Source organism: Rousettus aegyptiacus, unplaced genomic scaffold (assembly GCF_014176215.1).
Source record: "Rousettus aegyptiacus isolate mRouAeg1 unplaced genomic scaffold, mRouAeg1.p scaffold_m13_p_2, whole genome shotgun sequence".
Lineage (NCBI taxonomy): Eukaryota > Metazoa > Chordata > Mammalia > Chiroptera > Pteropodidae > Rousettus > Rousettus aegyptiacus.
The window spans coordinates 164,932,487-165,066,442 of record NW_023416295.1 but is presented as its reverse complement, the minus strand read 5'-3'; the positions used below and the strand labels follow the sequence as shown (position 1 = coordinate 165,066,442).

General features: G+C 46.4%; 1 protein-coding gene, 1 long non-coding RNA gene and 1 pseudogene across 2 annotated transcripts; all 3 read left to right on the top strand.

Moving 5' to 3' along the window:
- The first annotated feature begins 12,443 nt into the window (after nt 1–12,443).
- Nucleotides 12,444–83,619, top strand: NUAK1 (NUAK family kinase 1). The gene is made up of 7 exons (XM_016134941.2): nt 12,444–12,933; nt 45,152–45,272; nt 61,491–61,642; nt 64,331–64,396; nt 74,570–74,689; nt 76,549–76,681; nt 79,413–83,619. The coding sequence occupies exons 1-7, from the start codon at nt 12,655–12,657 to the stop codon at nt 80,564–80,566; spliced, it is 2,025 nt and encodes a 674-aa protein (XP_015990427.2). The 5' UTR covers nt 12,444–12,654; the 3' UTR covers nt 80,567–83,619.
- LOC118613758 lies at nt 22,222–45,144 on the top strand (annotated as a pseudogene).
- On the top strand, nt 48,806–51,528 carry LOC118613759. The gene is made up of 2 exons (XR_004955801.1): nt 48,806–50,420; nt 50,547–51,528. It is a non-coding gene; the product is annotated as an uncharacterized LOC118613759 (long non-coding RNA).
- Nucleotides 83,620–133,956: the final 50,337 nt, after the last annotated feature.

The window sequence follows — 133,956 nt, the reverse complement described above, 5'->3', positions numbered from 1 at the left end:
ATTGCCAATTGTATTAGTTAGCATTTGCTGCGTAACAAATGATTTCAAAAATCAGTGGCTTAAAACGACAGCCTTTGTTTCGCTTGTGAGACCGTTTGTGATTTGTTTCTCTTATCTGGGCCAGGTGGGACTTTTTCTGTTGGGTTTATGCATCTGCAGACAGCTTCTAGATGTCCTGGGGGCTGGCTGGTCTAGGATAGCCTCACCTGAATTGGCTCATCTTCGCTCCATGTGGCCTCATATTCAACAGGCTGGGCCAGTTCAGGCTTTTTCCTGTCATAGTGTCCCAAGGCTGAGAGAAAGAGAGAGAGAGAGAGAGAGAGAGAGAGAGAGAGAGAGAGAGAGAGAGAGAGAAGTGAACAAGGCTCCTTGAGGTCCAGTCTTGGAACTGGTTGAATATCACTTCCACTGTATTTTATTGGCCAAGAAAATAAGTCGTGAAGCCAGGCCAGATTCAAGGAGTGGGGAAATCGATTCAAGAAGGGGACTGTGGGACTCATATCGCTCAAATAATGAGATGGCAAACTCTTCTGGACATTATCAGACAGAAGGAAGCATGTTGCTCTTGCACTTGTCAGTTCATTCACGCACTCATTAATTCACATTTAGCAAGTGATTCTTTGTAATCCTGTTCTGAGCGGCAAAGGGCTACCAAAATGCCTATGAAGAAATTGCTGCTTCAATAGTAAAAAATAGCAGTGCCTCCTTTTAATCGAGCCCATATATGTGCTGGACACAAAGCTTCTTTAATATAATCCTCCCCAAATTCTATTTGTTAGGTATTGTTCCCATTGTGTAGATGTAGAAACCAAGGCCCAGAGGACTTAAGCCATTTGCCCGATGTCACTCAGCTGGCAATAGAGGGAGTGGGATTTGACCCAGGTCTGACTTCAGAGCTTCCATTCTCAATACGTGTGGCCTCTCCTACCTTGGACTTTTTCTGTGCTTTATGCCCTTCAACTTTGGCCAAGCTTGTTCGCGACAGATGCAACTAAATGCTAAGGAGCCACACGATTAATTAGAGATCTGAGCCCGCAGGTAGGACCGTGACCCAGACAATTTTGCGAGAGCTGCTGGGGCATTTTAGGTAAAGGTATTGGGGGCCCAAACTCACTGGGTAATTGCTGTGTCTTGCTGTGGCCGGATGTGGGCAGAGTGGGCTGCTCACTGTCTCCTGCCTCAGCAGCTGATCCTTGCCTCTCTTCACCAACTGCCTGGGTGGGTGACCGTCCGCCATTCATTCTTTGTCATCATGGGAATCTGGTCCCTCAGGCCAGAGTCTACTCATCACCTGCCATCTGCCTGATGCAGAGAAAGCCGATGGTAACCCCAGAAGGCCAGAGGTGAGGTTTAAACAGAGTGAAGGGGACTGCTGGGTGGAAATACCCCAAGGACACATCGATTTCCCTAAATGCCCTCTGGCATAATGAAGGTGCCCAGAATCCAATCAGCCGCCCTTTTGAAAGAACATGAGGCAGCTGCTCTTTTTGAAAGCGCAGGAGACTAAGCTGAAGCCAGGCTGGGCTTCTTTGTCCTGTCCCTTTTCTGGCTCTTCACTTTGGCTTACAGTATTCTAATCTGGAGGTCGAAAACTGTGCGCATTCAATGTTATTACAAAAAAGATCGAGACCCTGCAACTAAGCACATACAAAGTGTTTTACAAGTGGCTTTTGCAAACATGGGTATTCCCCCGCCCCCCATTGGACACGGTCCCTGTAACGAAGGATATCATTATCCCCATTTTATAGATGGAGAAACTGAGCCCCAGAGGGACTACATGATATGGGGGAAAGTGTGCGAGATGAGGAGCTGGGAGAGCAAGACTCCAACCTTAGTTTTCCCATCTATGAAAAGGCGAGGTTGGCCCCTTGCGGCCCTAATAACTTGCTAAATTGCTTCTTGATAAACATCTTTGACTGCTTGCCTTCTGCCTGTCCCAAGACATCCACACCTCCTAAATCTCCCCGGAATTCCTCCACCCCACCACTAGTTTGCCAAATTCTTCTTTTTCTCGGTATTTTGTGCCTTGGCTTTGCCCTGAAGCAAACTGGATTTCTTCAGCCTCTGCTTTGTGGTGTCAGCCACTTGGTGGTGCTGTGGGAAGATATTTGTTCTCAAAGTCACCTGAACGTTTCTCCCAGGGAACTTCAGGTTTAAAGGCAGAAATGGTACTTAGCGGCAAGGGGGTTGGGGGTGTGTGGGAGGGTGAGGGGTGGTGGGGAAGAGGTGTGATTCACACCTGTGCGTGTGTTTCTGGCATTTGTCCGCATCCCGTTATTTGGGCGGTGGAGCTCTGAGTTCAGCGGTTTCAGGAATCCTTAGTGGTGAGGTGCTTGCATTGGAGGGGCCAGGGAAAGACAGATCTGAAAAGTCTCCCCATTCAGCCAAATTCCTGGAAGTTTCTGTCAAGCTAGGGAGGGCATCAGCTTCTCTCCTCCCATGTATAACATGCGATTTCTTTTTGGAGCCCTTAGATATGCGGCCTTTATATAAATGGCCTTTATCTTTCAGTGAGCTGATTTTTTTGTGACTCATCATATAACTGCTGTGCTTGAGATGGGGTGTTGCTTGCATGCAAGAGGCAGTGTAGCCAAAATGCCCATGTTTGAATCCTGGCTCCCGATTCGCGAGCTGCGAGACCTCAGGTAAGGTATTCCGTCTCTCGGCACGTCAACGGAAATGAGGAGAACATAAAAATATCTAATCCCAAGTGAGATATTATGAGAATTCAGAGAGACCACTGAGGTGAAAGCATTTTGTAAACTGCAAAGCATGATAACAACAGAAGGAATTAGAAAGTTCCCGAGGGCAGAGGACCCTTACATTACTCTTTATCCATTCCCAGTCCTGGCACAATGACTGCATCTCATAGATGCACAAGAAACATTTGCTGGATGAATGAATGAACAGGTGGAGGCAGAGACTGTGAAGGGAAAGGCGGATTGAAATGCGCCTTTCGAAGGATGAAACTGGGGAGAAAGCCGGAGAAGCAGGCCCTCGAGAGGAATTTGGGGCACGCGCCTCATCGGCCAGGAAGGCAGCTCACTATCCCTCACCAGCTGGCTGGCTGGGCAGCCCGGCTCCACTCGGGCGCAGCTGCCAGGCCCTGGGCCATCTGAGGCCTGTGCGACTGCTCCAGAGCTTCTGCCGGCAAGGACAGGCTGGTGACGCTCCTGGAATGCTCTCCGTCTCGTGCCTGCTTTTACAGCCTAAGTCCCTGGTGACAGTAAACATAACCGATGCAGGGCCTGACACCGAGCTGCCCTGGGTCTTGGCAGGGCAGGGCCGAGAGATGCGTATCCCATGGTTAGGAAAACAAATAAAAACAGGACAGGTAAATATATGCAACTGGATAGGAAATGTAGATCGCAAGACTATTTTTCCTCGACCTAGTTTTTTTCTTTTGTTTGGGATTGAATCACTTGGGAAATTGTAATTGTTTTACGTGGTTACAGATCTGATATTGTTTATGTGTTATAGACCTGATCGATTAAATCTAATAATATTATTATTTAAGCAGTGATAATAGCAGCTACTATTTTATCGTGCTTGCCACATGCCTATGTAGGTACCACGCTGAACACTTCATAGACCTTATCTCATTCGGTCCTTAAGGTAAGCAATAAGCCTGTACGGTCACGTCACTCAACTCTATACAATAATTATTACTATGATACCCATCTTACAGATGAGGGAACTGAGGTTTAATCTTTAATTATTTACCGGAGTTTTAGAGCTAGCAGGAGAAAGAGCTGGAGCTCAAGCTAGTCATTCATCCATTTATTCATTCCACAAATAGTTGCTGAGCACCTATTGCATACCAGGTACTGAGGATTCATAAGCAAATAATGTAGATAAAGATCCCCGCTTTGTCCAGATAAACCAACGAGTAGGTGGATTATGTATCACAGGGTGGTAAATGCAATGGTAAAGAATAAAGCAGAAAAAGTGAGTAAGAAGAGCCAGTGGTTGGGGGGAGGGAGGAAGGGGTGGGCCGCGATTTTAAATAGGATGGTCAGGAAAGACCCCACTGACAGGGTGACATCTCAGCGGGCAGCTGCAGGTGCCGGGTTTCTGAGCTGCATGGGTCAGAGAGTAGAACTTTGATGTATCTGAACTTTGTCCAAGGGGGGCAAATTGAAAAATTGGAGTTCAAGGAAGATTTCTATGGATTTCATCCATCCCTTAAGTTTATTCTCTCTTTCCAGGACTATGCGTTTCCAGAGTAATAAATAGAAAAGTAAACTAGGGAGGAAGTAAAGGTAGTAGAATTCATCTGCCCATCCATCTACCCATTTATTCGTCCATTCAATGTTTCTATGGCACCTGTTACAAACCAGATCTATACTTTCATTGGGAAGAATAAGATCTAGATTTATACTGCTGGATACAGCAGCCACTGGCCACATATGAGTCTGTGACTAGGGAACTAAAATTTTAATTTTATGCAAGTCACTAAATTTTAGATCAAGAAACCTTGGAGCAATGTAAAATATTTTTCTGTCACATATAATCTTATCGTTTTACTAGGATTACATTCAGCTTAACCATTAAAGTCTTAGCTCTAACTTGTGACTTAAGGGTAAAATAAAGGATTTTGAAGACAGTACAAAAAGAATGTAAACTATGTCATCAATGGATTTTTATATCAATTACATGTTGATTATATATTGAAATGATAAAAATTTGGACATACTAGGTTAAATAAAATACATTATTAAAGTTAATTTCCTTTTTTTTTTTAAAGACCTGTTTTAATGTGGCTGCTAGAAAAGGTTAAAGTGACATATATAGCTCACGTTACATTTTTATTGGACAGCCCTGTTCTAGACCTGAGTATCCTGGGCTCCCGGGCAACTGGGTGGAGCTGGGCACAGAATCGAATAATTGTAATGCCGTGAAGTAAGTACTATAAGAGACCCAGCAACTGAATGTGCTGGGGACAGAGAACTGAGCCTTTTGTTCTGCCTAACGCAGGATCAGGGGAGGAGTGACCTCTTAAGCTAGGTCTCCACAGTGAGTAGGAGGTTGTCATCTGGAGGATAGGAAAGGGAGCATTCCAGGCATTGGGCACAGTGTGTGCAAAGGCAGAGAGGCACGGGACCATGAAAAGTGCCCCGGGAACATAGGGTGCTCGGTGGGAGGAGGTGGTGTGGATACAAATGAGGAGTCCAGCGGGCGTCAGGCTGTGCAGGAAAAGGGAGAGAGCATTACTCTGTAAGAGAAAGGCACATTGCTGGGCACCTGTGTGCCGGCCACCACGCGCTATTCTTTCTACTCCATTAGCTCGTTTGTTGAGTGCCTACTATGTGCGAGGCACTGTTCCAGGTGTTGAATATACGGCAGAGGTCAAGACAAAGTCCATGCCCTCAGGGAGCTGACATGCAGGTCAGGACAAGGAGGAAAGAGAACCAATCCAGATCGGAGCGGTCCAGTGACTTGGGCAGAGTCACACAGCTAGCTAACCATAAGGGTAGGATTCTGATCCGGGTCTTTCTGATGCTAATGTCAATGTTCTCTACCCTGTCTTGCTGCCCCGTGTGTGTCAGGCTAAAGAGTTTGGACTTTGTCCTGAAGACCACAGGAGATCAGCATAGTCTTGGGAGAGGGAGACACAGGGTCAGATGTGTGTTTCAGGAACAAACTATGGTGACTAAATGGAGGCAGGATGACACCGTGGAGGTTGACTAAAGTGTTGTAGTTCTTGCTTGATATTTCTCGTAGGCACTGCATTTGTCACAGTGCTTACTACCCCCAAATCACATCCTTTTCTCCCCGAGTCTGTATTCAGTATGGTAACTGGAGGGATACTTTTCAAACTCAAGTCTGATTATGTCACAGCTCTAATTAGAGTTGGCCAGTGGCTTCCTGCCTGCCTCAGAATAAAACTCAAGTTCGTATGTCGTTTTACAGCGTCCTACAAGATTTGGCCCTTTGCTAACTCTCTGGCCTCGACTCCTACTATACTCTCTTTCTATTTCATTCTACTCACAATGACCTCCTGTTTCAGGAACATGCCCAGGATATTCCTGCCTCAGGGCCTTTGCACTTACTATGCTCTATGCCCAGGAGGTTCTTCTACCAGTTATCCACACTGTGCCCCAGATACCCAGATTGTACACTCTCTTGCTTCCTTGGGGGCTTTGCTCAAATGTCATCTTATCAGAAAATCTTCTTATCATCCTCATCATTCTCTCCCTCCTTAATCTGTTTTATTCTTCCTGCCAGCCTTTCCCTTTCCCTTTACTTGGCATGTAATACATTTATTTGTCCATGGCCCATTATCCCATTGTCTATCTGTAAACCTAATGAAGACAGGGACTTCACTTTTTTATTTATTTTTATTTATTTTTTTTATTTTTGTATCCTAAGTATCTGGACTCATGATGAGTCCATGGTAAGTACTTAGCTAATATGGTTGAACTCATCTGCCCATTCAGGGAACAAAATGTCAAGAAGAGCTCTTTATATCTCCCCTTCCTCCCCCAACCCTCCCAAAGCCCCCAGTAACCTCCATGAAACCCAAAGACTCTTCCACTGCAGCCCATCAGAGACTTTTTCCCACACAACCCCATTCCTGTATGTGACATATTTACTCTCGGGACTTTCTGGTGGTCACTCTTTTCTGGTGGCACGGTGCTGTTTTCTGCTTCTGGAGTCCTGCCAGTGCTTTCCCTGTTGACGGGGAATTTATCACATTTCGGTTTCTTTTCGCGATATTAGAACCTTCCAACAAGCCCGCGCTGTTTTTCCTCCCCTCAGGAAGAAGCTGTCTTATTTTTCAGTATGAAGTTTAGGACAGAGAAAACAAAGCAGATGGAACTGTTGCTAAATGTCCTCTTGCCCCATCCTCATCGCGAGGACACGAAGAAGAAGAAGGGAGAAAAAGAAAGAATGCGACAGGAATGTAAAAACCGAAATCTACAAAAATAGTCGAGAAGTGTCAGTAGTGGAGGGTCATCATAGGTCATCTTTCCCGATGATATCACTCCACAGAGAGGCAAAGGCGCCTGCCCGAGGTAGCACCACTAGGCACAGCAGGGGCTGGAAGCCCTGTCCTTGTCCCCGTGCTACAGTGGATACTTAAACTGATGCTCTTGCTGAACAGGGGTTTTCTGCTCTCTTAATCACCAAGTGGATGAGAAAAATTGAAAGTGAGATCTCAATCTGGGTTATTTCTGTCGAATCTTTGTAATGTCCACTGACTCTATTTATAGTTCTATTTCCTGATGTCATCTATTGACCCCATGAAGAGGCCTTCTGTCTTCCTTTATACACAAATATAACACCAGTGGGAATGGCATACAGTATTAAGAGCCAACAGTTGTTGGGTTTTAATGCTCAGCTCGTGCTGTTCGTCATGCCTTTTTTTCTTTCTTTTTTTTTTCCCCCTTCCCATTAACTCAACTGATCCTCGACAAAACACTTTGAGCTAGGCGTTTTTAATATCCCCGTTTTAAAAATGAGGAAACTGAGAAACAAAGAGGAAGTTGCCCGAGATCGCACAGCTTGAGAGTGGTAAAGCTGGGATTTAAACTCCGCCAGTTTTGATATTGTTGTCTGTGTTCTTAACCATGGTGGTTAATTGTTTCTCTAGCCACTTAGCAGGGGAAAAAACACAGCTTTCTATTTCAATTTGAGTAAATTTTAGTTTTTATTTTGGGGACCAATTTCACATTCGAGTAGCTTGGGTGTTTCCAAGAAGTTTGGTGTCCAGTCGTATGCTATAAACTGTGTTTATTGCCCACAGAATGGAAGCTTCGAGAAGATGAGACCATTTCTGTCTTGTCCAGTGTATCCTCAGCCCCAGGCATGTAGTGGGAAAATAAGAAATGTTGTCGAACGAATAAATTTGTTTCTTACTGGTTTATGACTGTCGAATATTCCTCTTTGGTCTCTGATACATGTAATCCAAGAAAAAAGTAAAAAAATACAAAAAACAAAAAAACTACAACCAAAAAACAAAACCCTGGCTCCAAACAACTTGATTTCTCCTTAAATAAGCAATATAAAATATAAACATTTTTAGTATTTGTTAAAAAGAATATAAAAGGGTCAGTTTTGGTTTCAATTATTCAAATGGTTGTTATCATCTTCCATTTTGCTTTTAGTATGTAAATACAGATTTCGTATAAGCTATGTGTCTTAGTTAGGGCAGTACTAGCTGCTGCAACAAAACACCCTCTAATTTCAAAGGCTTAGCACAACAGAAGTTTATTTCTCACTCATGTACTAGTCCACTGTCCCAGCCAGAGGGTAGCTTTATTCCTCAGGGGGATGCAGGGACTCAGGCTTCTTTTATCTAGTGAGTCTACCATCTTCTGTGGCATTGGAGTTGTCTGCTTCCAGCTGGACAAAGTAAGGAAGGCACACCTAATTTTTTGAAAACCTTGGCCTGGAAGTAGTGAACATTACTTTTGCTCATATTCCATTAGAGACAACTAGTCATCTGGCTAAGCTTGGATGCAAGGGGGCCTGGGAAATAGACCCACAGCTGAGAAGCTGTCCATCAGCTCCCCTATGGAAGGAGAGCCATGGATGGTGGGTAGCTACCAATCTTCTGTCGCGGTGAAGGATAAGCACCTTCTTAGGCTGCTCTTTAATGTAAGATGTCTATCAGACAACATACTTAAATTAGAAGCATCACAGTTGTAGGTAACTTTCCAAAACCTCATCTAGAAAAATGGAAGGCTAGTGTCAGCCGAAGCACAGGCATTCATTGATGTAAGCTACGATGTCAGGCAACTTGGAACAGGAGTCAGAACGAAAACTTAGAGTCAGATATGGGTTCAAATCCTGATTTAGGCAGTTCCTAGCTGCCTGATCACAAGCAACTTCTTTGACACAGTGTAAGCAGCCAAATGGGGATCACAACATCCACCCTACAGTTTCATGATGATTAGAGGTAATACATATGAATGTTCTGGCAGAAAGTCATACATAAATGATAACTGGTATTAATATATTTCCTAAACCAAGATTTGTCAAGAAAGCAAACATATGTTCCTTTTTTTTATATAGCTCTGAAATAGAAAGTATAATAAAGAACAAGTAATGAGCCTTACGTAAATCTAAGCTGTAAGGCGGTGTCCATATCATGCTTGCAACTGTAGACGTTACATCTGTCCCGCATCCTGACCAAAGCCAGAAATCAGAGTCTAATCAAGCTGCCTGATTAAATTGCTTGTAATCATCCGAATGCTAGTAGGAGCCATGGAAAATAAAAATTAAGTAAATGTTAATAACTGGTTTACTGAGTGTATATTTTATATCCCTTAATCCTTACACCAACCCCATGAAACATATTATGGTCACCACCGCCAATACCACCTGTGTTATTACCATTACCATGTCATAGGCGTGAGAACTTATCGACACAGAGAGGAAAAGGAATTGTCCAAGATGGCCAATTACGAATGGCGGAACGTGGATTTGAACCCGGGCAGTCTGACTCCAGAATGCAAGTTCTAAATCAAGGAGTCTGGGATCTTGTTGGAGGAAATGCTTTATCTATAAAAAACACTTGAATATGATGTATGATAACATTGTGCTGAAGTGTGGTTCAAATTATAAATGCTATAGGAATTCGGTCTGGAGAGGAACTCGCAGTGCTTGGGCATGGCCGCGTGCCAGGCATTGTACTGGGTGTTCCATCCTTCCCATTTAAGGAGAGGCAGCACAGCGTATATGGAAGACTTAGAGCACCAGCTTTGGAACTGGACAGGTAGGGTTTAAATCCAGGTACTGCTATTTACAACCTGTGTAATCTCAGGCAAATTATTTAATCTTTCTGATATGGTCTTCTCAGTTGACAATAGGGATTATAGCAACCACCTTACTGTAGAGGGTTTACTGTCCTAAAAGGCTACCAACCTATGGTAGGTGCTAGTCATTCGACAAATACCCATTAAAACCCTGGCACTCGGGAGCAACACTATTAGCCAGAATAAGCTAGGGTATGTTGCTGTGACAATCAATCCCCCAAATGTCACTGGTTTAACATCACATAAGTTTAATATTTGCTCACACTACTTTTCCAATGCAGGCTAGCTGGGAATGCTCTGCCATCTTGACAGAGACCCAGGTTGGTTGGAGGAGGCTCTATTTCTGTACTTCCATGGTTGTCAAGGTAAGATTGCCAAGACTGATTTTTCATAATTGTCAGGGCATGGGATCTACCCATTGGCTCTCGAGTTTCTAAAAAGCAATGCATATCACTTTTGCTCTTATTCCATTGGTCTAAGCAAGTCATACGGCACATCTAATTTTAAGAGGATGACGTAGTGAATTCCTATGACATCTCTGGGGAGGGAAAGAACCAGAAAATATCCGGCGAGCAATTTTAATTACCACTACAGACACAATTTGTTTACCTGTAAAATAGATCCGCTAATCCATATTTTAAGAAGAGTAAACCAAAGCTCTGAGGGGTTGTCATTTGACCAAGGTCATAGGGCCTGTCCACCCACGAGGCCGTCTGAACTCGCATGTTACTCACTCTCTCTTTACTCTACATGCAACATGTCTACAAACATTGTATAAAAGCAGAATACAGTGTCAGGATGGGAGGAGGGAGGCACTGGAAGCATGAAGGACAGAATAGGAGTTGAATAAACATGGCCTCTGTGTTTCTGTTATGCAATAACCAGTGTGTTCCTGGGGAAGGCAGGAAGGGGCAGAGGGCTTTATGTCAAGTTGCAGTAGAAGAGAAGTTTGGACAGATAAGAATACCAAGCACTGGAGTGTGGCCGAGGGACGGGCATGGAGGATGTGAGGAGTGCCCCGTTTATTAGGCCATTACTGTGGCAGCAGCGAGGGGGCTTACTGGGAGGACACGCCCTCACAGGAGTCCAGGGTAAGGCGATAGGGATAGACAGGAGTGGAGACAGCAGGAATGCAGAAGGGGTGAACCTGAGAGCTGCAGAGGAAGGTGGAGCCGGGTTCACTAGCGAAAAAGGAAAGAACCATCACGCACTGTGCAGAAAGCACCAGACCACAGTCTTCATACCTCGCCCTCCCTATCCCCGAGGGCTGCACCGTTTATACAACCCCCCCCCCAAAAAAAAACAAAAACAAAACAAAACAAAACAAAAAAATCCCATTTCCTTAAGGTCTCTTTTTCTCTACCCTTTTTCCTCATTTTTCCTTGCTGCTTCTTAGGAAAACGAGCGGGGGACGGCCTGGCCGCGGTCTGAGGCCCCCGCTCCCTGACCTCAGCTTGTGGAGTGCAGTCTCTGTTACCATCCCCAGGGTCTAGCTCTTTTAAAGGAAAATCCCCCCAAGGCCCAGGGGGCCGAGAGGCCTGCAAGTTGCCTCCTGCTGAGTGGGCCCCGAGGCCTCGATCCTTGCTCTTTTCGAGGTCCCTGGCATGTCCACCTCCTACGGCAGACTTGGCAGGCAGGGTGGGCGCCCAGTTCCGTCCTGGCGCCTGTAGCGCCCCTTCTCTCCCACACCCCCCTCTCCTCCTCTCCCAGACGGGTGCCCCGGCCAGAGCGCTGGATAGTGACGGAGGCCCGGTAGTCTGGCGGCGGGCCCCAGATTCAGCCTCTAGTCCTCATTCTTTCTTCGGGGAGGGCGCGGGGCCCGGGTGTAAGCGCCCCTCTTGGGGTTCTCCGCTGCGCGCAGCTGCCCCAGGCTGGTAGCCCTCCCCCAGCCGGAGGCGGGAGTGCTGGCCCTGGCGGGGCGGGAGGGGTGCGCATGCGGCGGGAGGGGGGCCGTGACTCACCGCCTGTAACCCAACACCCGCCCTGCCTCCCCTCCCCCAGCTCCGGCCTGGCGGCCGCGGCGACACCTAAAAGAATGAAGGGGCGTCCGGGCCCGTGGCGCCCCTGGCCGGATCGCGAGAGGGCCTCGGCGGCCCCCGGCTCGGACCGCTCTCGCTTGCCGGGCCCCAGGGCTCCGCGAGCTGCCGCCGCCGCCGCCGCCGCCGCCCGGGCGCGAGCAGAAAGCGGGGCCCAGCGGCCGGAGCAGGCGGCGGCGGCGGCGGCGGCGGCAAAGGGCCCGGGGTAGCTGCGGTGGGCGAGCCCGGGGAGGAGGCGCCGGGGCTTGGAAAGCCCGGTCGCCGTCCCAGCCAAGCGAGGACAAAGCCTCCTGGCCGGCGCTGCGGCCTACACCGCGCGGGACAAAGGGCGAGTCGCGACACGCACCCATCCCCCTCCCAGCTCCAGGTGGCCCCGGGCCCCGGGTGGCGGCCAGGAGGTGGGGGAAGCCCCGGCCGCGCCGCCCCTCGCTCCCCCTCCCCCGGGGCCCGGCGAGCGCGCCGCCCCGCCCCCGCCCAGTCTGCCCGTCCTCCCGGGGAGGGGTCGGGGGGCGCGGCGCCCACATAACACTCCCCCTCTGGCGCTCGGAGCCACCCCTCTCCCCTCCCTCCTGCAAACACCACCGCCTCCCCTGCCACCGCCGCCACCTCGCCCGACACTCCGCAGCGCGCCGCGGCTGGTGGGCGGTGCGCGGACCGTGCGCGCCGGGGGCGCCAGATGTGCAGTCCCCGTCGCCGCCAGTGACCCAGCCGCAGCCCGAGCGGGATCCGGCAGCTTCCCCGATGCTGCGGGGGCGACCTTGAGCGCACCCCGGCTTCCCTCGGCGGGGACCCCGACACCCTGAGCTCTGTGCCCGGTCCTGCCCTCTCCAGCCCGGCTCGCCCCGCGTTTGGACATGGAGGGGGCCGCTGCGCCCGCGGCCCGGGATGGCCCCAAGTTGGGGCCAGGGGCGCCGGGCTCTCCCTCGGAGGCGGTGGCGGGGGCGACTGCAGCCCCCGCGCCGGCGGCGGCGGCGGAGGCGGCGGCGGCGGCCCCGGAGCCCAGGAAGCCGCACGGGGTGAAGCGGCATCACCATAAGCACAACTTGAAGCACCGCTACGAGCTGCAGGAGACCCTGGGCAAAGGCACCTATGGCAAAGTCAAGAGGGCCACCGAGAGGTTTTCGGGCCGAGTGGTGAGTGCAGGAAACTCCGGGGCGCAGGGGGTGGGCGCCGGTTTGCCTGGACTCTGCTGGGGCCGAGCGCGCGTGGGGCGGGGGTCTTGGGCGCTGAGGCTCTCTGGTCCGAGAGAACCCCTAGACAGACTCCTCACTCTCCCCCTAGCTCCCCGTGACTCAGGCGTGTTTCTCTCCCGAAACACTTGTTACATCCTGTCTGCGCATATTTTAGGGGTTTTTATCCCAGCAGCAAAGTAGTGTTTATGATTTGCAAACACTTTGCAACGTTGGGACCGTCGGGGTCTCCCTGGCGGGCACGCATTCAGACCATGCCCTGGAATGCCTTATGGCTCTAACTCCAAACAGACCCACATCTTCCGATCAGAGCTGGTCCCCCTAGTCTCGGGTCCTGTAAATGAATGTGAACCCCCCCTCCCCCCCCTGCATCCTCCCACTCCTACTCCGCATCATCCTGATGCTGTTTTCATTGTAAGGAAGGTGGGACTCCTGCCTGTTTTTCAGAGAGAAAGTTAGGGAGCAAAAGTAATGCTGCACGCCTGAGTGTTGTGACAGTTTGCGTCTGGCTTCTGGGAGGACCGAAATGCCCAGAGCACGGGTAGCCACACAGATACTGAATTGCAACAGACTCAATGAATTTCGAGTCCTGGCTGCAGGGCTTCTAAATTGCTCCAGGGATCTAGCCCAGCCATGCCACTCTTTGTGACAGCTGAAACCCTGCGAGGATCCCTGGACCATTTGCAAAGCCCCAAGAAGTGTCCCGAGTGCCTTTGGATCTCTGGGTTGTCCCCAACTTGGCTCGTTGTCATTTTCCTTTCTGCAGAATAGGCCCCTGAAATCTACATTGCTTGCGGCTAGAGGGCTGGGTTCAAAGTGACTGACTATTGCAGAAAGATTTTGTGTGGTGTGTAGCAGAAAATTAACACGGTTCTTTGATTCAAAGCGTATCAGATGTATTTTAATAGATTTTCGGGCCAAAGGCAGGAACTAATTATGGAGCATTTTGTGTGCACTTTTGGGGATGTTGCTTATAAACTTAACAAATGACCATAGGGACAAAGCAAAATGAACCGTTGAATGAAGTGGTAGGTCTACACTGGTGTTTTTCTTTCATATTTGTGCAGACAGTCCTGTGGAAAAATGGGGCACCAATAAAAAAGTTCATCCCTCCCCCGCCCCCAATTCTCCCCCACCCAATTCTCAAAGATTTGGATACTTGAATAACTCCTGTGTTCTAAGCTTCACTGTTCGAGTTGATACAACTTTATTCTATAGCCTTTTTAAAAAAGTGTTACACATTAATTAAAAATCAGAGACGTGCATTATACTTTTAAGCTGGCTCCAGTAAACACGTTCTATACAGCAAGCAAGTAGTTGAGAATTTGCTCTGGGCAGGTGCCATTTTTTGTAGGTTGAAAATTTTAAAGACGGGGTGGTTGTAAAAATGTCCTTTGAGGAACAAACACACTTTCAGGTTTGTGGAAGAAGAGGCTGAGAAACATGCACTTCATTCATGCTTTTCTTCTGAGGTGATATTCCCCAGGCTGGATGTTGAATAAGCAGAAACTAAGCTTAGCTCCTTGCTCATGTTGTCTTAATAACTGTTGAAGAATCGCGCTGGGAAGTTGGAAAGTGGAATAATGAAAAACAGACGCGGCTGGAGCTGCAGGTTGAGGATGTGAGCTTGTGAGGGGTTGAGTGGTAAGGGCGTGTCTGGGATCTGTGAGGGGACACAGAAGTCTGAATGCTGGGGAGCTGCCACAAACTGAAAGCATGAAACCTTGTCTTATGGCAGACACCTTTCCGAGCTTCACGGGGGCTTCCGGTCAGGCATTCGTCTTGCTGTCTGATCCACGGAGTACGTTAGAGCGAAAGGAATTGCATCAGTAAGCGGAGCCTGCCTTTCTCTTTCAGTGGGTGTCTCCCTTTATTTGCAGAAACCCTGAACATTCCGTCGGGATTTAGTCGAATGGCCACTAGGGGGCACCCTGAGAACGGAAGAGGCTCATTTCTCAGCTGTTAAGACTTCAGTCCTGTTATTGTCCAGCCCTAGTTCAGTTTCCCATTGTGCTATTAATTTCAGCTCCATCTCTTGTTTTACTGAAAAATTATGCAACGATTTTTGAATCTGGTAGCATATCCAGGCCCCCAAATTGGCAAGCCCCAAACTGCTTTCTACTAGATAGATAAGCTTAGAACGTTAGCAAAATCATCTGGTGAAAACCTTGCATTAAATAGATGGGAAAACTGAACTTTGGTGAAGGGAAGGCCTCCTTGGCCTTGAGTCCTCCCCCTGCTGAGCACACTGCTCACAGATGGTGTAAGAACGTAAGTGAGAAACAGGAATTGTCAGGTGGAAAATTCCCTGTGCCTGGCTGAACAGAAAAGGACACAAAAATTAAAAAAAAAAAAAAAAATTGGTCAGCAAGTTGTTCTTGCCCATACAGTGCTTGGTGACTCTATCTGTCAAGAACAGCAAGAAATTTGCATCGAAAGACTGAACTGGGAGTTTTCTTCCAAGGATGCACTAAACAGCCACAGTGTGCTTTTGCAGTGCCGTTGAGAATTGAGAGAGCACTGTCTCAATTCTGCCTTTCCGAGCTTCAAGGAGAATTCTGCAGTGATGTTTTATTTTCAGACCATTTAGAGCACGTCACAAGGAGAGCGGTATCTTTAAGCTGCTGTGCCAACGCGAGTGGCCGAAGTCGGGTGCTGGATGTCAGGCTGCACGAGATGCTGTGACAGCCGCACTCCTGAGACAGAGAAGTGTTTAAAAACGAGAATATTATAGCCTTTAATTGCACGTCCTGAAGGGCCTTCTGACTCAAACAAAACAGCATCATATTCTGTGTTCTATGAAAGGCAGTTGCAAAGAGTTGCAGCATCAGGAAGTAGGAGTCAGCTGGTCCAAACCTCCTCATCGTCAGGCGAGGATCCTCCTCTCTCCAGGCTCAAATGTAGTCTTGTGGCCACTGCCCGAGCAAGTCCAGGAGACAAAGACTCAAAGTGGCTTCTTCCAGAGAGGAACAATCCTACTGATAAGGCACCCTTTCAGAAGGTTTAAGAGCCCTGACTTATATTCAAAACCCTTAGCTTTTGTGACCTTGCGTGAGCTATGTAACTTTTTGAAACCTCAGCTTTCTTATCTATAAGATGGGCTACTAATAGTACCAACTTTATAGGCTTGTGAGAGTTGAATAAAATAATACATATAAAAAGCCTCAAAAGGGGAAATTAGACAACTTTAGATTCCCAATTTTAGATTTTTTTTCCACATCTCACTTGGATTTTCATTTAGATTTTAAGAATATGATGCATTGGACAGTCAGCCTTGTATCATTCAGAGAGAGGCAGAAGAAATAATCAGCTTTTCAGGTTAATTAGGGAAGTGCTCCCATAGGAAGCCAAGACAGCCAAATTCCAATGGGCTCCGAATGTATCTCTACAGCCTTGAATTTCGGCTTTGTTTATTGTACAACTCTTGTTTTGCTACAATTTTGGGCAAGGCTGTTGAGTGAGCCCCTTTGTCGTAACACAGCATGCATTTTCTTTGAGCCAAACTCCCTGGACCTTCAGTCTGCACAAAGTATTGCCAAAAAAAACAAAACCCAAAACAAACAACATTTTGGGGAGAGGGGTCATGCGATCACCTCACTACCAAGGGCTAAGTTCAACTCTCTTTCTACACCAGGTTATCTCTTGTGAGCGGTTTGTGGTATGAGCAGGAAGCAAGGTCTCTGGGAAGGAACGGCAGGACAGGTGGGCAAGGTGTGCCCCCAGGTACAGAGCTCTTGTCTGAGTGATGGGGCATCCTCACCTAGCAAAGGAACCACTTTGACTCAAAATGGTGTTTTAAGTCAGATAAGTGCAGATAAGGAGGGCAAATTAGTAAACTGGTCTGCCGAGCCAGGCAGCTGTCATATGCATGGTGGCTGAGGTGCCACGTTGCAGGTGAGACCCAAACCCAGTTTCAGGGAGTAAGGGACCTCGGCAAACTTGTAGTCCAAACTTCACATCCTTCAGGTGGGGAAAGTAAGGCAGAGAAGTGTTGAGTGACATTTGAGAGGTCGCACAGCTGGTAAGTGACTGAGCTGGGTGGAAGGAACAATTCTTGGTTTGGTATCTTTCCGTCACTCGTTTAATCTTTACTAGAGCAAGAGATGATCCTCACTCTTAAAGAGTTTCTAAGCGAGGAGGGAAGATGAAATGTCCTTACGAATATTGAACTAATTCTGCTGAGTTCAACAAAGATTTGTTACCGCCTGCCACATGCTTCTCACCACGTGGAGTGCTGGGGCATAAACAAGGAACTTACTGTCTGGCGAAAGAGACAGAGCGAGCAGTTGCTAGGCCGCGGGTTCCTCTTCTGTAGAGGACTCGACGATTTCAGGTGGCTTCTGAGTTGGGCTGTAGCTCTTTGAAGCTGAGTTCATTACATTGAGTTTGATCCTGGACCGGGAACATATCCTCTCCTTGTATTAGCGCTGCTGCTGTTATTACTACCAGCTGATGTTTTTGAGAGCCTGGGATATGTCACGCTGCGCTAAGTGTATTTACACTTTCTTTAATCCTTTCGGCATACCTAAGAGGCGTGCATTCTAGCTAGACCCACTTAGTGGATGGGGAAGTATTGCTTAGGGAGGTTGAGTAACTTGCCCGGGGTCATACAGCTAGAATGTGTCAAAAGAGTCTATTCCCTTGCTGTTAGAGGAATGGAGAACCTTCCTAAGGTTGCCTGGCTGGTCACCTCTGGATTTGGGTGTGGTGCTCCCTCATGGTGCCGAAAGACCAGCCATAGTGGGATTCTTTTCTTGGGGGGTTCCTCATTGTTGTTCAGGAAGGGGCCATAGAGAATGGCCATGGCCCGCTGTGGGATTAGGGTGGCAAGTGCTGTTGAAGATGACCTTAAATTGAGTTTCAGAAGACTGAAATATGGGACATTTCAGCCCCAGGGAAGATTCTGGGGTGAGTAGGCAGATTGCTTGTAATGCAAGGTTTGTGCTGGGAGGCCAGATGGGTGAGAGAGGATGGGGGTAATATAATAACAGATAATAATAATAACAACAACAGCTAATACTTCTCGAATGCTTATAACATGCCAGAGACATATTAACGAGTTTAATCCTTCTAACAATTCTGTAATCATCTCATTTTCCAGATGAAGAAACTGAGTCACAGAGAGGTTCACTAGTCTTCCCAAGGTCTCCCGCAGAAGGAGAGCCAGGGTTTGGACCCAGGCCATGCGACTGCAGAGACGTTGACCATCTCCCTTGCTCTAGGGGGCAGGGCTGGGTTCTGATCACAGTGGGCCCCTGAGCCCATCAGCCTGGTGGGCTGGCCTGGAGCAGGGAGGCCAGCCCAGAGGTTTTCACGAGAGTCAAGATATGAAAAGATATGAGAAGATAAGGAGCAAAACTGTGCTGGGAGAGAGAGAGAGAGACATGTCTTCTTCTGGAAAACTGACTGCTTGTTGGGCCATGAGTTAGTTTAATGAGGCAGGTCAGAGATCTCTCTGCACCTGGGCGCACACTGAGTTCTTTGTTGCTTGGGCAGCATCGGATTCTAGAATCCCGAGGGGGCCTTAGGAGGTCAGCCAGTTCACTTCTTTGCTCCTAGACAGAAAATGCACTCACACCACATGCCAGGTATTTGTGGTGTTGCTTCCCCTTGGGAAGCAGCGGGAGATCGGGGTCAAGTCAGGTGTCATGACTGTTCCGTCGTTAGGCCCTGTCTAATCATCTTAAACCTACTGTTCGTGCCTAGCATAGGGCCAAACACATAGTAGGTGCCCAACCAAGGCTTGTAGGATGGACCAGAAGTGAATATGTTGAGCAAGGGAATGTTTTAGGAGGTGTAAAGGCTGTAGGCCATTGTTTCTACCTCACGGAGCTTTTTGATTTGTTGGGAAGAAAAGACAATGACTGGAAATGAATGGCAGGTTACGTAGCAAAGCCCGCAGAGCCCGGCAGGACCCTCCCCTGCACAGATTCCCTTTCTGTTCCATGTGCTCATGCACTCGTTAGGGAGAGAGAGAGAGAGAGAGACGTCTATCCAGGGCTTGTCAGCTTCCTGGCCGTGGCTTTCTGTCCTCAGTGGCTCCGGAGTCAGACAGCATCAGTCTCATTTGTCTTTCCCACATGAAAGTCCTGGAGCATCTGTAAGTTATGATTTGTGAAGTATCTGCTTTAAAGCAGAACGCATTTATCATCGCGCTGGCCCAGACGACCCTGTGCAGCGCAGGAATGAGAAGATCCCAGGCCCCAGCAGAGGGAGGGGCCGGGCCAGATGACCCACCCGTGAGCGGAGTCTGGCTGTATTGATAAAATTCTCTGGAAACCGCCCAGGAGCAGCCAGATGTTGACTTCACAGTGAGGCTCTTCGGTAAAATTTAAACCGGGGCTGGGCGGTTTCACTCCTGGGTCTGCCTGGCAGAAACGCAAGCACGTGTCCACTTAGAAACTTGCACACAAATGCTCATAGCAGGATTCTTCATAAGAGTCCCAAAGGAGAAGTTAACCCAGATGTCCATCAGCTGATGAATGGATAAAATATGGAATGTTCATTTTATCTAGAGGATATTATTTATGATCAGTTCCATTATTTTATTGCTGGAATATTTCTGGAACATTATTCAGGAATAAAAAAGAAATGGAGTGCTGGTCCAATGCTACAACATGGATGAACCCTAAAAACATACTGAGTGGAAGAGGGCAGTCACGAAGCTCATATTTGTTTAATGTACGATTCCAGTTCTATGAAATGTCCCAAATAGGCAAATCCATAAGGCTGGGTAAATGGGAGCATGGCTGCGAATAGGTATGGGGTTTCTTTTAGGGCATTAAAGTGTTGGGAAATTGGCCATGATGAAGATTGCAGAACTCTGTGAATATACTAAAAACTGACTTATACATTTTATTTTCCCCCCTCTTTGATTCCCCCCACCCCACTCCACTCCTGACCTGTGGATGTTGTTGCTTTCTCCCCTTTAAAAACTGGATCTCTGAAGGTGGGGTGTCTCCTTCCACATGTTGAGGACATTCACCTGGGGCCTGGCGCACTCAGAGTATGGTCCGTGGCTCCACCTGGGGCACGAAGCCGGGACCTTCTGCGTGTAAAGCAGACGTGCTAACCACTACACTATGGAGCCACCCCTGACTTGTCTGTTTTAAACGGGTGAATTGATCTGTGAATCAGATCTCAAAAAAGCTGCTATCAAAACAACCGCGGCTCAGGGAGGTGTAGGGGTGCGGATGGACACCCCTCTCTGTCCAGACCCCAAGATCCAACCTGCAGGTTCACAGACGCTGGCGTGGATTTTGTATAAGAAGCGGAAAGCATCGTCCTGTGTGCCCTGGAGCCGGACGGCCTGGGTCCACACCGCATCCCGCCCTGACAGCTGTGTGACCTTGGGCTAGTCACCAGTCCTCGTCACACTGTTTTCTCATCCAGAGCTCAGACTAGTTCTTATTTTATGGATTGTCGCGAGGATTCGCGTGCTATAGCTAAGTGCGCCTGCCACCAGAGTAGGTTTGTGATAAATGCAGCCAGGGCCATGGCTGGTCCTGTATGAAGTGGGAAAATGCCTTTCTCTAGGTGGATGAATTTGAAAAATCTCCTTTCCCGGCCTGAACTGTGCCCCCGCTCCTCGCCCCCAGACTCCAGAGCGGTGGCTCTGTGAGAGTAGTGTGGGCTGGGTGCCGCTCACTGGCCCCCTCTCCTGAGTGCCTGCTGTGTGTGTGTGTGTGTGTGTGTGTGTGTGTGTGAGACATGCAGATCCCCATTTTGCAGTCCTGGTGCTGCCGGGGTTCATCGCTGTCCCTTTTAGCCGCCACTCGTCATGACTCTGTAACCGAAGGTTCCCCATAACGCCACACACAACACACCTTGGGGACTGGCAACCTTTTCCTTTCAGTCTAGCCGTACACCAGATGTGCTTAATGAGTGCCCCAGACTGTGGGACATTTCAGAGACTATGGCGAGTCCTCCCATCGAGACACTGAGACTTGAGTCAGGGTGTGCAGCGAACACGTGTGGCGTAATCGGAGAACAGTGTAAGGTGGCAGATAAGCGAGGCACAGAGGAAGAAATCACGGTTGTGGGGTCGGACACACTTGGGTTCAAATTCCTCCCTGCTGCTCGGCAGCTGAACTTCTGTTTGCTCCCCTGGAAAATGCGGCTTCCCAGTGGGATTGTGATGGGAAGCCAGGCTCAGAAGCTTCCCGCACGGAGCCTGGTGCATCGTAGGCTCTTGGAACCCAGAGCTGGCATTTCTACTGTGCTGAGAAGTACCAGCATCGAGTACCTGGCAACCTTCTCACCTCGCATCCTGGCTCTCCCTGCTCAGAACCCTCTCATGGATTGCGAGGGGACTAAACTCTGAACTTGCCACATCCTTCGGAGCTCCTGCCTGCTTGTCTGAATTCCCACTCCCTCATTCCTCTGTCCTGGCCCTGTCCGTTCCCTTCAGAGCTCGTAAAGCACGTGGGTTTGATGATTTGCCTGCAGACACCCTCCCCTCCCTCCCCCATGAGAAGGGAAGCAGGGGCACTGCGCGTTACTCAGCCCTGCATCCTGGCCCGTGGCCTGGTGCCAGGCATACAGTAGGTGCTCAGTAAGCGTGAACGAATGAGTGAACCAAGGAATGAACAACTACGTAAAGAGCGCACCGGCAGTCCTGAGAAGGGGGGGCTCTGTGAAGATGGGAGGCGGCAGGGAAGGGCCCTTGAGGGCCCCGTCCCCCTTCGTTCCCGGGTCACCCCTGTCCTCAACCACCGTGAGGGCATCTTTGGAGAGGTCAGCATTGCCAAGTGCCTCTTGATTGCACTGTGGGCCCAGAGAGGAGGCAGGAACCTGTTCCCCACCTTTGGAGGCTGCTTCCCGCAGCTTTGTGGCCCCCTTGGGTCGCTCTCACACTTCCTCAAGTGCCGCCGCCCCCCCCCCCCCCAACCCCAATCTGAGAAAATCCAGGAAAGCCTGGTGATCAGCTCCGCAGAGTAGGCAAGCCTTTCGATGCCAAAATGCATTTGGTTTGCAGGGCTTTCAAAACATTTTATTCCTGGGTCGTAAATCAAGTACTTAAAGAATTGTAAACTGGCTGGAGTGCAGGAGGTAATGTATGTCTGGAAGAAACACCACCATGACTTGCCCCTTAAACTTGAGAAAAGAATTCCACTTGTTTACTTTCATTAGAGATATTGAGAGGCAGTTTGGTTTCCTGGGGAAGGTGCGAAGAGGCGTCTGTGGCAGGTTTGCCTCCCCTCCCCCCGCCCCCCCCCCCCCCGCCGCCACCCCGGGAGGGGAGGGGACTGGTGGTGTTCAAGTGGCAATTTCCCAGTTTTTAATTTTTTTATTTTTTTAATTTTTAAAACGAGAGCTGCTTCTCTTAGTGTTTCCTCAAGGCCCAGGCCCTCCCCCCATTTCCTCCAGCTGTGCGTCAAGCTCCTCATATACCTATGGCTCAGAAGTCACAAAGGCAGCCGATCACAGCAGATCAGACAGAATCCTTGCTGGCTGAAGTCGCCTCACAGATGGAAGACACTCAGCCCATGATCTTCTACAGCGTGGTGGGAAGGGAAGTGGGCCATCCAGCCGAGGAATGTAAGAGGGGGCTTGGCAGAGGGTGGGGGAAGCAGGGGGTTCTAAGCGCAGCCCCTGGACAGGCTGCCTGGGTGTGAGAGCTCCCTCCAACCTCCTGTGTGACCTCCAGCCGGGCAGCTCGCCTCAGTCTCCTCATCTGTGAAATGGGAGTGGCTGCGAGGATAAAGGAGCTGTGTGCAGAGTCCTCAGCAAGCGTGTGGCCCATGCTGAACGTCCTGTCCGTGTTATTCTTGGAAGGGGCTCTCTGGGGAAGGCGGGACTGGGTCTTGGCCGTCCGCCTCTCGGCAGCCCGGGCACAGGGCGTCACCCACAGTAGGTGCCCCGATGTGGAACCCCCTTCCTTCACCTGTGAATCGAGGGGCTGAGACAAAGTGATATCCAGAACCCCTACCAGCTCATGGGAAGAGAATCCTGGGATTCGCTGAAAGCTCAGAATTGGTGAGGTGGCGACTTCATTTCCTGTGGCCGGTTTTTGGCAGAAGGGCCCCTTTGTTGGGGGGAAGGGGAAGTGTGTTCAGCTCTCAAAACCCTTTTGAGATTGTTAGGTGCAGGCTTTGTCAGGTGTAAGAAGAGTCTCCCCACGCGGAGCGTCAGCCCGCCTTGGGGAGGCCTTCTCACCTCCCCTGCTGGCTAGTTCTGGGGTGCCGGTGCGTCCCGCCCAGCTCAGGGCAGGCACTGGTTTTTGGAGCACGTCTGTGGGTCTGGATTTGGAACTAGGCTCTGTGTGAATTAGAGAAATTCTCACGTTTAAAGAACCTGTCAGTTTTCCCATCTGTACAATGGGGTGATAATAGCAGAACCTGCCTCCTGGGTTTTTGTAAGGATTCAGGTTGATGCCGAGGACAGCGTCTGACCTGTAGCCACTTCTCAGTAAGAGGTAGCTGTTGGTTGGGAGTTAGAGGACGGCAAACTCGTGTCGTGCCGGGTTGCCTGGAAGGACCTTTGCTCATTCCTTAGATACTCCGCATTTAGGAGGGTTTGATTCTGGTCCCAATGAGTCCATAGCTCTGCGGCTGCCTCTGCTGTCCGTTATGTATTCGGGTCTTCCTGTTGTGTATTCGGGTCTTCCTGTAGACTCCGACGATGGGGACATTCAGCACACATTTCACCTGGTGTCAGACGAGGGTGGAGGCAAGACTATAGGAATTAGGAAAAGACTAACAGGGTGTGTGTTCTCTCCAGTACAAGGGATGTTTTTGGCAGCCTCATTTGAAAGGAAGACTCAACTAATATGTTTACTACTGTTTCATCATTAAAGGTGAAATCAGCTCATCGATCGTCGGTCAGTCAAGCTCACCTTTGGGGAGCACTTTATATCTGCCGGGACAGAGTGCAGGTGTGTTGCTCGCATCGTCTCGCTGACTTCCTTGCTGGCCTGAGATCCAGCCCATGAGAGACGCTGTCACCTTCCCCACGTTACGGCAGAGGGCCCCACACTATTTGTAACCTGAGGGGAGGGGGTGATGGCAGGAATGGAACTCACGTCTGTCTGAGCACTCAGACAACCCTCGACAGCTTCCCAGGAAGGAGTAGAAATATTTGCCATTTTTTTTTCTTGTGGCAGGTGTTCCTTTCGCCTCCCCCAGGTAACACATTTAAAGATATTTATTCATGTATTTGTCGAGCTCCTCCTCTGCGGCAGGCACTGTGTAGGCAGTGGGGGGACACCAAGGAACAAGATGTGACCTCTGTCCCAAAGGCGCTCACCCGCCCCTTGTCATTTCTAGATCTCCATCTGTGTGGTCCACACTTACCTCTCCTTGCTGGTCCATTTAAGGAGACCTATTCCCTGGTGTGTGTGTGTGTGTGTGTGTGTGCGCGCGCGCGCGTGCGCACGTGTGCATTTTATCCCTTTGCATCAAGCACATCCATTATGTGGCCTTGACTTTCTCAGTATCAGTTTAAAAAGATGCCAACAAACTTTGAAAAGCTCTCAGTGGTCCTCGATGCAACATAATTACTTTGTATGTTCTTAGTAGATTTGAAAGTGAACTCTTTCTGCAACTAGCAGAAACCGTGGGAGGGCAGAGGCTGACACTCCCTTTATCTGCTGAGCTCAGAGCCCAGCCCGAGAAAGCGTGTGGATGGAAAGGCAGGGCAGCGATGGGCTCACTCCAGGGAGAACCCCACTTTGCATCTTCCTCATGGTTAATTGATATCTGTTTCCCAGGCAGAATCCGATGGAATGCTCAGGGAGGGAACCGTTGCGTGAGTGGGCGTGCAAGCAGCTGGTAGCAGAAATCCTGGAGAGGGGAGGAATGAAGTGGAAATCTCCACTAATCATATCCACCTTCTCGAATGTGTAGGAAGGTCCGGAGCAGATGGAGGATCCTTTCCTTCACAGTCCTAACAGCAGGAGACATTTAGTGAGTGGCCGGTGTGTGCCAGGCACTGTTGTAACCACTTTACATGCCTTCTATCCTTTGGGCTTGTGTTATGATCGCATTCGTTTTGCTATTGAGGAACAAGAAGCTTAGAGAGATCCAGTGACTGGCCCAAAGTCACAGAGCTGGGATTTAGAGCTGGGCTGTCCGACTTCAGGGTCATGGTCATGACCGCTGGACGCCATGACCTCTCATGGTCACGGAGCCTCGTGAGCCTCTGCAGCTTCCTGCTTTGATTCTGCACCCACGCAGTGCATGATAGACACCCGCGGAACCCAGATGTATAAAGCCCAGAGAAAGTTGTCTCCAGGCTTGTTAAAATAGCCATTTGAGGAACTTTGTTCGTGATCCAGATTTTTCTGTGCCTTGGTTATTTATGTCCTCTTAGTGCTAGTTTAGTGCCTGGCACATAGTAAAAAGGCAATAAATATTTGTTGAATGGCTGTGGAGTGTTACGAGTCTAGGGATATTGTCAGGAGACTTGGGGGCTGGTCTCACCATCGCTACAAGTTGAGCTGTGTGACCTTGGGCAAGATATGCCCCTTTCGTGGCTACAGCTACCTGATCTGGTACGATGAGCGCTCCGGGCCTGATTTTTGTTTTGTGATTCATCATTCATTCAACAAATATTTGTTGAGTGCCTGCTACGTGTCAGACACCACCCTGCTCTGGGCGGTAGGGAGAGAGAGATGATGAGACGAGGCGGACGAGGTTCCTGCTCTCTTAGGACCCACATTCCAGCCCCTTCCAGTTTTGCATTTGGTGGGTCCTCACCTCTCATTCCCAGATCGCTTCAAAGCTGCAGACGCCGAATCCTGTCTTGTCTGTCTTCCTTCGTCAGAAGGCGTGTTCCAGTGGAGCCGGGATTTCCATCGGTTCGCTTGCTGGTGTATACCAAGTGCTTAGCACAGCGCCTGGCAGGCAGATACTGGTGACATGCAGGCCTGTATGCCTGAATGAATGATCGCTACTGAAATCTCAGGATAGAAAAATTCTGGGGCTAAAGCCCAAGAAGAAAACTAAGGTGCAAAAGTGCCATTTTCCAGGGAAAACACAGTCTATCTAAAGGCAAGATGCAACTGAGACTGGGTTTATTATCTCTGCTAAGTGAGAGGTTAGGAGGTCGGGCAGGTAGGTACCACCTGCTGGGCTCCTGGCTGTGCTGCTGGGGGTGGGTGTGGGGGAGAGTTCCTTCTCCACAGGACGTCAATGCAAGACCGGATGAGAAGAAACGGCTTCTTCCTCCCAAGCCATGGCATATCAGTTATTATACAGAAACATCGCTTCAGGAAATAATCTTTAGGGAAGTCTCGATGAGCTCATACAGTCTCAACAGATCGCCCTCCAACTTGGCCTTCAAGTTCTACTTCAATTTGATAAGGCTATAAATTCAGCATTAGCTCAGAAGGTCAAGAACAAAGTCAATTTCAGGGGCTCTCTAAATACGTGCAGATTCTGCGATGATGTGTGGATTTTTTTTTTTTTTTGTATTGAATGTTGCTGAATTCAGAGAGGTGACAGAACTTATTAAAGTGGATAAAGTGAAAATTGTAGCCTGTGATGGTGAAAATACTGGCTCCAGTACTACAGAATGAATAGAAATATGGCTTTTCCATGCTATTTTCTGTTATTATTCATCACTTTTTAAAGAGAAGCATAGAAGAGAATTTTTAAATTCATTCTAGCGTTGGAGAAATGACTGCACTGCTATACTATCAGGGAATCCAGTAGAAAGAAGCTTAGAACTCTGTATCCTCTTACATTACCTTTCTTATACAGCATGAAGAAAGAGAACTTGTTTTTAAATGTCAAATTAAACATCGTTGCCTTCCTAAAAGCTTTCTTTAATTAAAAAAAAAAAAAAAGAGAAGGCAGGCAAGAGTCTTCAGTTTTTCATCTGGTGATGCTTTTTGCAAACCACAGAGAAAAAAACAAAAACAAAAACTCTCTCATTTCCCTCCCCCCCCCCGCCTTTACTTCAAGCAGCAAAAGCATTTCTTAAAACAGCTCGTGAAAGAAAAAATTATAACAAATATTTTGCATTTCTCTGGTGGCGGCACAGTCTGAATTCCTTTCAGCCCCACAATGGGTTCTAATTTTATGAAATGTTTGGATTAGCCACCAATTTTCTGGTGGAATTTAGGAGGCTTGTATTTGTACTTGTGCTTGAAGCAAAGCAATCTCGTAAAATCCATGCAGTGTCTCGGGCCCGGTGGGACATCCTAGCCAAGGACAAAGTGATCATCAACGGAATGATGGTGAGGAAAGAGATCTCTCTCTCTCTGGCAGCTGCGGGCAGGCTTTTTGGTCAGTGGTATGTTCTCGAACCATAGTCTCTGGGGTTTGGCTAGGCTGCATACCACTTCCAGCTGATCATGGACTATAAAAATTCCAGCCCAAGTACAAGCCTTGTACCTGACCTTGGTCCTTTCATTTCCAGAGCCAGAGAACATTAGGGCATCTGGGAACTGGGTGAGAGGCATTTGGTAACACATGGTGCTCTATCCCCACCCCACAGCATATGTTGTCTTGTGTTATAATTTCTAGTTTATATATCTCTCTATGCCGCTAGACCCACCCTGTCTAATATGGACACACATGACTATTAACATGAAAATTAGCTATAATTAACTAAAATTAAAACTTAAATTCTTTGGTGCTGCTTTCCATATTTTAACTACTTAATAACCCTCTGGGGCGAGTGGCTGCATTTGGACAGTGCAGAAAAGATCATTTCCATCATTATAGAAAGTCCTAAAGGACAGTACTGCTCTAGATGCTGAGTCTAAGGACTGCCGGGACACACCCCACGTCTTACCTTGCGTTATTAGCTCCATATGTAGCACTTGTCACTAATAGTAATTATCTCTTACCAACCTCATTCGCTATCTTTTCCGTATCACCAGTGGCTAGGACAGTGCCCGGTAGATAGAAAGCTCCCAGTAAAGATTTTTAGAATGAATGAAGTTGTCTTTCTGATTCAGCATCGTGTTGCATGTGCTGGGCACAGAGTGGGTCTTCAAAAAAAAAATTGGACGAGTACTTCTAGAGTTGTCACCATTGAAGAGCTTCATCTGATATTTGTTGAGCACATACTATGTGTTAGGCATTGTTTGAGGTTCTGGAGATAGAGCGATGAGCAGACAGACACAATCCTCTAGAGTAAGAGTTTCTCTAATCCAGTGTGAATCTGCTGGGGGGGAGGGGGTTGGTGGTGGTGCCTGTTAAATGTACCATCCTTGGCACCCACCCCAGAGGGTCTGATCCACTAGGGCTGGGGTAGGGCTCAGGGATACCTGGGAATCTACAGTGTTTTAACCAAGCATCTCAAGTGAATATGGTGAGGTTGGTCCCTAGTCTGTACTTTGAGACCCAGCAATGGGAAGCCAGCTCTCGTATGTACCTGGGGATACACCACCCTGCTTTCTTCAGTCCACACCCTCTCTCGTGATAACTGCAGGGCCCTATGACCCTGGGTTCTTACATTAGACCCGAAGCTTGAGGTCTCTTCGCCTTTTAGCTTCCCATGGAGTAATGATACTAGCAAACAGTCGCACAGCTGTGATTGTGGCAGGTGAGAGATTAGGCATGTTGAATCATTGACCTAAGCTCATCCACGTGGTAACGCTAAAAGGTGCGCATCTGTATTACCCCCATTTTACAGTGAATACACTGAGGCCCAGGAAATTAAGTCACTTGCCCATGTTTGCACTGCTCAGACCCCGAAGTGCTGTGACACTGCCGTTTATGGTCCCTGGACTTGGAGCATCTGCCTCCCAAATGCCGAATGGGCTTTTATTTCCTTTTTCTGCCAGTTGCTCAGAATCAAAAGTTCGGGCTATATTTATGCAATATGCCTGTTTATGGGATTAACACGTGTGGGCATTATGGGCTCTGTTGATCTACAAATTCCCACCCATGGTCTCAAGGAGCATAATTCATTCGTTAGGCAGACATTCCCTTAGGCCTACTATGCACCAGCCCTGTGCGGTGCTCCGCGCTGTAAGAGCCTTGCACTTGGCCTAGTCGGGGGACAAAGGCACAGGCGGAGACTTCCTGAGCAAGTTGTCCCACCCAAGACACGTTTTTCTCTAGATGGGAAAAGCAAAGCAAAGCAAATCTTAAAACGAGGAGTTCCCTCATTTTCGCTGTGTGTGACTCAGTTTTTACATAGTTTTGCTGTGGAATATGCCTGTTTCGCCCCATAAGGCATTGTGTGTGTGTGTGTGTGTGTGTGTGTGTGTGTGTGTGTGTTTCGTATATGTGGTGGGGGCTCAACACAAGGAAGGATGTACCTCCCTTCCACCCTTTCTTAACCACTTAGCAGGGCAGGAAGCGCCTGAGAGTTGAGAGTGCCCAGAACAACTGACCCACTTGGGAGAACTTTGAAAGAAGGAGAGTGAAAAGAAGAGGAGAGAACGTTTCTAGAATAATTAGCACATGCCTTCTGCAAGACACGCTAAGTGACCGTTTACACGCGTCATCCCATTTCACAGCGCCTCTGTGATGTGCAGTAACTATATTATCCCCACTTTGTCGTTGAAGTGAATGATCTGCCCAGGTAATCAAGGTAGCACCTGAGTTCAAAACTCAGGTAGGTGCGTCTGGCCCCATGGCGGCTCGTCCCACCACCCCACTGATTCCCAGACCCGGCTGAGCATTAGGATAACCTGGGGACCTTTGCAAAGCTCTCTGGGAATGGGACCTAGGGGTCAGTATTTTTCATTGTCCGCCTAGGTTACTTTGGTTCCCTGCTGGAGTTGAGAGCCGCTGGCTAAAGCATGCTGGCTGCCAAGGTCCAAGGGTCTGCACTGAAGGTATCCCCATTGGTGATTGGTCAGGCTGGGACCTTGCCCACCTTCGCCCCCAGCACGCTTTCTCCGGGGGAGGACTGGTGTGTCCAAAGCCATCCCGCTGGACCTGGGCCGGGACCTTTTGCTCTGTTGCGTCAGAGGCTGCCCGTAAATCGGCAGCCGGCTTGTTTTCTTTTTAGGCCCCAGTTGTAGCGACCTTTGTGTGTCTGTTTATTTCAGGGAAATAATTCCATCCTACAAAATCGATTCCCTAGGGGCTACCGAAGTACACTTAGAGGGACTTCGTTTAGTGGGGTGACCTGAAATGTCCTCTTACAAGAGGCTACAGCTGTTCCCTTTCTCCCAACCCTTGTCTTGCTTTGCCCTCTGATGTCTTCCTCCCAGCATCATATTTCGAAGGTCTCTCCGTAGTGGTCTTACTTGCACACGTGTCTGCATAAGGCCCCTTTGTTAAGAACGATAGTTACAAAAAGTGGTTTTGGAGCCTATATTGTATGTTGGGCACACTGGGCATTTTCTATGTTATCTGATTGCATTTTCTTGGCAGTGATGCAAGTAAACGCAAGTCTGGAATCTGGGGATTTTTATTTTAGAATGGGGGAAGTTATAATCGTGCCATGATTTGCAGGCCTTGTTGGAGAGTGAGGTGTTCCGTGGACTGTAGAGGCCGCCATATTGGAGCAGTTGGCTTGGCTGGGATGGCCGTGGGTAGTTGGCTCATTGAATGAAAGGGTGTGGGGAAAAGCAGGGAGTGGCCCAACAGCCCCTACTGTTCAACCTGCCATTAGTCTCAGTCAAGGAACCAGAGAATATGGGTTAATCCGATGGGTTAAGTGGAAATACGAATATAACTGAATCTAATAATGTTTAATAGAGAGCTCGAACTATAGTTTTCCAGGTAATTGAAGCTCACCCTTTCAAGAGCCAATCTTTTAAAAAGTGGTGGCCATGTATTCTGGAAATCTTTCTCAAGTGGTTGTTGCACGTTTTCTTGCCTTCTTAAAGTACTTTCAGAGTGGGTAAACTTTGTCTTGATGTCTTGGGGGAACTTCTAAATCGTCCTCAGTACTGTAGAATTTGTCTGTCATCTCCATCATCGACTTCCATTCCCTTTCGGTGACCTTTTTAAACGACAAAATGCTGCTTTTCCCCTAAAGCGAAAATAAACCTTTTCAATACCGAAAACCTACAAGACAAGATCAAGGGTAAAGTTAGCCGTCCTTGTCTTGACTCTGTCGGTGAGGCCGTCCCCGGCAGCTTTCTCGTTCTGCTTTTCCACTTCCCCACAGATCTGGGTGACCGTTTGAGGGGGCGCAATGCCTGGATTTGATGACATTTCTTGAGGTGGCTTCGCTCAGGGTTTATTCCCGCCATTCATAGTCTTCACAGCTGAACGGTGACGGTGACTCTAGTGACGTTCCATCTTCTTGTGTAACAGGATGAGTTGCTTGTGAGGAGTAGGGCTGGCCAGGGTCACCCGGTTAGTATATGGCCAAGCTGGGTCTCTTGACTCACGGTCTAGCGCCTTTTTCATTCTGCCACCTCTTACCCGTGTTCTAGATTGTGGGTGAAGAGATAAGTGGCTTTGGAAGAAAGGAGTTATTGCAATATTTGGTTAATTAAATCCAGGAAAATCCTACCTTTACCTTAATCATCTGTGTTGCTCAAACGACAGATTTTTTTTTTTTTAACTTCATTTCTGAGGGCGTGAGAAGCAGAATGTGGCCTCCCCTTCAACATGCCAGACTCACTGTCTATTTGAACATCAGCCTTGGATTAGTACAGAGATGGGTACAGAAACACACTTGAAAGCGACGTGCATTACTCTCTGTACATAGCTTACATTTTATGACCCGCTTAAAGATGCAGGGAGCATAAATCTTGGGGAGGTTCATCCTATTTACTTGTTTGTCTTTTTTGCAGATGGGATGCTTGCATCAGAGCTGATCTGGCTTCAGATGCTTGCTCCGGGATATTTTAGCTGAACTGTATGAGTCCATTAAACAAATGTAAGAGTTTTTGGGAAAGAAGGGCTGTGTCTCAAACCAAATGTTTTACATGGAGAACATCTGGGGAATATTGGTATTTGTGTGTACAGTACATCAGAACGCAGCTTGGCGGGGTTCAGCTGGGATGTTTCTGGCCTGTGGTTGCTGGATTTGACAGTTTTGTTGTAAGCGAATAGTTCTTATGAAGTGCTGCCATCAGGGCAGCGCTCGCTCCAGGGAGGGGTGTCCTCGTGTGGCCGCACTCTCACATTGTTCCGACTCGCTCCCTGGCCCGATCGCCCATGACATTCGAGCAGTCTGACGTCTGAGCTCGTTTTTCTCCAAGGCTGAAGCTCCAGAGGGAGCCTCACAGTGCCGGGACTCAGGGTGTCTCTTCTTGACCCCACGTTTCCAGGGATTCGGTGAAATGTGGCAACAGGCGCGGCCTAGCGGAAGCGGCATCGTCCACAGATCCAAGCGCCTGGGTTGAAACTTGGGCGTTGACTTTATGGCCTGTGGGAACGTGGGGAGTTCTTTTTCGGCTTCTGTTTTCCTCTTCTGTCTGACACACAGGGTCATGGGGGAGTAAAATAAAGTGGGGTGGCCCCGAATACCTAGGGGGCGGTCGTTTACTTTATGGTGGCGCACCCTGGGTTTCTGGCCCTCCCCACAAGGACAGAAGCCATGCGGAATCCGGGATATCATCTGGGTAGCTCGTCTGACTCTAGCAACTTGTATGGACTGGGCCAGGTTGGTGGTGGCGTCGATGGGTGAGAAAGGGACCGTTCTCATGAAAATTAAGTCTTAATGCTATTCATCGTGGTCGAGTCAGTTCAACTCGACACATATTTGTTGATGTGCTGTGGTGCCAGATTCTTTCCTAGGCATTGGGGACACGGGAGGAACAAAGCGTTAGGGTTCCTGCCCTGTATTCTCTGCTCACTGTGCCTGGTACTGACCGCGAATTCTGTAGGTTTTAGGTTATATGTTGGCTGTGATTTAAGTGGCATGAACAATGACTGCTGCTGCTCGAGCAGACTGATGGGCTTAGACAGCAGATGTTTATGTTTTTATAGTTCCGGAGGCTGGATGTTCAAGATTAAGGTGCCAGCAAGATTGGTTTTTGGTGAGACCTCTTTTCCCGGCTTGCAGATGGCCGCCTGCTTGCTGTGTCCTCAGATGGCCTTTCCTCGGTGTGTCCATGTTCTGGTGTCTCTTCCTCTTCTTATTATAAGGACATCGGCTTATTGGATCAGGGCCCCACCCTTATGACCTCATTTAACCTTAATTACCTCCTTAAAGGGCCTGTCTCCAAATACAGTCACACCAGGGGTCAGGGGCCTCCACATAGGACTTTGGGAGAGGAGACACAAGTCTATAGCAGCTGGTAAATATTTTATAGGTATGAATATTATTTGGCAGAGAATATGGCTAGACTTACGCCTTTGGTTAAGATTGATCAAAATGATCCTTACTGAAGCCCCAATGATCCAGATTTTAAAAAAAGACAAAATACCACCATAATTTAATATGGCTTTATTGTGACCTGAGAGGAAATTATTGTAAACATTGTATCTGGATGGGTCCCCAAGATGACATTTGGACTAGTACCAGTCAAGTGAAATAGTCATAGGCCCATTTTATGGAAGAGATGCTGAATGTAAGGCATGGAATATGGGTGAGCAAAAGGGACAGTGAAGGTATTTTTCCGGCTCTTTTTAGGGATGAAAAATGAATAACTGAGCAACGCGAGACTTAATTTTGGTCTCATTTAGGAGCGTGAGTGAGACACGGGGGTGGAGACGGGGAAGCAGTGGGTGAAAGGATTTCTCAGGAGGCCCCACCGCTGCACACGTACATGAGTGCACCTGTGATCTCACAAAAGAGCACTTGCTGGGAAGCGTCTTAGGTTCCTACAAAGAGCATCTCCTTTGCCAAACTCTAGGGTCCCGGGTCTACCCATCGGTACAAGAAGGGCGAAGTATCTTAACTGACGGTCTCTCTGTGGCAAAGCCTGTGCATCTTCTGGTTCCATCCCAGGTCCCACCTGCTCCCTGACAGGAGCCCTCCCTGACCCAGCTGGTGACTCGTTCTTAGTAACTCGCTTAGGAACCTTGTTCTCTCTTCCTTGCTGACTCTTCGACATCTCCCGGTAGAAGTTAAGGGTCTTGTTGCAAGGGACGGAAACGGACTCTGTGACTCACTTAAGGAGAAGATGAATTCATAAGGTGTGGTACATTCCACAGAAAAAGACAAGAACTAAGGAAACCTGAGGAACTAGGTAGGGAGAACTACTAACAGATGGTATTTTCAGGGGTTGTTGTTGGGATGTGTGCCTCTGCCATTTTCAGACCGCTCAAAATTCAAATCTGGGGAGAGTAGCTCCTTAGCCAAACTCTAGGGTCATGGGTCCACCCACAGGCACAGGGAGAGTGACTTATCGTGACCAACGAGCTCCTTAAAACTGCATCCGGTGGGGTAGGATTACCCCCAGAGCAAAGGCAGCGTGTTCTTGCTAGCAGAAGGCAGAATGAGTGGAGGGCAGGGAGGACCCAACCTCCCCGTATCCGCTGCCCTTTCCATTTGAATGGTGAGCAACTCAAAGGGTAGTTTTGGGTCTTGTTTTGCAGCACCTGGATTGATGCCTTATTTGGAGTCGATTTCCCAAAATTGCTTGCTGGAGAATTGACTCATTATTGCAACATGTTAGGGACACGGACACGCCTCCTGTCCGATTCTTCCTTTTGCACAAATGCCTTGGTGGCCTCGCAAGAGCGAGGAACACCAGTAGATATGTTTTTGAAGATGGAAGCAATTTAAATTTTAGCTTGAAGAAAGACTCAGGGTGGGGGCAAGTGTGTGTGGCTTGGTGGGGCCTGTATCTCCGGAGACCCCGATTGAGCCCGACCAGCTGCCAGGCACCGTGCAGCTTGCTTAGTCAATGTGGTTTCAGAGTATGCTCTTTGGGTTTAACAAGACCCAGCTCTCCTATTTGTTAGTTGTGTGCCCCAGGGCAAGTTACTTAACCTCCCTCAAACTCAGTGTATGTTCATTGAGAAGGCAGAAACAATAGTGTTTTTGCAAGACTTTAATGAGTGAGAGGTTGAGACGGTTAAGGCAATGGCGCGCTGTGCCTGGCATGCGCTAATAATAACTGCTGATCATTACGATTACTCTTAGCTCTTGTGAATGATCTCCCACCCCTTCTGGAGCGGGCACTGTTATCATCAGTCTCCGTTTTAAAGACCAGCAAGTTCAGGCTTAGTGGCAGGTGGCTGTGGGATGATATGATGTCCTGCTATGGTTTTACGTTTTGTTAAGGGCCCTTTTCCACCCAACTTTATCGACCTAGTGTTGTCATATAACATATGTAAGTTTAAGGTGTACGAGGTGATAATTCAGCACACATATATAATGTGAAATGATCATCGCAGCAAGGTTAGTTAATACCTCCATCCCCTCACGTAACTGTCATTTTTTTGTGTGTGGCGATGGCATTGAAGATCTACTCCCTTAAAGCTTTCAAGTACATAGTACAACTTCGTTCACCGTACTCACCATGCCGTACGTTAGATCCCTTGAACTTATTCATCTTATAACAGAAAGTTTTTACCCTTTGACCAACATCTCCCCATTTCCCCCACCCCCTCAGCCCCTGACAACCACTGGGCTACTTATTCTCTGTTCTTGTGAGTTCAGCTTTTTTGGATTCCACGTGTAAGTGAAATCATACAGCATTTGTCTTTCTTTGTCTGACTTACTTCACTTGGCGTAATGTTAAAGGTCCTTTTAAATATTCGAGGTCCGTTTCAGCAACAGCATTTTGGCATTTAGCACACACCAGGCACCTGCTAGGCACTGGAGATGTGGCAAAGAGGACAGAAGTGGTCTCCGTATGACTGAAACCTAAAGAATGGTGAGCGAGGTTATGAAAGGGGGTGCGATGGGGACTCAGTGCAGGGGATGGAGGCAAAAGGGTTGGTCAGCTGAGTGAGTTGTGGATGAAGTGGAGGGAATCCTGGCAGAGAAAGTGACAATCACAGGCATCCAGAGCCATGAACACACTCCTCTCCGAGGCCGCTCCTTGGGACCCCGAAATGACCACAGACCCCCTCCCCAATCTCCCTGAGTAATGAGTGTGGGATAAAGCTCACAGAGACAACCCGCCTGATGAGGTGATAGGAAGTGCCCGCACTGAGCATGCCCTTTGAGGGGGCTGTACATTTGTAGCCGGAGGTGTTCCTGTGACAAGCATCCCAGGCAGGTTTGTGGGCGGTAATTAGTGGGCTGATAAGCGTTTAGATGGATTTTGCAACGGGGGCCGTGAAGCAGGAACCAGCCTGTTAACTCTCTGGATAATGGACAGAGAGCTTCTCTTGGAAGGAAAAGAAGCTTCTGCTGTGAGGAGGTGATGAATGAGGCCTCCGGGGGGATAGATTGCAGCAAGGCGCTTGCTCCTTCCCTGTCTGATTTGTCTTTGCGCACTCTAATTGCCATAAATCAGTTTTCCAAATAAGAGGGAGTCTGTCAGGATAAAAATAACTCTAAAGAATCTCCTCTTTCATTTCGCTATAAAATCACCCACGGTTAAAAGATAAAATAAATCTTAAAGCCATGCCCTCCTCTCTTTTTTTTTTGCATGTCATCTGTACTTTACCATCTTAAGAAATTAAAGACTTTTTTTTTTTCCTTTGTTCTGCTCACCTGGATCAGTTAGTCAATTGATTAGTTTCCTTTCCCTTTGGAAAACTAATTTTCTTTCTCAGGTCTTTCGTGTCCCTTGTTCATTGTTCCCAAGGTCAGTGACTCAGTAGCAACTTGAAGTTAATGTTTAAAAGCAACATTTTCAGTGAATTAAGAAATAATGGGATAAAAAAAAAAAAACGAAACAAAACAAAACTCCCAAGTATGCTTATTCATGTGTGATATCAAATCAGACTTCAGAAACTGGAATGAGGTTTGGATGGAATCGGACTGAAAATAGGGGCCCCGACATGTCCTTGTGGTGGGGACAGCCCGCTAGCCTTAGATGGAGCTGAAATAATGCCCTGTGCTGTAAAGCGGGTCCTAATTTGCCAGCACCCTGGGGCCTATCTGCCGTTCCCTGTCTCGGCGTGTGAATAATGCATCAGTTCTGGGGGCTCTGCTGCACCGGGGCCTGCCCACGTGTACATGCCGGACCTTTCTGCGGCATTTTCAGTCCTGCTACTGCTAGCTGTGGCTCTGGAATTCAGTCAGGAGTCTTTGCCTGGAGTATTAGTCGCAGGCTAGAGTGAGACTCGGGACTCTTGATGCAATTTCAGTGCTGCTGCTAATTTCAGGAACCCTTGGACTTGGTTTTCTTGCCTGTAAAATTGGGGGGAGGGGAGGCAGGGATAGAACATTCTGAGGTCCTCGCAGCTCTAACGTCTGCCGATGAGAATGGTGCTCACTGTCGGCTCTCGCGCTGCCCCCATCCTATGCACAGTCTGCTCTGATCCCCACAGCAACCTTGTGGGCTTGGTACTCTTGTCATCCTTATTTGCAGATGAGGAAACTGAGGCTGTGACATTCTTGCCCGAGGACCTCTCTGTGCAGGGGGCACCTGGACCGAGTTGCTGTGACCCATGGGTGAGAAGGCTGAGGTGTTGTTGGTGCTGGGTTTCTTAATAGTTCTGGCTGGGCTTGGAGGCCGATAAATAAGAGTTGCACAACCCTAAGCTTGTCCAGGCTGTGTTATAAACAGCATCAGCGTGATTGGATACCACCAGCTGTCCAACTTATCAGTAACCTTGGCCTTCTGGTCCGGCTCTTCCTCTCCATCCGCACAGCACTTGTAACCTGGAAGAGAAGCATTGGCACTTGAGATTTCGGAGATGGTGTTGTGTTTGGCTTTTGGAAATGCGAAAGTCCAAAAATAAACCACCCCTTGGCCAACCGAATCCCAGCTAAATTGCCTTGCATTTTTAAGCTCGTTCTGTGACTCTGGTCGCCTGTGTGTAGCCTCTCTCGTGCTACTAGAGGCGTTTTCATGCAGGGCGCCTTGAGGTGTTTATTAAGAGCAGAGCCTGGAGACACGTCCAGAGGATTCTGGCGAGAAAGCTCCTCATGGCTGTTGCCAGACCCTTTCTCACAAAGCGGGCAGGATGTGGGACTCCGGAGCTCACCTCCCTCCCCTTCTTCTTCAGACACATTCACTTTTACCAGGTGTGGGAGCCCCAGGTTGTGTGTGGAGCATCCATTAGCAGCCAGCTTCAGTGCCCTTAACAGCAAAGGTAGGCCCGCCTCGGGCTAGAACAAGAGGACCATCTGCTGGGAACAAGAAGCCTTCCATTTGCCAGGGGTAAATTAATTCAGGTCACTGGATCCCCTCCAGGAAGCAGCTTGTTTATAATTCCCCTCTATATAGATGCGAGGCTGATTAATTTTCACTAATCATCTAACGTTTTAACATGACTGCGTCATAATAAGTTCCGGCGTAATAAGGGCTGTCATGGCCACATTTACTCTGGTTCGAGATGGCATTTCTCAGACTTCGGAGTGCAACAGAATCACCTGGGAAGCTTGTAAAAAATGCTGGTACCAGCTTGCTCCCCACCCTTGAATTCATTAGCTCTGGGGTGGGCCCTGGAATCTGCATTTTGACAATCAGAATCCCCTTTTTCCCCAACCAGGGGGTCTGGTGCGGGTGGTGTGCTCGCCACCCGTTGGCACATTGTCGTCTCTGAGAATCTGATTGTGAGCTTCAAGCTGTTTTGTTGCTTCCTTTTGGCGTTGCTGCTGGTGTTAACTTTCCATTGGCCGCCTTTCCTCTGCTCGGTCAGCCATGACCACTATCTGATGTTTACAAACCCGAACACCCACGGTCCAGGGAGGGCAAATCTGCCCAAGATTTTTTTAGTCATTATTTCCATTTGCCTTGTGGCATCACCACGTGCCATAATGACAAGTCTTAGCTCAGTCCTCGAAGAGGGGTGGTGTGCTGGAGAGCAAGGGCTGACTAACCGTCCCGGGCCTCTCCGAGGCCCTCCTAAGCAGGCCCTGGCAGCGTCAAATAAAAATCGGATTTGCTGCTCAAATTCTGAAAATGGAACACATTTTTCATGGCAGGAGAATAATCAGTATCATCCGAGGAGATATCATCTCTGATGGGGAGTTTTGAGGAATAAGAGAATTGAGCACTGAGTTACAGAGGATTGTATTTTCAGAACTTCTTAGATGATTGAAGGGCTGGTGGTGGCCAATGGTGGGATGCCATTCTTTGAAGAAAAAGCTCATTCTTACACATGCCACGTTCCCTGGCATCGGGGTGCTTCTCCTCAGAGCCTGGTGATATGACTCTTGGCTTCCAACTTGCTTCTGTCTGAGAAAACATCCATGTAATGACATGAATCAACAGGCCTGACAGGAAGAGGCCCGTGGGCTCCGCGGCTTTGCTGGCTTTGGTCCCTGTGGGGCTGGTTACATCATGGCAGCTTGCTAGAATGTCCTCCCGAGTTAGCCAGGCTGCTCTCAAAGAGCTGGGGGTCATTGCATTAATTAGGGGCTTTGGCTGCAAGACGGCCTCCTGGGTGGCGTCACCAGGGTGATGGCCTTTGATGGCAGCCTTTGTGAGTGAAAGCCATTTGGTGATCCTGGGGAGCTTTGGATCCAGTGGCCAAGTGGAGCTATCCTTTGCTCGAACTCTGACCATCAACCACACAAGGGCAGGAATCCGTACACTGTCCTCCACTTTGGCTGCCTGTTCCCACTGTAGGTAGCCTCTGGGCTCCTTGATAAGAAAAGGCCCGCAGCTCCTGTGGACTGTGGCCAGGTATGAGATCACACCTTGTGAATGGCAGGGAAGCTGCCAGCTCCTGACAACACAAACCCGTCCTCACTAAGTGATGCCAGTGTTTATGGCTGTGTGTCTTCCCTGCTGCTCACTCCCCTAGTCCTGCCTCTTGGGACCTCATGTGTGAACCTGTAAAACTTCACCTGCTTGGAGGGGGCCCATCCCACTGGGCTTGGGAGACTGTTTGGGATCTTTTGAGAGATTCTGTCATCTGCCACGTTTGCCGTCCCAACTTTATCCACAGCCTCAAGAATCAGCAGCCTCTGGGCTCAGCCTGCCAGGGTTCAAGTCTTAGCTCTGTCTTTTACAAGCTGTGAATATTGACTTTGGGCAATATTTATTTTCTCTGTGCCTCAGTTTCCTCCCCTTTAAATTGGGGTTATAATTAGTATTGAATAAGATAAGGCCCGCTAGCACACGGTTAGGACTTAATGAAGGTTTATCACTGCTCTTATTAAGATAGTGCCACTGATTCAAAAATGTTGACATGTCAGGGCCAAAGGCAGAGCACTGAGATCTCGCTGCTCACAGTGTGGTCCCTGGACCTGCTTCGCTGGCATCACCTGGGTGGGTGCTTGCCAGGAGTGCAGAATCCCAGGCCCCACCTTTGACCTTGGGATTCAGAATCTGCATTTTAACAAGATGCCCATGACCCCAGTTTGAGTCCCTGAAGGCTAATGTATGGCAGCGAATGAGCATCCACGGGAGGGGACTGTGGAGCGAAGTGGGCAGCGATTCTCGTGCTGCCCAGAATTCCTTCCCCTCCCCAAAGCAGGCTGGGAAGACAGCTGGCTGCCTCGCTGTGTGCTAGCGTGTAGGCTGAATATGAATTTTAACCTGCTTTTGTCCCAGAGAGGGTGTGAGGTAGGGGAAGACGTGTGAGGGAAATGGTGAGAGGAGAGGCCTGTGAGATGCTTTGCTGTGAGCTCATCACCCCTGACCATGGTCCAGGACCCCATATCTGCTAGGCCTCATTTGTAGTAACCACCATTTATTCAACATCTACAGTGTGCCATGCACTTTACTTACATTATGTCCACTCCTTACAACCACCCCAGGAGGTACAACTTGCTAACCCCATTTTGTAGATGAGGAAACTGAGGTCTGTGAGGTCTGGGCTGAGCTCACCTAGCCAATAAAAGCCTGAGTTTTCATGTGCTTCCCCATAACCCTGCCGAGATCACCAAGCTCTTAACAATCACAGCAGCCACTGTGGCAGGCTGCAGAGCAGGTGGTTTTTGGTGATTATTCAAAAAAGGAAAAACTACTTCTGCAGAAGAGGAGGCTGGGCCTGTTACATTGAACAAGAATGTGAAGCGGCTGGGCCGTTTGCCTCTTAAAGAGGCAGGCACCACGGGGTAGACCTCGCAGGTCCCCGGCCAGACCTGCCGCTGCACACGGTTTAAACATTAAACTCCAGGGTGGCCTTATTTAAAAGCAGACCCTTTTATAAGGCACACGGTGCCGTCTAGACGTGGGACATTTATGAAAGTGGCTGTGCTGCGTGTTGGGCTCAAAACACCTGAGTTCCCGGCTCCAGCTCCAGTCAATTTGTAGGCGGAGTGAAATCTGACTCGTGCAAGAACAAATTGGATTTTTTTTTTTTTTTTGAGGGTGTATGATTTCAGACATTTGGTAATCTCTTCCTGCTGGGCTCTTTCCTTACCTTGTCTTTCTTTGTCGATGTGGGTGAGGAGGGAGGAAAACCGAGGAGCCGTTCTGCATAATGCCGGCGCCTCCGTGCGTGTCTGTGGCCGTGATGGAAGTTATGTAACTCTCCGTGTGATTTTTGCTTCTTTTCCTTCTCTCCCAGCCCCCCACCTTGAGGGTCGGGGCAGAATCGCATTGGCTCCCTCTTGTGTTGCCTCAGCACTGTGCTTGGCACCTAGTACGTGCTCAGAGGAGTAGGTGAATCAGCAGTCAGCATCCGGTGGATAGCTTGCGTCAGACTTTTGATGCGAAGGAGGATTTCGTTTTCCTATCCACCTGCATGGGCAACCATAAGAAGGAGGTGGGGGAAGATGGCCCTGGGTTCAAGTCGTTCCCCCTTTTGTCCGGTCTCAGATGCTGATGATCATGGTGGTCCCCAGCTGCTCTGAGCTTTCTGACATTACGGATGAGGGTACCATTTAAAGACCCAGAAGAGAGATTCTCCCGCCCTTTATGTGCTTTGGGAACAAATGTGGCCTCCATTCCCAAGGTTGCCCTATGAGGAACCAAGAGGAACTCAAGTTTTTTCTGAGGATGGAAGGAAAGAAGGAAGCAAGGAAGGATGGAAGGCAGGCAGGCAGGCAGGCAGGCCCTATATATGGGGCACTCTCTCTGGGTTAAACATGGCTGAGATTTATTGAGCACTTAACCTGGGCCAGCTCATTCTAAGCATGAGCTGTCATCCTCACAGGGAGGGACTCATGAGGCAGGCACTGTTATTTCCCTACTTGTAGGACAAGGAAACTGGAAAACAGAGAGGTTATGTAACCTGTCTAGGGTCACACAGCTGGTGAGGGATTTTAGCCAGGACTCAAAGCCATGTCATTAACCATTATGCAGTACTGCTTTAGGGTGCCCTGGCTCATTTTACTCTTCAATTTCATGAGTCAGTCACTACACTACATTATAGGAGCTACATTTATGGATCTCCTTCTCCTTTTTAAACTCTTGAAAAATATGACAACTGTTCTTAGATCTCTGGGACCCACAGAAACAGGACAGGCATTGGATATGGCCCACAGGCCGAATATGCAGCAAACTAAGAAGCAAGATAATTTCAGATGTTGTGAAACACCCCAAAGAAGATGAAATGGAGGAAAGGTGTAGAGAGAAGGAGTTGCCTGCCCATGGGTGTCCTTATCAACAAGAGGAGTCCCAGAGGGCTTCCCAGTGGGGAGGCATGCAGCCGAAGCTTGGACAATGAGAAGGTTGTAAGGATCTGAGGTGTGTAAAGCGCTTAGCACAGCGTATGTACCACATATTAAGTGCTCAACCAATGTCTGCTGTTATTACTATCGTTATCGTTTTCGCAGCTTGCCATTAAATGGGCCTGTGACCTTTGGTGAGTCATTTGCCCTGCTCGTGGGAGTTGAACCGAAAGCCTTCCCTCTGACCTTGGCACTTGTACAGTTTTAAGTGATTTCTAGCGTTTGCCTCCTCCTGACTCCCCACTATCTCTTTGAAATAGGGAGCAGAATGAGCCCTCTTTTAAATTTTCAATAGAAGACTCATTGTCAAGAGGGAAGCTTTTGCAGGAGGGACAGCCACCATGCTTATTGACATTTATGGAGCCCTTTTAGTTTCCTCAGTGCCGGGTGAGGTTTTATTAGAATGTGGACACTCGCCTTTCACACTGGGCTGGAACCATCCCCCTGGCAAAGGCACCGTGGGACCCTCTGCCTCTGGCTCCACTATTGGGGGACATTGACAAGTGGGCTTATTTTCTTACCCCCCAGAATGTCACTACCCTCCCCTGACCCGGGATGTTGAAAGAATGTATTCCTATTGTCATATAACAATAGCAGCTAAGTTCAGCCTGCTGCATAATCAAAGGGGTGATTTCTCCCCTCCACAGGCCATCTTTAGTTCATGGAGGAATGTAGGAGTCGATCCAACAGCCACCCACATCCTCCCTGCCTGTGTGTGTTCACTGTCTGCTTCCTCCAAGAACCAGCTTTCAGAAACGCAGGCCCTGCTCAGATCAAATAAAGCCTTCCAGTCATATCTTTACATTTGACGTAAGCTTACGGAAGCTTTTCTTGCTACATACTGAATGGGGCTGTCGCGAGGGTTAGGGGCTAGTTCTGAGCCTGGCACCGTGGTGAAAAGGGGCCTTGTAGCAGGAAGCTCATTCATCTTTGTACAGTGAGCATCCTTTCATCCAGCAGGGCGTCCTGTGTTTTTTCTCTGCTTTCTCCATCCCTCGGTTGCCCATGTAGGTAGGAGGTCAAAGAAAGAAATCCTAAGCCATCCTCCGATCGTGCCTGTCTTGACAGTGTTTGGTAGGAGTGGTCCCTCCTTTTCCTCTCCAATTCCAATATCACTTCTCCGGTCTGTGCTCTCATCACCTAAGAATATCACCCCTCCCTCCCCCTTGACTCCCTCCTCCTCCCCTCCTCTCCTCTCCTCCCCTTTCAGTCTACCTGCCTGCCCACACTAAGTGTTTTCTCAGGCCCGCCACATGCCAAGCGCAGCGTTAAGTGCTGGAGATAAAGCAGTGAATAAGTTCCCCACTAGCGTAGAGTCACGTAAGATACAAACACTGATTTAATTACAACTGGGGAAGGTTCTGCAAAGGCGAATACAGGGAGCTGCTAGTTGATGTAACCCGTTTTGGGGAGGTCAGTACATAGCAGAAACAACAATAAAAATCGCTTCCCGATTCTCGTCGAGTCGTAGATGAACTCATTGAATTTTAGAAATGTTTTCATGTGCAGTGTTTGGTGGGGACCTGATGTAAACTGGAAGTTGGGCCTGTTCACAGATGGGAATACGATCCTATTGAGGCTTTCACTCTGAGGTTGTCAAGGTGTGGCACTGGGCTGTTGATACTAAGAACGTTTTTTTTTTTTGTTTTTTTTTTTGTTTTTTTCCCTCCAAAGCACTCAATGCCTTTGTAATCCAGAGGGATGGTTTAACTGTGAAAGGGTGGTATAGGTGAGTCGAGGCTGCAGAAGCACCAGTTTTAGGGGTAAGGGGGATGGCTAAGCAGGTTTTTGGAGCTGGCAGCAAAGTAGTTGGTGGGCTTCCTTGTTACCTGTGGATACCTCTCCCCCCAAAGTAGTTTTTGTTCCCGTAGAGCCAAGGAAAATTGAATTACCAAGCTACTTGTTCATAAGCAAAGATGAATCCATTGGCAGACATAATTTTCCTTATTAGATTCCTATTGTCATTTAATGCCTCCTATTTATGGATTTCTTTTGAGTAATTGCTCTGTGCCTTGGCCCTGGCAATTCTCAACAATTCAGATTTGCAGGAGACATTGGTACAGAGCCTTTGGAGTCAACTGGGGCTGGGCAGAGGGTCCGGCTATCGCTCCCTTGGTTTTACCCTGATTTTTCTCTTGCAGACACTTTTGGTCACATCATGCACCATTGATAGTGCCTTGAACAAGAGGGAAGGATGTATGAAGGGTTGGGCTTCTGAGCAATTGCATAAACACAGCATTACCTGAAGTCTTAAAACCCAAGGTTTGAGCAGAACTGGCCTTGCAATTGGGCATGCAATAAGCTTTTTGCAGCCATCGCCATGGCAGCTGCGCGGTGGGTCTGAGTGATACTAATTTCACCTGTCCGTGGTTACTCATCAGTACCCTCTAAACCGAGCACTCTTTTCTCCTTTTTCAAAGAATCAGGATTCCTAGAATCAATGAATCTGGCCATTCGAAGAAGGCTCTTCATTATGAAAAATATCCACCGTCCCAAACCCCGGGCTGTTAGAACCTGATGTTTTCAAGTGAAGGGTGTTTCTGCTATAAATGAAAGACATGACAAGGGGTATTTTGAAGCTTTGTTTTGGTTATTGTCAGTTCTGCCAACAAGTAACATCTGTATTTATTTTCCAAACTTCTCCCAATGGCTGATTTGCATCTGTTTAGTTCTCTGAGTAACATTTCATTTCCTGACTTTATAGGTTGCTATAAAATCCATTCGTAAGGACAAAATTAAGGATGAACAAGACATGGTTCACATCAGACGAGAGATTGAGATCATGTCATCCCTCAACCATCCTCATATCATCAGTATTTATGAAGGTCAGTGATTTTTTTTTTTCACCCCCGTATCAGTTACCATTTCTCATACCATGGGGCCTGCCAAGATTTTTAGGTAAATTGCCATTCTGGGCAGGAGCCAAGTATTTCTCCTCGTGATGCAAAAATAGACGAGTGTTATCTCTTATTTGGTTACCTTGAAGGCAACCAGACACACGCAAGGCAGCTCAATTCGGTCATAAAATATCTCTCACGGGTGTCTTCTCCCGTGTTCCCAATTCCTTGGAGGTTGCTAAGCAACCTGCCTATTGGAAGCCAGTATGTGAGACAGCTGTGGTTTCTGAAAAATGGCAGTTTGTTGGGTGACCAAGTAATGGTCATTTACATTGTAAATGTCATTCTTCAAAGCTCGTGCTCAGGTGCTGGTATCACGAATTACTCGAAATCAGACCCTTTGAGTTAAGAATTACCTTTGAGCAGGTCCAGGAAACTTTGAGAAAGAAGAGGGATCTGTTGTTGCAACTGATGCTTTGCAAATAGAGTCCAAGTAGTAGTTGGTGTTTGTAGAAGGTGGGGAGGAGCTTATGAAAATACTCATGCTTCAACTCTTTGGTCCTTTCTGGGAAGACACGAGAGTATAAACTTCCCACAGCTTACCATTTTTTAAAATATCCTGGAAAAGAATTATACAAACAATATGTGTTTATTGCAGAAATGATTAAAATACAAACATTAAAATCAAAAAATAATTTTTGTTCTAATTCCCAGTTTGATGAATAGCTCTCTATTCATACTTATATTTTTATCTACTTCTCTATATCTGTATGTGGTCTTTATCTGAAGTTAGATCATACCGTTTATACTGTTTTTTAGCTTGATTTTTTTTTCAGTTTTTATATTATGCTTCTCCTTCTATATTAATAAATATTCCCCTATAAGGACATTTTGAAAGGCTTTATAGTATTCCATTTATGGAAATACCATAATTTATTGAATCTAATTCCTTTTGTCAAACATTTAAGTTGTTTTAAATTTCTGGTTATTATAAACAGGGCTTTAGTGATTCTCCTTGGACATCATTTTTACATTCATTTGTGAATATTTTTTTATGAAAAATTCCTAGTCTTGGACTTTCCAAGTCAAAGTGTTTCCCCAGAATAGTTTTTAATATATGGTCAGGTCAGAAAAATGAACCTATTTTAAATTTCTGGTCTGATCATAAGAAGTTATACAGTAAGGGCTAAGAGAAAACCAGATGGTAACCATGGAGTTTTTCTGATATTTAAAATTTTCCTTCTGGTTCCCTGCTGTTTTTTGCTCCTCACCTAGAAGTGATGGTAATATTGTTTATCTTGATTTTTCAATAGCTCATTTTTGGAGCCCTTGGGGATAGGATTTTCTTTCAGTCATTTTTTTCATTCCACAAACATTTCTTGCAGTGATTCTCAAAGCGTGGTTCGTGGACCATAAAGTGGAATTGTTAGAAATTCAGATTTCCAGGCCTCACCCAGGGCCTGCTGAATCAGCACCTCTGGGGGTGGGACCCAGTCATCTGTGTTTTCACAGCTTGGGAACCATGGGTCCACTGAGTGTCTGCTTCTTGCTCTGCTCTGCACTGTGTGAAATGTAGAAACTGAAGGAGGAACGTGCTTTGGGCCTCATGCTCAAGAAGTGATGCGAGGCATGATGGGAAATGTGTTATGGAGATGTGTAAGCCGCATCTTCTGGGACCACGGCAGCTAGGGGATTAGACGTTTTCATGGAGACATGTGGCATTGTGCCGGGCCTCGGACGAGTTTTCTTTTGAGGAAGAATTGATGAAAGTAGAATTTCAGGCTGATAAAGGAAATCTGAATCTGTCCGGTAGATGAGAGGAATTTTCTACACATTAGAAATGAGTAGAGATGCAAAATGCAGGATGAAAATGAGTTTCATTAAATTCTGAGTGGCCTTGCTCCGTGCGGAGTGGTTACTATGGAAACCAGAAGGCAGTAGTGAAGCGTGACCTGTGTGGCGTGGGCCGGGGTGGGTTCCACGCTCTGTGAGCACGTCTGTGTTTGGGATTTCTTGGCCTAGAGCAGGACGCTCCTTTATCTGGAAGGCAGAGAGCATGTTCTCCCAGCGTGACGCTCCTGGGTCCTTTACTTGGGAGGTGTCTGTGGTCATCAAAGGCTGACGTGGAGAAGCCTGACTTATTCACTACCATTGTGCCCTCTTTGGCCTTGGGAATCCTACAGGCTGAATGGGGAATAGGAATCTGGACCCCTCCTAAGGGAAGGCCGGAGATGAACCTTAATGGAAGATTATTCCATTATCGAGGTCAAGCTGGCTTCAGTCCAGCCCCTGCTGGAGGCTTTACGAAGAGGAGCCCTTGCTTGCAACTTTAAAGATGGATACCAGCATGAATTCAAGTTCTCTGGGTGACTCGAAATAATTTCTGTCAAGGCCTCAGGTGTGAGCTTGGGCTTCCATTCATCTCAGTTCATGAAACCCTGTGAACTGGTTTTTGAGAGCTGGGCAAGAGTTTCACTTCTCACGTCAGACAGGCTTGGGTTTCAGTCCCAAATTCTCGACTGGGGCCCAGATGCGAGACTTTGGGCAAGGTGGCGGGCCTCTCAGCGACTCAGTAACCACACCAGAAAAGTGGGGATCACCATCCTACCTCTCTCATGGGGTCGTTAGTTGGATCAAATGAGGTGATACGTGTGCTGCTAAGCTCAAAAAAGGTAATTATTTTGAAGACAGTGTAATCATCATAAGTGGTCCTTAATCTGGGGTCCAGTGACAAGGGCCTTTCATGGGTGAGCTGCAGGGGGTCTGTAAACCCTCTGGAATCACGACGTCATGGAATACAGATGCCACTAGCCACAGATGATATTTCAATTAAAATTAAATGAAAAAAATTAAAAATTCAGTTCCTCAGTCATACTAGCCACATTTCAAGTACTCAATAGCCACATGTTGTCTCGTGGCTGCCGAATTAAACAGCGTAGATATGGAGCGTCTTCATCATTGCAGGATAGGCCATGCTAGTGTATAACGTTTTACGTGGTAAACGCGTGGGTTATTTTTTTCTGGGGAGAGGGCGCATAGCTTTCATCAGACTCCCAGAAGGATTCCTGACCTCAAATAGGTTAAAAAACAAAAAACTCCACTGCCATCAAGTGTTTTATGACCTGCAGAGAACTATACAAATAAAAAGTGTTGTTTTTATCCAGAAAACACCCAGGGACATAAATGCGGCCCTTTTTTCTTTTTAATTTCTTAGCGATCTCCCGTTTCTGTTCTCTTTCCCCTTTCCCACACAAGTTCTGTTTCCCCCACATCCACAGTGCAGGAAGGCAGCTCCCCTTCCTTCCCCATGGGTTAGAAGCAGAAAATTGCCAAGATGCTGCTCCAGCTCTTAACGCCTCCTTCTAACACCTCCCTATAATCCCAGGAACCCAAGACCCCACTCAGAGGGTAACGTTGGATGTCCCGACATCATCTGTAGAACTCTGCATACTTTACAAACCTCTCCCTCCTCTAGTCTCATTCGCTCCCCCAGCACATCAGTGAGGTGGGCAGGCCAGGTGTGGAAACTGAGGGTCTGGAAGGTCAATGATTTGATGGGTGTGTAAGTTTGCTAGGGCCGCCACAACTAAGTGCCGCAGACTGGCTGGCTTAGAAATCCAAGACCAAGATGTCAGAAGATTGCTTTCTTCTAAGGCTTCTTGGCTTACAGATGTCCATCTTCTCCCTGTGTCTTCATATCATCTTCCCTTGATATGTGTCTCTGTCCAAATATCCCCTTTTTTTATGAGAACACCAGTCATACTGGATCAGGGCCCACCCGAATGACCTCATTTAATCATAATCATCTCTTTAAAGACCCCGTATCCACATAGGGTCACATTCTGAGGTTCTAAGAGTTAGGACGTCAACGTATGAATTTGCAGGGGGACCTAATTCAGTTTATACCACTGGGCATCGTGGCTAGTTAGTGGCCCTGGCACACAGGTTTCCTGGCCCCATTTGTTTTTTGCCTCAGCCCTGTATTTCTGCGGTTGTATCTTGTTTTGCTGGCTTGGCAGCCCACCTCTTTGCCCCAGGCATCCTCCTCCGCCTGGCCTTTTCTATCCTTTTCAACTCTGGGGGCACAGTAGGGGCAGTGAGGTGACAGCAACAGGACTGAGTCTGTAAGTTAATAGTCTGGTCCTTCTGCCCCTCACAGAGCGAAAGGGAACCTTCTCTCTGAAGCCGACTGATGATTGGACAGGCCAATCGAGAACCTTAGCTGAGGGCAGAAATGCATTAATTCGCTTAATAAAAAATCCATGCCCAGGCACCTAAGTGGCTGTTTGGACATTCGCCAAGTGAATAGCAGCTATAAAAGGATTTTATAACTCCTTTTTCAACAAGGACCTTTATGATTTAAAACACACGCACACACGCAGCAGCAGCAGCAGCAGCAGCAATAACAGTGACGTGACAGAGCGATGAGGGACTCACCCTGTACGTTTAGGAACTCTGGGCTTTTATGAGCGGAAGGCACCATCTTGGACGGTGTGATCTGGTGATACTGAAATTCTAGTTCTGGGGACAACGTTATTCATTCATAAAAAAAGTAAATACTAAGTAAGCGCTTACTTAATAATGCACCAGGAATGAGGGCAAGCCATTGGTTTTGTTGAGAGAAATAGTATTTTCAAATTTACACTTTAAAATAATACCTACAATATTACTTTTGCCGTTGTTTACCCTGTTGATGAGTGTTTACCCTTGTGCTAAGCTTTGTATGTGTGTTATCTCATTTAGTCCTAACATTCATGATATATGAACTGCTAACATCCCTATTTTTATAAGGAAAATTTCCTTTTTCCCAAAGTCACACCAACTAATAGTGGTGGGTCTGAGAGTCAAACCCAGTCAGCTGCTCTCAGAAGCTGGTGCTCCTGAATCTAACCAGGTCATCTGTTGGTCTGCAGTGACCCCTAATTGGGAGCAGTGTCTGAGACCCCGTGATGCAGGGAATTTCTTGCCTCCACAGAGCGTGCTATCTTCAATACGTGAGAGCATCAAGTCCCAATTTTGTGGGTATTTTAGAAAATATTTACGCATATGTCTCAGGAACATGCTTGGGGCCCAAATCAAGTACACTCCAAATCAAGTACAAGGGCAAGTGTTTTCTACAGTGCAATCCATGGAAATGTAAGTTATTTATATACTATTCATAATACCTGCAGGCTCATAAAAATCTGCAAACTCACTGAATCAACCCTGCTGTTCACCAAATCTTGAAAATAATCCCTTTTAAATGTTTCTTCCTTGAACCAGACCCTGGGGTTGCTGTCCTGGTGACCCATGAGGGAAGGTGGTTAACTCTCGAATCTGTCAACTCTGTGTCAGCGCAAACCATAACTGGCTTCTAACGCTAAGTCAAATCAAAGAGGATGGAAATAATGCATTCCAGTATGTGATACCCAAGGGGAACCTAATGGAGAGAGAAAAGGAAGAAATCTCTGGCACCATCTCAGAGCCGGACCCCTGTTTTCAGTCAAAGGAATTCCATTCTCTCAGCAGGGAGGTAATCGACAGTATGGAAAGAGCCGCTGAAAAGGAAGTGCCCGCCAGAGCTTTCAACTGGGCTGCAGAGGATGGAAGAGATAAAAACAGATTCTGCCTGGGGTTCTGATTTCAGGATCCCGGTTCAGACATCAAAGGCATGTTGTCTCACCCCCCATTTCCCCTCTGAAAGCCTAGGAGACCCGCTCTGTAGCACCCCACATCTGGTAGCAAGTCCCGCAGGTGAAAGCCAAGAGGCCGCGGGGAGAAGAAGCTGCAGGGGGAGCGTGTGAGACTGGCCCTGTGCCTTCACTTGTATTGCCCTTGGTTTCTGTTCCTAGAAATCTCACTTCCTGGCCTTGCAAGATTACATCTCTTTCTTGGCCCTTTGCATCGTGTGATATGCTAGGACTGGCCAAGCCCTTTCGCCGTGGCTCCTCTCTTTGGGAACCGTGGTCCTGGCTCTCTGGGACAAAGTGGGGAGAAGCCTATTTGGCATTTGCCAGCTGTGATCTCTCGTCTTTGGAAGAGTGTCTCAAACTTAAAATAACAAAACAAAATGGACAAACAAACATGCCTCCTTTGATAAGCGTGTGAGTCTCATGCCCCTGCCTATGAGAAGATGTAAAAGAATCTGTACCCTAGTAAATTCTCCAAATTCCTGCCATAAAGATATTTTGGATGAGTTTACTATTAGTTAAAAACTCCTCCTGTCTTTCTAGAAGTGTACATTACAATATGCTTTTTAAAGCTACTGATGTCTCCTGATTCTACTATATCCTTCTGGAAGAGGATATTGTTCTTGCCTTTTGGTGAAAACCACTTCTCTAAACACGCAGCCAGAGGTGCAGAGTTAAAACCAAGAGGTGGGATCTGTGGAAAAGCCCACAGCTTTGAGTCCAGATTGCGTGCCGCAGGCTTGACAGACAGACAGCTATCCACCTCCCTCTTGCCCTCCCCTTTCGCTGTGGCCAGGGGTAATGGGGCCAGTGAAAGATGTCTCCATGGGACCCAGCAGACAGAAACTATTGCTGCCCCTGAAAAATAAGCCCTCGAGAATGGCAGGACCCTGATAAACTGCCTCATAATGCCTTCGAGCAGTTCCCAGAGGGTGGTTCCCAGAGGGTGGTCCAGGACCAGCCGCTCAGCATCACCTGGGCCCCGTGCAGGGCTGTGGGGACGAGGCCCAGTGTTTCCATGCACTCACAAGCCTGAGAACCACTGTATCAGAGAAACCTTTGTTCCTGAGGGCAGGAAAAGCAGGGCTGCCTTACTAGTATCCGTGTTTTGGAAATACTTACAGTGGGAGCAGTTTTTCTTCTCAGGCTCAAGTGTCCTAATTTGGCAGCAGGCAAATCCTGATTTCGGCCCCGTCAAACACAAGTGGTGGCCGAGTTGCTCTGACAAGGCTGTGGGTCATTAACACTACCTGCTGTTCTCATTCATTCACTCACTTATTCATTCATTCAGTCATTCATTCCTTTTACAGAACTTTATTGAGCACTTGTCTGTTCCAGGAAGTGTTCTAGTAGGGTGAGTATATATTCATTGTCCAAATAGGCTTAGAGTTGAATCAGCCATTTGCTTTGCTGGTTGCTTTTCTGTGACCTCGGGCTAAGGCCTGAACCTCTCTGAGGCTCATTTCTCTTGTCTATAAAATGGGGCCAATGGCTAGCTACTTTATAGGTAGGGTTGTGAAGATTAACTCAGATAATGAATAAAATTTTAAGCACTGTTCTGGGTACATGTTCAATAAATGATATTGATTATTCGCAGTGTGATTGATCTTTAGTGCTCTGAGAAGTCCTTTCCAGCTGGAGTAGAAACTCTTATTGGGAGGTCCTAGAGGACAAGGTTGAGGCTGGATTGCCTAAATCAGTGAATCTGAATGCTGAGTACACGTTAGAATCTCATGGGGCATTTATAAACAATGCTGATGCCTCGGGATTCAGATTTAATTGGCCAGGCTGAGATGTATGGACTTAATCCTACAAGTAAGAGGAAGTGAGCACCCTGCTCTCAAAACTCATCTTGGTCTGATCATTTGTCATCGGCGAATTCTCAAGAAGAGTGTGTGTCTGGCAGCAGTCACCAGTGAGCAGTGAGTGATACCTCTGGGCTTGGGTTTCCTTACTTAGCCATTTGGTTGCTGCCCTCATCAGGGACTCAGAGCCCCATGAAACAGTTTGTTGAACTTGGCGAAGTGGTGCATGATGCTTGTGTTTATTCTCTTGAACCCATGGCGAAAGGCTGAGCCTTTTTAGCACACTCCCTTTGCTGCCAGATTTACAAGTTCCGCATGAAGTCTCTGTAGACTGGATCCGAATGAAGGACTCGCCCCCGTTACTAACACAACACCAGAGCGTTTTCTTCGCTTTTAATCATGTGAATGAGCTCTTCAGCTGTGAGTCTATCCAGCCACGTTTCTAATGAGTTAAGTTAGCTATTTGACCTTCCAGTGTATTATTTTCATTGTTTTCATTTGATTACACCCAAGTCATTTTTCTAGAGGCTGGAGATTAGAAATAAAACAACTGAAAACGAATGCGACTCCTGCCTCGCCCTCTCGGGTTTCCTGGAATTCAGTATTTTCTAGTGCCTCAAATAATACCACTTGTACTTGAAGCTAATTTTTAAAGGGAAAAAAAATACGGAATCGTGTTGTCGTTTCATATGAAGTCTTTGGAAATTAACTGGGATAGTTCTGTTAATTTGTCCTGGGCAGTCAACAGCATGCATTTAGGATGACTCAGAGTATTAAAGAGGGCTCACCGCCCACCGTGGTTTCTGGAGGTGGGTTCTTCTGTGCATTCTGGCTCTGAGACCGAGATCTGTGCTTTGGAACACCACCAGGGACTGAGGGATGGACCCTACTTAGGAGAGCAAGGCTTGCCTCTGTCTCTGGCTTTGCCATCTTTAAGTGTTCGGTTACTATCTCTTCCATTCTCCTACTTCCCTCCCATCTCTCAAAGGCACAGATGCGATCTCAGGTGCAGATTCTGCCAGTACATATCCTCGGTGCAGCTGGATTTGATGCAGACATATCTTCATTTGTTCTCTGGTCTTAAACGGAGACTTACTGCCTAATGACAGGCTGACACTTATAAGTTTGCTTACGTACTGTGGCAATCTTTACAATGAGGAGAGTCTTCATTTTAACAGATGAAGAAAGTAAAGCTCAGGAAGGTTAAGTAATTTGCCACAGTCACTCAGCTCAGAAGTAAGTGGTGGAACCTGGATTTGAACCCAGGTAGCCTGGCTCTGGGTGTTACCCTCTTAACCACTGCGCTCTGTTGCCCGGTGATGGGGACTGGAATTTAGTGTCGACAAGATATTCCCTAGCCATACATGGTGGCCAAGCAGTGGCCACAAGCAGAGGTGCAATAACCATAGGCCTGGCTTTTCCACCCTGACTGGTAGTAAGGGTAGGGTGAGCCCCTGGGGCAGAGGCCACTGTGGGGTGGGGAAGACCAAGGCCGTCCTCCAAGAGGGAGGGGTTTCTACCCCCTTCATTCATTGCTCCAACTGGAAGCATGCCTTTTCAGAAGTTCACTGTGTCAAGTACAAGAGCCTTAACTTTAGCTTGGATTGCTTCTGAGATGTTCTGATCAATTGCCAGAGCTTGCTCAGATTCAGGATTTTGTAAGAGTGAGAGTAAGTGAGAGAGAGAGAGAGAGAGTGAGAATAAGACAGAGAGGCAAAGCCTGAGACAGAGTAATAGAGGGAGACTGTGGGCATGGCTGATGAGTGTGTGCTGATGGTTGACAGAGCCCATCACCTCAGGGCTCTGCTCATTTTCATGGAAATGCTCCCAGAGATGGTTGTGGAAGGAGAGTGGAGCCCAATGACCCATCCCACATGGTGCCTTTGATCCCGTCTCCCATGCAACTCTTCTATCCTGGCCATGTCTCCTGCCCTCCTATGACTTGATTTTGGGCCCTCGAATAGCACTAATGATCTCAGCATGAATTAGTGGTTCTTAGTAAGCCTTCTGCATCCCCTCTTCTGCAGGTAGCCTGTGTACTTTCTTACCATTTCTTCCGCCTTCTGTGGAGTCCACTGCTGGGTGGTCTGGTTGGCTATGGTTCTCCTTGGGCATGCCAGCCAACATCCAGAAAAAGTTTTGGTTTAAGAAAAGACAATTAGTGAACAAACTAAAGAGCCTCTCATTGTCCAAACCAGGAAACACATGGACTCAACTCTGACCAACTCATTGGGAAAGCTGCCAGTCCAGTTTAATTTTCTCACTCTTACAGCCTTGGGCTTTTGGACTTAAGGGCTCAGAGGACCATTCCGTGACGCTGTGAGCCCATGAGGTGTTTGACATTCAGTTCCGAGGAAGAAGATCCTGGAAGAATGAATCTCGTCCTGACTCAATGACCTAATTATGTTGCTGATGATTCTTGCAAAGGAAAGATCACTACATTTCTGAAATGAAAAATAAGCTACTTTCTGTGAAGATTCTACTACTGACCTTTAAGAGACAAGCATCCATCCCTGAGGAATGGAATGGTGCTTCTGTCTGAGGTTTTGGGAAAGTAATAAAAGGGCTGGCCATGCGGGCCGGCAATACCATGGAAGGAATGGCAGCATCCTGGAACTAATTTAGGAAGTGGAGTCAATAGGAGGCAAAGGCATGAGGAGAATTCAGACTGGTCCACTCCAGGCCTTTGGCCTTTTTGCTTAAAACCAACAAACTAATCTTCCTCTCTTGAGGTCACATGTAAACCAGAAAGCTACCCTCCATTCTTGAGTAAACCTGCTCTTGACAGGACATCTTGCAAATCGATTCCCACCCTCTGTGTTCCCAAGCCCATTTTCTTCCTAAGTGGCCTCCTGTATGTGGCTCTGAAATGGCTGGTGGATGGTTAAAATCCCAAGATCTCCTCACTCATCATTGTTTCTCCTAGGCCAGAGCATTGTTTTTATAACACGCGTTTTCTCAAGTTATGCGAGTTGTGTTATTAACCCCGAGGGCAACAGGAGGGAATCGTTAGGAGTTGGGTAATTAGCATGCATGCGAAAGCCAGACAAATCAGAAGGCAGAACTGGAGTGTCAAACTGAACATCTGATGAAATTCAGAATTAATTTGGAGAAGTAGCTGTTGCTATAGCAACCAATCGCCACTCTCCTTTGAAATGGAAAATAAACAAAAAACAAGTAAAATAATTCAAGTCGGTGTCTGGGCAGAAGGCCCTTCCGTGGGACAGCAGAAGATAATGAAGAGAATGGGGTATTTTAGGATATGCTGAAACAATGGTAAAACCCTGGCATGCAAACAAAACCCAAGTCGTTTGTGATGGTTCAATTCTATGCCTGTTTTCTCTAGGAATCTTTTCAGGCCCATTCAAGTTACCTCACTGATCTTCCTTTCTGGTTATCTAGATTCTTAAAGTCTGTATTGTTCAGGTGAGCACTTGGGTTATTTTGTAAGTACTGGCTTTATTCGACTGGATTAGCAACTCCTCGAGGACCAAGACCATGTCTTAATGCTACATTCATATCCTCTTTAACACCCAGCAAAATGCTCAGATACATGCCGCAGACGGGCTGATAAAAGAGCATTTTCAGGAAAGGTAGTGATGTTGGTTCTCTCTAATGAAGGATGGTAAGCAGATGATGGAGGAAGGTGGTGGAGAGTTGTGGCAAGAATATAGGCTTTTGAGTCACACGAATTTGGGTTCAAATTCTCAGTGGTTTTCAAATCCTTACCGCCCAACGGAGATGCGTAAAAAGACATGCACAAGAATATTCACTGCAACACCGTTCATAGTGACCCCGGAAACAACCCAAATGTCTGTCAATAATTGACTGGATAACCAACCCATGATGCAGTCACAAAGTGGAGTACTCTGGCAATGAGAGTGAACAGTCTCCGACAGCATGGAATGACGTGGATTATTCTTATAAATATAATGTTGAGCGAATGAAGCCAGACTCGAAAGACTATGTACTGCATGATTCTATTTTTAGAAAACTTGAAATCTAAAATTAGTCTATGATATTGGCTTATATTTGTCATACTCATAATATTGGCAGATATATGTACACACACACACACACACACACACACACACACACACACACAGGAGGAGGTGGATAGTAACAGAAAGAGGACATGGGAGTGTTTGCAGGTGCTGGCCACATTGTTTCTCGATCTGAGTGCTGGCTCCCTCTGAATGAAGTAGGGAAAATATTAACACCTATCTCATAGGACTGTTAATATTAAATGTGACCATTCGTGGCATGTAGTAACTGTTTAGTAAGCGTCAGCTATTGTTATTATGACTAAGCCTTTTAGGGAAGGAGTGCTCGCTGTCTGGGGAGGCTCGTGGGGAGAAGTGAGCCCTGGACTATCTCATAGGTCTAGGATCTGGGATGCCATCCTGCCCTTTGTTCTATCTGTTTATTGCTCTTGGCAATGTCTGATCACGTTTCCGACTCCTCTTCCACGGAGCTCCCTGCGAGCATCCGGGGCCTCCGTGTTGCATTCACGGCCTGGTTCTTCTTTCTCTTCTCTCGATGTCCCAGCACCTGCCGACTGCTGGAAGTTCTGCTTACGGTGCTCCGGTTTCTACCGTTGGTCACGCTGCCCCCTCTGCCAGGCCTGCCTTTCCTCTTCTTCTTAGCCTCGCAAAGACGTCCTTCAGTATCCCCAGTGCCAGCCCCATAGTGGGTGCTTCATAACAATCTTGCCATACTGAAAACCCAAATCTGCACCAAATAGACATGGCCCCAGTGCTGTGGGCCGACTCCAGCTGAGCTAAGCTTCTATTCAGGGCTTTCATTTTCCTGGTAGACCTGGCATGTCAAGGGCCATAGTTTTCCTTACCACTCTGGAGCCACCAGGCTTCTGGGTAAAACTGTCTGGCCAAGAGACACAGGCTTTCATTTTTCAAAAAGGAAACCCTTCCCAACTGGTGGAAAATAAGCTTTTGCTTAGTGACTAATAACATAAACACAGACAAGATTTCTGGGCTTATAAATAACCAGTTGTGAAAGTGCCCAAGGGAAGCAGTCTTTATTTATTTATTTATTTTTTTTGCCACAAGAATGGCCAAGTGCATTTCTGCCACTTCGCTGATAGTGACCTTACTGTGGGCGAGGAGCCTCAGGCCACGGGTGCGGAGGGTAGGCGGTCACTCTTCAGGACAGAGTCCCAAGGCCTCGCTCTCTTATACGTTATAAATCCTGGGCTATTCTGGAAAAATAATAGTTGATCTTTAAGGTTCTTCCTGCTTGAAAATCCTGTGGTTCTGTAGCAGCCACAACATGTTTTAAAGAGTGAGGCCAGTGGGGGAAGTCTTAAGGTTTTGTTTCGCCAGAGCTGCCTGAGAGGCAGATGAAGTAATTATGAGATTAGCTTCCATTTAGTGAGCATTGGCCAAGGCACCATGCTGAGGGCACTGTATCTGTGAGCTCACTGGATCCTCTGTAACCGTGTGAGGAAATTTTTAGACTCACGTGACTGATGAGACTGAGGTTTGGGGGGTGTGGAAGCAATGTATATGAATCATAGAATAGTGGCTGAGAGCGTGGAGCATGCAGTCAGACGGCAGGCCCAGGCCTGGCTCTGCCTCGTACGTGCTGCGTGGCCATGGCAGTTCTTAACCTCACCATACTCAGGTCCCCTCATCTGGAGAAAGGGGAGACTCATAGAACCAAAGCCATAGGATATAATTAATGGAAAATGCTATTAGCACAGTGCCCACACTCAGTAAATGCTGCTGTTATTATGAAGGGCTCTAGAAACTTCATGCATGACAACGCATGGCCTCCTTGATGAATCATTGATGCTCCAAGTCTAGAACTGTTGTGTGCATTTACCTCATCTAGGGTTACAATCACGGCCTTGACCATGGGACTCTAGCCACTTCCTGCGGGTGGGATCCCAGAGCCAGGCCTGGCCACTGGGACAACTCTTGCCCCTGGCTGCCCACCAGCCTCACCTGCAACAGGGAGGGGCTGATTTTATCACTCAGATATCATCTCATTCATCCAGTGTTTCCTGCACTGGCTCCTGGTTTGTTCCCCTAGATGTCATTAGGAATATCGAAATGACCAAATCAGGCCGCAAAACTCTTAAAGAAACCAGACTCTCCAAGGGTGATCCGGTATTAGCGTTTTCTAAACTTGTTACCTGTGTTTGACCATGGAATGCGTTTTTCTTCCAGAATATCTTGCAGGACCGTATTCCATAGTGCTCAATGGAATTTGCATTTGTAACTGTTCTCTGGCACCCCCACCCCCAAACGCAGCCAGCAGAGGGGCAAGAGGGAAAGACAGGGGCCCAGAAAGGATGGGATTCGAAGCAAGGGGTGGCCCTGGACGTGAGACAGGTGGACAGAATCAGGAGATATTTTAGAAGTAGGACCAGCAGGACTCACTCATGGAAGCCGCTTAGTAAAATATTTGGCGTATTGCACTGTGTTGAACCCGAACTGTGTTTCTGTCTCGTCAATGCCATGTCAGCCTATTGGATAGGGAAGAAGCCAGTCACTGAAGTAATCCTTTGCTCCGCGTGAGGCAAGTGACCCACACCTTCTGATAGTCACTGAAGGGGCCGCTGGCTTTGGCTTCCTTTAGTCTTTGGCATCCCACTTTTTGGGGGTGTAAGGTTCCTTGTTCTTTCCCTGTAAATACTTACCCTCTTTCTTCCTTTTCAACCTTTTAGAGATGAGAAAACTCATTTGCCTTCTCCGGGCACATCCACTCTATCATTTTTTGGAGCCTGAGGCCTACGACCTGAGGCAGCTTTTCCAGTTTCCAAAGTTTATTGTTAATGAAAAGTGCACACCGGGCTGGAATCCCTGGCAGAAGCCAGAGCCGCAGCAGGGTACACCGAGGCCAGCAGACGTAGGAACAGCCAATTTTATTTGGCTGTTCTTTTTCCTCCTCCTCCCTGCCCTCCTCCTCCTCCTTCCTCCTTCATTTTATCAGAGAGGTTTGGCTGGACTTGAAGGAGCCAGAAAGGAACTGAAGGGGCCCGAGCTTAGGTATAGGAGGACAGGGACCCAGGCCCGGGGCACATTCCAATTCAATTCAGTTCTCATTAAATGTGTATTTGTGTGTGTGTTTGTCTGGTTCAGTGCTAGGCCCCGGGGGTTCAATAATATTGATTTAACATACCTGATGTCAATAGATTCTCCCGGCAGTTCTAAGAAGTACTTATTAATAGTATGCACAGTTTTACAATTGACTAAACTGAGGCACAGAGAGAGCAAGCAACTCCCCCGGTGTCTGATTCCAAAACTACAGTTTTTGCCTCTCAAAGTCCAGTCAGAGGAACTGGATATGCAAACCAGCAAATAAATCCACATAGTTTTAAAGTGCTGTGATGCAAGCACCAGTTACTACAGTGAGAGGCCATATTTTTGAGTTCATCCTTAATGGATGAGTTGGAGTTCCCTGGCAGGTAAGGCAGGTAGGAGTGAAGGCAGAGGGAAGAGCATAAAGGTGGGAAACAGTAGTGTGTGTGTGTGTGTGTGTGTGTGTGTGTGTGTGTGTGTGTGTGTAGGGGAGAATAAGAGAGAGAGAGAAATATTGTGAGAAACAGCAAACAGTCATGCCTTGGTGGGCAGAGGGGGCCTGACAAAGGCTGTTAGAAGCTGATGAGATGGAGGGAGGTGGATGGGGGTCCTTCAGGAAGGGCCTTGGGTACCCTACTAATGTTTTTATACCACATCCCTTGGGAGCGATGGATTCTAAAATGTTTATTTTGTCTTTGCTCAAAGGACATCTTATGTGAAAGCCCCAAATCTGAAACAGATAGCAATGGAGTGGCTTTGGTTGAGCTCGTGCTGAGGACCTAGAGCCTGGCCTTTGTGGCTTTCCCCAGCATACCACATCTCCCCGACCCCCCTGCCACCCCCAGTTATCTGCCTGGAACCCCAAGGACTAAGTTAAGCAAGTGGAGTTTGAACCTCACTGCTAGAGAATATCAGGGTTGAAGAGAGAGAAGCATTTATTACTGTGTAATTGTTTTCTGTAATTATCCAGAAGGCATTTATGAAGTTTTGAGTTCATCACTTAATGAATACTCATTGAGTCCCTATGCCATAAAGCACTCTGAGTGCTGGGAATACATCAGTGAATGAAATAAACCAACCCACATTTGTATATTACTGGGGGAGACAAAATAAATACACAGAAGAGATGTGTAACAGGGCTAAGTAGGGTCCACAGACTCATGTAGGACCTGGCCAGGCCGCATTTGGAACTTCGGGTTTTATTTTGAGTAAGATGGCAAGTCTGGAAGATATTGAGAAAAGAGGTGACAAGATTGGCCACCCACTTTGGGGTCAGAGTATGTTATAATGGTCTGGGTAGTTGGTCCATATCGAATGGTTGATAAATGGTAGCTTTGTTATTTATTACCCATTATCCTTACAGCAGAGGGATTCTAATGGGAGGGGCTTGGGAGAAATGATCCTGGCAAAGGGAGCGGGGTCCTCAGAAAAGAGAGGCACATTCCCTCCACACTGCAAAGGTACGTCCAGGAGCGGTCGTGATGCCGACGTTGTTCACCTGGCCAGAAAACCTGGCCAGCTCCTCGCGACACCGAATGGCCCGACTCGTGTCCTGACCGGTAGCTGTTCGTTCATTCACCCCGCTTGCCCGAGGGCATCTCCATGTCTTCCCGCACACTCTCTGTGGCCCTCGGTGAGCTCGTGGGATAAACAGGGCGTCTGTGTGTTGCCATTTCCCCCCTGCAGTGTTTGAGAACAAAGATAAGATTGTGATCATCATGGAGTACGCGAGCAAAGGGGAGCTGTACGATTACATCAGCGAGCGGCGGCGCCTCAGCGAGAGGGAGACCAGGCACTTCTTCCGGCAGATCGTCTCCGCCGTGCACTATTGTCACAAGGTACGGGGCCTGGCCGCGCGTTGGGGGGCGCGATGCGAGTTGTTTGTTTGTTTGTTTCACATCGTAAGGGCGATGTCTCTTCGTCGTAGTGGAGAATTTGTACAACGGAAAGAAGAAAGTGACCGCTCTCCATAATTCAAGAATCCAGGGATAACCCGCAGTTGCCGTTTTTGTTTGTTGCTTTCCAGGCTCCTTCTTCCTACTCCTAACGTTTGTTTTCTATCAAACTTTTCGTTTTGATTAACTTTAGATTTACAGCTTCCAAGGTAATACAGAGAATTCCCGTAGGCCCCTCACTCAGCTCAGGAGTGTATGTAACATCTTAACGTTACTGTAGTACATTTGTCAAAGCCGAGACACCAGTATTCATACACTGCTATTGACGAGACTACACATTTTATTTGAATTTCACTGATTTTTCCGACAATGGCCTTTCTCCATTCTGGGATCCAATCCAGAGTAACACGTCGCATGTATTTTTAAGTAGTTTGTATTGTGCTTTTTCCCTCAGTATTTTAATCTAAACATTTTCCTATATTACTAAAAATTCTCTGTAATTATGGTAATTTTTGGACATTTAAGCTGGTTCCGATTTCTAGTTATTATAAACAGTGGTCACCGTCTTTATACATTAACCTTTCCTCTCATCGGAATCATTTACTTAAGAGAAATTTTAGAAGTGGAATTACTGGGCCATAATGTTCTAAACTTTTCTATGCTCTTGGTGCATTTTGTTGTGTCGATTATGTTGACATAGGTTACCTGTGTATGCCCACGTATATTTTATTCGATCACACCTAATGAGATGTGCTCATGATACAGCCACACTTTAGCCACCGTTGGTCTCTGGAGAAGGAAATGAATTACACACAGGTAATTCCAAGCCGTATTTCAGCCATGATTGTTACTAATCACCTTAGTCATGATGTCCATCCCAATCATACTTTCCTCCTGCCAGAACTATCATACTTTGAACGATCATTCACTCTGAGGACAAGAGTAACTTGATCCAACATGACATCCAAAATAGAGTCAGCTTCTGCATACAAACGATTGCAGTATGGAGCCTCCTGCTTTATAAAATATTCTGGTTAATTAATAGTAGCTATGGAAGTTATTAGAAAACAACTATTGGAATCTAAAACCCTTAATTCATGTGAACGTTATTTGATTTCTCTTTGCTGACTCAAAGGCTTTGATGATTTAGATCACGCAACATTTTGTATTTTGTCATCAGGGATCACCATAAAACATTACAGACTGTGTTTTCATTATTTGAAGTGTGTGAATATTTGGATTTCATATCAATAGGACTTCATTAGACTCATTCCATCTTCTGTGAAAACCAGGAATGCAACAGTGTAAACCAAACTGCTCCCGATATTTAAAATGAAACAAAAATCAGGTACCTCGTATTCCAAACCTTTCCTCCAGGAGCCTTGGTTTGTGCATTTCTGAATTCAAAATACATCCTTAAAGATTTGGGTTAGAAAAGGAGTAGTAGGAATACATGTTTTCATCTCTCCGGTCATTGCTTTTGGAGATGTTAGGAACTGTCAGATGGAAAGGAAAGGAAACAATAAAGGACCAATATAAACGTGCAGATTCTGAACTAAAGAAGTCTTGAATGAAAGACAAAGAATTTCTAGCCGGTACCTTTGCTTAGAAGAGCAGCTTCAATGCAAAGGTTCTTTACACTGAATGATGTTAAAAACCTATTCCCTGCTATTTATCCGCCCAGCCCCAAATCATTTAGTTCTTCAGTTTCACTTCTCCTTCCATGCCCAGCTACCTACCCCCTTAAAAGATCATTGGGTTTTAAAAGAGAAGTGAGTATACTTGTTACTGCTGTGTAGACCAACAGCCTATTGGCCAATGACTTTTTTTTTTTTTTTAACCTTTCAGCTGACTGCTTGTCACTGCAGTTCAGTTTCCAACCTTTCCAGAGCTTGACTGAGTGGAAAGGTCACCCCGTATGGCAGTGACTTGGTCAACCCAGAGGCTACGGTCTTGGTCTTATCGGCCTCTCCCACCTTCACCTTTCACCCCACATTGAGTCCTGCTGAGTGGAAAGGGACTTTCAGAATCTTCTCTCCCAGCTGCTTTGGAAATACCCCTGGGAGCGCCTTTGTTATCCTCAGAATAGATCTGGATCAGTTTCGTGGGTCAGAATAGATTGCACCAGGCCCCTTTCAGCATTGGGGAGGTAGACAGACAGACAGACAGACAGACAGACAGACGTTCTCTGAGCCTTGCATTCTGAGTCCCCAGCAGAGAAATCCGCTTCTTCCCTGGGAATCACATCACAGACAGACATTGTTTGCCGCCGACTGGGGCTCTATCGCTTTCACACAGTGGAATGACATTCCGCCAAAGGATCCCCCTGCTGTTTTACAGGCTCTGGGGGAGCATGGATTCCAGTCATTTTTCCCTTAACCACACAGCAAGTGACTAATGCTCCTCTGTCCCTGGTCGCTGGCGGGAGCTTCATGACAGTGAGTGCAGCCCTGACGGATGGCGGAGAAGACCACCGGGCTGGTGCATTTCATTCATCTGTCAGATCTTTCCCCTTGCTCTCCCTCTGCCTCTCTCTCTCTCTCTCTCTCTCTCTCTCTCTCTCTCTCTCTCTCTCTCTCTCTCTCATCCCAGCCGCTCTCATTCATTTCCGTGCCTGTCTTCTCATTTCAGAATGGTGTGGTCCACCGAGATTTGAAGCTGGAAAATATACTGCTCGATGACAACTGCAATATTAAGGTAAACCTCTTGCCTCACTGATTGATATGCAGGACCCGGGGTTGGCAGCCGGAGGGGGATTAAGCCGCTGCAAACCGCAGCCTAGAAAGAAATAAGGCGGCTGCTTCCTGTCCAGGCAGGCAGGTGGGGAGCGTTACGGGCTCGAGCCCTCAGTTCAGTTCAAGCAATTAAATTCAGTAAGCACGTACCTATCTCCACTACATGCCAGACATTCTTCTTCACGCTGGGATGAAAAGATGACTAAAATATAGTCCCTGTCCTCAGGAAGTTCATGGTCTACCATCATCACTGTAAAAATACTTACAACAATAACACACTGCACCTGTGTTTCGTATCGCGTTTGTGTGCTGTCACTTAAATTCAGTCTTTACAACAGCCCTATGAGATAAGGTAGTTGTTTACATTATTTAACAGATGGCGAAACTGCGGCACAGAGAGGTTGAGTAACTTACCCGAGGTAACACAGCGATAGGCAGTGCAGGTGGGGTTTGAACCCCTGTCTGCCTGACTCATGAGCCCATGCGCAGTTTGTCAGTGGACCCCAGACTATTTTAGAGCTGGAACTCTTCCCTTGCCACTTTCCTGTCATTCCCACCCCATATCTACTACTTCTTCCTCCCAACCCTCCCACCCCTGAAACCAGCTGTGGAACTGAGAAACTTGCTGAAATAATGGCAGTGCTTGCCGTTGGGAACGAGCGTACCGTCAAGTGATGGAGTTTACTTTTATGGGGAGTATTATTGCTGGCTGCCGCTGGAGCTGGAGAAAGTTCTCCTGGCCGCCAGGGTTCAAGTATCTCCTGCAGAGCAACTCCAAATGTTCTTTTGATCACATCTGCAAAATAAGCAAGTATGGTTTCAAAATAAATGGAGCTCGCCACATGGGTTTCACTATGAAATGGCCTTAGTCCTCCAGGCACCAGGGGATCCCTTTAATTGGCCACTGGTGACGTTAGTGCCTCAGCCCTTGTCCCCGGACGAAGCATGGGAATGACCTTGGATCGTCCTCTTTTTTTCGTTGTTGTTGCTGTCAGTTGAGGGGGTGCGTCACTATGTCCTTACTCGGAAGGATGGAGTTGCTTTGGCGTTTGGATGCTGTTTGCAGACGATGGCGGTCACTGTTAGTCGCCATCATGCTTGGAGATGACCCTTGAAGCCATGTCTGGGTGACCTCTTGTTCTTGTAAGTGGTTGACCATGGTCACCTACTTCTATGTAGTCCTTAGAATAAGGAGTAAACAGTTGGTCAGAGCAGTTTTCTCTAGGAACAGGAAGTGAAATCTTGGGGCCCCTCCATTTCTTGGCAGATGGAATATTTGAGAAGGAAACTAGCTGTAGAGTTAGAAAATTCCATCCTGTGTGGCTTCCTAACTGCTCGACTTTGGGAAAGCCGCTTCACCCTGTTTCCTCAACTATAAAATGGGGTGACAGTAATGCCCACAGGCTTGTTTTGAGGACTAAATGAGATACTCTATGTTTAGCAATAAAAACTGCTGAGCACTGTGCAGTGAGTGAGTCAAGGTTAAGAGAAGTGGCTTCATAGTTGGATAGCCTGGGTTTGAACTGCAGCCCTGCCCCTTACCAATGGCAGCATTTTGGACAGATAAATTCCTCACCTATCTAAGCCCATTTCCTTCTTTGTTCAGTAGGCATGCCAGTCCCTGTCTCTAGGCATTGCTCATTTGTTCATTTTTTTTTTAGTGAGTGTTTCCTGAGTCGTTACTGTGTGCCTTGCCCTGTGCCCAGTCCTGGGGAGTCAATGAAAGGCATGAGGATTTTAGATCATATGTAGTCAAAGCACTTAGCACTAACTCTTAATGTCCAAGGTGCCTGCTTCAACAGCTGGCCCCTGGAGGGGAAACTGAAGAAGTCAGCTGCTCTGAAGGTGCCTGGGGCCTCGGGACTGGTGGTCAGGCCATGGCTGGAGAATTGGGTACTGATCTGAGGGACGTATTCTAAAGGTTTGTGTCATCCACTCTGGTAACTTTCTCTGCAGATTCTTCCTGCCACCTGTCCCCAGAGCTCTCATAACTAAGTATAGTCTTTACAAGGCCTGGAATGTGAGCCTCTCGGTTGGGGATTGGGTTCTGTAATACAGAGTGACCTCTCGCTCTCATGATGTAGTCCCAGAAGCGATAAGGCACATAGCTTCCTACAGAGTCATAGAATTGCCCAATGCAGAAGAATGGTTAGAATTCTGAAAGCAATTGTGCTGGGAGCAACAGGCAGGAGCCCAGGAGAATGGCTCATTTGCATAAGCAATGGAGCCTTGAGGTTGGGCCTCTCAGCTCCCCGGACCAAGTCCCTCAATCCATTGGGTAGGGAAATAGCAGACACATAGCACATCATAGAAATTAAAGTTTTGGCCATATCTTTTTCTTTAAGATTCTGAATCCTTAAGAGTTCCTACCTCTGGCATTTACCGAGGTAAAACATACACATGCATCCCAAACAAAAACTAAATTTTCCGAATGTCTGAATGCTACTAGGATCTGAGAATCCTATAGCTTGAAAGAACCTTGAGGGTCACTTTGCAGTCTCTTGTTTTAATGGTTATGGCCCAGAAGGTCTAAGTGATGGGCCCAAGATCATATACAGTAAACCAGTATAGACGAAATTATTGTGTCTTTGTTTCTCCAGAATGTGGCCCATTAGGGCCCGGTTCGTCATACAGTAGTAGGTGCTCTTAAACTGTTTTGAGTTTGGAGTGAAGGTTGACACCCGGGATTAGAACTCGCTTGGTTTGACTTCCAGGCAAATTCTCTTTTCATCATCTCACACCCATTTCCAAGGTTTTTAAAAGTGTGTTTTGACTGGCGTTGATTTCTTCTGGCTGTATATATGTGCAGTTCTTCCTGAGTCAGCATTTTGATGAAAACATATTTTGTTTAGAGAAGGCACTTGTGACAAAGGCAGGCAGGCAGGCACAGACACCTGGCCACAAGCCGGCCTCCATGTTTAAGAAAGCCCTTGTCACCAGTGCCTGGACCGGGTGACCATGGCCACTGATAGTCTATTACCAGCCAAGGGGATAAGAGCAGCAAGGTGCCTCTCAAAGACCCCTCTTGTGCCTCTCTAAATGTGGGTGCACCTTCCCTATTCCAAGGGTGGAGGGCATTTGCCCTTGAAGCCTATAAAAACGCTACTGATTTAAACTTGTCACATGTCACTGCAGTTTTGCTCTGAGCCATGCAGCTTGTTCTTCTTGCTTCCCTGCCTGATGCTAATTTTCAAAGAGCACATCTGGCCTTGGAAATATTTATCTGGCCACTGTGAGAGGGTGTGGCTTCTAAAAATATTCACACAGTCAGTCGGCAGAAAGAATGAGAGCAATGTGCTTCTTTGGGATGCATTCCGTCCTCTGTGGAGAAGCATGTCTACTAAAATAGACACCCAGTATAGCATTAATTTGCAATTAATAAAAACAGGCCAGATTCACATCCCACTCTCTGGGAGAATGGAATGCCGACAATTCCCATAGGAGGCTCCTGTAAAAATGCCTTACAATGAGCAGAGGTCCAGGCACTAGGGTCAGCTGACCTCCTCGGAGAGGGCTGGGAATTTGGTGAGCTCCCAGGGCTCAGAGTAGAGGGGCGTAGGGGAAATGGCCCATTGCCCCTGATGACAATGGAAATTCAGCTGCTGCCGATAAGAAAAGAAGCTTTGAATAGTCAGGGCTAAGGCGAGGTTGGAACCTCTGAGCCTTAACAAGACTAAGTGGGGCAGCTCAGGATATGGGCCTCTGAGCTTTGATTATATGAATGTGAGAATGTGTATTCATGCGTTAATTAATCCATTCATTTGTTTGTTCATCTGTCCATTTATGAGTGCGTATACATATATATCCATGCCTGCCTGCATTCACTTCTGCACCTAATCATTCTGCAAATTGAGTCTCTCCTGTGGGCCCTATTTATTCGACCACAGATATTTACGAAGTTCCTACTGGCTACCTGGATGCTGGGAATTTAATAATGAACCAGGTGGTCAGGCTCCGGAGTTCTTGGAGCTCAGAATCTAGCACTTGTTGAACTATCAGTCACGAGGAGCCATGAGAAAGATACCTAAGTGAATGAGGAAAAGAAGGTACCTGCCCTCATGGCCTTAGAATTTCAATTGGAGACGCAAACAGTAAATGAAGCAATGTATATATAATGTAATTATCTGATAGTGAAGAAAATCCACACAAAGGGTGTGCAGTTGGAGGATGGCTGGTGCCGTTTGGCTAGGGTGGTCAGGGAGGTCTCCTTGCATGGGACTTGAACGCCTCGAATCCACCAAGCTTTCTCTGGATTCCTGGCCTTTGCACACACAGTTCCCTCTGCCTGGAATGCTCTTCCCACTGTTCTTTGCTCCCCTCCTACCCCCACCCCACCCCTTGAGTCTCAGCTTGAATGAATCTTCTTTCAGGAAGCCTTCTCTGCTCTTTGTCCGTTTGCAGGGCCTGGTGGCTCTACTATGTGCCTTTTAGTGCTGTGTATAATATGCTGTGGAAATGCTGAGCAGGAGGAGGTGGTGGGTCTTTTAGCTAGAAGGACCAGAAAGCCTTTGCTGAGGAAGCGGTGACTGAACTCATTTTTGAAGGATGGGTAGGAATTCAACAGAAAGGAATGTAATGGTCTTTCAAGGGGAAGGAGCACCAAGCACAGGAACAGGGCATGGAGGCTGGGAGAGGAAAGTGACCTTTATTGAGCCAGAGCTGGAAGCTGGAGCCCTGAGCCCAGACCCTCCATATGCTGTATTTCCTCGGAACGTCTCTACCAGGGTGGGTCTGACGCCTCCCATTATCCAGATGAGGAGGCTGCCACAACGCATAAGCATTGGGGCTGCTTCAAGCCTATGGCTTTATTGCCTCTCAACACCGGACACCTGATACATTCTACCCTTTACCACTCCCACCCAAATTTGTCCTAAGTCCAAGAAAGCATCACACGAGGACTCTTCTTGGGTCTTGCTTCAGTCGGCCTTGCCTTAACTGTAGGCAGCTTGTGTTCAGCTGTCCCTGGGAGAGACCCTCCCAGTGCAGGGACGCCAGAGTGGAATGTGTAGTGAACCGGGACGGGTTGCTCATTGGCGTCCCCTGAAAGGCTGCCTTTTGGAGGTGCCCTGAGTTAAGAGCTCCCGCAGATTGCGTGGAGCCGATCATTTCCAGTCCCTCTCTGCCTCTCTCTCAGCAGCGTGAGCTTAGATACTCTCGATGATGAAAGCTGACCCCTTTCACTTTTGCTCATTGTTCCACTCCCTACCTTTACTTCCTGACAACTCAGGAGTGAGGCTGTCATGGCTAAAGCCACCACGATGAACTCCAAGGCAGGAAGGGGGCTGTGGAGTATGCCTTCCTGTATGGGGTTGCTGTCTTCCTGAGGAGTTCTGCAGAAAGCCCGCTTCCTCCTCAGCCACCTGAGAGCAATAACTCCCCTTTATATGGAGATTTACAGCAAGGTGGCTCTTCAGGGAATGTCAGGCCAGCCACTTTGCTGCCCTGGGCCGCTCCCTTATCTGCAGAATGGGGCTAATAATGGTACCCTCCTCACAGGGTTGTTGTGAGGATTTAATACATTAACATATGCAGTGCTCACAGAATAGCTGCTGGCAAGTCCCAATGCTGCTATTACTGTAATATCTCATTTAATCGAATTTGGGTTTTAATAATACCGTGTGATTGGTGCTATTGCAGTTCTATTTCCCAGTAAAGGAAACAGACTCAGAGAGTTTAGAGTAGTAATTGCTAACATTTATTGGAGGCCTACTATGTCCAAGGCATGGTTTCCAGTTATCAATTTTTTTTTTTAATTTTCCATCAGCTCCGCAAGGTAGGTTGCATTGTTATTATCACACCAGTTTTACAGGTGAAGAAACCCAGGTTCAGAGTGGCTAATGTGCAGTGAATCCTCTGGGGATCTTGTTCAAATTCAGACTCTGACTCAGGAGGCCGGGGACGGGGCCCAGGGTTCTCAGTTACTGAGAACCAGCTGGTGCCGATGCTCATTTCTCTTGGCTCTTTGGTGGGCAGTGGCTTGCTTACTGCGTTTAGTTCTAACATTGTCTTGCCTAGCAAACAGTGCTAAGTAAACCAGACCATCAGCAGTATCCCAACGGCTGTAATTTTTGGAGTTGGCTGGGACCAGGACTATCCCGGGACTTGATATGAGTGTTCTTTGGTCCTCACAACACCTGTAGGAGGTGGGTTCTATTCTTATTCCCATTTTGCAGATGAGGAAATTGAGTGTCTTGGCAGGTCCCACCAATCACCTAGTAGTGCTAAGGCCGGACTTAGCCCTCAGCTCTTCTGGCTCCTAAACCTCCGATCGGTCCAGTCCACTGCACTTCCTCTTCGGCACTGCAAATGACTGTCAGGCCATTGCTTATGTTGTCATTGTCATCAGCATCCTTCCCCAGCGGTCAGTCATCAGCAAGCTGGTACTTCCTTTTTCACAGGGTGAACTCACGGTGATTAGTCCTGTCATCTGAGATGAATCCTTCTTCATTTAAATCGTGGCAAAATCTGTGTAACATGAAGTTTACCATCTTTCGGCGTGCGGTTCAGTGGCGTTAAGTAGACTCGCCCTGTTGTGCAGCCGTCACCTCTGTCCATCTTCCCCAAATGAAACTCTGTCCCCATGAAATAACAACTCCCCATTCCTCCCCAGCCCCGCAGCCCCTGGCAACCACCGTTCTACCTTCTGTCTCTATGATTGTGACTACTCCACGTGGGCTCATAGAATATTTATCCTTTTGTGTCTGGCTTGCTTTCGCTTAGCACAGTGTCTTCAAGGTTCACCCATGTTGTAGTGAAGCTAATTCCTTTGATATGGGAATAGCCACCTCCTACTTTATCTTTCTAACTCCGATTTTCATCCAGCGGCTCGATAACAACAAAAACTTCAAAAGTTAAAGACATGACTGTCGACTTCCCAGTTTCCTTTTCAGAGTCCAGGCTGAACTGACTAGCCCAGTATAGGCACAGACGGTGGTTCTGAACCAGTGTGGGGCAGGAGAACAGGCAGTCAGTCCCTTCACCAGCAAAAATGCGGAGTGGTTACCTTTCTCCGGAGGTGACTGGTGTGTCAGCAAAATTCAACTTTAAAAGCAAAGCCCGGAAGCCTTGCAGCTGATGCTTCGTTACACAGATTCAAAGAACCTAAAGCACATTTAATTTCGTTGTTCTGTCTCTGTGACCTTCAGCAAAGCTTCATAAGCCCTCTGCTCTTCAGCTGCTTCCCTTACCTAGTGAGGGGCAGAATTAGTTCATCTCTTTGGGTTCTTCCAGGTTGAAACCATTTCAGGGATTTGGTTATTTTTGCTTGATGATGTTTAAAATCATTATTCTCCACATTTTAGCCTCCCCAAATTCCTTAAATTTCTTTTCTTTCACTCTCTTCGTAAACTTTGCCTTTTCCTGGTGTCTTCTGTGCTATTTTACTTAATATTTTTAATTCAATGCACTTTTAAAAAATTATATTTATTTGAAGAAGCCATATATAATTCCCTTAAATGGGGAAAAAAAAGTATCATTTGAGTATCATGAAGTTACTAAAGTTACCTATATGGATTTAAAGGTGAGAAGCAAAAATTTATTGAGCTCCAACCCTATGCCAATTTCTGTTCTAAGCTTTTTACCTACACTATGCCGTTTAATTTTCACCATGACCTGTGGGAGTAGATAATATTCTTACCTCCATTTTACAGATTGAGAAAACTGAGGCTCTGAGGAGTTTCTAACCAATGGCCATGTCCCCTCTTATAGTTGATATCAGCTCGTCATGTCATAAAATCTTAGGGTTGCGACCCAAGTTTAAGTGGCTCCAGTTTTGAGAACTATGTGTGTGTGTGTAGATGTGTTGATTACTATTGCTTTTCCGTTGAAGTGCCAAGAATATGGACTAATCTAGATTTCTGTTAATCTTCTGTCAGCGGCCATGACAGCTTTACTGGGAGAGGCTGATAAACATCAGTCTCTGAGGATGTGAGTGGGTACAACATAAACACACTTCTCCGAAGGGCTGCAAAGCAAGCAAGGATGCCCAGACTCGGAGAACTCCCAGTGTGAGTTGTTTGTGCATGTGCGGATTTGCACGTGACGCTAGTGGGTGCCTCTTACACACACGTGTGTATTTGGAAACTCATAGGCGCCCCAGATGCCTCAGACATTTGGGGTGCGAAAGAATGTATTTTCCTCACGAAGCGCACTGTGCTGTGCAGTTCCTGCCTTAGCTGAAGTCAGGACGAGGCCCGTGACTTCTCAGGATGTCCCAGGCTGCAGTTATTCTGTCCCTCTTCTGATTGACAGGCCATGCTTCATAGAGCTTCCAACCAACTTCCTGGAGCGAGTCAGGAGGCTTGATAAGATAGCGGAATTCAGGGCAATGAAGCGCAGTCTGAGCCCCAAGAATGCGTTTTCTGAGGGTGGTTTTTCACAAGCTATTTTCAGTGACATTCCATTCATTCAGGGACGACTCCGACAAAATAGGCTTATTCCAGGGGCTGTGTTCAAAACAGCTTGAGTGTGTTTGTGATCAGGCCAGGCTGCTCTCTGGGCATGGGAGTCCCTCAGCCCGTTTATAAGCCTCAACTGAAAACCAGCTTGGGAAATAGCAGAAGCCCGCAGCGGCTCAGCTTGCGAGGCTGGAATGAAAGGCTTAGAGTGGAGTGACATGTGCCCTAACCATGGGACAGGGCGGCACAGTGGTCCGCGGCTTTAGAGACATAGGGGTTCATGTGGACGAGTACTAGTTAGCTCTCCTGAGATGAATAACTTCATCCCCCTAAACCTCGATTCTCTCATCTGTTTAAATGGGTTTTTAAAAAATTGTGGTAACTTATCCATACCATAAAATTTACCATTTGAATGATTTTTAGGTGTACAGTTCAGTGGCATGAAGTACATTCCTATCGTTGTGTAAATGGGGTTTTAGATTGGGTTAGAGAGTGTAAAGTGTTTAATTGGAGGTTGTTCAGTAAGTGGTGACTAAGTTTATTATTATTAGTATTTTGTGTTGCCTAGTAATTATCTTGTGCTTTTCAGAATTAATGCCTATTACAGTGACAAGTGTTTCTTGGGTGAGGGCAGGTGCTAAGCAGTGGATGATACAAAGATGAGGGGAAAATGTGGAATCTGCCACCTGCAGGGGCAGGGGACTTGGAGTCTAATAGGCAAGATGAATTTATACATATAGTTAAGTATACATATGCACATGTGTACATAGCTATATAATATAGGCATATACACACGTGATAGTGTGATAATATGCTTATGCATACATAATACATATGATATGTATATATGTGAATAAATATATGGAAGAGGGTTACCATAAAGGACAATAAATAAAACACTTCAAGAAACTAAAGGAAAAGAGAATGACTTCAAGGGGTGTGCAATAACAAGAGAAGCAAAGTTAGGTAAAACATTTATACGGAACTTGAAGACTTGAAAGTTATAAAGCACTTTTCCATTCATGGTTCATCTGGATTGATTTTGTTTTCTTATTCTTACATAATCCTGTGAGCTAGAATAGGATTGGGATCATGGGTTCCCATTTTCTGGTGGGTAAACGGAGGATCCAAGTAGCTAAATGTCCCGCTAGTGGTAGAATGTGGGCCGAAGTATGATGATTCAAAACCCAGTGCCCTCGGTCCATTTCATCTAAGGTCACAAGGTGGGCAAACTACAGTTCTGATCAGAGGGCGGGTGGATGAGAGGTGGTAGTGTCAGGTGCATGAGACAGGGTTTTCCAAAGTGTGGTTTGCACATCACTGTGGCACAGTCTGATTTTAGGTAGGCCACAGATGGACAACTTTCAGATGAATAGTTATGCAGTTTGATGTTCATCAGAACCATCAAGGCTATGACTTTGTGGCTATGGCACAGGCAAGACTAAATCAAAGTGAAGGTAGAGAGTCCATGTAAGAAGTCATTATAAATAATAGAGCATGTAGTATATAGATATGGCAGAACTTGTGTTAGATGCCAAGGACTGCAGTTGAGAACCATGGCCCAGCCGTGTTGACTGGTCTTCTTACGAAGGCCCAGGGCTGGGGAGAAATGCGTGACCCAGCTGGCGGACCTACCCCGATGCCCCTCAGCTGCTCTGGTGCTATGTGGTGTGAACTGATTCAGTGCAAATCCTCACTGCATCACTAACGGGCCTCCGCCATCTTGCTTGTCTTTATAGATTGCTGACTTTGGGCTTTCCAACTTGTACCAGAAGGACAAGTTCTTGCAAACCTTTTGTGGGAGCCCACTCTATGCCTCTCCTGAAATTGTCAACGGGAGGCCTTACCGAGGGCCTGAGGTGAGCATATTGCCTGTTGTATATGACGGGGTAGGTAGGGGAGGCTTGGGGGCAGAAAAAGGGAGAGGCCAAGAACCGGATCCAGGAAATTCTTTAACAACAACAATAACAACAAGCAAAGAAAACTTTAAAAAATATGATTATAAAAGTCATAACATACATACCTGGGAAAAAATTTGAAGAATTAAGAAAAGTCTAAGAGAGAATGTAAAGTTACCTGCATTCTTCCCACAAAAGATAACCACTTAACATTTTTGTGACTTTTTAAAAGACTTTTTTCCAGTGTAAATCTCTGCATTTAAAAAAAAAAATTGAGATCATTATATGTGTCTGTGTATATATATATATATATATATCTTGCCTTTTATTAACATTATATTGTGACATTTTCTGAATTTGCTCTTAAAAGCATGATTTTCAATGATGACAATATTTTACCTTATGGATAAATATACCATAATTTAATTACCCTGCAAGATTTAGACAGATTTTTTGTTTTTCTTCATTATAGCAAAACACAGAACAAAAATCAAACCAAAAAACCCCTAACTCTGAGAATCAATATCTTTTTGCAGATGTTTTTGACAGCATCTATTTTTCGATTAAGGAAATGCATTTAATTGTAACTTTTAATTCATGAGAAATGCATTCCTCTGTATGTCTAAAGCTTTCGTGGCCACTGTAAAGAGATGTGGCTGTGAAAAACGTTATTTTGAAACTGGTTGAGTTGCGAGTGACTGTTCTCATTTAAAAAGATGGTTCTTCTTTTTAAAAGAGAGATTCATCCACTCAGTATCCTTTAAATAGCAGCTGCTCAGTGGGGTTGAAATGTTTCCTTCCAAATATTTATCTGTTTAAGAGTGTTTAGGGGCAGGGCTGGAGGCCGAAGAGGATGCCAAGAGCCTCTACCAATTACAGTGAAGAGAAAGTCTGTCTGAAATGAGAATGTAAGGGGTGGGGAGCCTCGGCTTCAATTTACAAAACTGAAGAAATGCGACACTGTAAATTTATCACAGATAATGAATGCTGCTTTGATCTTCGAGGATCTGTTTCCGAGGTTACAAGCTGGCAGACTGTGATCTGGCCAGCAAGCATGCTTTATTTGGCTACGTTAGTCTTTCTAAAAAAAAAAATAATAATAAGTGAACAGACATTTGCTAACTGGGAGATTTCACATAAAAATCTGGTTTCTGACTTCTCTTTAAAAAAAAAAACAAAAAAAAAAACAAAGAAGCTAACAGCGCTGGGACTTCATTGTTGTGTGGCAGCGATTAGCCAAGCGGGGAGCAGCCTGCTTAAGATGGGGGAAGGCACTCTACAGTTTGTCTCTGTCCCCAACACTACATGTTGTACCCCCAATTCTCTCTTGCTTTGTTCCTGTTTGTTGTCTGCCTGGCTCTTACAAGCATTTGGGTTTGCCACCCCTGATCCATTTGAAGAAGGCACGGGAAGAAATTGATCCCTGGATTAGGAGCGAAGAACCCTGTGCCCAGTCTTAGCTCCTTCACTGGGGTGAGGCCTCTGGAGAAACCAGTTAGCTCCTCGTGCCTCAGTATTCTCATCTGTTAAGTGGGGCTGAAAATAATTCAGGCCCTACCTATTTCACAAAATTACGAGAAGGATCAAAGAAGGTAATCTATTTGAGAAAGTTCTGACATAGGCCGGGTCTCGGTTTGAAGTGGAAATGCACAGCTGCACCGCATATCCGTTGTCAGGCTGCGTGGGAACCTGTCCGCCAGGTGCTAAATTCAGTTCCTGGGGTCACTGGGGGCGGCCGCGCATACTGTGTGATGCTAATGGTTTGGAAGGCATCCGGAATCTGCTTCCCAGCTCCTGTATGTCCTGTCTCTCTGCTCCAGGTGGACAGCTGGGCCCTAGGTGTGTTGCTTTACACTCTCGTTTATGGAACAATGCCCTTCGATGGTTTCGATCACAAAAACCTCATTCGGCAGATCAGCAGCGGAGAGTACCGGGAGCCCACGCAGCCCTCAGGTGCGTGCCCGGGGCGGGTCAGAGGTTGAGTGGGAGTGGTTGGCGCGCTTGCCCCAGCTCATGCTTTCTGCTTCTGTTGTAATGTCTGTAAGGAGTCTCCTGCTTTTCCTCTCTCTTCTCCCCAGGTCTTTGTCTTCTGGCAAAGCTGGCTTATTAGGCTGCTTTACCCAAACCCCCCAAAATGCACATTTTCAGAACAAGCATTCTACACGCAGGCAGGCTAGGAGTTCTGTTTGCTCGTTGTATGAACTTGAGCAAGTCTCTGACCCTGTTTGGATTCAGTTTTTCCACTAAAAATTAAAACTTTGGGAAAGGTAGTACATGAAGTCCCTTCCAGTCCAAGTAGACATTTAAACCACCTCCCTAGACTCTTAAGTGCCACCAGAGTGGCACCTGCTCTTTTTCCCTACGGTGCCCCAGCCAGGAGCATGGCACATGGGGGCTGTTTCATGACCTATTGCTGCATAACAGCTCTGTCCCATCCCCCCAGACAAACTCGGTGGTTTAAACAATCACGTAACCGTAAGCCAGTATTCCCCGGGTCGACTACAGATCTTCCAGCCTTGCTTGCGATTTATCGTGCACGTGCAGCCAGATGACAGCTGGGGCTAGGGGCTGGTGGTGGGACATCTCCGTGTGGGCTCTGTCTCCATGAGCCTCTGAGGCCTCTCTGTTCCAGAGGAAGCCTGGACGTCTTACGTGGCCACTCAGGGCTCTAACAAGGAGGAAGAAGAAGCTGCCAGGCCTTCTTAATGACTGCTCTCGGACTCCAGAAAACATCACTTCTTCCCTGTGCTACTGGTCACAGCATCCGAGGCCATAAGCTCCGTCTCTTGAAGGGAGAGCTCTGTGCATGTATGGAAAGGGAGGCCAGCTTTGAAATGCAGTTAACACGAACTACTTCACATGTGTACATACCATATATGTACACACACACACATGCACAGGCACGCCTCATTGAGGCTTATTATTCATGGTGGTTACGTTCTGTAAAGCTGCTGTGAACACTGAGTTGATGAATACCAAACTTTGGGGAAAGACGGGGCTCAGTTCCTGTGAGCCTCTGGTCACAGTGTTTTAGTCCACTGCCTCGTCTTATGTATGTTTCTGTTTAAAGGCACCTCACTTAAAATATATTGTCGATTCACGAACATCGAACTCACAGCCCACCCACTGTAACTCATGCCTGAGTGAAGTTTATCTAACACCCCCATTGCCTCCGTAAGGCTCATCGCAGCCTTTTCTGTACCTCGGAACACTAGACAGCACTTCAGCACTGTGCTCGGGGGCTAACCAGTGAAATCACCAACGAAAAGTACAAAAATGTGAAAAACGCGGACTGAAGAGACAGCGAAAAGGACTGGTTAGCATGAGAGCAGAAACGAGAAGGCAGAGCTCTGGCCCCCATCAGGCTTCAGCGGGAGACGCACGTGCGTGTTGGGGTGACCCAAATTGTTTGCCACTCTGAATGTACGCAAGTGACTGGGAAAGTGTCCTGAGTATTGACTTTTGGGTTACAAATGTGTTTTAGCGAGTAGGCAAATTTACAAGTACAGAATCTGTGAATAACAAGGATGGACTGTTCTATACATTTGCGCGTGCATCTATTATATGTGTGTGTATGTTTGTGTACTGAGAGTCTCTATATTTTTTCAGTTAGCTACCTTTTTTTTTTTTTTTTGAGAAATTTCAGGGTGACCTCATAGGTGGTCTTCTTTGCCACACCAGCTAAACGGTGTCAGCACAGTTCCTGACACAGTGCAGGGGATTTGCTGAGTGAATAAACACTCGTCCTGTACTTTTCAGGGGTGCAGCTCACCCTGGTCCCCTTGCAGCTGAGGGCAGGTGTGCCTTCCCAGGATATACTTCAACCCCCATTGAGAGAGCACAGCTTTATCCTGAAAGTCGATTTCTAGCCTGTGAGAGTCAGTTGGTTCCTATGGCCTTCTCAACATCCCTTTGGGGGTTTCCCCCTAATTCTCTGGCAGCAGAAATTTGCAAATGGAGTTTCTTCAGACAGGCTGTAAGCGGAGAGCAGGCACAGATCAGCTCTCTGATCTGGCAGCTCGGCACAGTGGGGCTTGTGTCAGAGAGAGGAAGGAGGTGAGCTCACCGGGCGTGGGGCTCAGAACCTGGCCGAGGCCTGCCTTGAGTATGGCCCCGGTCACTGCCCAGGTGTGCCAGGTATGGGCTCCTCTCCATCCTTCTCTGTCTTTCCCTCTCTGCCGAGGAGACTTTTTCTCACCATCTCAGTCCCAAATTTCCTTTTTGTGCCTACACACTATCCCAGTAACTCTGAGCACTGCGTGTTTATACAAGCCTACCTTTGGAGGCCTAAAGGAAGCCATGGCAATCCAGACCTGGTCTCCCTTTAAGTAAAATGATATCCACAAAAGGAATGGTGGGGCCCTGCTCGTGATTGAGTCTGGATTCTTTCCCGGGCACCGGCCTTGCCCATTTTATAAAGACCAGAGTTGATGGAAAGCTCAGTAAGTTCATGCTACTCCTCCGCTCACGTGGAAAAACATGCAAGGTATACGATGGCCTACTGGCCTATGATTCTGTGTCTCGATGATGCTTTTGAGGTATGGAAGACTCTGGTTGGACCGGGGCTCCAGTTGGAGTTCTCTGACAATGACCATGTCTCCTTAGCCACCCCTGGAGTGTCAACCCTGTCACAAAGCCAAGCGCTCATATATAAGTCATCTTCCTTTCGTTTCTTGTCCCGTAGATGCTCGAGGACTCATTCGGTGGATGCTGATGGTGAACCCCGACCGTCGGGCCACCATCGAGGACATCGCCAACCACTGGTGGGTGAACTGGGGCTACAAGAGCAGCGTCTGTGACTGTGACGCCCTTCACAACTCCGAGTCCCCGCTCCTGGCTCGCATTATCGACTGGCACCACCGTTCCACGGGGCTGCAGGCTGAGGCCGAAGCCAAAATCAAGGGCCTGGCCAAACCCGGGGCCTCTGAGGTCATGCTGGAGCGGCAGAGGTCACTGAAGAAGTCCAAGAAAGAGAACGACTTTGCCCAGTCCGGCCAGGACTCGGTGCCCGAAAGCCCATCCAAGCTGAGTTCCAAGCGGCCCAAAGGGATCCTGAAGAAGCGAAGCAACAGTGAGCATCGCTCTCACAGCACTGGCTTCATCGAAGGCGTCGTCAGTCCTGCCTTACCCTCTGCTTTCAAGATGGACCAGGACTTGTGCCGGACTGGCATGCCCCTCCCGAGCTCCCCCGAAGCAGAGGTGCCAGGTAAACTCAGCCCCAAACACTCGGCCACCATGCCCAAGAAAGGCATCTTGAAAAAGACCCAGCAGAGAGAATCAGGTTATTATTCCTCCCCGGAGCGCAGTGAGTCTTCTGAGCTGTTGGACAATAACGACGGGACGGGGAATAGCGTCCCCTCCCCAACGCCCCCGGACGCAGCCAGGGTGACTGCCCTCAGCCTTTCCTGCCGCAGGAAGGGCATCTTGAAACACAGCAGCAAGTACTCTGCGGGCGCCGTGGACCCAGCCCTCGCCAGCCCCGAAATGCCCACACTGGAATCCTTGCTGGAGCCCGGCGTCCCCGCCGAGGGCCTCTCCCGGAGCTACAGCCGGCCTTCCAGCGTCATCAGCGACGACAGCGTCCTGTCCAGCGACTCCTTCGACTTGCTGGACCTGCAGGAGAATCGCCCCGCCCGCCAGCGCATCCGCAGCTGCGTCTCTGCCGAAAACTTCCTTCAGATCCAGGACTTTGAGGGGCTCCAGAACCGGCCCCGACCCCAGTACCTGAAGCGGTACCGGAACCGGCTGGGAGACAGCAGCTTCTCCCTGCTTACGGACATGGATGACGTGACTCAGGTCTACAAGAAGGCGCTGGAGATCTGCAACAAGCTCAACTAGCTCGCCGGGGTGCAGGGCGGGTTGGGGGTGGGCATGGGGGAGGAAGTGGAGCAGTGACTTGTCCTAATGAGCTGGTTACCTCTTTGCTGGCCATGCTGATAGACTGAAAAGGGATCGGTGCCATCTCACTTGGCCAAGTTTGCAGCCTTGAGCTAGTATCTAAAAGGGAGAAGTGGGCCGCCTGCCAGGCCTGTCAATTGCCAGTCAGAATTCGGGTCCTAATGGGCGTTGGCTTTATGGCACCTCCTGGAGGACCAGCTGTGCAGGGAGGTGGTGTTGGCCAACACCTAGAGGGGTGGGCTGGAAGCATTTCCCTAGAAGTCATCCAAATGCTTCCGGAGGAAGGGCAAGAGAGACCATCTGCTCTGAGTGAGCCTAGAGCTTTCTCCTTCTCACGTTAGTAAGCTTGGTCTGACTGCAGGGGGCTGGCGAGTCGATTTCAGCAACCTGAGCTTGAATCGGTGATCGATTGATAGTGGCTGCTGAGTCTGTTGGTATGAGTAGCCCCGGCCCATGGGAAGGAGTGCTGTGATTGAATAGTCATGGCTGCCATGGGGGCAGGAAGAGGGGCAGTAGCATGTAGTGCTCGACCTGGCTGAGCCCTGGGAATTAGGTTAGGGCATCCTGTGGGATCCGTTACGTCTTTCATGCCACTGATGTGGCGTTTGTTACTTTGCTACTCTACCTTGAATGGAACATAGGGCCTTGGTCAGAGGGAGAATTCTCTGACTCTGCTAAGGATGTAGAGTCAGCACGGGGTGATGTTTTGGCTTCTTTCCTGATGTCTGTTTTGCCCTTCAGCATAATCTCCTAAGGGTGGGCAGATACAAAGATGGTGGGGTCAGAGGTCAGAACTCTGGTGTATGACAGAGCTCGCGACCCTCTGTGGTCCTTGTGCAGGTGAATGGAAATTGACCCACACCAGCAGGAGGCAACTTGTCTGTTTCTTTAATGTCTCAGTATTAACTGGAATGCCACCTCTTGATTTCATTCTCACCTGCATGCATGCTCTGACTGGGATGCGACACTGACCATAGTCTCTAGAAGAGTACCCGGCTCAGCCATTCACCCTGTTTACTAATAGGAGACGGTTCCCCATCTGCCAAGTGTGGAATCCTTAGAAGCAGAGAGTTTGCTTCTAAGAAGTTAACGTGTAGGTATAATATTTGGACAAGGAGAGGAAAGTCAGCAGAAGGTGCTTTCTCCCAAATCTAGTTATCCCATGTCATGGGTTTGAACTCCTAGGCTGTCTGGATAAAGAAAGCTCCAAATGTTCAAATGAATAAGGTGTTGGAAGAGCAGAATGGGTAGTGAGGAAGTGTGCGGGACAGGGGGCATTTCCCTAAAAGTCATCCATATGTATGAAGAGACTCTTACCTTAGAAAGTAACGCGTAACTGGGTATTTCACTTTCTGACACCCAGATTACAGGTGACAAGATGTCACTCCCACAGGGGGACATCTTCATGTACTGGGTTTGAAATTAATGGTCTTGGGAATTTGAGAGGACTTCAGGTTCTGCTGGCCTGAGCAAACTTGTTTCAAGATGGTTGACTTTTTGGTAGACACCTGGATATATAAGGAGGACTAGTCTTGGGGGGTATTTTTGGGAAGACCAACTGACAATAGTTCATAGGGAGATGAGAAGAAATCACCTTAAGGCACTAAGAACATTAATTGGAATGAAACTGCCCTTTCTCCAAGGAGATGGCTCCATTTCTCCCCTTGCCACTGGCTCTGGGGTTTTCGTTTGTGCGTCCTTCAGGTTGAGCTAAGTAATTATTGTGGGGAACTTCTCGGTTTCCTTTCATTCAGTCCCACCTCCTTCCTGAGCTCCAATATAGGTTCAAAGGGAAAAAATCTGTAGGTAGCAAATCGTGGAGGGTGTGTGGATGCACGGAGGATGCTCTGCAACCTCCGAGCTCCCTACTCCTTGTCTCATTTAATGTAGCCTTTTCTGAGCACCTGTAGGCCACACCGCTGGTCCCTCTGATATGGCAGCTGGCCTAGTTGGTAGCTGTCCTTATTTATGACTTAGATGTAACACCTACCTGCTGGTCGATGTGTTTTTTCCTTTTGCCAAGTGATTTCCTCTGTTTGGTATTTTCCGGCTTTCTAATCTTTAAAGTGACGCTATAAGGAAAATCATTCTATACCTTCCCCGCTCCCCCAGAACCCCCAAATCTCACACACACACACACACACACACACACACATGCACACGCACACGCACACGTTCACTTTCATCAATAAACCCAGACGGTGGGTTGTGGCAGACCCGGTCCTCCACTCAGAGGCAGAGACTCTGAGGCGAGTCCTGGTGTGTTGCTAACTAGGTTGCTAACTGGTCATAGGCACCTGTGGTGTTTGGGGGGCTGTTTTCCTCAGAGTGAGAGCCGGAGAGGTGGATCAGCTGGTCTCTCAGGCCCTGCGAGTTCTGGCATTCTGCTCAATCCTCCAATTCTAGATCTGATGTTGACTCTATCTTTTGAAGGAAAAACGTAAGACCAGATGGAAATACCCCGAAAAGCAGCTCCCGCTCCCCTGCTTCCTGAGTAAGTCCTGTCATCCCTACCAGCCAATCCCAAGCCGAGGAAGTCATCATGCTTGATGCGTTTCCACGGAATTACAAGTGAGAGACACGTTTTTGACATGATGGACCAAGCAAGAGGTTCAGTGTCAGCTCTCCTGGTCCTTTCCTTGCCTCTGTGGGCCTTTCAGTGTCTTAGTTTACACATCTGCCAAAGGAGTAGATTTATACTTCTTTTTACAGGTAAATTTCAAGGCATGATCAGTTTTCAGGAAGTGCTTCAAGACCCCAGGCGAAATGAAAATGCTAAGTCCTCTCTGAATTTCCGTCCCTGTTATAAGGTGCTGCTGCTTCAGATGGCGAGGAGCACTTTTCAGGGTAAAATTCAGGCGAGTGTTGCCCAGACCTGCTGTCTTGAGTACAAATGTGAATGATCGACTGACTGCTTATTGCCAAACTGGAAATGTTCTGTAGGGATTAACTGGCATGGTATCATTCCTAGAAGAAAAAAAAAAAAAAAGAGAGAGAGAAACTTGACTGCACATTTTTTTTAAAAAAATCCATGTTGTGACTTTTATTTAATTTCTTTTTTTTTTTTTGGTAATAAAAAGTTGACTTTTTTATTTGAATTTGTCTTTTTTTTTTAATTTATTGGTCTGAAAGGCATTTCAAAGGTATTATAATAATATATTGGTGTAATTTAATTGGTGCAACGTGCTCTATGGCTCCAGTCAAAATTGAACTTCACTCATTTGATTGATTTGAGCCCAGAACAGCCTACAGGGAAAAAAAAAAAAAAGCTGGATAACCACCCAAAGTGTTTGTATTTTCATTGGAAATGGATTTTTGTTTTCGTTTTTTTTTTTTTTTTTTTTTTTTGGTTTTTGTTTTTTTTTTTTTTTTTGTGTTTTTATTTTTAAATTAAATAAATTGCAATGAACTGAACTGAACTGGGACCTTGCTTCTTTATTTGCTTGTTTTTCTCTTAGTTAAGTAAGTGACAAAATGGATTTAAGTAACAGAAACCCACCCAAGGCTAGCTTAAGCACAAAGAGTTTATTCTAACTTCTCAAAAGGAAATGTAACTAGCAGTGCCGCTAAAGCCAAGGACTGCAGAAGTGGAATCTCAGAGAACCGCAGGCCCTCTTTTCTGCTCCTCTTCGCCTACCAGCTCTATTCTCTTTGCAGCCTGGCTTTCTCCTCCCTGATTTTATGACCCACCTTGGCTTATCCCACAACTTTCAAGTTTACATGTTCTCAGTTCTGGTTTTCAAAAGAGCCTACTGACCTGATTCCTTCAGCTCGAACTAGAGACAGCATCAGAGGCTAATACTCAGCCCACACCTCAGCTTCCTCTACCTCCCCCCTCCTTTACTCTCCTGTCTCCAAGGGTAGATAAATTGCTAATCAGATTGCTCAGACTCCAACATCAATAGGCCATGTTTCCGACTGGGGAAAGCCACTGCTTTGCCTAGAATGACATGGCATCTTGAGTCCTATTTTGCCATTGTTCCTTGTGCCAACGGACTCCAGGAAGCAAGAAAAGCCTGACTTTCCAAAGAAATTGCAACTTTCAATCCTTATCTGGTTTACGTGGAGAAGATCCAATGTAGCATTGTCATATTTAGCAAATAAAACTATAGGACACTCAGTTAATCAATGGCTTTTTGTTGTTATTATTTTAGTATAAGTAAGTCTCTTGCAAAATTTGCGTCAGGTTTATACAAAAAAAAAAATCTGAAATTCAGATTTAACTGGGCATTCTCTATTTTATCTAGCAACCTAATCTGATGGGGCTTAATTGGCTAAATTGGGGACCGGTTATGGTAGAGGGTTGGGGAATGGATGCTTATAATTGTGGCCTGGCAAATTAGGACATTCCCATGCCTCTCAAGCTGGTCTGAGGTGGGAAGAATTCCAATTCCAGTTTGGACTTGATGATTGCTATTGAGTCAAATTGCTTCATGTCTTTGGGCCTCAATTTTCTCATGTGTCTGATGGGTACATTAGTTGCTGCCTTACTCAACTGTTAATAGGGCTATGAAAGAGTGAGAGAATTTCTTTGAAGTTCCCTTGAGTATAAAACTCCATGAATGAGAAACCATAGTCCTTCCTCTACAGGACAATATTCACTGACTTTTGAAATAGATCATCTTAAAGGCATCTACCTGGCTTGGAGGCTCTTAAGTCTTGCTATGGTCCCTGCCGCTATTAGCAAATGGGCCTGTAGGTCATTTTCAGGGTAAGAGAGTAAGGGGAAACTTACTTAAAAGTAAGCGCCTTTGGAAAGACAAAGTTCTGCGGTCAGATAGAGGGAGTAGCAACATATGCATGGCCTGGGGGCTGTACAAAATGTGCCATGTAAGGAGTAGTGAGAAGCCTTCCGGGGGATGACATTAAGCCAGCTGTTTGAGGCCACAGATTTTCCACCCTAGAACCGTGGCCCAATTTGTTCATAACCTCTCAGAGACAGCCCCAGTGTTGTGACTTAACATGAAGCTTGGATTAGCCACATTTTGGCACTATGCCAATGTCGAGCTGGTTCCTCCAACCCCTGCTGAGATCCCTACAAGCTATTCAGAGCTTGAAAAGAAAGTCACACTGGTAGCTCCAAAATAGCACAGTTAAGGAAGCTCTGCTGAGTGTTTTGGTGGCCTCTGAGGTGTGGATGTGGCTTTATGTTGGCAAGATCATAGGTAAGTGTGGCATCACTGGCTATAATGTTTGAAGACCAATCTTCAAACATGATACATCTGTTTCTTTCTGATTTATTATTTGAATGTTCTTGGGCCATGTGTGATCAGACTGGTATTTGAATAAAGAACGTCAAAATCAATGTTTTCTATATCAAACACTAAATGGAAAGTCACAACATTTCTTGATGTTAAGTTGGATTGTCTTTTGCTTTAATGATGTTAATATAGTTCTAAATGCATGCCTTTGCTTAGCCTGAAACTGGAAAGGATATATGTGAACATCCCAACCTGGTACGTATATTTTGAAGGTTGGAAATATGATATTTATTTCCAGAAAAATTGAGGGAAAGGCTTTGAGAAAAAGAGAACTCACTCAAGTAATACCATTTATCAAAGTTAAATCGTGTCTGTAGTATAAAGAATAAAATTTGGACAGTTTCTCTTTGCTAAAATCAGAGAAAGACCTTTTCGACAACACCTGTGTCTGCAAATGTTGGGATACTTGGTGGTGTTCTAAGTATGTATCCTTATAACATCTGTAATGGATAGAGTGCATAAGAGCTACATTTTAAATCTAATTTTGATATATGTATTATCAGTCTATTTGGTTTTATGATTTCTAGAACTTATCTTTGCAAAAGTAAAATAACCTATGGATGTTTAAGCAGGATTATGATTCAGTATCCTCCATGGGTCTAAAAAGTATATTGTGTCCTTAAATAAACAGAAGTGGTTGGCTATGCAAAAAATAGGAGGGGAGGTAAGGAAAATAGAGGTCGTTGGAGTGGCACAGTCAACATATTTATTGTCAACTGATTGGTCGGTGAGGTTATGAGGCATTGTCAAGTTTAAGGAGGAAAATAGAGAGAACTTAAAATGTATTGAGCTTCTACATGGTGTTCACTTCATCCTTATTCAGGAGCAAGTGAGAGAAACAACTCAGACCATGTTGAGTAAGAAGATGAATTTACTGCTTTATGTAACTGAAAAGTCCAAGGTGTGTGTCTCGGGCATGCTGGATCCAGGGATTCAAGCAATGCTGTTGGCCTCTTTTTCATTCACTCTTGTCGAATGTAGATTTCATTCTTAGGCAGGATCTTTCTGCATGGGAGCAAGATAGCTCCTGGTAAGTGTTACGAGGTCTTTTAGTGTATGATCTTAGAGTCAGAGAGAGATTCTTACTATCCTAACATTTATGTGCCAAGGAGGCATTGTGATTGGCTTTGCTGGGATCACGTGTCTCCCTCTGGCCCAGTCACAGAGTCGAGGTGGAGAGATGCCCTGATTGGCAAGGCTGGATCATGTGCCCACCCTTGTGGTATAGTCGAATGACAGCTCCTTCAGAATCACACAGAGTGGGGGAGAGCAGCTCCCCTAAAAGAAGGGATGCAGAATCAACAAAAAAAGTTTTACCTTTCGGGCTTCGAGTTCCTCATCTATAAAATAGCATTAAATCGTTTCTAATGTTCAGAGTTATTGTGAAAATTAAATGAAATAAAGTACTTAGACACATAGAAGATTTTTAACTTATACAGATAGTATCAGGAAGACAAAAATATAACGCTGTAGAGAGGAGATATATTTGTTAGGAAGATTTCAGCTGTAAAATCAGCTACAATGTGAGAAAAATCCAGCTGAAACTGATTTTAACACTACAGGGGATATATTGGCTCATATAGCTGGAATTCTAAAGATGGGGTGGATTTCATGGTTAGTTAGGTCTAGTGGGAGAAATGGATAATAAACAAGTAAACAAACACTCCCTCTCCATTACAGATTATAATAAGTGCTATGAAGGAAATGGTTAGGATGCAGAGATAGAGAATTAAGTGAGGGAGGTGCCTCTTATAGAAAGAGTAGTCGGGGAAGGCATCTGTGAAGAGCTGGCCTTTGGGCAGAGGTTTGAAGGTGAGGAACTAGCCATATGCAGGGTGAGCATTCCAGGCAGGAGGAACAGTATATGCAAAGGCCCTCGAGTCGCCAAAACAGAACTTTACAGGGTTAATTTCTGGTCCATTGGCATAGGACAGCCGTGATCCGTGGAGTGTATGGTGTTTTGCTAAACATATGTGGCCATGTTCTAATGCAGGCTGGCTGTGATCATTTATGAGTCTGTGTAGCCGTCACTACAAATGGCTGCTTCCTTCGACAGGTGGTCCCCAGACGACATACATGCCATGACGTGCATTTTAAATGAGAATCTGTTTCCACTGCAGAAGTTCACTGCCAATTGATTGAAATTCATGGCGAGGATGTTTTTAATCCACAGAATCAATCATGCAAAGCTCGGAACATGGAAGTGGGCAGCGGTGATGCTCTAGAAAGACGGGAAGTGCACCCTAAGGCTTTCATGTCGCAAAAACTGCTCCATGCCATCACAGCTGTATGGTTTCAGCAGGGAGTTGTACGGGAAACCAGCAATCAATTGTGTGTTCAGATTGTGACGATTATTTTCCTACCAATGAAAGATTTATGCTGCCTACTGTCCCGCCCGCGGGACCGGTTATTTGGTGGGAGAACCGAGGAGAACCCAACCTAAAGAAAAGAGGGGTAACACGGACGAGAGAAAAGAGTGGAGGCAAGACAGTATTCTGATCAAGCCTCAAATTTTATTTTACAAAGCAGCTATATTTATACAGCAAAAACAAAGGGGGGCAGGCAAAAGGGACTTGTCACAATATAATTGGTCTTCAGCTGGTGCTATGGGGACAAGGGGCAGTGGAAGGAAAGAAGAGGAAAGGGGGTACTGGTCATGTACTGATCGGTCAAGCACAGGTGGTGTAAAACAAAGGAAGTTCTCAGAGTTCTCTGTACAAACATGTTGGTGTCACGGGCTGCTGAGCTGCTATTTGTCTTCTGTTCTTGTGAAGCCCAAGCCCAGCATGTTTTATCCTTAACCCTTAAGGGCCCGTTTAGGTTGTGGCGCCCCTAACATCTCCTCCCTTTCTGTTTTTAGAAAGGCGGGCCTTAACCGAGTGGGGGAACATTGACCTGGTTCCTCCCGTGGGCTATATACGCCCATCTATTGTTGGCTCTTGGTATCTTTTGGGGAGGAGAGGCAGAGCCGGTTTTAAATTGTGATTTGGATACCAACCTCTATGCAAACCAGGTATGTTCTCAGGGAAGGACAGAGGGGACCCTCTAGTGGGTCTTCCCTTGCAGTAGCTTTGCATCTGCACCCATCTCGATGCCCATACCTTCCCTTGGTCTATCAAAGGTGAAGGTAGACATTTCTCTGTCCCTTATGTCGTCCCCGTAGGGAGAGGGGTATTTACCACCAACCAAACCTGCTATACCAAGGTCGAGGTCCCTCTTGGGCCAAGGTGGAGAAATTTAGGGCTGCGCCGACTTCTTCCGAGGGCTCTGTCATTGTGATTTGTTGGTAGTATACCATAGGTCCTTTGGATAGCGCCGAGTCAACCTGTCTTTTAATTAGATCTGTTATTCTCCTGAATGCCCAGGGGCCAAAAGTGAGTAATAAGAGCAAGCCTATGAAAGGTCCTAATAGACTAGGGAGCAGTGTTGAAAAGAGTGGGGAGGTGGAAAACCAATTTTTATACCAGGCTTCATCTTTTTCTCTCTGTTTCTGCCTGGCCTCTAGGCTTTTTCTGACTTTATCTATGCTGTCCTGGACAAGGCCCGTTCTATCTTTATAAAAGCAACATTCTTCTTTTAATGCAGCACATAATCCCCCGTCTTTGAGAAAGAGGAGATCGAGGCCACGTCGGTTTTGTAATACTACTTCAGAGAGAGATACAAGGGATTCTTTAAGATTGTTGAGGCCCTCTTGTAATGCTTGAATATCTTTATCTATAGCGAGGCTAAGGGTGAACAACTGTTGCCTAGTGTTGACTATAGAGGCAATGCCGGTTCCTGCGCCAGTGACCCCTAGGCCAAGAAGGACAGCAAGGGTGATCGCCGTCACAGGTTCTCTCTTTGTGCGCGGGGAGCCAGAAAAAGGAAGTAAATCTGTGGGGGGGCGAATAGAAATTCGAGGTACTAGCATAACTACAACGCAATATTCATGATTTTTTGTTAATAGCAGAGGGACGACAGTGGGCGTTATCCCAAACGAGCAAGCAAAATAAGTACCATTAGGAGCAACCATAAACTGGTGGGAGGTATCAGGAATTAGGGACGAGTTACAAATGGGCGTAAGTTCAGGGGGGAGGAGCAAGTTGGCTCCATGAATGCAGGTTCCAATTCCTGATAATTGGGACAGTGTTTGACCGGGGGAGGCTGAAGACTGAGGGAAGTTTATCCAGCGTGTAAGTCCAGACTGGTTGGTAGAAATAATGTCTGTTGTGTTTACAGCGATTCCTTCATAAAAAGGCGGGACGGGGGAAAAGCAAATCCAACATGTCTCGTAGGAGGAGTTGGCAAGGGACTGGGCGGTAGCATTGGCGAGGGACACAAGGGTGCTACCCATAGAGGGCCCAGCAGGGGGCAAGGTGGCTTGGAAGGACACAGTAGGACTGAGAGCTGTATAGGAGGGGGAGGTAAGTGTCTGGCAGTCCCCAACCTTGGGACGCCCCTGCAGCTAGGCGACAAAGGTCTGGGGTGAGTGAATTCCAAGGTGTGGTGGCCGCCAAAGAGGACGTAGAAAGGGCAACATCGCCCGCCTCGTTAATGATTTGCCATGTGTAATTAAATATTTGATGAGTATGGACGGAGGCAAAAAGTCCGCAAAGCAGGAGTAGGTACGTTATTATATGCAGGTGCAAAGAGTACACGCTTCTAAGAAGAAAAGTGTAAAGAACAGCAATCCTAATCTGTGGGTAAGGGGAATATTAGAGTCAGTGCAGAGGAGGACGAGAAACAGGAGGAAGAGCAAAATTCCCGTGAGGAGGAGAGGGGCTGGAGACTATCCTCTGCAATGCTTCTCCGGAGGACGAGGCGGTTATCTGTAAGAGAACAGAGGGGAAGCGAGGTCTCAGGGCTGTGGATCCCTGGACGGATTATAGAGTTTTAGTAGCCGGTCAGGTAACCACCGGGCGTTTTGAGCCTGATTATCATAGATGCAAGCGTGTCCCTTTCCCCAGATAAGGACAGGGTCAGGGCCCTGCCATTTATTGGTGAGGGGATCTTTCCAAAGTGCTTGTGTATAATCAGAAGCGGTGGCCGGGTGCCAGAGACGATCACCAGCTGTTTTGCCGCAGGCGTCCAAGGTTAGGAAGTTGAGGACAAATAGGGCATGATTTATTAGGGTTTTAGGGCTGGCTCTTGTGTTATAAAGGGCAGTATTTCCGGACTGTATTTTAAAGAGCATATTTTTTAGCGTTTGATGAGCTCTCTCAACAATGCCCTGTCCTTGGGGGTTATAGGGAATACCCGTGATGTGTTTTATTCCGAGCTGCGCGCAGAATTGTCGGAAGGAGGCGCTAGTGTAGCCTGGCCCATTATCAGTTTTAAAAACTTTTGGCTGGGGGATGACGGCCAAAAGAGCTATGACATGTTGAATAACATGTTTGGTGGCCTCCCCGGTTTGGGGGGTGGCATAAATGAATCCACTATAGGTGTCTATAGAGACATGGATATATTTAAGTTTTCCAAAGGGAGGGTGATGAGTAACATCCATTTGCCAGAGTTCTCCAGGAACTATTCCCCGGGGGTTTACTCCCAGGTGAGGTTCAGGTAAAAGTGTCAGACAACCCTTGCATTGACGGACAATCTGGCGGGCCTGTTCTCTGGTTATGGAAAATTTGAGGCGAAGGGTATGTGCGTTGAGGTGATGTAGAGCGTGAGCTCGTTGTGCGGCAACAAAGGGGGTGTCTTCCTGGGCGGCAGCAATCAATTGGGTGGCCTGGTCTACTATATTATTTCCCTCTGTGAGAGGCCCAGGTAAGCCTGAATGAGCGCGAATGTGTCCAATAAAAAACGGAGCATTGCGATTAATGATTAGTTTTTGTAATTTGGAAAACAAGGGGGAAGCATTTGTGGAGGGACGTATGTAGGGGACCGTTTCAAGTAGGGGTACAGAGACAGCTACATAGGCGCTGTCAGTATAAAGATTGAAAGGAACCTCGCTTAGGAGTTCAAAGACTGTAATTATAGCTGTTAGTTCAACAAGCTGTGCAGATTGAAAGGCTGTCTGTATACGGGTAACCTGTCCATTAATACTAAAGGCTGCTATGCCTGAAGAGGAGCCGTCAGAAAACACTAGCGTGGCTCCCGCAATGGGAGTGGCTTTGGTTCTCCGGGGAAAAACAATGGGGGTTTTCTGTAAGAACTGAATTAATCTGTCAGCAGGATAATGATTATCAATTGTTCCTTGGAAGGAAGTGCAACTAATCGCCCAGTCATCATTGTTTTGAATTAGCCATTGTACCTGAGCTGTATTATACGGGAGGGTTATAGTGTCAGGGTCCTTTCCAAAGAGTTTTAAGGCTGACTCCCGCCGCGAGATTAACAGCCTGAGATACCTTGGAGGCAAGGGGGTCTATGGCCAGATGCATGGCTTGGGACATTTTAGAGGTGAAGGGATCAACGTCAGGCACATGCGCAACATTTCATCAAGGGTTTTATCTCGCGTCTTTCCGCGCAGCACCGCGCGGCAAGAGGCATTGGCATTTTCGTAGGCCAATTGTTTAACGAGCCTGTCATTAGAGGCTTCGCCCCCGAGGGTTCTTTCCGCCGCCTCTAGGAGCCTACTGACAAATTCGCTATAATCTTCTTGTGGTCCCTGAGTGATTTTTGTAAGAGGAGTAGTCGCAGCCCCTGAAATAGGGAGTGCCCTCCAGGCCCCAAGCGCAGCGCTAGTGGTCTGGGCGAGGAGTGCAGAAGGGAACCTTCTCTGTTTAGCCTCCGCGGAGGTGGCAGGGACCGCATTGGGCCCCTCCCTGTGGAGCTTATCGTTTAAGTTACGACCTACTTTCTGCCATTTTTTTGGATGGATTTCGGGGCCATTTACTATGAACCAGGGACAGACTTCATCAATGAAGAGAAAAAATTTGACTAAATCCTTCTTTTTTACTCGGATTCCTCGCTCCTTGAATGAGCATTTTAAGTCTTTTATGAATTGTGCTTCTCTGGACAAGGTTTGTCCCATCTTTTTGTTTTATTTATCTAAAAAGAAAGAGGGATAGGAACTGAGGAAGTGAACATAGGTATCAAGGCAAAAAGGAGGAGAAGGGAACTTAACTTCTCTCCCGCGTGGGCAGCCGGTTAGTACAATCCGCTAACACGGACCCCCCGGGGGTGCGATGCCTACGGACGTCCCGCCGGCTGTGCCTTTGGGCATAGACAAGGCTCTTTTACAGAGGCGGCAGAGGAGGGATTATATCAGAGGTCTCGACGTGGGCAGTCGGTTGGTATAATCCGCCAACACGGCTCTCAAGAGGCGAATCGCAGACCTACCGCTCTCTCCAGGGCGGAGGGAGAGGTCTACGACCGGGATGCCCTCTGAGTGGACGACTTCTGCCTTAAAGTCGACTGACACACTGTATTTTCCCAACTCAGAAAAAGCAGCCTCTAACCTCAGGGGTGGACGGCTTGTGCCAAGAAGCGGGCTAGAGAGAAAAGTCCCAAATCCTTTGAAAAAAAAGGAAAAGACAAGAGGACCTAGAGAAGACAGAGGGAGTTTATGCTCAACTCTTTTCTCCGTTTAAAATTTGTTACTTATGATCCTAGCAGTCCGTGCTGAAACTAAACTAAGGCGGATGAACACTCACCGAAGACGGCGATCTCCGGTGAGCCGAAGACGAGGACCTTCCATGAGCGGTGAAAGGCAGTCTTCTCTGAAAAACTTCTTCTCTGAAAAACTTCTCCTTAATGAGCTGCAGCCTCTGTTATTTCGTAGTCCGCCTGGGTAAGGGTTCTGCACTCGGGCCCCACGTTGGGCGCCACCTGTCCCGCCCGCGGGACCGGTTATTTGGTGGGAGAACCGAGGAGAACCCAACCTAAAGAAAAGAGGGGTAACACGGACGAGAGAAAAGAGTGGAGGCAAGACAGTATTCTGATCAAGCCTCAAATTTTATTTTACAAAGCAGCTATATTTATACAGCAAAAACAAAGGGGGGCAAGCAAAAGGGACTTGTCACAATATAATTGGTCTTCAGCTGGTGCTATGGGGACAAGGGGCAGTGGAAGGAAAGAAGAGGAAAGGGGGTACTGGTCATGTACTGATCGGTCAAGCACAGGTGGTGTAAAACAAAGGAAGTTCTCAGAGTTCTCTGTACAAACATGTTGGTGTCACGGGCTGCTGAGCTGCTATTTGTCTTCTGTTCTTGTGAAGCCCAAGCCCAGCATGTTTTATCCTTAACCCTTAAGGGCCCGTTTAGGTTGTGGCGCCCCTAACAGCCTACCTCTACCTGACTGGGAACATCCATTGTTTCTTGACCAGCTGGTGCCGCCATCTACTCTACCTGTGCTGTGTTTTTGTGAATTAGTCTGGATAGGCTATGTTATGGTAAAGTGACAAATAAGCCCTGAAATGTCAATGGTTCAGTATGATAAACAATCATTTCTGACTCTCACCACGTTCGGTGCAGTTTGGGCGAGTTTCCTTGTTACGCTGTCTCTATGCAGATGCTTGGGGATCTGAGCTTCGTCCACCCCGTGGTTCTGCCATCGCAGGGTTCGTCATTTGCAGTTGTGCAAATGAGGGAGAGAGAAAGCACCAGTCAAGGTCTTTTAAGAATCGTATCTGGATGTGATGTACGTCATTTTTGCTCGTATCCCATCGGCCAGAACCCAGTCACCTGACCCCCGACCTAACTTCCTGGATCGTCTTCAAGTCCATAGTACTTGAAAAGTAGAAAATAAGATGAAATTGGGTGGACACATAACAGTGTCTCTGTCACAAATTATGTCTGCTTCCCATGGGAAGGTCCCCGCATAAATAAAAATCATTATTGTTGATATTCGCTGAGTTCTTACTGAGCTGCAGGCAGTGCGTCTGCCCTTGTCACGTATCATGTCTTTTAATGCTCTCATGAGGGTTGGAAACATGCAGTAACTTACCCAAGCTGCCCAACTGTTAAGTGCGGAACAAGATTCAAATACAAGCCTTGCTGACTGGCTTCTGAGCCCAAGCTCTTAATTGCTCTGTTGTGCCCCTGACATGGTCCTTCTTCAAGTCAGTCTCCTAAGCCCCATCCTTCACCATCCCTGTTCATGTACGTGGCGTTTTCCTACAGGAGCAAAACAGATACTATGAGCAAAGAAGACACTGGCCCTGTTCGATGCACTCTTCATACAAAAGTGGAGAGAGTATCTGTCCCCCAGTGCCCCATTGGTGTTAAGTTCCAGAAGATCCAGTCTCAGCAGGTGGAATTAGTGGAGTTGATTACAGTTTCTTAATTCCTCTAGTGTGAAATGGGATGGAGGAGTGGGCCTTTCTCCATTCTGAGCACCAACTGTGTCTCAGAACTCAGTAGAGGGACAGTGGGCCTTCAGGGGCTGAGTTCCTTCTGTCTAAAGCTGTGTATTCACATGCATTCCCCAACAAGGCTCCACGTGCTATTTCCTGTGCCGGTGTGTCTCAGGGGACCCTGATTCTAGAGGGCTGATTGCTCAAAGCAACTGCTTGGGGCCATATGGAAACGCAGGATGCCAAGCTGGGCTGCATAAACCTTCCAGGGGTCAGGCATTGCAATGACAACTTTGATCACACAAAAAGCAGTGTATTGCCTTGTCTTTGAAGCCCAGAGCAGGGTGGTGACACAGACATGGTCCCAAACTGGACTTGCAGACAAACATCTCACAGTCAGAAGAAACTGAGGGCGAGGAACAGTTCATTTTGGAGGCAGCTGGAGAAAAGGGGTGCCAAAAATTAGCTATCCTGAGAAAGTTCTGCAAATTGGAATTTGTGAATCACTGAAGCTGAAAAACATCTGATTCAGCAGTGCCTTGGGCATTCCAGAAGCTTCAGCCATCAAGCTTTGGAGCCCAGACAAAAAGATGTGTGCAAAGCAGAAAGCCAGATGCAGACCTCAGGACCAGGCCTGCCGATCCGCTCTGAAGAAGCCATGGTTATGGGTTTTGTCCCTGTGAAGTACAGCTGGTCCCTGGCAGTGGGAGCTGCTTACACTGGCTTCTCATAAACACGAATAGCTGGGCACCATAATGATGCAGCAAAGAGACATGGGGGCTTGGGGAAAATTGTCTCCCCTTTTAGAGAAACAATCATAATCACATTTCTCAGGTCCTTAGGGGGATCCAGAATAGGGTGACAGTGTTGCCCACGAGGTTAAGTTGGAGCTAGTGGGACTCTTCCTTGTTGAGAAGAGAATTCCAAAATGAAAGGACAGACTAAAAGAGACAAGTCATCCTCCCAAGATTCCAGCATCGTTGCATATTGATGCTTTGGCAGGTGTTACACCTGAGGTCTTTCTTTGTCCTTGCGACTTTCATTCTGGTTGTTCTCCTCATGAGGCTGCCACTTCGGCTAGTGCCAGCTACATTTCTCACAGTCAATGTCCCGAACCTCAACGTTTCCCCCCTTCCTCCCCTTCATCTGCTGAACCATGTCTGCCTTCTCCTGGCCCTTGAAGTCTTGCTTGCTTTTGTTTTTAGCCTCACACTCATTCCTTGGATGTAAACACTGCTGTGATTTCCTAACATGAATCTCTGGATCACCCTGTACCCTTTACCTGCACTGGGTAACCTTGTTGTCTGACTCAGTGCCTAATAAATAATTGGGACTCATCCTTTTGTATGTCTTCAAGTTCACTGATCTTTTCTTTGATACTATTTAATATGTTCTAAATTCCATCAAGTGAAATGGAATATTTTGGGATGAAAACCAAATATCGGAAATAAAATTTCACTAGATTAGTTGACATTCCAGATATTGTGTTTTTCATCCCTAAATGTTCCATTTGGTAAATATAAATATATGTATTTATATACATTCAGCAATGTTTCTGTGCTCTGGCTGGTGGGAACTTGACATTTCCAGTTCTTAGTTAGGTCCAAAAATTGTTTGGCTTGTAGCTCCCAAGAGATTGTTCTTTTTTGTTGTTTTTACTTTTCTTTGCCCAGTTTCATAGACTTTCCCCAAAACATTAGTGGAGTAGTATTAAGTTAAAGATGCAGAATGTCCCCATGCAGATTTCTTGGGACATATTTCTTTGTATAGTAGCTTCCTCTCCAGGACTCTGTGCCTCCAAATCTAGCTGCTTGAGCCTCACTGGCCATCCAATTTTTGTCACTTGGTCTGTTTGGGTTCCCCCTCTTGGTGATTCTCACCAGAAACTTCCCCCAGGTTAAGCTGGGACAGTTGTAGAGTTTCCCTTGGTTTTTTTTTTTTTTTTCCCCCTATTCGGCTAGGGTGATAGTCCTATGTTGCTTGCCGTCAAATGTCTGAAAATAATTAATATATTTTGTTCTGTCTTGTAGTTTGTTTCTTACAGTGAGAAAGGGGTGCCCCGTAGGAGTTTCTTCTTCACAGATAGAAGTAAAAGTTGAAGTTAATTCATTTGCTCAGTCACAGAAATAGTTGATAGCAGAACTGGGTCTTAAACTCAGAGATGGCAGACTTTCAAGCTACGCCTTTTACCATTATTAAGATCCTGTTATCCTCCCCCAGCCCACTCCCTTTTTAAAAATCACATTCCAGAAAGAAGGCAGGTAAAAATCCAATCAGTAAAAAGTGAATTGGTTATTCTGCGTGCTGGCAATTCCAGTAAAAACGATTAGGCAGGGAGTGTGCTGTTATAGTTGGCTGCTTCTCAGAGGTGCCCTGACGAAGTGAGCTTTCGTTTATTTTCTTTGTTGTGAGCGAGTGGAGAATGTATGGGGGCAGCTCTTCATTTTTCGTTCACTCATTTATTGATTCTATTACTTATTCACCCATTCGAGATTATTTATGGAACACCGACAGCGTTCCAGGCACTAGGCTTTTCTTCATGTCGAGGAGTGAGCCATAACTCCCAACAGCTTTCCCTTCTCTCCTTGCTCAGTCTCCCGAACCTTCACATTCATGATCGTGTGAGGAAGGGCCCAGATGGTGACATGTACAGATGTCTCCCTAGGTTCTGGTGGAGCTTCTGAGTGGTTAGAAGTTAGGGTCTCCTTCCCTATTAAACTAAATGCCAGCACTCCTGGGAGGAATCACACATTAAGCCATTGTCAGCCAACCCTTAGCCAGCCGTTAATGTTTCAGGAGAGATTTATTAAGTGCTAACTGAGAGTAAGGATAGAGAACAACATGAGCCCCTTGGGGAATGGGATGAGATGAGAAAGCGGGGTAATTTTCACAGGAAAGGTGGCAAGGACAGACTGAAATTTGGCCTCAAGCTGAGTCACTCAAGGATGTATCTCTTGCCTTCTTCGGTTTGAGTGTCATAATAATAACAAAGCTGAGTGATGTTTTGTAGGTTACAGGTCCCCCTACTCTCATTTTTTCCTTGAAGCTGCCTCTCAATAGACCCTGGAGGTAAAATTAATACTGCTGAGGAAATGGAAGCTTGGAGAAGGGAAGTCGTGGTCTTAAGTCATCCAGCTGGTAAGTGCATGGCCTGAATCCAAACTCGGGCCATCTGACTCCAGGGCTTCCGATGCTAATTCTGCTCTGTCATCTGAGCATGCAAAGTTGCTTACGACCAAATAATCTCTGTCTTCGATACTTGTGCCATGAATTAAGCATTTTGCATGTGCAGCCCCTCTGCTGAGAACCAAGTTTTTTTGTGTGTCAAAGGTCATCTGGGCTCTTTCATGTCAACAAGATGCTTGTTGCCAATCTCGGAAACGAGTTATTCTTTGTGGAGGGTTGATTGGAATGAAAGTAAAAAGCAAGTCTGGCCAACTATTCTCTGAAAGATCAAGAAATGACAAACAAAAGGACACACAGATGTTCTCATCTTAATGCTCTGTACTACATCTGGGCAACTAAATAGGAAAGAAAGGGCTTTTGAGGAGAAGCAGGAATTGAATGATATCCTATTGTCAGGTTTGCTGCAGCTGGAAAACAAAATGCAATGTATTTGCAAGGCTGTTCCTAAGAGAGGCACCAGCAGGCCTTAAATGAAGGCTAGATGGGTTAATGAAATAAAAGCGTTTCCTGCTTCTCCATGATTTATATTTCTAAGGCTGTACTACATAGTAATTCAATAAAGCTGCAATGGCAGGAATGTCTGGCAGATTTTTTGGGAATATGATACTTAGCTCATCGTGGTGGTTCAGTTTTGGTATCTGGGTAAGAGTTAGATACAAAGGGACATCAGAAACAATGCCCCACCCCCTTTAGTCTCTACTGCCTCAGTACAGCCTACTCCCTCTTAACTTTATTCATGTCGATATAATAGGTTATTTACTGAAAGTGTCCTTAAGCTTTCAGTCTATTTGAGAATGATGAGATATTCACTGCCCTCTAACCATGCTCCCCACAATTAGGAAGTTTATTCTTCAGTTTATGGTTTTTCTTTTCCTCTCGTTGTAAGAAGAGACTTCAGCTCTGTCCCCCGAGTAATACTGGGATAGATCCTCGTGACCATTTTCCTTTGTAAGGGCCCCAGAGACTGAAACCTTTTCCTTGTGCGTGTATATGAGGCAGAGAAGTAGGAGAGGGAGGGGGAGAGAGAGAGACAGAGAGAGAGAGAGAGAGAGAGAGAGAGAGAGAGAGAGAGAGAGATGTATTAATCTAAGCAGAAAAGCTCCTTAGGCCTTGCTTTAGTTTCCATTCTAGTAGCTTTTGTTGCATACATACTCTGTCCCATTTATGGTTCTCCAGTGGAAATCTGCCCCTTTTGCCCTTTCTGCACCACTTCCTTTCGAGAAATGTCCCTCCCACTGCAAATGAGACCCCAGCGGGGCATGGCCTAGCTGTTAATTACTTCCACACTGCAGGAGCGATCTCTTCACCACTCTAACTAGTTGGATTTCTCTTTCTCCTGGATCCAGCGACTTGACCAATGAATGTAGGATGATGATAATAATAAAAATAATATAAGGCCAACTTCTAGTTTAGGATTGATAGGGTAACAAATAATTTCACTTCTGCCCCAGGTTCTGACTCTACTGAGAAACCAACCCAGGTGTTAGCTTTGTTATTAGCTTTATTCCTGATAAAGCGAAATTAGAGACTATAGATTGGATCCTAGGCCGTACTGGGCTTTTGCTTCTTCTCTGTTCAAGTGAACTTGTCAGGCAGTGAAACTGGACAAACAGAGCCTCCCCAGCACAGGGTGCTTCACCTGGGGCCAAGGGAAGGACCTGGGACTCCTGTGGGTAAGAGAGTGACCCAAAATAACCTTGGGTGAACTTGCCCTGTGTTCCTTTTCCGGTCTCATCAGCCAGACAATCACTCTGTGCTAAGGAGAGAGGGGTAAAGAGAAGGACGGGTTGCTCCCTCCTAACAACATTCCTTTATGTTAAGTAGGAAAAGAGTTTCCTCCTTTTGTTAAAAGGGGAGGAATAAAGGCACTCCTAATGCTATCGGCAGTTGGGGTCTTCCTCTGTGTCACGCAGGCCGACCAAGCACTTTACAAAAATGATCTCATTAAATTTTCATGAAAACTCTATGAAATAACATAATGAGTGCTAGCACTTATTTGGTGTTTATGCCAGACAATTTTCTAAGCCCTTGGCATATATGAGTTCATTCATTCCTTTCCAGCTTTAGGCAGAGTCCTGGCAAGAAACGGAGTAATTTGAGAGGTTTGTAAAAGGACAGTTTTCAAAGGTGTAGGAGAAGAGTAGGGCAACTACGGGGGGCAGGGGGGTGGCGGGGGGAGGGGGGCTGCAGTACCCAGGGATGGTTAGGAAGGTGTGAGCAAGGAGGCAGGTCCTGGGCTCTAGGACAGAACTGTGCCGAGAGGACCTTGACAGGAGCTGTCATCAGAGGAGGCAGCCAGCCCAAGGTGACCGTCAGGAAAGGCCATGTCCTGTGTGCAGTCTTTCAACCTCCACTTGCTGCATAAGCATGGGTCTTCTGGGGCTTGGAATGCTTCATTAAAAGATACAGAGCTTTTGGGGGTTGTCGTCTTGTGTGGGGATATGTTTCCCTGTCCCGGGCACGATGAGTACAATTTTGTCTAAAGTATGCCTGTTGTATGGCACCTATCATATCTGTCCTATGCAGGGAAGGGACAGGTTCCGTCTGCTTCTGGCACCAGGTGGGTGTGTTGAGGCTAATTGCTCTGCCTCAGCAGCTGAGAGGGATCCATCCCCACCACTGAAGCTGATCTTGCTCCTCTGTGTAAGCAAAGTGTCCTTCCATCCCGTACTTGACTGTGTTGTGTTCTTCTTGGTGACTCTGACACCAAGATGCAATAGGCAGAAGTGTTTAGAGTCCTCTCCTGGGATTGGTAACGGGTGCACATGCTCTGCCCGATGGTGACCCTGCAGAGAGGGAACTTGGAAAGGATGACCTTGGCCTCATTTCTCTCCCAGTGTACCTTCTCAGCTGAACTTCAACTGTAACCAGAGGGCAGGGATATCTATCTGTTGATGTAGTTGACACAGGCCACCTCCAAGGGCTCAGAGGAGGTGGAAAAAGGTAGAGAGTATACCTGGAGGGGTAAATGGGAACTCTTCAGCAGAGGCACATGCTTTACTGATTCTTTTTCCTAGATGAGGAAACCAAGGCTCAGAGAGGTTAGACAGGGGTCCAAGATTATATCCATAAGAAATGGGAAAGACAGACAAGAACTCAGTCGCCTTTGCTGTAAAATTTGGGCTCACCATAGTCATTCTGGCCCTAAGGCCTTTGGCTGCACCTTCTTGCCTCTGGAAAGTGATCCGCAGGCCTGTGTGCCAGGCTGGAGGAAGGGAACTGACGTTGACTGAGCTTCTGCTTTGTCCTAGACACTGTAAGAGACAATTTACTCACAACAGGCCTATTGAGGCAGGTATTACTGATTTCATTCTATGTGCGAATAATCTGAGGCTCAGAGAGGTTATGTAACTTGCTTGAGGCCACACAGCTGTTTAACCCAAGTTTGGGTTAAACAGCTGTACTAACCCAGGTTTGTTGGATTTCAGAGCTATGATCTTCCCACCATATCACGGGGCAGGAGCTTGAGGAAGGAGAGGCACAGAGGTGTGAGAAGGAGATAAAGAAGAGACTGCTGTGTAGGATTTTTGGAGACAGTAGGCAGGAATGGAGAGGAATCCAGGTGGCAGTGACCCTCTGGGGCATGGGAAGCGTAAGGCATGTGGGCAGAAATCCCAGAATGCCATCTGGAGTTCCATAAAAACCCAAAGCAGCCTTTATCTGTGCACAATCAGGAGAGCAAACGTGTGCGGGGCCGCAGCTTCTCAGGGAAGCAGAAAACCCTCGTGCTTTGGAAGCGGAGGCCCACGTCTGGTTATGCAGCAGATGGGATCGTGAAATCACATGCTGCAGTGGGCGCAGCCAGCTGACTCTACCCGCTCCTCCCCCGCCCCCCACAGCAGTGCTGTCAGTGTGGCTGAGACGCTTCTCGTCCTGCCTCCCCTGCTTGCACTTCCCACTCCCTCCGAGTTCCTCTTCCCTCTCTCTCCTTTGCTCTCATTACTTTTTGCTTTAGCCTTTGTTATCTCAATTTCCCTCTGCCTCCTCCCAGGGCCTGGGGATGCATTTTCCCTTTGATGATCTTCGGGCCTCTCAAATGCAATGCGTTTAAATCAAAATCACTTTCTTCTCACCTGGCATACGCACTTCTTTTCCTAGCTGGTTTCCCATGTCGCTTAATGGAACCAGATGGGGGGCGGGGTGGAAACCCAAGGAGCCGGCCTCGCTTTCTGCCTCGACTCTTCCTGTCCCTCCCTCCGTCTCCAGCTGGTTTCTCCATCACTCTCAAGGTCAGGTCTGCTTCCACTGCTATGGCCCTGGTTTTTGCTTTCATCATCTCTCACATGAGCTAACTTCCCTGATTGCTTTGTTCCTTCCTCACTCCCTCTCGCACACTGACACTCAAGTCTTCTTAAAACATAGGACCTCACTCATTTATAGGTGATGTCAACCATCTTAGCAAGAATCGAGATTTGAGGCGTTGCAGGAATGAGGCTTTGGGAATGAGGATGGGGTGGGCATACTTAAGGCCCCACAAGATTTCAGCCTTAATGGCAAAACAAACCCCCCAAACCAAAAACAAAAACCTTTATAATTTAGGTTAGAATCAGTTGACCTCAAGATCGGGAAATTAGCCCGGATTACCCAGGTGGGCTCAATGTAATCACATGACCCATTAGCAGCAGCAGAAGAAGGCAGAAAGGAAAGCAAGAGATTTAAAGAGGAGTCCATGGCTGTTGCTGGCTTGAAAGTGGAGGTGGTCACAGGTCAAGGAAATGGGAACCTCAGTTCTACAGCTACAAGGAACTGAATTACATCACCGTCTGAATGAGCTCGGAAGTGGGTTCTTCCGCAGAAAGGTATGTCGCTCTGTTGGCACCTTCGTTTTGGCCTCGTGAGCCCTTGAGCAGAGTTCAGCCACGTCAAGTCAGATGTCTGAACTATAGAGTTGTGTGGTAACAAGTGGTGCTGTTTTTCTAAGTTCCTAAATTTGTGGTACTTCATCACGGCAGCCCTAGCAAACTGATCACAGAAAACTAATTCTGAGGGAGATGAGCTGGCTCCACACACCTGTGGCTGACCGGGCCCCGTGGTGGGTCCTTACCAGTGTTGTGATGGACAGGGCTCTGGGGTCAAACAATGGAAAGGAAACTCAGCTGATCAAAGCAGAAAAGGAATTCATGAAAGAATATTGGGCAGCTCCCAGAATTTTCAGGGAGCCTGAGAAACAAGGCATGGAAAACTGAAGGCTTGGGGTAGGAAGGAAGCAAGGTGGCCAGAACTCAGCCAAAACCGAGCCAAAGAGCTGATTTGTTGAAAAGACTGTGGCTACCAGGGCTGAGCATGGACTTCGTGGCTGCTTTGTACCACAGCCAGGTCTCACCTCTGACCACTGGGCACTGCTGCCCTAGAAAACGTGACGGTCACAGTCAGAAGTGCCAAAATGAATTCTCTCTTTTCTCTGCTTTTATGGATGCTGCTTTGAGATCTGAAATCCTGGGCAGGTGTGTCTGAATGCTCTGGCCTAGGTAACAGGCCCAGGGATTCAAATTCTGGGCAGCTGAAAAATGACTCACAAATCATCCTACACCATCTCATTTAATCTGCATAACAACCCAGCATGGGGCTACTGTTATCTCCATTTATTAGATGAGGAAGTTGAGGGCCCATGGAGGTGAAGCTACTTTCTTGAGGTCCTGAGCTTGTGCTGGGCAGAGCTAAATCTTGAACCTAGGTCACCTGAGTCTTGAGCATATCACTCAGGCTCTCTCTGCTGTGACTTCAGCTGAGTGAAGGTCAAGGTTCAGATCCCTTCCAAGGAAAGAAGAGACAGGTGGATCTTGCTTGGTCTTTGGTTCAGAGGATTCTGGGTAGATGGATTGAATGGGAGCAGCAGCTGGCCAGCCACACTTCTGACCCACTTTCTTGTGAAGTCTGAGCATGGCAGAACTTTATTTTCCCTATTTGGTGAAATATGCCTTCTAACAGTTGTTCTGACTTGGTCCCCTTGTGTTACTATTGATTGTGTGATATGCCTGCTCTCTGTCAACTTCAAATTTCGACCAGGGATGTCCAAGACCCTTCTAGAGGCAGCATCATTGTTAAACATCATCCTTCTTTCTGTCCTGTCCACTCACACATAATATCAGCTCTCCTCTCCCCTTTTGGTCCATCTCCACCAGGTATGACAGAGGAAATGGGGCAGAGTCCTGGGAAGCCCAGTCACCCAGGACTCTGCTTGGATATGACAGACGCCAATCCCAGCCTTCCATGGGTTGTGGGGTCCACCTGGTATGTTCAGCACTCTGCACCCCATCTAACATCTTTAATGCAGTTCTATCCTCCTGGCCCTCATTCTCTCAGCTCTGAGCCAGGCCAACACCAGAAAGAACAAAAACAGCTCTCCTTTGGGGCCTATTTCCCAACTCTGGTTTTCTGGACCAGGTCCAGGCACAAGCCAGTGATTAAAAGAAATTTGAGTTACTCTACTGGTGTGAGGGCCAGGCTAAATGGAAACAAGCCAAGCTCAGACCCCCTAGCAAGGAAACCTCAATTCAAAAGTGCCTCGGGGTAACCCCAAGTTAAAGCCATCTGTAAGGGTGACTAGTAACGCTGACAAGAATTAGTTCATTTAGACATTTATTTATGATAAATATTCAGATACATATTCAAGAGAGATATAAATATATATTCGATAGTCAAATACATATATAATAAGTAATATATAGATATTTGACATTTGTCTCAAATCTAGGTTTATGCAATAGAGTACGGGAATTAAATTTAAGGATGGTCGAACACCTACTATGTGCCGGGTACTCAACAAAATTCTCTAGTCACATCAGTCCTTGAGGTGTGTGTCATCGTCGATATTTTACAGATGCTAAAATGGAGACTGAGAGTATGAGCTAATGTGAGGGAGATTGTTTTCATACATGGCGAAGTACCGTGGATGGATGATTACAATTACCGCTATTATGACTAATCATCATTAGTAGTAGTAGTCATGACTGTGAAACAGAGGGTCAGTGGTAACACATGTTATCTGGACCACAGCCTATTGGGGTCTCGAGTCAGGAGAGACTACAAGATGATGGACTGAGTCCTTTGTCCAAAACCTGCTTCCTGTATCTATGTAGATACACTCCATCCTAGGTACTTAGCTCATATAGCTCATCCAATCTTAACAGCTACACCCTAAAAGACAGAGATTATTATTATCCTCATTTACAAGTGAAGAAACCGAAGCATAGGAAGAGACTAAGAAATTGTTCAAGTTCATATCATGAATGGGGGTCTGAACGTTGGCGTCTGCTTGCTTTACCATTAAGGCACATGGTCTCCCAGTTGACCGTTAGCCTTTTTCACAACCTGAGGGTATAGGTTTGCCAGAATTCATCAACAAAAACAGCGTGCTCAATTAAATTTGAATTTCAGATAAACAGCAAATAATTTTTTAGTGTTGTGTCCCATGCAATATGGCCATGTGACACATGTGCAAAGCCTATTAGACACTTAGTACTTAGTTTGTGCTCAAAAAGCTTAGTTACCTTCTCCTGTCACAAACTACTAGATGCCTGCTCTACTCTTGTTAACTATATCTTCTCAGTAACAAACCATAAAGGAAGATATTTCCCAGCTTCCCTTGTGATCAAGTGAGTAGGTTATGTCAAATAAAATGTAACTATAAGTAGTTCGGTGCTTCTGGAAATTTTCCTTCAAAGAGAGGAAACAAACTTCTTGCTTCCTTTCGGTCTTTCACATTTGTCCCCTCATCTGGCCTGTAAGGTAGATGCAATGACTGGCACTCTGGCATTCACATCGGGCCATAAAGTGACCTTGAGGCCAGAAGGCATAGGACGAGGTTGGTGGAGCTGAAAGATAAATGTCAACGTGCCTAGTGATCATGGGTCCACCATGCTTACCTCTGGACATCTTTTGTGTGTGAGAGAAACAAGCTTCTTTCTTATGAAGTTCCATCCATGTTAGCAGCAGTCAAATGCAATTCACAACCGACATGTGTCTATTCGGTAAACATCTACTGAGCACCTATTACAAGCCAGACAATGTGCTGGGTTCTGGGAACAAAAGAAAGCTGCCATTTAGCTCACGGTCTTCTCAAGTTTTCTTTATTTAAAATTTAGATTAGCGAGAGAGAAGAAACCTCAGCATTTACTCAGGTCAGTCCACTCATTTTATTTATTTAACATGTATACTACCTTTTTCCTTATGTTTAGAGAATTGTGTAACTCATACCTCTCAGCTCATAGTACATTGTTATCATTAGTCCCTGCAAAGACTCTACCTCATTTTATTCCCACCCCCCCGTTTCTTAATATTCATGTCCATTCTCTCTCTGTACAATAAATATTCATCCTAATGTGACATATTCTTAACTATGGGTGTGTCTTTGTAAAATATCCAATGTATGTGTTTTTAATTTTCACAAATGGTATTGTGCCATAAATCTTTTTCTTTCCTTACTTTCTCACTCAGTACTATGTTTTTGTTTTAAACACAAATAATACTAACAATAAAGCTACTGAGTGACGTTTGAGAGTTCTCTGCAAAATTCTTGTATTCTTGCTGTGGTCCTTAGATTGTATGCCACTAAGGATAAATAGTGAGGATATTGCGTTCAAAAGTTTGTTTTCAATTCTGAGGTTTGCCTCTTTTTAGTTTATTTTTTTTTGAATACGTATCACACATACTTCAAAAGACAAAACTATATTAAAAATGCCGCTCAGATCTATCTCTCTCCATCTCTACCCCTCTACCCTATTTCTGGACCTATATCATTATTATTAGTTTCTGATTTTATTTTGTGGCAATTTTTTTTTTGCTAAAATAAACATTTACATACAGTCATACATATGTATATATACTCTTCTTTCTCTTTCTTACTGCATGAAATATAGCACACATGTAAACTGTGTTCTATACCTTGTTTTTCTTTCACTTAACGATATATCTTGGAGTTGCTCCCAATCGGCATATAGAAATCTTTTCATTTTTCTTACAATTGCACAATATTCCATTGTGACAATGTACAATAGTTTCCACAACCATTTTCCTACTGTTGGAGATTTAGGTTGCTTCCATTCTTTTATTATTACGGATAATGCCACAGCGAATAACCCTGGGCACATGTCGTATTTATAGAGCTGCATTTTCAGTGTTTCTTCCTAGAAATGGACTTACAGAATCATAGGTCAAGCACTACCTCACTTTATGAGATGTTTCCAAATTCTCATAAGGATTTTATCACATGAGGTAATGTATGAGATGCCAGTTAATCGGTGGCCCTGCCAAGAGTGAAATCGAACTTTTATATTTTTAACAATCTAATAGGTGAGAAATGGTATCTCACTATAGATTTAATTTGCTTTTTTTTTTTTCTCTTATGAGTGAAGTTTTAGGTCTTTTCATGTGTTTCTGGCTGCTTGCTTGTTTTTCATGTTAATGGTGCATCTTTGAGATCTACCCATGATGTTCTAGGAGTGTATAGTTTGTTGGTCCTTTTGCTGCTGTGCATTCCAGAGACTGCATTCATTTACGTTGTACTGTTATTTCCCCGGGTGTCACCCTAAACTTTACTGTGAACCAGAATTTCTTTGAGATGTAGGTATCCAGGAGGGCATAAACATTTAATTTCATTCGGGGCTGACAGATTGCATTCTGCAATGTCTCTAAACATTCACCTTTCCGTCAACATGGCAGACAGTTTTTACTTTCATATTTACTCATTTTACAGATAAGGCAATGCAGTCTAGATGAGGGTCACAAAGTTTGCCAGTGAGAGCCAGGATTGGAACCTTAGTCCTTTAAAACCATATTAATTACCGTTGACTAATGCCTTAGTCTGTAAAAATGAATTAATTCAACAACCATTTATGGAGTGCTTACTGCATGGCACGATTGGCTCCAGGCCCTGGAGATGCAAAGAGGAGCTTGTAGTCCTGAAGGGGAGATGAGTAAAGAAGCACATGACCACAGTCCGCATTTATGCATTTGCTTCTGCAAATGTGCACAGGTCACGTGTATGGGCTGTGTGAACTGGCCAAGCCAGCCTTTTTTTCCACTCTTGCCCAAGTCTGAACAAGATGAAAGAGGCTGGCGGTTTTGTTCTTCTGCTTTCTCCACATCCCTGTCCTGGTCACAGGCTCATTTTATGAGGCTCCATGCAAGTGTTTCCATATTAGAAAGGAGGGCCCATTAGTCTGCCACAGTAAGAAGTTCTTTAAAAAGTTCAACCCACTCATAGGGAAAAAAAAAAAAAACAAACAAACACATTTGTGTGGGCATAGCTTCTCACAGTGTCCTCAGGACTGTGACTTTAGGAAAACTGAGTTTTTCCTTTCATAGTTTTGTCCAGCTTGGCTCCCATAATTCCACATTTTCTTTGAAAGCAATTGGATTGGACTGGAGTAGAATCTCACTTTTTAATGCCTGGGGGCTTTCTTAGTCTTTTTCTTCTCGTGTTTTGAAAGATAATATCTTCTGAACAAAGTATTTGTTGAATAATTACCAATATTCTTTTCCTGTTACTTCTGATTCAGATATATAAATAGTTTTGATTATGTAATAAAATCACATTTTAGAATTCTATCGATGGCCCAGACAGCCAATTATAGATTCTAATCAGCATCTGGTAAGCAGTGATGGTATCCTTGGTCTTCAAGATGAGACCTGGAAATGTCAGAAATAACTTAGACCTTTTTTGGCTCCATATTTCTGATTCTGCCTGCCTGCCTGCCCGCCTGTCTGTCTAGCTAGCTATCACCTGTCTAGCTCAAGAATTCCTTTGATGTCATCTATGATTATTATCAAATAAATTCAAAACTCAGCTGATGGAATCTTCTTAGTATGGCATCATGGTTAAGTCTTGGCTGTGAAGTTGGACTACCTGTATTTGATTCCCAGACGTGCCCCTTGCCAACTGTGTGACCCTCAGGCAAGTTACTTCTCTAGACGTATCTCTAACATCGGCTCCTCTTATGGGTCTGTTGAGAGGATTAAGAGAGTTAACAAGAGAAAAGCGGAAAGTGCCTGGTAGAACACAATATACATGCTAGTTGTGGTGGTGGTGATGATGATGATGAAGAAAATGACCAGAAATTTTATTTTATTTTCTACCATGTTATTGCTCTTATTACTTTCACGTAATTTGTATTTCCAAGGTGTCCATCAAATTCTCCAAACTTCATATGGCTTGTCTCCTTGAAGATTTTGGGGTCTTTGGGTTGCACATTTTACCACCAAGATTATTCAGTGGTTTGAACATTCATTGCTTTGGTCTAGATCAGTGGGTTTCAACGGGGACAACCCTCCCCACTGCCCTCCACCCAGGGGATATTTGTCAAGATCTGGAGACATCTTTGGTTGTGTGTTTCAATAAAGGCCTTGGAGTGAGACCAGATTATCGTGTCCATTTCTAAATAACCCACTGTGGCTATGGGAGTCTTGTGCTCAGACTGTTTAGGTCTCTGTCAGACATCCACCTTAAACCTGGGGGTGAGGTCAGCTCTCCACCATGTGGCCTGAGAGTGAGGGCAGGTGGTTCCCCAAGGAAAATCAGGAAGCTGTTACCAGAAAGGGGGGCACAGAAGCTGGGCAGGCCTCACCCACAGCACAGATGAGGAAACTGAGGCTACCTCAGACCAGCTAGTTAATGGAGCTGCCAAGTTTCTGGCGCAGGTCTAACCCCAAAGCCCCTGCTCCTTCTGCCACACACCACCAAGGGCATGCTGCCCCTCACCCCATTTCTGTGCTCTCTGCTCACCACACTTCCTGTACTCCCTGTTCTGAGGCCCTACTTTTATGCCCAGGGTGTCTACATCTTTGTCTTAATCATGTTCTCCTCCATCTACCCTTATTCATAGGTCTTTACAAGTTATGAGCCACCCTGCTCTTCACTGTCTTGTTTCGGCTGGTTCTCACCATAACCAGAGCTAAGATGAACTCGACTGTTACCGATGTGCAAACCACAGCTCAGGGGACTTAAGCAGAGGCCCGTTGATGATGGTGGCACGCAACAGCTGCCTAATGATGGCATCATACCCTTGAACCTAAACTGTCTCCCTACAGAATGTTTCCCCATTATTTGTTCCTGAAAAAGCAGCAGGGGGTAAGTTAGCTGTGGATTGGATGGCAGACTCCTGGATGTGCTGAGATAGACCTTGGGATAGATGAACCTACTCACCAGCCATGGGCAGCTCTGGATCACCCCCTACCTGCACCACCCCAGTGAGGCTGGAGTCTGTCAGGAGGTAGGAAAGCCGAATGGGTGTTCCATGGGGGCAACACAGTCCCAAGAGGAAGAAAAGAAGAGGCGAGGCGAAAGGAAGGGATGATGGGGAAGGGAAAAGGGTTTCTTTTCAACCTCATCAACCAGTTTAAGTCGCCTCTTCTCCCCTGAGAGGGGAGGGGCAGAGGAGCTGAGAGCTTACCCTGGGGCGAGGGATCTACCCCACCCCCAGCATTCAGGCTTGTTGAAGCAGAGCCCTGGGCTCTGAGATCATGTGAGGGTCTAGGGCTGCTGTCTTGCCCTGGCCCTCAAATTGTTCACATACCACAGATGTTTGAGGGGAAGAGCAAGGGAAACGAGGAGAGACAAGCAGTTGGGGGTGTGAGGAGGAGGGAGAAGAGAGGCACACACAGAGGGCCTGTAACTCCCAAAATCCTCTTTTTTCTTTTCTTTTTTTTTAACGAAGCTTGATGTCCTGGTCAGCTGCTCGGGCTTTGGAATCCGACAAACGTGGATCTAAATTGCAGCTCTGCCACTTGCTGTGGGATATAAAACACGCGGTCTAACCTCTCTATGTCATTGTGCTCATCTATACCATGGTGGTCATGACATCATCTTGGTGTGATTACCATGAGGATTTAAAGAGACAGTGCCTATAAAATGCCTAGAACACAATAGGTGCTCAATAAAGCTATGAGCAAAATCCAGTGTCCTCGTCATGGCCTGTAAGCTCTTGTGTCCCGGCCCCTCCTACCCTCTCCCTATGGTTTACTGCACAAGTGCAAACTCTCTGATCTTTCCGTCCCTCAAACAGGCCAAGCCCGTTCCCACTTCGGGGCCTTTGCGTGCGCTGCTCCCTCCGTGTGGAGATCTCGCCTCACAAACCTTCAGCCTTGCGGTTTCTTCTTCTCGCTAGGCTTTTGCTTCCCCGGGTGCTTCCTCTCATCTGCTTACCTGAGCTTTCTCTCCCTCACACCCACTCCTCTCTACCACAGCACTCCGTTTTATAATATTTATCACTCTCTGGAATCCTCTGAAATGTTTTTATTGCCTCCCTTCCACGAGGACGAAAGTTCCACCAAAGCAGAAACTGCTTCATGTCGCTCGCATGGCGGCCCCGATAGTGTTGAGCATGTAGTTGGTGCTCAATAAAATCTCCCAAAGGAGCGAAGGGTGAAGGCGATGGTGGCCACGGCGGCAGCGGCGATGAGGAAGACTCCTTAATCTCCTCCTTCCCAGGCTTCAGAAATATTTTTCTTTTTCTGGCCTGCCTCATCTTTAGAGCCTCTCGCTGCCTCTTCTGGGCGTCTTGAGTATAATAGGCAGATCCGGTTTTAGAAGGAGATGGCCCAACCTTTGGGAGGAAGGCAGGGCTCATGAGAGACAATGACGTGAGGCAACTGTGTTTTCTTGGCCGAAGCCTGAGATTCTGGAGCGAGTTTATAGAACGCTACCTCGTTGTTACTGCTGGCTGTTGAACATTCATGTATCGCTCGACATAGGACAGGATCTGTCACAATGCCTTTTGTCGAATTTGCTAAGAGCTTTACGAATGTTTTTTATTAGCTATAATTAACCTGGCAGGCGTACACCTGAGTCAAAAAATGGGCCACTGGCATTTTGCGGGAGGGGAATGCTTTCGTTCTCAGATGCCTGAGTTCATTTCTGCTGAGTGTATAAATACCAGAGAACAGAATGTCAAGGGCAGTGTTTGACTCTTCCCCTGGATTGGGGGTGCAGAGGTTTAGATATGAGGCACGAAATCTAAGAATCATCTAAATAGGCTCTGAAGGAATTCTCAAAGAGATTCTGCCCACAGCTTCGGTAGCTTGGTTGGCCTTTCTGGGGGTCTTTGTGTTCTCGTGTATGTCATTGCTTAAAGCTCTAGGTATTGTCACTGCTCACGGCATAGCATCTGCCATTTGTCTTCAGCACTGGACTGTGAGCTTTCTGAGGGCAGGGACTGCATCCGAGTCATCCTTTTAACCTTAACACAGGAGCTGGTGTGTAGTCAGTACTTAATCAAAGTTTCTTGAGTGTATAAATAGGATGAGCATAAGGAAATAAATAATCGAGAACTTCCTAGTGTAGACACACATCATATATTGAGGAGTGATCATCAAAACTCAGACCACCGATCAGCAGAAGCTGGCTCTTCCCTCTGTTCATGGCCTTGTCAATGGGTCCTTCCCATTCTTAGCCACACCCTCTCCATGCCACGTGACCAAGAACAGGAAGAAGACCTCAATCTGCCGGTGGCAAACTTGTGGGTCTCTTCCTAACGCCACAAACCCCAGCCCAGGTCATAGGGATGAGGATGCTTTTCTGTTAACTGGCTCTCGGTCAATTCCTTGTATGTTACTGTAAAATTATATTGCAATATAATTTTAGGAATGTCAAAAGATACATTTCTGAAATAATAAGAACATCTGTAAAGATGTGTTATGTATGTAACACATGCCTCCTGAAGAATAGTTAATAATTATGGACAACAAGAAGAAAATAGAAATCACCTGTAATTCTACCATCCAGAACTAGTCACTGTTATTCATTTAGGATTTTAAAATATTTATAGATACAGATATATAGATATAAATTACCTGCATATATATATAAGTCTGTAAGTGATTTTAATAAACATGGAATCAAAGTATACTACAAATTATAATAGCTAGTATTTATACAGGACCTCCTATGTGCAGTTATTATTCTAATGTCTTGTACATCCTAGCTTACTTAATCCTCATAATATCACTATATGCTAGGTATTAATATAATCATCCCCAATTTAGAGTCAAAGAAACTGAGTCACAGGGAGGTTAAATAAGGTGGCACAATGATGAATGATGAAGCCAAGATTTGACTCCAGATATGTCTTATTTAACAGCAGATGGGAATAGCTTGCCTTACTAATATTCTTCTATAGCTGTAGCTGCAAAGTTTTCTATTGTACCACAATTCATTTAACCCAGGGTGGTAGACAGATGTCAAATCATGCACCACATTAAAAAAGAAAAAGAAACCCATCATCGGTCTCATTCCAAAATTCGAGCATGAGCTAAGATGTTCCTGTATTAGTTTGCTAGGGCTGCTGTAACAAGACACTACAAAAGAGGTGGCTGAGGACAGACATTTATTGTCTCACAGTTCTGGAGGGCAGAAATCCAAAACCGAGGAGTCATCAGGGCTGGTTTCTTCTTATGGCTGTGAATAACGAATCTGTCCCAGGTCTCCCTCCTTGGCTTGTGTATGGCCACCTTCTCCCTCTGTCTCTTCAAATCGTCTTCTCTCCTTGTTTGTCTGTCTCTGTGTCCAAGTTTCCCCTTTTTATAAGGACCAGTCATATTGAATTAAGACCTACTCTGCTGGACTCATTTTAATTTGATTACCTCTCCAAATAATATCACATTCTGAGGTACTGGGTGTTAGGTCGCCAACATAAATTTTTGGAGTGATGTGATTCATCCCATAACGGTTCCCAGTCAGCATCATAAGGACATTAGTCCACATGATTTCTTTTTTATTTGTCTTGATGGAAGTATTGATGTTTTGCAATTGTAACCTGCTGTGCACAAAATTATGAAATATATTAAGGGCTTAGAAAATTAACTAATATATCAGAAAGTCATATAAAATGGAATTTCTAGGTCAAAAATTGGAATATTTCTAAGGCCTTTGATATTCATTGCCAAATTTCCCCTAGAAAGACCGACCCCTGACCCCTAATGCTCTCAATTAAGGAAACAATATTCCTCAAGGCCAGGATTCTGTTTTATTGCTTTTTTTGTTTACTAGGCCATGCCTGGCATCTATTAGGTGCATAATACATATTTCAATGTAAAACAATTACTTCATTGTGCTTCATTTTTTAAAGCATGAGTATGTCTCAAATATTGTATGGGACACACATATACTGAAAAAATTATTCTTTGTTTATCTGAAATTCAAATTTAAATAAGCAGCCTGCATTTTTATTTGCTAAATTAGGCCAAGTGGGAATAACAACAATCCCTCTGTCTTGGTCACTACCCCATGATCACTCATGATAGTCATCCGTCCAATGGCTGGCATGGAGTAGGCCCTCTTCAAAAGTTAATTAAAATAGCAGTTTATTCCTCTCTGTACTCGTCACTGCAGGCAACTACCACTTATTTGAGCACCAATGAAGTCTCAGACATCTTAGAGATGGTATTTCTGATCTTCACAGCAACCGAGCCCAAGGACTCCCAGAAGTCACTGAGGGGGGGATCTGACGGTAGTCGAAGCTTCCCGGCTGTGTCGGGATGGAGCCAGAAAAATTCTGTCTGTTACTGGCACTGGGTAGAGGGGAAAATTGTGGCTAAAATTACAGATTCTTTTCTTTGGGGAAGGTGGGGTATGGTTAAATGGACTAAGGCAGAGAGAGCTGTAAAAAAAAAAAAAAAACAACAATGCTGATTTCACTAAGTTCTCCACAGTGGTGAAAGGCCAACCCCACAGGGCATTTTTGTGGGCCAGTTGTGAGGGGTGATCTTAGCGGATGAGGGACTTTTGATCTTATCAGTCTTCCGGTTGCATCAGTCCAGCAGCATTTGGGGTGTGTGGAGAGGTTGGGGAGGAATCTTTACTCCAGCCAGCTGGTAACTGCATGCTTCGAGCCAGACAACCCTTTAGGAGAAAGTTCATTTCTTATCCTCATGTTTCCATGAGGAACTTTCCCCCCACTTTCTAGGAGACAAAAGTATTTGGAAGTGAAGCATTTCTTACCGTTTGTCCCCTCAATCTTCCCCCAGTGGGTGAAGAGGGCCTCGGCTGATCGGCCGAAGTGGGAGAAGGACTGAGTGTTTGCTCCCCTTTTCGCAAAGGCCTGTCTGCAGGATAGAGTTTTCTCTTGGGGTCCCCACAAAAGGCTGGCTGGGTGGCACGCTGCAGCACTCGGTGTGTCCGATTTGCAGAAAGGTTGCAAATGACACTCCTTGAAGTTGAGCAGGGTGCCTCAACCCCCAGTGGGGTAAATACCTTTGGTGAGGGCCCAGAGGCAGGCGTTAGAAGCAGGTCTGGAAGTCTGTCCCAGTGGAAGGTTCGTGGCAGGCAGAATAATGACCTCCACCCTCAAAGATGGCAACATCCCAAATCCCAGAACCTCTGAATATATTACCTTACGTGGCAAGAGGGACTTTGCAGACGTGATTAAATTAAGGATCTTGCATATTCTGGGTTATCCGTAATCACAAGGTCCTTCTAAGAGAGAAGGTGATGTGTTGAGGAAAGAGGCAGTTTGAAAGGCGTTCTGCTGCTGGCTTTGAAGAGGGAGGAAGGGGCCACAAGCCCTGGAAAGATTCTCCTCTAGAGCGTCTAGAAAGTAACACAGCCTTGTGACACCATGATTTTAGCCCAGTGGAATAAATGTGTTGGGTTTCTGACGTCCAGATAATAAACGTGTGTTACTTTAAGCCACTAGGTTTTGGGAATTTGTTATGGCAGCAACTGGAGTGGAATACAGACGTGGTTGGTGTTACGTAGCAATTACCCTTCTCGCTGCCGTTTGGTCAGGTCTGGTCTTCCTCGTGGGAGGTGTTCCAAAGTCTAGACCCGTGGTGTTCATATATAGCTACTTAAAATTAAATATTAATTGAAAATTCATTTCATTAGTTTCTCTAGCCGCATTTCAGCTGCTCAATAACCAGATGTGGCTTGTGGTTTACCTATTGGACAGCACAAATACAGGCTATTTTCATCATCCCAGGAAGTTCTATTAGACAGCATCGGGCGGGACTTAGGGGGAAGTTGCAGGAAACCCGTTAGCCCTTGAGTATTTGCCATGTTTCCAACTGGCCAAAATGAAGAATATAGCTGAATAGCTGATGGTTTATCTGACCGCTGTATTTATAGTTCTAGATGTATTTTGCCCTGCGGGTAGTGGGGCAGAGGTGAGATCGATCCCTTTAAGTCCTAGCACAGCTAAGATAGGTCAAGGATCTCATAGAATTGGAAGGGAGGAGCCCAGCTGCCGGGGACCAGAGGATGCCAGGCTCGGCACACATTAGGGCTTCTTGACTCCCAAGAGAGACCTGGGGAGAGGAAGTGGTGAAGTCCTTCAGACACATAACCCAGACGGCAGCTGCATTCCCAGAACCTCTGAGATCCAGATAAGATCGCCTCGAAACCTCATTCCATTCCTGAGCAGTCCAGTTCTCTTCTCCAGACTTCTGAGGTTTTTTTTTTTTTTTTTTTTTTTTTTTTGACATTTTCAAGACCATTCTCTCCTTGACGCTGACCTCTCTGTGCTCCATTAAACCAAACCTGACTTTCAGCTCATTCATTGATTTCAGTGCAAAAACTCCCCCAGGTCAAGCATTTGAGAGGCAGTGAGGAGTGATGGTTGAGGATGGGGATGCTGACGTCAGACTACCCAGGGACTGCCACTTACTAGCTCTGGGAACCTGGACAACGTACCTGACTTCGCTGTGCCTCAGTTTCCTCATCTGGAAAACTGCGATAATCATCGAGTTGTTGTGGGGATTAAATGGGTTAATTTGTGGAAATCCCTAAAACAGTTTCTGGCACATAATAAGTTTTTAAAAGGAGTTGGTTCACATGTGTAGGTATATTAGACTTCGCTGAACATTTGGGGTTCGCAGAGAGAAATCTGATTGTAAACAATTCAATACCCAACTCGCGTCATTCCTGGTTTAAAAGTCTGTTCAGCTTGTCACTGAAGATTCTAAATGGGCCCTCTGGTGTATGTGGTACCCATCCCTTGGTCTTTTCTTCTTCCTCTTTCGTCTTTGGCTGGGGATCTCCAGGGTGGGTAGGGGAGTTTATAGGGCACGTTCCAGATTGCTCTTTTACAAGGATTTTTTTTTTCCAGTCCAGATTCATCATTCTTCACGTGTTTATGCCAGTGGCATTTCAGGCTAAAATAGCCGGCGTTATCTTTTTCAGAGGAAGTGGGAGGCGAGCCCTTCCAGCCGCGGCCTGTTGGCTGCAGCTGTGAGTCAGTAATTCCTGGTCCCCTTTCCACAAGGGCTGGGCTGGGGGCTGTATGAGAGCTGGTCTCAGGTTTATGCTGGGGTGTTGCCTAAGCCCAGCGGAAGCACCACCCTTCGAGTGGTGAACATGGGAGGAACTGGCATTGACCTCAGAGTGAAAAGATCCAGATTCTCCCCCACTCCCAACTTGGCTACTTACTTGCTCTGTGTTCTTGGACGAGTTACTTCACCTCTCTGGGCCTCAGTTTCCTTACATGCAAAACACTGATAATAGCTACCTTATGAAGCTGCTACTACAATTCAGCATAATTGTTTATTTAAAAGGCAATAATGCATTTGAAAAGCCTGGTATACAGTAGGTGCTCAATAAACAGTAGTTATAATTTACCTCAGCACTCAGATCATTGTTATGAAGTCGGTGTAATTGCCCCATTTTGACTGAGCAAATTGCCACAGGTCTCAAAGCTAAATACATTGGAGCCAGGACGGCTGGCCCTCTGATTCCAAATGTTATAATTTTCTTTGTCTCTTCTGTATTACACAAATGAAATGCACGAATACATTCTTTTTGCGAAAACTTAATAATTTAGAAGCTTACAGAGTGAAAAGTGAAGTTCATTTCCTCACCTGTCAACCTCATTCTCCTGCTCAGAGATAACCACCATTAACAGTTCATTACGGATGAGTGTAGTCCATTTTCTATGAAGTCTCATCACAATTTTCACACATACTTTTTAAGCATGAATGGTATCTATCTATCTGTTTATATAGCAAGTTCTGTGATTCATTTTTGATGCTTAGCTCTATGTCTTAGAAATTTTCCCACACCTGTATTTATAACTTTGCAACATTTTTTTTGTAACTATTACTTAAGATTCCAGAAAACAAATGTATGATTATGTAATCAAATTTATAAATAATTTCTCTATTGAAAAACGTTTGGATTGTTTGTAGTGTTTCATTTTTGAACTTCATTGGTTCATATTAACGTGACAGGGCTTTCAATTCCGATGCAGTCAGATCTGTCAGTCATTCTTCTACAGCTTCCGAGTTTTGTGTCTTGTGTAGGAATGTCATTTCCCATCTTAAGGTTGTAAAAATACTCTCCTCTGCTCTCTTCTGGTATAACCTCATCCTAGAAGTGGGGCCCAAAATATTGTCACTTTAAATGTGGGCATCAGTGTCATCACGCTGAAGATGAGAACTAATTGGCAATCTCTGGTTGTGTTGCATTTGAATTCATTCGTTACAGACATACTTGATCGTTTTGGTTTTGGGTTGAAGTCTAATGTATCTGGGATCTATTATTTTGAGTGGCATTGGATAGGATCTAGTTTTATTTTTTTCCTTTATAAGTGAGAAGTCGTGTCAATACCACATATTGGATAGTCTTTTCTTTCCTCTTCTGATTTAAATTGTTAACTTTATCATTAGAGTATATCTTATATTTGAGCCTATCTCTGAAATCCCCTGTTCCATTAATATATCTGTAAGCTTAATCATATTCATTCACCTACTTCGTTCTATTGCTCTGTACTTGAACCAATACTACCTTGGCAAAGAATAAGTGTTCAAATAATACAATAAATATTTTCGAATGCGTTAATGTACGTGGATTACAATAAGAGATGTCTTACTTCACGATTTTTGTACTTATTATGGTGCTAAGTCTGACTTGTTAATATTCGTTTGGGATTTATCATCTATCTTAGAGAATGTGGACTATGGCTGTTTATCCGTGTGTTCTCCTTATCTGGCTTTGGCACAAGCGAACGAGTCCCTGATCTTTCCAGCGGGTCACACGTCCTCTCTGTTGCCTTTTCACATCTGTTAGTGACAGATTTTATTATTCCGGCTGTCGTGACAGAGCTACAGCCCGGGAGCATCAGTGAGAGGATATAAGTAAAGAGAAACTCCGATCTGGATCCTGGACGACATCACTGGCAAGCGGCGCGTGGAGGAGAAGCATTTGCAGGCTGGATGATTCAGCTAAAGGGAGGAATGCAGGCAACAGTGCTAGAGATCGCGGCGCTGTGAACTTGCCTAAGGCAGGTGCCAGGATACTAAACTCCACACAGGTGAATGTGTGTGTGTGTGTGTGTGTGTGTGTGTGTGTGTGTGTGTGTTCGTCCGTCTGTCTGTCTGGGTCTTTCTACACATGTTCGTGATAAGCCTATGAGCATATCACAACGTATAGTGTTATATGTACATGTATGTAAACATGCGAATGAGTATATGCCTGTGTGTATATGAATATATATACGTAGGAATCTATGCGTGGGGGGATGCTTGTGTGTATTCTAAAGAAATTCCTGCCTCAGTCCAGGGCTGGCCAGACAGGGTAGCGCAGGGACTGCTGAAAGCTTCGTGGGTTTTGTGACTGGATGGATCAGTGGACCCACATGAAGTACAGCTGCGAAAGGCTGAGGCAGGAAAAGAGAGGTACAGGACGGACAGTGTGGCTTTGAGAAAGCGATCTAATATCACTTACCCTTAGTCTCCTCCCCACGTAAAACATGGAAGAGACTCGCCCCTGCCCTGTCCCCTCATCCCTCCTGTCTTCGAGCTTGGTGTGACACCGACAGGAGCTGATATCTGTGAAAGTGTCTTATGGGACGAAGGGGAAGGAAGTGCCACCAAGCTCTGGTTTCTTGTTTCCCATCTGTGCTGTTGCCAGCAAGGTAGAGGCTGTGACATGGAGGCCGAGGAACAGCTCCGTTTCATTTGCACTGGGCTGTCAAAAAAAATATATATAGGTATGTGCTTTCCCCCTAGGAACTGGTGTCTCCTGTCCCACGTCACAGGGCCTGGACACCCTTCTAATCAAGCTAGCTTCACGTCTCTGTGTCCTGTGGACAGAGCTGTTGGCTCCTCATATCCCACCCTACCCTCAGCACACAAACAAGCCAAGACAGACAAACAGCATCTCTCTCCAGAGCAAACACTAGACACACAGTACCGGCTGTGGAAGTCTGGTATAACATGAAAACTTCAACTACTCTCTCTTGTTGAGTCTGCTAGGCTGGCAGACTCCATTACCTTTCCCTCAGTTAACTGTATTTGCAGGTTTAAAGGTTCCTGGAATAGAGTTAAGCAGAGCAGCTCCATCTTGGCTCCTCCTGCTTTAAACGCTGCGGTGTGGGCAGCATGCTTTGCAGAGGTCTGTCGGCATGGTGTTACCCATGTCACCTGGCAGCTGAAGACTGGACGGCCAAGGGAGACTGGCCACTTCTGAGTATGAGTGAGTGATGGGGGAGAAGGCCATCCAGCAAATGGTGCTAAAAATATCCAGTCAGGTCATACAGTGTTAAGAGGGTATTAGGGCTCTTTTCGATATCAATGACGGGGGTGGGGGTGAGGGGAAAGGAAGAAACCTCATTCAAATTAGCTTAAAGAAAAAGTAAAATTTGTACTCTCTTTCTCTCTTTGATCTTTTCTCTCTCACTCATTCTTCAGTCCCTTTAGATAGGTTAGCTTTGTGTAATGGAGGAAGATGACCACTAGAAACCATAACTTCATACCCTTCCAAGAACCCCCATAACAGGAAGTTATCTCAGATTGCTTTAGCAGAAAAATCTCAGTGAAGACTGATTGGCTTGGCTCAGGACGTGTGTCCACTTCTTGTCCAATCGCTGTGTCTGGAGAGATAAAATGTTCTAATTTGCCATCCCGGATCACTGGCCCATTCCTATAGCTGGAGTGGGGGGATCGGCCATCCCCAGATAGTGCTTGGAGTGGGGAAGGAGCACGTCCCCAAATGGAAGGGATCCTGGACAGTCAAAATTCATGTTCACTGTGCAGTGGTCTCCAACCATTTTGGCAACAGGGACCGGTGCTCTTATGAGGATCCAATGCCTGATGATCTGAGGTGGAGCTGAGGCATGGTGATGTCAGCGCTGGGGAGCAGCTACAGATACAGCCGAAGCTTCACCGGCTTGCCGGCCGCTCACCTCCTGCTGTGTGGCCCTTTTTCCAACAGTTTCAAGGACCAGTACCAGTTAGCAGCCGGGAGGTTGAGGACCCCTGCACTATGGGCAAAATAACCACTGGCTCCATTAGAGGAAATGGGCCCCTCGACTTAAATTGCTTTCTGAGCCTTGGCAGGCACCACTTTCCATTGCTTTGAAGCCATCTCAGAGTAGAAGGAATAAGATGAAGTTATTGTATTGTCGATGTGGAATATGCTGATCTCTCCATCCTCGTCACCTTTCCAAGGACCCTTCCAAATAAGACCATCACTGGAAGTTACTTATGCATATCTGCATGTCTGTTTCTTTTGTGCGATCCTGAGAACCCAGGCTAGAAGGACCAGCCTAAAGTGTATCTGGATGTTGCCTCCCTTCTGATCTGATCGCAGGTGGGAAGAGGAAGCTCAATGTTGGATGCAAACATTTGAGAGGGCCACTGATATATTTTACCAATCCATTAGATCCAATCTATTTGGATTCTCGAGAGGCTCACCCAGCTGGACATTTCATTCTTATGAAGCATCAGTAAGGAAACTGGAGACGTTATTTATGCTGGAAAACAGAAGACATACAGGACCTACCGGCCAGTGATTTTATCTATGGGAAAGACTGATCCATGGAAGTATATTAGTCTACTCAGGCTGCCATAACAAAATAACAGACATTGGCTTAAACAACAGACATTGATTTTCTCACAGTTCTGGAGGCTGGAAGTCCCAGATCAAAGTCTGGTGGGATCAGTTTCTGCTGAGGGCTCTCTTCCTGCCTTGCAGACAATTGCCTTCTCTCTGTACCCTCACATGGTGGGGAGCTCTCTGGAGTCTCTTCTTATAAGGTCACTAATTCCTTTCGATCAGGGACCCACTCTTATGACCTCATTCAACATAATTTACCTCCTTAAAGTCTTATCTCCAAATACAGTTACATTAGAGGCTGGAGCTTCAACATATGAATTTGGGACGGGGGAGCGGAAATAAACATTCATTCCAAAACAGGAAGGGACAGTAGGTGTATTCTTAATCCTATCGAATCTTAATTTCCTATGATTATGTGTCAGAAACCGGGCTAAGTGCTTTATGTGAATTATCTTAGTTAATCTTTTCCACCTCTATGAAATACATTGTCATTACGTCACTTTTACATAAGAGGCAACCAAGGTTGAAGACAGTTAAGGAAGTTACCTAAGGTCACAGAGCTAGTAAGTGGCAGAGGTAGAGCTTGAGCCCAGATCCACCTAATTAAAAACCTACACTCTTACCTGGGATGCTTCCAGCCACTGACTACCCACCCCCACTGAGGGTCTAAACCACAGTACTCTTTGAATGTCCAGGTTTCTTGGAGGAATTTGAGTTTCAACATCTGCCTATTTTATAAAGCACGTAGTTTTTCAGTATGATTTCTTATGTATCAGGGAGTACCGAAATCTGAGTAATCAAAGCCCTTGGCGTTTTGGTTTGGGAAGCAGTCTCATGCACCCGAGGGATGCACCCTCAGATACACCCTGCTCCCCATACCTGGTTAGGCCATGCTCTTAGCGGCAGCCCTGCTCTGAAGTTAGGTAACATCAAGGTTCTTGGTTTGACGGAATAACATCAGGAAACAAAATATGGAAAACTCACAAGTTTGTTGTCTTAGTTCATTAGAGGGGGCTGTACCATGAAGCTAATGAAGCTTCGGGGCCTCTCACTGGCCCTAGCTTCGTGTTTACAGAGCTGTCTGTTTTCATAAGACATTTTAACTGCAGTGGCCGAGACCACTGTCTCTTTTCACTTCACCTCCTTTCCGTCCCATTTCTTGGGTTGGATGGTGTTGGAGTGAACACTCTTTCATGCAAGGTGGCGTTGGATGGCCAAGCATATTGTACATGCTCAGTTTTGTCTTGTTTTCTCAAATTGTATGAGCTTCAACCTCTCACACCCCCCAAACTGATCTGCCTCTCCTTTCTTATCATTACTGGTTCTGTGACTCAGAATCTGCTTGGTAAGTAGCCGCGTTCCTCTGAGTGATCGGTAGGATGAAGATCATTACCTCTGCCTTCATGTCACCCTTGGGATCCCTTTCAGCTTTAAGAGCAGAGAAAACAGCCAGCAGGCCCTGGGCGAGCATGTGCCTGACCTAGGTGCCTCTCAGGAATGAGCCTATTATTCATTAACAAGCCTGGTTATTTTATGGGCCAATTAACTTGGGGGGCTGTGCAAGGGAAGTTCCAACATCGTGCTAGGCTGCATCCCCGCTCCTCATCGCTCTGTTCTCCCCACTGTAGTTTGGGTCTTTGCCACTGTTTAAATTTAAGCCGATTTGCTCTCCCAGCATCTGCAGTTTGATTATTTGACTATTGCCTGGCTCTTGGTCAAACCACTGGGGAGCCCACTAGCCAGTGATTAAATCTGAGCCATGATTATAATGGTTTTATTTTAGTTGGGCCTCTGTTAATGGGCCCACTGGTATTAGAGTACAGTGTTATTGTAATGAGGTATTAGCCTCATAGAAATAATCATGCGAAGCGAGTGGGCTGAGAAATGCCAGACCAACGGAGTTGATTATTTGGCCAGGACATCTTGATATTTCATTCCGTTGTGAAAGGGAGAGTGTGTGGGAAGAAACGCGAGGAGGCCGGCCGTTACCGAGCACCTACTGTGTGTTAGGCACGCCCTAGGCACTTTTCCATATTCTCCATTTTATGTTGTCACGATGCAGCGTAGCAGCATTGAGAGCGTACCTGTGCTTACAGAGGAGGCTCAGAGACGTTAAGAAGGTCGCCCTTAGTCACTCAGCTAGAAATGGAGGAGGCATATGCTGAGCCGCTCTGTTTCTTTCACTGTAAGCTGACAGATGTGCTCGTACCTCTAAGGCACTCCCAGCTCCTACATGATTTTTTTTTTTTTCCCTGTTTACTTTTGGTCTCGGTATCAGCAATGCTCTGTGAAAGGTGCTGTGAGCAGGGAGGAAGCTGTGAAAAGTAAGAATATAGGCGAGGTCATTTGTAGGAAGAATCACCAAGATCGTTTTGAAGGCGACTGTAAGTTACTGATTTTGTTTCTTGACTTCTTAGTGAGTGCAATGCAACCAAAGAGAAGAACCGACTCACTAGCTCAGAAGCAGGGTGTAATTCCAGCTGTGCCGCCAACTTCTGTGTGCCCGGGCCTTTCCGCCTCCTGCCTACTTCTCCAGCATCTGTCACCTACCATTCTCTGTCTCACTTATGCTGCTTTAGCTTCGCAGCATGCAAGTACTTTATTTGGTAAGCGATCCCAGGAAACACTGATAAGGAGAGTGAAGACATGAGAAGGATGGGAAGAAAGGGGATAAAGGGTGAGTCATTAAGTATGATAACTTTTGGGAACCTGGAGCGGACTCCTGCCCGGGGACTGCGGGAGCCCGTGTAGAGCACGCACTTCAGTTATCCTACCCAAGGACTGCGTGACTGTGACTTTGGAGAAAGCCCTCCAAGAGCTGCAAGTTTGTAGAGCTGGAAGACTGGCTGGTGTGCAGAGTGTCCACTGCCAAGAGGATATGGGCGTGTCATGGACAAGATTCTGACACAATGAGAAAATGTCAAGCATGATTTCTTTTTAAGCCACTGGAGTAGGGTTTTCTATCATTTGCAGTCGAAGGGATTCCCAAAGTGAGGACTTGTCTCAGGGCGCTTTGCTTTCTTTCAGTCTTGTGAACTTATCTCACTTCTTCTTGAATTAGAAAGAGAGCCCCTCATGTACTGCCTCCGCCTGGCCCTCTTTCCCCTCACTCCTCCCCATGACTTTTCTGCCTCCTTTCGATGCAGTGCAATTCCCGAGAGGGGCTGTGTCTCACCGACCCCCTAAAGTGGTTTCCCCACTACTCTTTGAAGCCAGGTCTGCCAAAATCCAGACAAAATAACAAGTCCAGTTTTGTTTTGCTTTTTTGTTTTGTTTTAATGATTAGATTCAACAAGCATAAAATCACCTTGTCAAAGGCTTCTAAACACTTACTCTCAATATCCACACTGACTGGCAACAAGTTCGCTCTCAGCCCTGGGCCGAGGACCACACTTTGAGTACGACAGCTTCCTACGGTTCTGGCCAGTGTGTCCATTAGATGGGACTCCCGTTAGCTACTGCTGCATAAAACTTCCTGGCTTAAAGCAACAAGGACTTTATTATTGCTCATAATTTCTTTGGGTCAGGAATTTGGGAAGGGCTCGGCTGGTCAGTTCTGGTTAGGGATCTGTAGTATGGTTGCAGTCAAGGCTGCAGCAGCTGGGGGCTGGTCAGGCATCTCTCTGTATGTAGTTCCAGGGCCATGTGACCCCTCTGCAGAGGCTACATGGCTGTCTCAGGCAGCTGACTGCTGACACGGAGACATAGATGGAGACTGAAGGTGCCAAGAGTGAGCGTCACGGTGGGCAAAGTGGTATTCGAATCGCCCTTTCGGAGCTAGCCTCAGAAGTTATGCAGCATCACTTCTACATACTCTATCTATTGCAATACTCACAAACATGCACCCACATTCAAGACCCCGCCTGTTGATGGAGTAGTGGCAAGATGTGAGAAGAACATGTGAGATGGTAGATACTATCGTATCCATCTCTGGAATATATAATTTGCCTTTTCCGGGATGGCAGACCTAGGGTGGGGGCAAAGGATGAAGGCAGAAAGCCTTATTAGGAAGGTCGTCGGGGTGAGAAGTGGAGCAGGATGACGTCTAGGCAGCGAGGAAGCAGAGGAGGGGCTGATTTGTCTTTTGTAGGAAGTAGAAATCACGAGGCGATAGTGACCAGGAAGTGAAGAGTGAAGGAGGAACGGGAACAAAGACGTGCCGAAGATCCCTGGCTCTGCCATTTGGGCAGATGGTGGGTCATTTGCAGAGTGTGAGAGTGTAGGAGGATGAGCTGGGAGCGCGAGTGGGGCTGTGGATGGGTTTGGCTTTGGCCATGCGGAGTTGGATTCATACTGCCTGATTCATGAAAATTCTTCCAAGTGTAAGACTGAGCAACAGTGTGGAACTTGGAAAACATTATATCCAGCTCTTAGAATCCCTGCATAAGAATGTGTCAGGTACCCAGACAAAACGGGGCCACAAAAGGGCGGGGATTACAGGGCAGATGCATAGACCTGAGTAAGGAAACTGATGAATGCAGCACAGTGCAGCGTTTGCCAAACTTGACTGATTGTCAGAATCCCCTGGGGAGCTTGTTAAAAATAAAAATTCCCAGGCTCCACCCAAAGTCACTGAATCAGAATCTTTGGAGGAGGGGCCTGGGAGTTCCTAGTTTAATAAGTGCCCCCAGGTGATTCTGATAAGCAGGCGAGTTGGGCCAACACTGGAGAAGCGATTGCTGGGCTTTGCTGTTGCGCAAGGCAGGAGCAGGCAGGAGCATCCTTCACATATGCAAAATCTAAAAGGAGCCCCCTGGCGTAGTGCTTAACTGTCGCCCTGGGTTGAGAGCTCAGGCTCTGCATGCACACAAACCTGAGTGTGCATTGGGGGGGCTCTCTTGCCTCCTACCATAGCTATTGCTGCAATTATCTCAGTGCATTCTCAAAACAATTCTCTGACAACAGTGAATGTCGTACAATTCATTTAAATTCCGTTACTACCAGGAGTTAGTATCAGGTTCCATAGGTTAAAGAGCGAGGTCCCCAATAAGACTGCCCTGACTTTGGATGCCAGACACAAGTGGAGGTCCCCAGGCTATCCACATTCTAGCCGATATGACCCCTAACTCCCCACATTTGATAATTCACCAGAACGCCCTAACAGAACTTTAGGAAAGCACTCTACTTAAATTACCATTTTATTATAAAGGATACGAACAGCCAGACAAAGCGCTACACAGGGCACAATCTGCACGGATCCCAGTGCAGAAGCTTCTGTCCCCAGTCTACAATGATTCCTGTTTAAGTTAGAGGACCACTGCCCTAGAGCCTCTGTGTGCAGTCGAGTTGTCCGAGCTGTGAGAGGAGGCTGGAGACACCGGATCAGGATGTGGAGGGTGCCGTTGGCTTCCTACACTACAGCCATGCATTCCACTTTGTACTTGCTACCAGGACAATGATTCAGTTTCAGGTCATGGGCGGCTGTGCTGCTGTGGAGAGCCCCGGGGATGGGTCATGATTGGTGAAAGCCAATCAGAGTCCTCTTCTACTTGCCACCCCTCGTTCGAGTGTGGCCAGGTGGTGCCATGCTGGCAGGGAGACAAGAGGGGAAGTCATCAGGGGTGTCGGGGAGTGGCTATCCACGTGGAGTAAAAAGGTAAGGAGGAATCATTCTCTTTTCTGCCTCTGGACCTCGTAGTCACTGGGTGATACCTGGAGGTGGGGCAGCCATCTTGGGAATACAAAGGGAGCCAGCCTAAGCAGACAGACCAACATGATGAGGATGGCACAGTGGAAGGATGTCCCCCTCCGGCCCCCCTGAAAAAAAAAAAAGGTTCTTGATGATATCGCTGAGCTGCTGGATTAATTCAGCCTGAGGCACTCTCCCTCAGGAGCTCTTATTACACTAAAGGATGTCCAATGGGACTTTTTCTGCTCTTGACTAATGTCTCCAACCTGAGACCTGTAGGCACCTCTTCCCTCTCCCCAACATCATACCAAGGGAGGTACTAGACCAGGGTTCCTCAATCTTGACGCTCTTGTCATTTTAGACCAGGTAATTCCTTGTTATGAAGGGCTGGCCTGCTCATTATAGGATGCTTAGCAGCACCCCAGTGTCTCAACCCTTTAGATACCAGTAGCGCCCCTTGAGGTATGACAACCCAAAATGTCCCCAGACATTATCAAATGTCTCTGAAGGGGGGAAGGCACAACATTGCCCTAGTTGAAAACATGATGCTAGACAATCCAAGTCAGGCGAGTCTCAGACCAGGTCTGTGGCTCTGCAGCTTCACTCACTCAGCTAACGTTCAAGAGGTGAGACAAGTGAAGAAAACAGAAGGAAGGAGGATTTCTTTGCAGACAGTTGTCAGAGCCCAGGAGTCCCCCCTTTTCATCTTAAGCCAATGGTTCTCGAAGAGAATTCCTCACAGAGAACAGGGAGGTCCACCAGGAAAGAGACAAGTCTGTCTCCACCACCCCCACTCTGGCTGAGCTGTGCAAACTCATGGACTCCCAGCCTCCGCTGAGCAGTTGTATGTAATTAGAGAGTTCTTGAGAGAACTTTGGGATGTCTGGATGTTTGGAGAGATTCAGGGATTGTTGCCAGACTCTGGCCTGGAGAAGTTTAAAGGTGAGAAGCTGGTTTGAGTGGCATGTGACAAGACAGTAAAGAGCAAGGGCTACAGTGGCAGGGAACAGATGGGAAAGCCATGCTGAGTCATCATGGAAGGACTCACCTTCTCCATGGAACTGAGAGGCAAGGCGAGGGTTGTGTGGGGTGTATGGGAGGAGGAGGTGGCGATCAGACAATCAGGGTGGCTTACCTTTGCCAGAGAATGGTGTAGAAGTCCCCTGGGAAAGCATCTCCAACGAAATCACAAAAGTTCCTCCATCTGCAACACACATGGTCACAATGCCAGCACCAACCTAATCGGATCTATCTCTCATTCCTGTTCCACCACTGCCCTGGAGGGAACAGAAATGACATTAGCAAGCGAGAGAGCGGCTGGAGCAAGGGATAGAAAAGACTCCCCCATCCCTTCTCCTCGCTGGAAGCTTCCTAGCTGGGGTGTGGCTGGAACTCAGTGGTGGAAGGGACCAGGATGTGAGGGAGAATCTTTAAGTTGGGTGAGAAGTCAAAGTTTCAGTATTAGACTGGGCTGAATTTTTCTTACCTGAAAAATGAGACTGTTAGATAATAACCGATAGTAATCAGAACAGCTAAGGGCTCTTCTCAAGATACCATCTATGGCAGGGTTGGCCAACTCTCTTTTTTTAAGGGAGACAGATAATAAACATTTTAGGTTTTGTGGGCCATTGGGTCTCTGTTGCAATTATTCGCTCTACCTTTGTAGCATGAGACAACGTGGGGGTGGAAGTGATCCAATAAAATGTTATTCACAATAATAGGCAGCTGGTTGGATTTGTCCTCTAAGCTATTGTTTGCCAACCCCTAATCTAGAGTTTCACAGATTGAGGGTGAGCAGCAAGCTCCTAGGGAGGTTTCGAAAGGCTTAAGTTCTCTTCTACTTAGTACCCCTCTGAATCCAGCATGTTTGATAAACCAGTTCCATAAACATGCTATAATTTCTTATCACTGAAGTTACTTTTCTGTTATGGCCGATTTAGACACAGAACAGCAGGGCACCTGATCATGTAGTCATCATCATCACCATCACCATCACCCCTCTAAATATTTTGCTTGATGGGGATTACTTGAATTTGGGTTAGAATTCAGTGATCAGTGTTTTGTTTTTTTTTTTTAATTGTAGTAAAAACCACGAAACATGAAATTTACCATCTTAACCATTTTTTTAAGTGTACAGTTCAGTTGTGTTAAGTGTATTCACACTGCTGCAAAACAGAGTTGCAGAACTTTTTATCTCGCAAAACTGAAACTCTATACATAATAAAGAGCCACTCCCTGGTCCCCCATTCATAGCCCCTGGCAACCGCAACTCTACTTTCTGTCTCATTTGTCTATGTAAGGTCCCTCATGTAAGTGGGTGGAGTCATGCCATCTTTGTCTTTTGGTGACCTGCTTATTTCACTTTGCTCAATGTCCTCAAGGTTCATCCATGCTGTACCATACGACAAGATTTCTTTCCTTTTTAAGACTGAATAACATTCCATTGTATGTATATATACCACATTTTATTTGCCTATTCATCCGTCAATGGACACTTAGGTTGCTTCTACTTCTTAGCTATTGTGAATAACACTGTTATGAACATGGGTACGCAAATATCTCTTGGAGACCCTTCCTTCAATTCTTTAGGATATACGGTTGACCCTTGAACAACATGGATTTGAACGGTGTGGGTCCACTTATATGCAGATTTAAAAAAATAAATATGGTCAGTCCTTCATATCTGTGGGTTTTGCATCTGTGGATTTAACCAACAGTATTTTCTCATTCCCAACCGCAGATTCCCAACCACAGATCAAAATACCATTTTCAGTCCGTGGTTGGTTGACTCTGTGGATGTGAAGGGCCAGCTGTAGTTTTTTGGGGAAAAGTTATACCTGGATCTCTGAGTGTGCAAGCGTCGGCAGCGCTACCCCCGCATTGTTCAAGGGATTGCCGGATCATATGGTAATCCTAATATAATATTTTGAGGAACCAAACTGCTTTCCATAGTAGTTGCGCCATTTTACAATCCCACCAGCAGCGCTGTTTGTTTTTGCTTTAAGAAAGTCTGGGTGTTTATTTTTACGAGTGAAAAGCGTTCTCTTTCCTCTCTCCGCCCAACTCCTTCCAATCTAACTAATATGTGGTCATCCTTCAGGTGTAGATTTCCCTTGACAGGCATCCCCCAGCCCCTGCATCCACTAACTACCTCTCCTTATGGGAAACTCTGCAAGCTCTGGTCGGCAGCTCGCACGTCTCTTTCCCAGAGCAAGTTCTGCAAGGGCAGATCAGGCTTGCCTCCTTCCCTGCTGGGACCCTGGCTGGGATAACAGCACATAGCAAGGGCTCCCTAAACGCGTGCTTGCTGACTGAATGAACTGCAGCCTCCCCTCACCCTGGCTTCCTTCCAATGTGGGCTTCTTCTTGTCTTTCTTCTCTGGTTCTGTTTTTAAGTGGCCTATTGGAGAAAAGGGCATGGATGATGAAAGTGTGCATGGAAAAAGGGGATGAGGAATTTTGCGCAAATGAACCACATTCAGCGACAGCATATTCACCACATTCTTTAGAAGCCTGTGAAAATCTGGCAGACAGAAAAGGGTTTTGTGAGTGGGTGTCCAAGGAAGAGCATAACCATGGACAATTTTTAGAAGTGGGAAAAGGGTGAGGAACTGCTTTGTCCTTTGGACAAGAGAGAAAGATGTCTTCTAATTTTAAAATGTCTCTCTTTTCATATAAAGGGCCCAATGAGTAGTTTAAGACTATTTTCTCTCTTAGAAAGGCAAATCTACTGGTTTAACATCAACAAGAAGGCCTCTTCTGCAGTGAAGCTGTGTCTCTAGGTGAGACTGTAAGAAATTCTGCTCCATGTATCATATACTCAGGGGCAATCATTGAATGTGAAAAGATCGATTCTCTGTGTTTTTTTTTTTTTCCCCAAAGCATTTTTATTTCGTAGTAATTCCAGACCTGTAGAGAAGTTACAAAAATAGTACGAAGAATTCCTGAACATCTTTCACCTAGATTTCCCCAAAGTTAACATTTTAGCATGTTTATTTTTATCATTTTTTGTCTCTATACATATTGTCATTATTATTATTATTATTATTTTAATTACTTGAGAGAAAGTGGCAGACATGAAGTAGAGGTCCTCTACCTCTAAATACTTCAACGTGTATTTCCCCATTAAACAAGGACATTCTCTTATAATGATCAAAAGCAGGCCAATTACATTGATATAATTGTATTTCTAACCCACAGACATTATTCAAATTTTGCCAATTGACCTAAAAATGTCTTTTATAGCTAAAGAAAAAAAAATACAATTTTCTGGTTCTGGATCCAGTCCAGGATTATGTGTTGAATTTAATTAAATCTCTTTAGTTTCTTTTGATACGGAACAGTCCCCTGGCTTTGTCTTTCATGACCTTGACATTTTTCAAGAGTATGGGCCAGTGATTTTTTTTTTTCCTGAATGGCCCTCAATCTGAGTTTATCTGATGTTTTCTTTCTAGTAAGGTGCAGGTTTGCAGCTTTGGCAGGAACAGCAGAGAACCGATGCAGTGTCATAAAGACTGGTTTTTAAAAGGTGAATGTTTCAAAGGTTTGGCATTCACGAAAGATTGCAAGCATCACAGGGTGGTTATGATCTCGGGCTTTTGAATCACTTACTAGAGATGCATTTTAGGAGTGTCAGCTTGAGAGGGTCACTTCACCTCTCTGAGCTTCAATTTCCTAATCCGCAAAATGGGAAGAGTGGCTTACATTTATTGGGCACTTGCTGTAGCCAGAGGTTGTTCCAAATGTCTTCTAGCTAGTGGCTCATTTAATCCTCATGACAACCTTTTAACAGAGATATTTTCGAACATTATTATTCTCCTTTTGTAAATGAAAAAACCGAGACACAGAGAGGTTAAACAACTTGTCCAAAATCACACAGCTGATATGTGGTAGAGGTGGGCTTCCAACCAGTTTACTGTGGCTTTAGAGACTGTTGACTCCTTGAAGTGATATTTTAAGAGGTTGCTTATGAGGACTGCAGAAGGATATGTAGAGGAGCATCTGAACCCGTGCCTGGCTCATAATAAACACTACATGATAATCATTGGTATCTTCCTTTATTCCATGTGTTTCTCATTTTATTAAGGACTAAATCGAAGCGTTCCAACTTGATGACATTAAAGTGATCAGGGACCTAAGGCTATCCCGAGGCCAGCTGACATTTATGAGGCCCCTGGGCCTTGTGAAACAATGAAGTCAATCCTGGGCTGTGTTAGGGGTGAGGGAGAGGAGGGCAGTTCAGCATCTGCATTTGGCCATGGTTCCAGCATGCACAGATGGTCACTGCCCAGTGGTGGCTGGGCCCGGGGAAGGAGGCCTGGAGAAGGCACCGCCAATGCCATTTGCACTGGGCTTTGGAAGGCTTTCAAGGTGTCTTAACTTAATGGCATTTTTCTCAGACTCTCATAAAGTGTGTTTGCCTTTCCTAAGTGCTGGCTAGCAAGAGGAATGAGAGAGGAAGCCAGATCAGATCCTGCTGGGTAGGAGCATCGATGCTTCGGGATTAGGATGTGTGATGTTGAGAGGGTGGAGGTGGTAGTCGAAAGTGAGCCGAGTCCATCAAATTTTTACAGCGATAATCATCCTACAGCCATTTTTTTCTCCTTGCTTAGTTGAGAGAGATATCAAACTAATGGTATCTTATCTGTGTATAGGACAGGATTATTCAGTGGGTTCAATGGGTAAATTTCAGAGTTCTATGAACTCCTTGAATTGTATATACAGAATTGTGAGTGAACCTGTGTGTATTTACCTGTGTTTTCCTAGGGAAAGATTCTCAGTTTTTATCAAATCCTCAGTGTATTCTATTACTTAACACAGAGAAAGAAGTTTTAAACTTTTAGTAATCAGGGAGAGAGTATGAGAGAGAGAGAGAGAGAATATAAATATTATGTTATAATAGCTATATAAGAAGTTACTAGGAAACCATTGACTTTGCAAGTTATAAACATTTTCTTCTGAACTTATAATAAACAGACCTCATATTATCATTTAATTATAAGAACACAGCTGCTTGTATGTTGGGAAGGGGTGGGGCTGGGCTGCGTGTGTGGGGGGGGGAGGGGTAGGGATGTGGGAGAAGGGGAGGAAGAGAACGTGGGTGGAACAGCCTTCTCTAGAGAATGCAGAGACTAGGAATGTGGGCTTCTTCCTGTCCTTAAAAAGGAGCACAGACATTCCTGCAGCCTGCCCTCAGTTGATATCCCAAGATTATGATCCTAGATGGCAATCGTACCCACAAGGTGACAGAACCTGCCTTTATTTACCCAATATTGGATG

Bases quoted from the DNA above. Each gene is read 5' to 3' on its own strand.
- NUAK1 (XM_016134941.2), top strand. From the start codon at position 12,655: ATGGAGGGGGCCGCTGCGCCCGCGGCCCGGGATGGCCCCAAGTTGGGG. The intron at 45,273-61,490 runs GTCAGTGATTTT...TCCCCCCTGCAG, and splicing joins TATCATCAGTATTTATGAAG to TGTTTGAGAACAAAGATAAG. The intron at 76,682-79,412 runs GTGCGTGCCCGG...CTTGTCCCGTAG, and splicing joins GGAGCCCACGCAGCCCTCAG to ATGCTCGAGGACTCATTCGG.